At 51.4% G+C, this 141,502-nt stretch overlaps 5 protein-coding genes across 9 annotated transcripts; 1 reads left to right on the top strand and 4 right to left on the bottom strand.

The window, feature by feature from the left end:
- Positions 1-39,614: 39,614 nt before the first annotated feature.
- Positions 39,615-44,331, top strand: DMBX1 (diencephalon/mesencephalon homeobox 1; the record flags this gene model as incomplete). Of its 2 annotated transcripts, none has more annotated exons than XM_081088379.1 (4): positions 39,615-39,768; positions 42,388-42,566; positions 42,847-43,195; positions 43,877-44,331. In XM_081088379.1, the coding sequence occupies 4 exons, from the start codon at positions 39,615-39,617 to the stop codon at positions 44,329-44,331; spliced, it is 1,137 nt and encodes a 378-aa protein (XP_080944505.1). The 2 variants fall into 2 exon arrangements, with proteins under 2 accessions (XP_080944505.1, XP_080944504.1); XM_081088378.1 differs by having other exon boundaries at positions 42,373-42,566.
- A 15,227-nt stretch (positions 44,332-59,558) lies between these two features.
- On the bottom strand, positions 59,559-68,219 carry TMEM275 (transmembrane protein 275). The gene is made up of 2 exons (XM_081087701.1): positions 67,923-68,219; positions 59,559-60,850 (listed from the first exon to the last, which is right to left on the bottom strand). The coding sequence occupies exon 2, from the start codon at positions 60,760-60,762 to the stop codon at positions 60,226-60,228; it is 537 nt and encodes a 178-aa protein (XP_080943827.1). The 5' UTR covers positions 60,763-60,850; positions 67,923-68,219; the 3' UTR covers positions 59,559-60,225.
- Positions 68,220-71,660: 3,441 nt separating this feature from the next.
- Positions 71,661-74,409, bottom strand: KNCN (kinocilin; the record flags this gene model as incomplete). Of its 2 annotated transcripts, none has more annotated exons than XM_081087895.1 (4): positions 71,661-71,740; positions 72,514-72,615; positions 73,182-73,250; positions 74,259-74,409. In XM_081087895.1, 4 exons carry the CDS (start codon positions 74,407-74,409, stop codon positions 71,661-71,663), a joined length of 402 nt encoding a protein of 133 aa, XP_080944021.1. The 2 variants fall into 2 exon arrangements, with proteins under 2 accessions (XP_080944021.1, XP_080944022.1); XM_081087896.1 differs by having other exon boundaries at positions 72,514-72,588.
- Positions 74,410-80,546: 6,137 nt separating this feature from the next.
- Positions 80,547-124,375, bottom strand: MKNK1 (MAPK interacting serine/threonine kinase 1). 2 transcript variants are annotated; one of them, XM_081086674.1, is made up of 13 exons: positions 124,252-124,375; positions 111,528-111,716; positions 103,646-103,747; positions 101,131-101,228; positions 98,363-98,442; positions 96,725-96,798; positions 94,377-94,481; positions 91,315-91,370; positions 86,951-87,046; positions 85,207-85,401; positions 84,407-84,571; positions 83,234-83,277; positions 80,547-81,885 (listed from the first exon to the last, which is right to left on the bottom strand). In XM_081086674.1, exons 3-13 carry the CDS (start codon positions 103,743-103,745, stop codon positions 81,651-81,653), a joined length of 1,248 nt encoding a protein of 415 aa, XP_080942800.1. In that variant the 5' UTR covers positions 103,746-103,747; positions 111,528-111,716; positions 124,252-124,375; the 3' UTR covers positions 80,547-81,650. The 2 variants fall into 2 exon arrangements, with proteins under 2 accessions (XP_080942800.1, XP_080942801.1); XM_081086675.1 differs by lacking the exon at positions 83,234-83,277 and having other exon boundaries at positions 124,252-124,332.
- Positions 124,376-129,059: 4,684 nt separating this feature from the next.
- Positions 129,060-135,894, bottom strand: MOB3C (MOB kinase activator 3C; the record flags this gene model as incomplete). Of its 2 annotated transcripts, XM_081088099.1 has the most annotated exons (4): positions 135,716-135,873; positions 131,926-132,393; positions 129,435-129,637; positions 129,060-129,089 (listed from the first exon to the last, which is right to left on the bottom strand). In XM_081088099.1, the coding sequence occupies exons 2-4, from the start codon at positions 132,341-132,343 to the stop codon at positions 129,060-129,062; spliced, it is 651 nt and encodes a 216-aa protein (XP_080944225.1). In that variant the 5' UTR covers positions 132,344-132,393; positions 135,716-135,873. The 2 variants fall into 2 exon arrangements, with proteins under 2 accessions (XP_080944225.1, XP_080944224.1); XM_081088098.1 differs by lacking the exon at positions 129,060-129,089 and having other exon boundaries at positions 129,290-129,637; positions 135,716-135,894.
- Positions 135,895-141,502: the final 5,608 nt, after the last annotated feature.

The following is a 141,502-nucleotide window of genomic DNA, read 5'->3' as shown; positions in this document are numbered from 1 at the left end:
ACCCTCCTTCACTGCTGGTGGGAATGAAGATTGGTGAAGCCATTGTGGAAAACAGTATGACGTTTCCTCAAAAAATTAAAAATGGAACTGCCATTTGACCCAGTAATACCTCTCCTAGAAATATATCCCAAGAAACAAGAAACACCAATCAGAAAGGATATATGCACCTCTATGCTCATAGCAGTACAATTTACAATAGCTAAGATTTGTAAACAGCCTAAATGCCCATCAGCAGATGAATGGATTAGAAAACTGTGGTACATCTACACAATGGAATACTACGCTGTAGTAAAAAAGAAGGAATTCTTACCATTTGCAGGAGCATGGAAGGAACTGGAGAGCATTATGTTAAGTAAAATAAGCCAGTCAATGAAGGAAAAATACCACATGATCTCACTCATTTATGGAATATAAAGAACATTATAAACTGATGAACAAAAATTGATACAGAGGCACAGAAGCATCAAACAGACTGTCAAACTACAGCGGGAAGGCTGGGGAGGGTTGGGGGGCGATAGGTAAGAGCTCAACTGAAGGACTTGTATGCATGCATATAAGCATAACCAAGGGATGCAAGACACGGGGGGGGGGGGGTGGGGGTGGGGGGGTGAGGGCATGTGCCAGGGGGATGGGTTGGGGGGCTGGGTAGGGGAGGCCAGGAAAGGTCCATGGGGAAAAAAAGGAGACACATGTACTACTGTTTGTGATACTTTAAACAATAAAATAAAATTAAAAATAAAAATACATTTGTATTGATTTCAGAGAGGAAGAGAGAGGAGAGAGAGATAGACATCAATGGTGAGAGAGAACCATCAATCGGCTGCCTCCTGGGGATGGAGCTGGGCATGCGCCCTGACTGGGAACCAAACCATTACCTCCTGGTTCATAGGTTGATGCCCAATCACTGAGCACCCCAGCCAGGCTCTTCTAAATGTTTTTTTTTCAAACCAAATAGGGAAATGACATCTTGTTATTTAATGTGTAGTTCTCTTTTTTTCTCATTTACTTTTCCCCTTCCCTTCTCATTTACTTTTATGTCTTACTTCCTCCTCCTCCTTGATTCCATTCTCATTCATTCATTCATTCTCTCTCCTTCAGTTCTCCTTTCATCCCTGCTTCCTCCCTCTCTTCCACATGTCTTTCTGCTCTCTTCCCCACATCTTCTCATCCCTCTCCTTCCCCCTCTCCTCTCTCTCCTCCTCTGGGTACTACAGTCCTGGGGGGAGGGGCACCCAGAGAAGCTATTAGCTCTGCCCGCACCTCCCCCCCCCCCACCCGCCCCTGCCCTAATACTCTGAGTCCCACTTGCCTCTTAACACCTCCCTGAGCCTGGGCCTCTAAGCCCCATCTCACTCTCCTCTCCCTCTAATCACTAAGGCTTATTTCTGATTTTCTGAAGTGACAAGGAGCTGGGTTTGGGGGAGGGAGGGAGGGCTGTCAGCCAGCATCTCCTAGGATTGAGGGAGGGAAGGCTGCAGGGAGGGAGGCTGAGCTCATGGGATAGGGAGACTTCAGCAAGGCCCTCCTCACTCTGTGTAGACCCGCATTCTCCAGCCCCTTCTGCTTCAGCTCAATGTGCATATACTTCTACCTCAGACTGTCTTTTAGGCTATTTCTTCTAGTTTCTTTTCTGAAGGGAAAGTGACTCCCTGACTACTCCTCTGCCACCACCCTCCGGCCCCATCTCCCTCTGTCCCACCCCTTTGATCCTGAAGGTGGGAAATGCCTCCACTACTGCAGACTCCTGTTTCCTACTCCATGGAAATCCCTGCCTCCCTCCCCTGTCCCAAATCCATCCCTCCAAGAGCTCAGTGAATTGGCATATATTTAATTAAGGACAGCAGCAAGTCTCTTGTCATTTTAAAGACATTTAACATTTAAAATTTGTGCTAAGAAGAATAGGGGTCTCAAGAGAGGTGGAAGGAGGGGGGCCAGAACAATTTCAGGGAGTTACCCTTGAGACCCAGTTCTAGCACCGCTGTGTGACTCTGGATACTCCCCTTGGTGTCTCTGAGCCTTTCCAGAACTTCTAAGAGGCCCACCAGGAGCAGCATACTCCTGCCTGGAAGTGTTCTCCCTGAGCTAATTTAATTATGTGGCCTGACTGGGCCCAGGCTGGGGAGGTGGTTAATGGCAGCTGCAAGACAGTGAGTAATCAAGAATTAATTAAGCGTTTCTAGGGATTCCAGAGTCTGGGCCAGGGATTCCTGGGAGCTTGGCTATGGCTGAGTGAGGTGTGGGGCTCTTCCAGCTGCCCCCCTGCCCTGCCCCTGCCCCTGCCTCCTCAGGAGTGGGGGTGGCAGCAGGCCCTAGCTCCAGGAAGGCTCTAGGTTCAGGGCAGCCCAGTAGGCAGTCCCTGCTCAGTGGGATAAGGAGCCCCCCTAATACTCTGAGTCCCACTTTCCTCTTAACATCTCCCTGAGCCTGGGCCTCTAAGCCCACACAGGGACTAGCACGGACAGGCCAATCCAGGAGCCAGCAGTGGAGTGGGCTGTGCCAGTGGGTCTGCCCGGACATTTCTGTTAAGGACATTTCTGTTGCGGTTGGGGCTCAGTCTAAGGTGGGCAGGTGGCAAAGGAAACGGGCCTCTGGGCTCTGAAGTCAGGCAGCCCTGTGTGCCACTCTCAGCTTTACTGCTTGTTAGAGGCGTGCCCTTGCCCAGGAGCCTTCCCACAGCTCCACCGCCTTTGCCTCTGCCCCTGCCTGTCCCACCTCTCCAAGGAGCAGGTTCCTGCTTAGCCTTCAAGGCTCAGCAGTCTCCCTCCCCAAGAAGAACCACTCAGTTACAGGGACCTCTCCCGCCCCCTGTCACTATTACATCCTTTACTTTCTGTTCTGGTATTTTTTTACTTGTTTCTCGTGTGCCCATCTGCCTCCTCCGCTAGCATAAAGTTCCAAGTGGAGGCACAGACAGGGTCAGGCTGACTCACAGCTGGAACCCAGAACCCAGAAGGAAGAAATCCTTCTGAACAGTTTGTTTACCTGTAAAATGGGGACATCAATACTCTGCAGGCCCTACGGTTGGAAGGGGGTTAGAGCATGGACGCGCTGAGCGCCCAGCCTGGCCCAGATCTCGCCAGCAGTGGAGGTCATGGCATGATCCACACCAGCAGCGTCGGCCACGTCGTCGGCACCATTATCATCACCATCATCATCGTTGGCGAATTTCATGCCCGCCCTCCCGGGCCAAGGACAGGGCTGCGGGTGGAAGGCGTCCGCCGACCCGCCCCGGGCCCCGCTCCTTCCCAGGCGCCCCCGCGCCGCCGGCGCTTTGAAGTCCCAATCCGGCAAATAGAGTCAATCAATTATGAAGGGAACAATCTGGCGGCCCCTCGGGGAGCGGCGGCCGAGCGATCCCGGGGGATTAGGCCGCAAATCGCGCTGAGCCTCCCTAAGTGACAGCGAGAGAATCGCGCGCGGCGGCGGCGGAGCGGGAGGGAGCGCGGCGCTAACCCGATTATGCAGATCGGCGGGGGGCGCGGATTAGGGCGCGGGGGCGGCTTCGCCCTAAGCGGCTCGGGGATTTGGGAAAAGTTTTCTCGGCGGAGGGGGCGGGGACTCCCCGGGGCCGCCGGCCCGCCAGGCGCCCAGTTGGGTGAATGGAGGCCGTAGGTCGCCTGGGCCTGGGAGAGAAGCCCAGGGAGACATCGCAGCCACACTTTTCCAGGCACACAACCGCACAGGTAAAGCTACACGCCAGGGCCCACAATAACCCAGGTCCACAAGCCCACAAACACACACACACACACTGGCCCATCATCACCCTCCCAAGCCACAAAACACCAGGGAACACCTCGGGAGGCATGAGCACATACACACAGGCTCAGCATCCCAGAGAAGCCAGCCCATAATTGCTCACACACTCAGGAAACCCTGGCTCACGGGACAGGAGCATGCACACACTCACGGACACACCATGTGTTCGGGTACGGTGCCTCCCTGCCATCCCAGCAGAAACCCCATGAACACAGGACTAGATGTTAGCCACACAAGGGCCCATACAGACATGGCCAGGTCCACCTGTGTTCTCTTACAGACCTCCCTGCCGCTCTCCCCAGGATTCACACTGAAGACGAGTGTGTGCAGTGCCTGTGAGCATGGATGTGTTTTTGATTTCGAGCCTGCCAGGATCTCTGAAGTCCACGCCTACTCTTGGCCTCCTGTGTCAGGGGCCTTCTCGGGGCAGGTGGGAGGAACTGGGGTTTGGTACTGGGCTGGGAAATAGGCTGAGTCCCCCTGGTCACTCTGGCTGGGGCTGGGGGTCCAAGGCTTTCCTCACCAGGTCCTCTGGGCCTGCTGCTTCCCCGAGTGGCAGTCAGGGGGCAGGCTGGGGAGAGAGAATGTAGCTTCCCCTTACCCAGCCAGGGAAAGGGCACAGAACCCAGCTGCCAGCCAACCCAAGGCAGGGTGTCAGGAAAGCGTCTCAGCCTTTTTTTCTCTATAAACTGTTCAGTGTGTATGATCAGTGCGTGTCCAGGGAACATACATGCTTTTGTGCTCAGTGCATGTCTGGAGTCTTTGCGTATATCTATGGTAATATGTCTGCTTTTGGACCATGTTTGTTTGTGGTCATTGGTATGTATATCTCTAGCCACACAAACATCACAGTCACACAGGGACTGTGGACACACACGGACCACAGACAGGCACGCATCCTGGTCACACAAAGTGGCCATGGACACACCCACTCTTCACACACACACACACAGGCTCAGGCTTTGAGAGAGACCAATCCTTTCCATGGACAGACAATGGACACTAAATGGAGTCACTTCATCAGTCCCTGCAGCTGCTGACAGATTGGCAGAGTGCAATTGTTGGGGCATGGAGGACACCCCACCCCATCCCCTCGGCAGTGATAGAGTGACCCCGAGGCTGACTTGATCAATGGGGAAGAGGGATCAGAGTTAATGAGTCTTTAGCAAGCAGGCCACTGGCTGTTGCCCCAGCCCCTATGCTGTATGTACATGTGTGACAGCGTGTCTATCACACCCACCATTGCTATCACTGGGAAGAGGCTGTGTGTGAGACAGAGTTAGCCTCAGAATCTGGGATCCACCTTGAGGTGGTCTGCACTGACCCCTGGACCCTGGTCAATGTGGGGAGTGGAGTTTTTGGTAGGGTGAAGATGTGCTCTGGTATAGGCTGCTGGGGGTTGAAGGGGAATATTCCCCTCCCTGTGTAACCAAGCCCTATTCCCTGAGCCTGGTTCCCTATTGGACTTCCTGCTCCAGCCTTTCTGGTCCTGAATCCCTTAGAGAATAAACTGGAGGAGTCAGACCCTCAAGAAAAATTTCTCCTGGGTATCTCTGACCTACTGGACAGAACAGGCCATTTAGTCTGGCCCTTCACCTGCTGCATCAGGGTGCCTGGCCCCATAGGGCAGTCAGGCCTGATTTCACACTCAGGGAGGATTCTCTGGACCCCAGTCGTGCAGATGTGATTAGTTGGCTGCAGGGAGGGCGTGGTCACCATCAGCAGCCAGGCTGTGAGGAAGGGCCCCCTAGGCAGGGGTCTCCTCAGGGGAGTACAAGGGGAGGCCTGTAGGACTAAAGGGAATGAGAATGGGGAGAAAGCACCCCCCTATACATACCCATGGGGCCTCCAGGCGGGGGCTCAGAGGCATCCCAGTGGTCCTTCTTCCCCACAGTCTGCCCAGGTCCAAATCCTGCTGCCCCACTTAATAGATGTGTACCCTTGGACAAGGTACTTAGCCTCAGGCCTCATCTTTAAAATGGGGATAAAATAATACCTTCCTCATAGGATCTATACAAAGGAAATGAAGCAGAGTGGCTAGCAGATAGTATATGCTCAAGCTGTGGGAACTTCTATTATTGTTACTATTGTTACTAGTCCAGAAAAGGCAGACTGCAGAAAGAATCCAGCAGCCAATGATATCTTGACACCCCATCCCTCAAAGGAGGAAGGCTGGGGGGAAGGGAGAACCCTTGTCGCCCCTACAATTTCCCCCTCCTCCATTCAAGTTTATTACCTAGGAGAGCACAGAGGGGCTGGGGACTCCGTCTGGGTAGCCTGCCCTGAGGGAAGGGGTGCCTGAACTCCCCTCCCACACATCTGCCCCAATCCTCCAGCCCCCAAGTACATGTGCAAGAGGAGTGGTTGGGGACAGGAGAGGCCAGTCTGAAGTGACTCACTGGCTCAGTTGTTTTAGGCCAGAAGCCATTACCTTCCCGGAGAGAGAAGCCCATGGCCCATCTGAGGCTGAGGCTGAGGCAGAGGCAGAGGCAAGCGGGGTCTAGACTGAAATGAGACTGCAGGTCTGCTTGGGCCTACTTGCTTCCCCCTTTCCCCTTCTCTGACCAGGTGAAGAGACAAAGCCCAACCCGCTCTTCTCTAGTTTGGACATATTCTGCACTGGCTCTTGGAGTAGGGGTGGGGGCCAACAAAGAGTAAGGGGTCCCTGCCCACAGTAACTCCATAATTGATGGCACCTACTGTGTGCCTGGCCCCCAAGCATCTCCTGTTTACTTTGTACTATCAACACAGCTGGGAACCAGCAGGGATCTTTTCAAGAAAGGCATCCAATTATCTAGCCTGAGGGGTAAGACATGGCTGTGGAAATCAGAGGATTTCCGTAGAGGGGTGGGGGTGCAGGGTGACTGACTAGAGGGAAGCGGGGCTGGAGACCCTGCCAGTTTGCACAGCAAGTGTGCTGTTTTATGAAAATTGCCTGTGTATTAGGGTGGCTTGGGGAAGCCAGTGATTGAGGAGAGGGCTAAAGTGTCAAGCCAGGGAAGGCTTTCGGCCTCTACCAAATTCCAGGCCCAGAACCCATTTGAACTCAAGGTGGTGATTCTTGAGTGACCCCCAAGGTGGGTAAAAGGGGACAGCGATGAGCTTAAACCCTGGGCTTGGGCTGTGTGCACATTCTTACCCAGGAAAGGAAGCGTGCCCAGAAGACTCTTTTACAGTTGGCACCCAGAGCATCCTGGGAAGGGCTGCCTTTGCTTCTTCAGTAAGCGCCTCCCCCACCTTTGCCAGGTGCTGTGGTCCCTTTGAGTTAGGCCTGAACAGGTGCTCCCCCTGACTGGTGCCAGTGAGCCCTCTTCCACCCTCTTCCATCTCCCATTCCCTTCCTCTGCTGCTCGTGGTCTCTCTGTATCTCTATTTCTATTTCTCTGTCTCCCCATATCCAATTCTGTCTCTCCATGGGCCTGTGAATGCATGTCTCTGTCTGACTCTGTATCTCTCTGTGTGTGACTCTATCTCTGGCTCTTGCCTGTCTCTCTTTGTCTCTGTATCCTAGTATTGCTCAGTCTGTCTTTATGTCTCTGCCTTCAGGCCTGTCTTTCACTCTGGATAAGCCTCTATGTGGCTCTATGAGGTCTTTATGCTCGGTTTCAAGGCCACAGTAGCACAGAGCTGAATGGAGAGGGGAAGCTGGTCTGTCCTGAGGCTGGGCATCCTGGATGCTCAGTATCCTCTCTGGTGGGCTTTCTTCTCTGGAGCCTGCACTGGGACTCAGTCTGGGTCAGCCCAAAGACACTCTGAAAGCTTTCAAAGGGCTTCATCTCTATTTTCCTTTCTATTTAGACAGGTAGTCAATCTCTCTGTACCTCCCCGCCTCCCCTTTCCTCCATTTTTACCTCATGAGAAGTAGTAGAGATGGATGTTTGAGTCAAATAAACCCAGATTCAAGTTCTAGACCTGCTCTTAACAAGCTCTATTAAAAGAGTAAGGTTTTGTTTGTTTGTTTGTTTTTTATCTCTCCCAGTCAGGGACATCCTCCTCATCTGTAAAATGGGGATAGGATCAGTTGCCATCTCTCTGGATTGTGGTGAAGCTAAAATGAGACTGTAACTGTAAAACACTTAATACAGAGCCTGACCCAAGCACTGGGAATCATTTTTATTGCATTTCCCCATTTATTTGTTCACAGAGCCCAACACAGGCCTAGGCCCATGGGAGTGTTGTTGAATGAATATAGATTTCTCTGTTCCTTTTCTTTCTTTCTGGCTCTGTTTCCTTCTGTCTTTCTCCATCTCTATGCTTGGAAAGGGTGGGTAACAAGAGCTGCTTGAGCACCCTAATGAATTCAGCCTTGATCTGGGCTCTGCAAATGGTGACAGGCTCTGCAAACCATGATGAGGTCTAAATGTAGGGTTTGGCTCTGCAACTAGAGATGGTCTTTGTGAAGTCTTGGGCTCTGAAAATACTGTAGTAACAAATTCTGTAAATGATGTTGGGATCTCTAACAGTGACAGGCTCAGAAACTAGTGATGGGCTCTGCTCTGCAGATGGTAATGGGCTCTGCAAATAACCTGATGAGTTTGGCACATAATTTAAGGCTGTGCAAACAACAATAGAGTCAGCAAGCAATAATAAGCCCTGTAAATAGGGACAGGGTCTACAAATGGCAGTGAGCTTTGCAAACAGTGATGGGGGTAACAAGTTGTGATGGGCACTAGGAAAACTGAACACGAGTTCTTACCTGTGAAGGACAAGAAGGGACCTGTGGGTCTTTAGAGCAAGGCTGCCTCAGTACCATGGACAGCAAGCTGCTCCCCCTCCCAGCCCCAGCTAGAGCTCATCTCTCCATTTAGTCATTGGTGTTGGGGTGTTGGGGGGTTGGGAGGTGGTGTACTGGAGAAGAAGTGGGACAGGAAGAGGAATGAGGCTATGTCCCCACCCTCGAGGCTTTTGGTAGGTTGAGAAAACAGACTTCTTAGTAACCTAATGGGGGGATTGTCGGTGTTGACAAATCTGTTCTCACTTCAGCTATTTGTGAGGTAGAAGGTGTCTTTCCACATCAGAAGCTTTTGGAATGCTAAAAGGGTGTTTAAACCACACTGGGCTTCCTGAGGGAACCAAGAAGTCAGCTTTGAGAAGCACACTTGCAGGCTCCAGCTGACCTTAAATTCTAGCTGGCACCTGAATAGCTTGGTAGCAATTTAAATGTCTCTGTCTGTCCTTTCTAGGTCTGGCCACATTAACAGGCCTGTATCACAGGGAGCATTCACAGCTCTCAGAGCCTAGGGCCTAAGGAGGACAGAAGCAAGAATCTGTTCTGGGTGGGCTGTGAGTAGCAGTGCTGAGAATCTGATGGTGGATGAGACTGGCAGAATGACCATGGAGATGGAGGGGGGTGGTGGTGGTGCTAATATGCTAATGGAGGTGGGGAGAGAGCTGGAGTGTTGATAATGGTGGAGGTGGTGGGGGAAATGATGGCAATAGTCACAGGATTAAGTGAGTTGATATATGTAAAATACTTGGAACAGTTCGTGGCACATGGTGCATCCTAGTGAGTGATAGTGGCTGTTACTGAAGGAGGTGATGATGATGGTGGAGCTGGTGGTGATGAAGTTGATGGTGAAAATAGGGATTATAGTAACAAGGGTACCATTTATGGAGTATCAACTGCTGCCCTGCACTATTCTAAGCACGTTATATGTGGTCATTTGTTTAATTCATTTTAACCTTATGGGGTAGCTGATATTATCCCCATTTTAAAGATGATGAAACTCAGGCACAGAGGGATTGCAATATGCGATCAAAGGTGACACAGCTAGTAGTTGGAGGCGTTCAAGACCCTGTGCTTGGCCACGAGCTGAGTGGTGATGCTGCCGAAGCTGGGACCGTGAGTGCTGTGTTCTATGGGGGCTGGTGACAGAGGGGCCTGAGCAGTGATGTGGTGACAGTAGAGCTGAGGGGTGGCAGCAGTGGTGGAGGAGGTACAGGGGCAGTGAAGGCTTCTAAGAACTTCCTCTGGCCAAGCTCCCAGCAGGACTTGTGTCCACGGAGGGGAGGCTCTGCCAGGTTTCTCTGGGCAGGGGGGTGAGGGCTCCTGCCTCCTGCAGAGTTCTGCTCTGAAAGCAGGTAGGAGAGCAAGGACCTCCCTTTCTGGTCAGCGACAGGGGGCTTTGGGTCCCAGACAGGTAGACTCTTGGCTTGGTACAGAGTGGCAAAGCGGGGATCTGTGACTTCGCATTTGCCCCTCAGCCCCCTCCACCGCTCCCCCTGGGATTTGGCATCCTCCGACCCCATCACTACCCGTCCTCTAGCTCTCCGCCAGAGCCCGGCCTGCATGAACGCAGCAGACAGCGGCAGGGCAAGCCGCACGTTATGGAACTCTGCGGCTGCCGCGCCTGCCCCTGCCCCTGCCCCTGCCTGCCGGGTGCCAGCTCTGGCCTGCCTCCCGCGTGCTGCAGCGCTGAGGGGGAAGCCTTAATAGAGAATCCGCCTCTGCGCCGCCGCTTCCCGCCCGCCAGCCTGTCCCTATTATCAGCACCATCAACAGCGGCAAATGACACTCTTGGAATCTTGACTCCAATCTGATGCCTGGTCCCCAGGGCCGCGGAGAGGCGCAGGCCAGCCAGGCTGGGGGGCTAAGGAGGGGCGGCGCGGTAATAGGATGTGGCCGCTGAAGGTCTATTAGCTGCATTGCAGTTGCTGATGAGCCCCCTCCCCAGCCCCTCGGCGTCCCCAGCCCCGCTCAGCCAGGCTCGACAAGAGGCCCAGGGAGGAGGGGCTGCTGGGGGTGGGGTGGGCTGGGCCATCTTTAAACCCAAACACTAGGCTCCCTTGGGAAACCTGGGGCTGGAGGAAGGAAAGTTGGAGAAATGAGGCCACTCAGACACTTCCTTTTGACCAGGTGTCTGGGGAGAAAGAGGAGCAGGAAGCAAGGGATTAGTCTGACGGTGGATGAGTTTTCTCATTCTTATCTGGGAGCGGTCTGGGACTCCAAGTCCGGAAGGGTCCTCAAGGAGCACCCCACCCAGCCTTCTTCTCCAGCCTCTTCTTGAACTTTCTCAGGCATGGGAAGCTCAGCACCTCCCAGGCCACCTGTCTCATTGCTTAGTGCTTCCTCACTTGGAGTCCTGATTGGCCTTTCGTGGTACCAGGGCCCTGAGACCCCTTAAGGGAACTCACTCTGCATCCAAGGTGACCTCACAGGACTTGGAGACAGAAAGGCCATCTCAAGTCTGCTTACCCAGGTCCTCACTACTCTTCATGGCCACAGATCTTCTGGCCTTTGCATAATGTTTATGTGGAAAGGTTCTAAGAGGCTGGGGTGGGAGAGAGCAGATGGATGGACCACCCCCCCACACACACACACACACACAGGACCCTGGAGAGACAGGGGAGTTAGTGGGCAGGGCCCTGGATCAGTGCAGGACACCCAGGTCCTAGCCCAGCTTGTCTGCTCGGTGACCAAGGGAGGGTTACACACTGCTCACCCTAGTCTGCCTCCCCCCTACCCCCAAAAGACCCTTGCTGAGAAAGAAATGTAATGAAGCCGGCTTTTCTCCCTCAGGGAGCTGGGCAGGAAGGTGCTTTGGGAGACAGAAATCATGACTTCGGGGCGGGATAATCTGTAAGCATGGTCCGATGAACACCTCTACCCATGTGTGCACAGCCCGGGGGTGGGGGTGGGGGGGGGGAGGAAGGTGAGGCAAAGAGCTTCCTTGGGCCTGGCTGTCTGTGCTGGGGCACACCATGGAAGGGCTGGGACACAGGGCTCTGTCCTGCCCTGAGGGCACCTGTCATGCTAAGAGCCTGAGAACTCTGGGTTCCAACCCAGCAGGACAAGATTCCCTTCTGGGCTTCACAACAGGAGAAGAGCTGGGCCTGCCTGAGCAAGAACCCCTGGGCCAGACAGATACTTGAGGAGAGCAACGGAGTGGAGCCCAAGGCTTGGCTGACAACCACAGCCCCTGTCCCCCCAGGTCTGGGCCTCTGACCACAGCACTGAACTCACTCTGTTCTGCCCACTGCCCCCACCATGCCCCCATAGTCCAGAGGCCCCAGAAATCCAAGCTGTTTGTCTCACTGAGTGCCTGCCTTCAATGCCCCAGCGGGGGCTTGGCCCTCAGTCACAGGGCTGGCTGGACACTGGGTCTGGATGTGCATCAGTGGATGGCAGGCGGCAGGCGGCACCGACTCCTGCTCATGAGCCCGTGGTGTCCTCTATTCACTCTGCACCTTCCCTGCCCCCTTTGCTCTTCCCTAGTTCACTGTGTCCTCACCTGTGCATGTCTCCATTCCCCATCATCTGTGTCCACCTCGTCTGTGCCCCTTTGATCTGTCCCCTCTCTCCTCCCATCAGATTCCTCTCTCCTGGTCCTTCCTCTCCAGTATCACCCTCTCTTAGCCAATTTTCTGTGTTAGACTCTCCTCTTGCTCAGGCCCTTGCAGGCTAGGAAGTCAAGATTCAGCCTGTGAAACTTCATCAAGCCTACACCTGCCCCAACTAGGCCATCCCCTTCTCCAGTCAGCTGCCAGTGGGGAATTTGGACAAAAAGGCAAAATAGGTTCTTTGACCCAGCCAAGGGCATCTGGAGGTGGGAGTTGAGAAGAGGGCACCGAGTAGAGGCGCAGTTCTGGAGATCAGACAGCAGGGGGCGCCCAATCCTTTCTCTATTCTCAGGACCCATAGCTGTAATTACGCACAGCTGGAATAACTCATAGATGTTGAGTACTATGGGTAGGAACCTAGAGGGCATTCAGGAGAGGATGAGTTTTGTCCCACTCTGAATTTGATCTTGTATTGTTAACTTAAGAAAAATAACACACCTCTTACCTGTTCCCCAGAACAACTCTATTCGGAAGTTTGCAAGAGGTGTACGCGCTTGGGACCTTAGACCTCTGAAGGAAAGGGCGGTGAAAGAGGTGCTATCGCTCCTCTAAGGAGGGCCACCTCCACTGTCCTCAACCCCAGGGAGACCGGTGTTCTGCCCCTGAAATGGTCCCACGGGGGGAGATAAGAAGTAAGAGCGCTCCCCTCTCATCTATAGGCAGTGCCTTCCCTCTCCATGGGACTCACACCTACACCAGGGAACAAGCCCACCGGCGTCCCCAACAGACTTGTCTGGTGCTCAGTGGTACAGAGGAGAGGGAGGGAGCTGAGAGGGGTGGACCTTCCCTGTGACAGTGTGAGTGCATCTCTAACACATTAGTAACAGTGCGTGCCCAGGTGTGTGTGTGTGTGTGTGTGTGTGTGTGTGTGTGTGTGTGTGTGAGAGAGAGAGAGAGAGAGAGAGAGAGAGAGAGAGAGAGAGAGATATTTGTTTTGTTCTTTTCTCAGTGAAACCTGAGACAGTGCCCCCCTCCCAACACACACACCCAGGGAAGGTCTGAGCCTGAGCCTGGGTCTGAGGTCAAAGCAAGTGTGTATGCCATTGACCTCAACTAGGTGGAGTAGCTCCTTAGGGCCTGCACCACCACCCATTTTGTCCTCAGTGCCTAAAAGCTCACCGTTGAAGATTTTATCCTTAGAAATGAAGGCACTACTCCAGACTTGAATGGTATCACAGTCATGGCTCAGGGGTGGGACAGCATGATGGCCCACAAGTGGCTTGGAGAGGACCCAGGCATCTGGAGACGGAAGGTGGCAGGACAGACTTCCTGAGGAAGCCTGGGGAGGGGTCTTTCAGACAGCCCCGCGACCTGGGGCAGGCAGGAGGGATGGCCTAGTGCAGTCATTTCAGGCCCATAAACACCTTTCTGCGCCTCTCATTATGCTGGGAACTGAACGGAGAGCCTCGGTGTCAAGCCCCCTTCTCCCCCCAGCAGGCCATGGGAGGTTGGTAAATACCATAATCAGATTAGTGGAGTGGAGACAGCAGAGGCTACGGTGGGAAAATGATCTGGGCCAGCCTGGCCCCCACCCCTCTCCTGGGAATCTAACCCTCTTGCCCTGCCCAACCCCTCCTCTGTGAGCCCCAAAGCCATCCTGGCTCCTCAGTGGCTTCTGCTGGCCTGGGTGACCCCACCTAGCATCCGGCTCACTCTGGGCCCGGTGGAGATTTCTGCATCTGGGGTCTCCTCAGCCTTGCTGCCCCCCCCCCCTCGCTGAGGAAACTAGCCTTCTGGGCGGCTTTTTTCAGACCACTGAGTCCAGCAGGGTCCCTGCCCTTCCTCTGGCTAGGAGGATGTGCTCACCTGTGAGACTGGGATGAAGCATCAGGATTCCAGGGTGATCACAGCTGGAGGGAATATCTGGTGGGAGGTACAGTTTTACTCAGGGTGAAGTCAGATCCTTTTCCTCCCCAGGCTTCTCCATAGCCAAGCTGAGTATAGGTCTGGGCACAGGGTTGCCGAGCAGCCTGGTCAGATGGAATGGGATGGGGCAGCGATAGCCAGAGGCATCCTGTGGAACTGTAGGAGTATCAGGTCAGACTGGAGGGGCAAGGCTGGGAGGACAGGGGTTGTTGGTGCTCTGTGGAGGCTGGAGGCAGCTGGGGTGGGAGCTGGAGGGCTGGGAGGCTGGAAAGTTAAGGATTGGTGCTGAGAACCTGGAGAGTGGAGATTGGGATCTGAGGGTTTGGGAGTCTGAGATTTGGGACTGGGGGTAGGAAGAGAAGATAGGAGACAGAAGATAAGGAGCTAAAGGGTTTGGATCTGGAATACTGAGGATTGGGATATTGGGGAACTGAGAATTTGAGGTATAATAGAACTTAGTGGCTGCAGGCTAAGAACCAAGGAATTGGGGGACTAGGGTATTAGGGCTGAAATGTTTGTGACTGAGAAACTAGGGCGCCAGTGGAGCTCTACATGGAGAGAAAGGAAGTAGTGAGACAGCCTCAGGGACAAGGAGAGGTGTCCCTGGGTGACGGGGAGGAAGTGTCCGCCCAAGGTCCCAGGCCAGGTCTCCTTCAGCCCCTACAGCTGAACTGGGGCCACTGTGCCAGCAGCGAGCCTTTCCTGGTTGGGCTGTCAGAGTGGGTTAGGCTCCAGGAATTGGTTCCCTGGATCATCTCCCGGGAGCCAGCCCCTCCTGGCAGCTTTGTTTGGCGAAAGCTGGGGGATTAGTGGGGCTGCCCCCACAGCACCTCCCAGCCGCCAGCTCCTAGCGCTTTCATCCCTGAAGGTCGCTAAAGCCTCAGTGCTTTGAGATTAGGCCCCACAAAGGGGCCCCTTGTGCTCCAGCCAAGCCTTGGGGGCAGGGCAGGAGGGGGTCCCAAGAACTCAGAGTAGACAAATCCTTCTCTCCCTCCTTAGTGCATCACGAAAAGTCCCCCTGGCCAAAGACTGAAGACCCCTCCCATCTCCCTGCCCCCAACTCAGACTGTGTCTCTAAGGGATCCTGGTGAGGGGGCATTTCAGGCCACTTAGAGGTGACCCCCAGGCCTAGCCTGCCACCCCCAGCATATCAGCAACTACTTGAGGTCATCTCAGGGTAGAGATGGATGGGGGAGTCAGGCAGGGAGAGCTGGGAGGGGGACGTCCTAGGGTAGAGGCCAGAGCAGGTCTAGATCATAGACTGAGAAAGAACATCTGTCCAACCTGCTCATTGAGCAGATGGAGACTAACCAGGGCTGGGAGAGAAAAGGGCTTGTCCTGGGTCCCACCAAGCTGCTGGCAGAGCTGGGGCAGGAATGTGGTGAGCTGCCCTTTCCCCCTGTGCCTGAGCCCAGGCCAGTGGTCAGCAGGTATGATTGATGAGTGGGGATGGTTTTGTGCTTCCGCATAGAAGAGGAGATTTATAAATGTGGGTTCCAGCATAAAGTTGCCAGCTGCTAATTTTCACCATATAAGGGCACTGAGGGAAAACTACCAACTGCTGTTCACATCATTTCATAAAAGCAAGGATAGGCTAGCGTCAAAAAGGTTAAAAAGACATAATCCCAGAATAGAGAGGATGGGGCTTCAAATTGAATAGATGTCGCTTCATGAACAACATCCTACAGAAACCTTAGCTTTCTCTTGGTATTTGGAGACATGTCTTGGGACTCCTAGACCAGGTGGCTTTGGAGGGGAAGCCTGCCCCAAGGGACTGAGGGTTTCAGGTCCTATGAATCCGGGTCTCCTAGATCCAGGTCTGCCTACCCCTCTTCCAGGGGTAGTGGTTTCAGGCCTGGCACTGGGGAGATTGGGGGAAGAGGCCCTGAGACTGGGCTGCTCCTCAGGGGCTCTGCTGAGAGGGTAGTCTTCCCTTTGTCCCCCACCTTGTCCCTCTCATCACCAAAGAGACTTCCAAAGAGGAGGGGGAGGGAGCAGGCCTGACTTCGGTCGATAGAGAAATATTTCTTTCTGTCCTCTTGCTCATAAAATGTTTGCGGCCAACATATTGCACAACATTCCCAGAGAGGCCACAAAAGGCAGTGCTGGGCTGGAGGGGTCAAATGGAGCTTGGTCCCAGCCTGTGGGGATGGGGATAGGGCGGCACCCACGGTAACTGGGGTGGAGTGGTGGATACAGGGGGTTAGCTTGAGGAATAGCAAAGGTGCTCAATAAATCCCTTGTGAAGAAGTATTCACAGGAAGGGCTACCAATGAGAGGTAGGAACTGATCGTATTCATTAGCTGATAGTTATGTGACATTTACCACATACCAGGCACTATGCTAAATGTCGACTCATTTCATCCTTATAACAATCCTGGGGGGTCAGTACTGTTATTTACCCTTTTTTTTTTTTTAATATATTTTATTGATTTTTTACAGAGAGGAAGGGAGAGAGATAGAGAGCTAGAAACACTGATGAGAGAGAAACATCAATCAGCTGCCTCCTGCACATCTCCCACTGGGGATGTGCCCGAAACCAAGGTACATGCCCTTGACCGGAATCGAACCCGGGACCCTTTAGTCCGCACGCCGACGCTCTATCCACTGAGCCAAACCGGTTTCGGCAGTTATTTACCCTTTTTAACAAATAAGAGAACTGAGGCAAAGAGGTTAAGTGACTTACTAGACATCACTCAGCAAGTCAGTGGCAAAGCCTGGATTTGAACCCAGGCAGTCTGCTCTAGGGCCCATCCATTTAATTACTGGGCATGTTATGCTGCTATACTGTGGTCCTCAGCAAGGGTTGCCTCTGAGTCTCTAGTATCACCTGGCCATACCCTCCCCACTTCCAGAGGCTCCATGGTTTACTGGGGGTTTGGAGTCATCAGGAGGTACTTGTCATTTTGGAAACCCTGGGTAGAATGAAAGGGTCCCCTTGTTTAGTTGTGGTAGTTTTAAAATATGACCACAAGTTCTTTGACACTTCTTTTGAGTGGTGGAGCTTAATTCTCCTCTCCTTGAGTGTGGATTGGACTTCGTGACTTGATTGTAATGTCAAGAGCACAGCAGAAGTGATGGGATGCCACTTTTTGAGGTTAGGTTATAAAAGACTACAGCTTCTATTTTGATCTCTCTTTCCCTCTCCCTATGGCTTTCCTCTTCCCTTGGATCCCAGCCTCTATATAAAGAAGTCCAGGCTATCCTGCTCATGAGGCCACATGGCGGACTGAGGCACCCCAGCTGACAGCCAGCACTAACTGTCCATCATGTGAATGAGCCTTCTTGGGGGAGGACCTTCCAGATCCAATCATAGAGAATGGATTCCTACCCATGATAACTGCAACCCATGACAGACTCCACTCCAGCACCAGCTAAGCTGCTCCTGGATTCCTCACCCTCAGAATCTGTGGTATAATAAATGTTTGGTTGAAGCCACTTAAGTTTAGGGGTAATTTGCTATGCAGAAGTTGGTAACTGATCCACTTGGCTAGTCTTGTTGCCTGGAGTCTCACCATTAGAGCTTCACCTATGAGTGGGTTGTCACAGTTTCCTCCATGCTTCTCCCCAACCTTGAGATAAATAACAAGTGGCTAATGCTGATTTGCTGAATTAGATAAACGCTAGGATACCTCCAAGCTGCTTAGGTAATGCCATTCTGGGACTGGTATGTGGCCACTTAATCATTCTGAACCCTCCCAGGCCAGAGGTGGCCACCAAAGATCAGTCTTGACAGTTACACGGCTTCACCATTTTCCTACATGGTGGCTTTGCTTCCAGAAAGAACATCCCCTGTCTTAGCTGATAGAAAAGGGACAGGGCTTGAGGAGAGCTGGAGTAGAGCCCAGGTTCCACAGATCCCATCTTTGGGCCCTGACATTCCTTGGTTCTCTCTATTCCTTGCCCAGCAGTGGCCATAGCTATATTCATGGGACTCTCTCAGCACCTTCCAGTCTCATTCAGGGTCCCCGCTGTTGGCTGGCCACTGACCCAGAGTCAGAATTTAGCACAGTATGACTGTGCACACCTCAGTGTCAAGGTGTACATGTGTGACTGTGTGAGGGCATGAGGTGAAAGAGATGTGGGTGTAGAAGTGTGTGCTGGTGGCTTTCCTGTAGCTTGTCCTTGTGCCCATGTGCATTTGACTTGTGGGTCTCTGGGTGGGAAGGAGCGTGTATGCAGCTATTTCTGTGTTTACTGGGGACAGTAGGCATGCACTGTCCACCTGCATGACGGCTTTATCAGAGTGGGGGCCTGTGCACTTTGGCCAGTGTTTGCTGCGATTGGGATGTATATCTGTGTGCCTGTGTGCCTGTCTTTCCACAAGCAGGTACCGGTGCTAGGAGGACCTAGGCTGCGGTACTTAAAGGGTTAAGGGAAGCAGGCGCCACCATAACTCTTAATCATAGCTTTGCAAGCTTAGCCAGTGCCCCTGTTGAAAAATGTTTCAAAAAGCAAAATAAATGATCTTTTAGTTACAGAAGTATTGATTTTGCCCACATCTAGTAATAAAGAGCAAGTCACCTGTAGCTAAAACTCTTGTAAAATATATTTTATACTCTAATAGTCTGCAGATAGAGTCACCCGCTGAGCACAGATGACAAATCTCCCCAGCGCGGCTTGCGCCCCCCATATTTCACGTCAGGGACGCAGTGGTGGCACAAGCAGCGCAAGAGCTGGGCCTCCCCGCGGGTGAAGACAGGCCTGGTTGGCCAGAGGAAAAGAATAAAGGCAGGTTCCTGGCACATGGTCCATGCCACTGCCCCCACCTGGACTCTTACCACTATCCTGGGTCCTGGTGGAGGTTCAAGTCCGCAAATAGAGCGCCCCCTCCCCTATCCAGGTCCCCTGGAAGGAGCTTCCTCAGCCTCTCAGAGCAGGGCTATGTTTCTCCCTACGACCCAGCTTTGGACCCTAACAGTTTGGGAATGTTCAGGCCGGATTCAGAGAAGAGTGAACAAGGGGGTGGGAGCTCCTTCCTGTTTTGAGTCCCTAGGTGTGCACAGACTCATTCACACATGTGTCACAAGCTGGCCCCTCCCAAGCCTCTTGTATACACAAAGGGACACAGCCCCCAATGCACACATAGAGTAACCCCCACATATATTCAGAGAGACACACTTGACACCCCCCCCCCCAGTCTGTGTAAGTACACAGATGTGCAACACTTGGCTTTATGCATGCACCCAGACACATGCTCAGGAGCTCACCCAGTACACAGGGAGGCTCTTCCAATGTAGACCTGCCATGTAGCTAAAGAACCAGACCACATTCACAGTACCCAGAGAATTCTCTCAAAAATAGACTTCTGTCTGAAATGACCAAATAGTTACTTTGCTTCTGGGGATCTGAATGTGTGGCACTATATATACATATATATATATGGGAGAGAGATCTGGCCAAACACATACCCACTTGCACATATAGCTCTCCCCACCGCTTACTACTTGGTGGTGGTGGAGGTGCAGCCAGGGATAAGCCCAGGCCTGGGAAGTCACGCCTGATTCCAGTCCCTCCTCTGCCCTGACCTGCTGTGTGGCCCTGAACAAGTCCCTGCATTTCTCTGAGCCTCCCTTTGGATGGGCCCAACCTTTCCCCCTGGCATTCATGGCCTCCCCTCAGAGAAAGTGCACCCCAGTGACCATGTCACTTCACCCCTGGAGAAGCCAGAGTGTTCTCCCACCTTCATAACCACCCGGCTGACCTTGGGCCACCCTCCCTTTTACGTAAGGTTACCACCTATGGGCCAAAGTGTTCAGAGGAAACTCTCAAAGGCACAAAAGGAGAACCCTACCCCCAACGCTGGGAATAAAGAAGGATTTCTAGTCCCTGCGGCAAGGGGGTGGATAGGGCAGGTAAGGAGGGTGGAGAATAGAAGTGGGGGGCACCTGCTGGGAGTAAGAAGCTAAGGGGAGAAGTCAGGTAGTACTGGGGAAAGGGGCCAGGAGCACGTGTGGGGTTTAGGGAGTGGTGGGAGCATTGGAGGGAGGGGGCTGAACAGGTACCGACCCAGCTAGGGAGGAAGGAATGCGCTGGCAACGGACCGGGTGTATGTGTGGGGATACTTTGGGATGATCAGAAAGCGCCAGCAGTACTCGGGGTATCTCTGAGCGGAGAGGGGCAGGAGCCGGGGGGCGGGAGGGGACAGAGCAGGTAGCTACCTCGCGCCGGGGTTGGGGCGGGAGGTGGAGGGGCGGGGGAGGGGAGGGCTCTTTAAGCGGCGGCCGCGCTAATAACCTGTCCAGGAGATGGCTCGTGGCAAATTGCTTTGTTAGTCTTGTCAGCGCGGCCGGGGCCGCCGTCAGCGCGCGCCATGGATCAAGATGATGAATCGCCGAGGACCGCGCAGATGCGGGCGGCCCGCGGCCCTGCCCGGGGGTGGGGGGGCAGGGGGCCGCGGTGCGTGGGGGGCGGCCGCGGCCATTAACTCTCGAATTAGCTCTAAGCCGCCCACCACCTAGCTACTGCCCGGGCGAGGGTGGGGCGCGGGGGGCGCCGGCCGCGGGGACGCCAGTGGGCCAGGGAGTTGGACCCGCACCCCCACCCCGAACCTGGACTCAGAGGAGAGTGGGCCTCGGGAAGCAGCGTGGAGACGCCTGGTCTCAGGTCTCCTGGGCCAGCCTCTCCCATCGGGCGGCCTTCCCGCAGTTCAAGGGTATCTCCTGCCCCTCTGGGGCGCCTAGAGTGGCCCCACGGGGCACCTGCCCCTCCCCTCTCGCGCAGGGGATGGCCGAGAAGGCTACGAGTTCTCTTTCAGAATGTTTGTATGGGGCGGGGGTGGGTAATGGAAGAGCTGGATTTGACATAACTACTCTAAACCCAGCCCAGAGCTCAGAATTGTCAGGGCTGGGGCCTGGGGACTCCAGGGAGCGGCGCACCCTCACTTTCCAGGTCTCTCTGCAGAGACAGCTGGGACCCGTGGTCTCGGAGTTTCTGGGGCCTGAAGCCCCGAGAGCATCCCATTTCCCAAGTACCCAAGTTAACTCATCCCTTGCCTACCCATTCTGCTCACTTTAGAAATGTTTTCCCAATATCCTCCTCCCCCCCCCCCCATACAATCTACATAATCACCCGTCTACTTTCACATATTGCATATTTATACGTACACATACATGTGACACACAGATATAGGAGTATATACATGTAACTACTCATATACACCTAAGCCACAGGATAATGAATTCTCACAAACCTACAAACACATCCGGAAATGCACCGCTGCCTCCGCGCCGCTCCAGACCCCGGCAGCCCAGGAAAGTCTGTTGGGGGCGGGTCCTCAGCCAGTCTGGGGAGGCCCTCCTTTTAAGCCCTTTGAAGGTGTCAGCCTGGGCCCCCAGGCGGTCGGGTGGGGAAACTCTAGGAGCAGGCTGAGGAGGGAGGCCCTGAATCATTTCCACTTCTTAGCGCCTGTCTAGACGGTGGCACCATCACAATCATTTTGCTAAATCAGTAAAGCCCACCCACCTGGTGGCATGCCCAACTCCCTGAAGGACACCCTCCCCGCACCCCTCCTACCCTGCTTTCCTCTCTTTCCATCCCAGTAGGTGCCAGGGATTTTGCATCACCCTCTCCGTAAGTGCCCACCATCAGCCCAGAGCCCAGCACTGTACTGCAGTGTCGGTGGCAGTGCACCAGGATGGGAATGTGGCTCTGCCATGGTGTCCCCGTGTGTGGAGGCCAGTGCATCCCTGCCAAGGCGGGTGTGGCTGGTAGTGGGGGCTGCTCCAGGTGTCTGGGAATTCTATTCTGTGGAGGCCCAGTGTGGTGCATACTGGCCACTCAGCCACCGCTTCCACATTTCTGATGCTGGGACACCTGGCACTGGTAGGACCTAAGATAGGAAGCAAGCAAGGATTTCTTCAGCTGGGCTCAGAGTCTGTGTGGCGGACAAATTCCTTCAAAGAGCAAGTGCTAGGTTAGGCCCTCTGCCCCACAGCCAGAGCCCTCAGTAGCCCTTTAGCTCACCAGCAGAACCTGCACTATTCTCAACAGTCCTGCCCCCGTGCCCAAGTCTGGGCCTGACCCCAAGTCAGGGCCAGGCTGGGTTGGGGTCCTTACCCCTTCAGTCTGCCCAGCAGCCGCTGTCCTGGAACGGGGTAGGAACTGGAGAGAGATGTGTTGGACTTGGGCCCCTGGGCAAAGAAAGATGATGCTCCCTCCTGCTGAAGGGGAGCTCCAAGTGGAGCTGGATTCCTCTTGTGGGGGTGGGGTGCCCTCAGCAAACCCTCCTGGCATCGCCAAGTAGAGGTGGCTAGAGGTAGGGAGGGGCACACCTGTGCTACCATGGAAGAGGCTTCAGTGACACCCCCCACACATACACTTGTTTGTGTGTCTCTAAATGTGAGCCAACATATGTGTACCTGTATCCAGGTCTGTGTGTGTGTGTGTGTGTGTGTGTGTGTGTGTGTGTAGGGGGTTACAGTTTTCTCCGGGATAATCCATGTATGTGTTTGTGTGTAGAGGGCAGGCAGGTGGGGATGCAGGGTCCTTTCCATCACTTCTCCAGCACTTGGAGTGCCCTGCACTGTCCCGATTCCCTTCCCTTCCCTTCCCTTCCCTTCCCTTCCCTTCCCTTCCCTTCCCTTCCCTTCCCTTCTCTTTCTCCCCTCCCTCACAGGGCTGGATCTTTGAAGGGAAATTAAAAAGTTATTTAAAGCCCCCTTCCACCTTTCTTGTCCCTTTAAATGGAGCCTAAACGGTTTTGCTTTGGCAGAAGAAATCTTTTCTGGAGCTTTGGGATGGGGGTGGGGGATCCTGGTGGGAGAGAAGGGTCTAAGCTGCCTAATCCTCTTACCACCCCCTCCTCTCCCCTCCCTTCCGAGGCCCACCGCTCCCACCGCCCCGCCCTGAGGCACTCAGCCCCTAACTCTGCCTGGGGAAAGATCCTTAATTCTGTCCATGGCCCCTTCTGCCTGCCCAGCCCAACATTCCTGACCTTTTTAACCCGGGCCAGGACTCTAAAACCTACTGGCAGCATCAGCCAGCCAATACCTCACACCTCTCCCTGCCTTCATTCCTACGCAAACAGCCCAGCCCCCAGGAGCTGGACCCAGGAGCTTCACTTACAGACCAGAGGGAATGTCAGAACCAGGATCCAGCCGCCCCGGCCCCAAGCGTAGTACCATGTGCCTGACCTATGTCCATCCTGTACCCAGTCACCGGAATCACAACCACACTTGAACGGTCATAGGAGGCTGCACAGGTACACATGAACTTGTGGTCATGGGAGCACTGGTCACAAGGACACACTCACAGTTGCTGCCACTGTGGCCAAAGGCAGGCTGCACAGAATTCCAGCCATATAGGGACACACACCATACACCCCTCACATACACTGCAACACACCTGGCTAGACCCCTCTCCAGTCACCTCCACACAGCTACACACACAGAGCCTCAATCCAGTCACTTGCCACTCTACACCCCTCGCCGCGTGGGCATTAACCTGCCCCTCTGGCACACACCTCAAACATCTCTCCGGAGGTGGCTTCCATCACCACATGGCCCCAGAGCTAGCTTGACCACGTTGTCTGCCTGTGCACCTGTGCACCAGTCCTGCCTGGGGAGAGTGGGGCCCTGGCAGGAACCTGAGAGGCCCCAGGCCCAGGATTTCCCCTTGTGGGCCAGGCGCCCTGTGTCTGTCCCCCTTGAGACAGGTGTCTGTGCTGTCTGTGAAGCTGTGCTACACCTGCAGCGGCTCCAAGGACTCCAGCTGTCAGACAGGTGATGGGCTGCTAGAAGCACCATCCTGGGTATGGACTGAGTGTGTGGACTGTGTGCTCTGAGTTCCGGTTGTGGTGTGGTTTAGTGGTGCAGGGGAGGCAGGGCTGCGGGTGGTATGGGACTGATAGGGAAAGGGTGTGTGTGTGTGTGTGTGTGTGTGTGTGTGTGTGTGTGTGTGTGCATGCCCGCTTGGTCGCGCAGCTCCGGACCAATCCTGGAGGGATGGTGGGGTGAAAGTCAGTCAGGGCTCCCCACACCATCGCTACAAACCCTAATGCGCAACCCAAAAACCCCAGCACGGGTGAGGCCTTGAAAGGGGAAGTTTTCTCAAGACCCCTCCTCGTCCCTGGGATCGGCCTGCGGCTTCTGCAAACCCCAGAGAGACAGCGATCCCGGCTGGGAGAAGGAGAGACAGAGATTCGGAGGACGTGACAGAGGTGGTCTGGGCCCACAGACCCACCGACAGTCGGAACCTGGCTGCCTAGGCCCAGAGCCGCTCAACAGCACCGGCGGGGCGGGCCGGGGGCGGGAGCGGCTCGTGATTGGCAGCGACCAGGGCCATTAGGGAACGCACGGGCCCGAGCTGGGCGCCCGGGAAACGCCGTTTAAAACTCCAGCCCCGGCCTTGACGCGCGTAGCTGGCGGCGGCGGCGGCGGCGCGGGCCGGGGAGACCAGGTGCGAGCAGGCGGGGCCGGCGGGCTGACCTGGCGGGGGCGGCGGGGCGGGAAGGCCGCGGGCGGAGAGCTCGGGGACCGCCTCCTCCCTTGTGGTCCTTCAGCCCGGTGCTGGCTAGGAGGATCGGAAAGTTTGCTTGGGACCAGGGACTTGCAGACAGACAGACAGACTGAGGAAGCGGAGGGGAAGGCCAGGGAGACAGAGTCAGGGAGACACAGAGGGGTGCAAACAGGGAGAGGCGGAGGGAACGACACCCCGGTGGAAAGGAGTCGGAGAGAGCGAGCGACCCAGAGCAGGAAGAGCGCACGCAGCTCGCGAAATCCCGAGGCAGGGAGACGGGCGGGCGGCCACGGCCAGAAACTGCGCCGAGGCCGAGACGCAGGCACCGCAGAGGACGCTTCGGATCCGTCACGGTTTTGCCTCATTTGGAAGATATTACTTCGCCCCTGAAAAAAAATAAATACAAAAAAGGTTTGGATATTGAGCGGAGACCAATCCTTCTCGGTTTGGAGGGGGTGGGGAGAGGTGGCCGAGGTAATGCGGAGCAGATGCGGCCCGGGGCGTCGCGGAGCCCGGGGCGGGGGCTGGGGAGGGGGTGCGGCCCTCCGCCCAGGTCCCCGCCGGGTAAGCGCAGGGGCCGCCCAGGCCTTTACGGCTTCCGCGTGCACACCGCGCAGCGAACCCCACGATGCCCGGGGCATTGCCCGGGGTCTGGCTCCGGTCCCGGCCGCAAGGCTTCCGCTCAAATTCTGCCACCGACGAATGCGCCTTTTCTCCCGGTTTGTGATTCCGCAGGAATTCTCCAATTGGGGGTGGTGCGGCGCTCAGCCGGCCTCTGCCCTCCTAAATGCGCGTCGGACTAGGGTCCCCCAGGTGGGTGTTTGGAGCCCAGTGGACCTCATTCCCTGGCATTCGTTTTGCGTCCTGCGGCCTTGGCCGGCGAGGGTAGGGGGAAGCTGCGGTGGGAACCCGCAGGACGGCCCAGCCCGGAGCTGCTCTCGCGGGGCACTGGGCATTGCGGTCAAGGGCCGGGGGAATGCGGGGTCTCTCTTCTCTGGGCCTCCCAACCCGGTGGCCGTGACCTGCTCCTGTTCGGGAACAGGCAGTGTCCGCACACGGCCAGCTGAACTTTCTCTCGCGTCCCAAGTTCCCGGACTCTGTGCAGGGCCCGCGGCTGCACGCAGGGGGCCTGCACGGAACTCCTCCAAATTCGCCCGGATTCAGGGGCCCGAACCTTCCGTGACTCAGGTGGGGGAGGCGGGCTCTTCAGGGCTGTGATTTTGTGCGACGTGGGAGTCCGGTTGAGGGTGGGAGGAGGGTGGGGTCGTGGCCTTTTCGCCCTCTTTCCTTGCTTGGAACCCCCTCCCGCAGGGCGCCCGCGGAGCGTGGAGCGCGGCCTCGCGGTCGGTTCGCCCAGGGCGCGGGACGGTCTTTTTCGTTTTAGAAAAGTCTGCCGAGGCCCTGGGCCAGCCAGGTGGGTGCTGGTTTCCTGGGAGGCTCCGGTTTCAAGGCGTCGGGGAGAGAGGAGGGTTGACTGACTCGTGAGCCTGGGGGACAGGGGCTGTTCGCTCTGCGGAGGTCGTTCGCGCCGCAGCCGCGGAAACGGTGCGGGTCCCCTGTTCCCGTCGCGACAGCCGTCGGCCCCGCGTCCCTTCCCCTCTCCCGAGTTCCGAACCGTGTACGCTGCAGGCGGGTTGGCCGGGCCGCGTCTTCCTAGAAGTCCTGTCGCCTGTTAGTGTTAGGTGGGGTGGAGCGAGTTATTTTCATTTTCGGGGGGAATTCGCGTTTGATTTCTCCGCTTTGCCAGTCGCCTTCCAAAGGGGAAGGCACTCGGACCTCCCGTCTCTGCGAACCAGCTGGGCTAATGTGTGTGTAGGCGGTCAGAAAAACATCGAATTTGCTGCCTAGTGAGAACAAATTATCCGGATAATTGGCTCACATTCCTTCCCCCTGTGGCCCGGGTGGAAACAGTCTTTGGACAAGAAACAGTGAGTCGTACTCAGGAGGAGGTGAACACCGTCCCCCAGCCCCTCAGACCTCTAGGGGCACGGATTCCTGCAAGGATTGGGGAACCTGGCTTCCGCTGCAGAGACCCTGCCTCGAAATCCGAAGAGAAGGGCAAAGGTGCAGAGATGTGGAAACCCGCCCTGGGCGAAGGCCACAGGGAAGGCGAGCACCTGGCCGGGGATGGGCTCCCTGATGGCAGGCTTCCCAGTCCACTTCAAGAGTGATGGGTGAGTGCCTGGGGGGACCTGCACCCACATCCTGCCACCTGTGGGACCCCCTGTGAGCTGTTTCTCTGCTCCCATATGATCATAACTTGCACTGGGGACTCCATCCTCACTTACACTCCCATTCCCAGCTGCCCAGTGGATTTTGAGCAGAAAACAAAGTTTCTAAAAAGGACCCCAGGGGCTGACAGTATTCTGGCCAGGTCAGGCCAGGAAGCGGGAGCCCACAGCCCTCTGCCAGCAGATGGGATTTGACAATTGGAGAAGCTGAAACCGTTGTTGTCGGTTTTGGAGCAAGGGGGAGAACCTGGGGGGGGGGGCACAGCCCTCATCCTTGAGCTAATCCTGAACACACCCATTTTTAGGCCGTCTAGAAGATGGATGAACAACCTGGGACCACCGCACAGAGTGGGATGCATGGACTGATCACCTGGACTATGGGTAGCTCACTCAGACACACCTGGTGAAAAGTCACACACACATAGGTGCACACGGGCAGATCTGCTGGACACACTTACACATCCTTCTGATAGACACGGGGTAAACGCACGCGGACATTCACAGGCATCACATGGAGACGCCCCCCACACAAGGGCTATGCTGGGAAGCTAAGACCCCCACCTCTCCAACTGGCGGGGCGCAGCCCCAAAGCCAGAATCTACAGCTCCCGCCTGGTCTCTGCGCTCCTCATCCCCGAAGCTCTCTCCAGGCTTCGCCGCTCACTCCTCCTGCCCGGTCCCTGGTCCTCCAGGAACCAGCCCCCACCTCCCCCTCCCCCCCCCCCCATTTCTATTCCTCTCTCCCGTTCCCCCTCCAACTCCCCCACCCCTCCCCGCGGTCCCGCTCGGCCGCCCCGCGGTGCCCATGTAAATGACAGCAATAAATATCTAATCAAGGCCCGGGGCGACGCCGCCGCCGCCCGCAAAGCCCATTACCGAGCGGGCGGCGGGGAGGGAGGGGTGCTGGGGAGGCGCGTGAGCTTCCGGTGCAGCTTGCGTCCGGGCTGGCCGTTCGTCTTGCCCTAAGTACCCCTCGCCTCTGACCTTGGGTAAGTAAGTGCTCTTCCTTCGCCTCAGTCTCCCCTTCGGTGGGAAGGGCACCGAGCTGGGTTCTCCGTTATCCTGTCCAGTCCTCCCGCCATCCAGAGATTTCTCTTTTTCGTTTAGCCACCCGGCCGTTCTTCCGACAGCTATCTGACTCGACCCCAGTGCCGCCGGGTGCCCCAGCTCGCACAGACCCGGGATCCCAGCTCCGGCCCCAAATGTCCTTCTGGCTTTAGCCGGCTTACCGGCAGCGGCAAAGGACAGAGGCCCCCGGATCCCAAGTCACCAGGCCAGAGTGCATTTCCCAGGCGGGGTCACCCCTGGCAACCAGCCTGCGGGCGCTGCGGGTGCTGCTTCTGTATGCCCAAGGTTAGTGGGGCCCGCCGGGCCGTGGCCCTTTCCAGCCTCCACATCTCGCCGCCAGGGCTTGTTTGCATCCCCACGGCTGCCTGCGGTCCTGTATCTATCCGCATGCCTATCCCCGCGCGCGGGAACTGGGATCTCTGACCGCACCGCACGCCGCTCCCCGAGTTCCTCCAGTTGTCCGAGGCCCGCACGTGGGCCGGCAACAGCGGCTCCTCAGGGACTCCGCAGTCCCTGTTCCCGGCCCGGCACTGCCTGGGTCCGGGGAGCCTGGAGTGACCCAGCTCATTCCTGCGGTGTCACTGCCGGGGCGAACCAGGCGAGCGAGGCTGCCTCCGCGCCGCTGAGAAGCCAGGGACGTGCTGGCGGCTCACCCTGTCCCCCGCGCCACCCCGGCTCCGTGCGACTCCTCCGACTTCGTCCCTGGCCCGCTAGCTGCGTCTATGCGGGGAAGGAAGAGAAGAATCAAGCAGTTATGTCGACACTTCTTCTCCCCGGGCCTCGTTCAAGAGCGGATGCTCACAGAATTCGAGAAGAAAAACATCAGAAACTGGCCTCCCTCATCTTCTCTCCCTCCCCTGACGCATTTCACTGTCTGAAGAAAAAAACGACAAACTCCAGCCACCCGATTTCTTTGCACCCTCCAACCCCCAAATTAAGGGCCTCGAAAGAGGGCGTAGGCGGAGGGGCCTCCCTCAGTCTCGGCCCATTAGCCTGCGGGGGGCTAATTACCCCAATTAGCGGCTGATTTATAATTAATGGCTCGGACCGAGGGATAATTGGATGTTAATGGATAACAGTTTGTGTAGGGAACTAAGCGCCAGGGCTCCTCTAGAGGCCCGTGGGGGCGGGGTCTGTCCTGAGACCCACCCTGGACCCGGGCACCCCTCCCCATCTCCATCCCAGAGCCCAGGCGAGTGGAGAGAATCTACTCTGAAGAAATGAGCTCTAGGTGCCCCGAGTCCACCACCACATCTGGCCCGACCCTTGCAGAGCCACTCACCCTGACGCCCACCTATCTGAGGTCCTGGGCTCCAACTCCAGGACCACTTCACGGGCCCTCAGCTGAGCTGGAAGGGGAATGCTGGGGATTCCCGGCCTCGGCCACAGCTCACTCCCGCCCCACAGGGATCAGGCAGTGTGGGGTTAATGGTGGCAACGTGCGGGCCAGGGTGATGCATCAAATGCCACAGGAGCACCGAGAGGGCATGTTCTAGTGAGAGCAGTGGCCAGGGCTCCGTGTGGGACAGGTCGGGCTCAGGCTGTGTTCCGGTCAGGGCTGCAGCTGTAGCCAGGAGGTGGCTTGGCTTTTGGTGGCGGCTTTTGCCAGGGGTTGTCAGGGCAGGAAGGGTGAGGAGGAGACACTCAGCTCTGAGCTCTGCTGCTGTTGGCACATCTCCCAGAGCTAGTCTCTCCTCATCCAGGGCATCTGACTAGCTGCATTTCCCTAGAACCTGAGCCTGGAGCCAGCACCTATTGCATGGTCCCAGAGTCCATTGTCTGGTGAAAACAGCGGCTCTATCTTTACTCCTGGAATGAATGTCTCATGTTCTCTGTGGTGCGTACGAAGTACGGGCTCTGGAGCCAGACTCTGCCCTGCTCTGGAGCCAGACTCTGCCCTACGGAAGGTCAGGTGAGGTGAGCACTTCGGAGTTCGACTCCCTGGATTCCCTTGGCTCAGCTGCTTAGCTGTGCAGCAAGTGACTTTACCTCTCTGGGTCTCAGCTGTCTTATCAATCACACGGGAATTATGAGGTTGTTGTGAGGACTGAATGAGATGCTACCTGTCAGGTCTCCATCAGGATGGCTACCAAAACTAGTTATTATTCTATTTTAGGGAAGGGCAGGCAAACAGGCAACTACAATTTGGTGGGGTCATGCTAGGATAGGAGTTCAAAGAAGTCACCTGACAGCCTGGGGTATCTGGGAAGGCTTCCTGGAGAAGAGGGTGCCTAAACCTAGTGTGAGGGGTCGGGATTCTCCAGGAGATGCTGGTGGAGGGACAGTGTTCCCAGAGGAGGAGGCCACCACATGTGGACTGTGGGGAGCTGCGTCTCAGTGGTAGGGGGAGGGTGGTGGTGTAGTGGGTTAGGAGCGAGCAGGACGGGAGGAAGTGGATGGCTACTTTGGAAATGCTTTTCAAGAAATTTGGATTTGAAGGACCCAGAGGTAACTCGTCTGAGAGATGAGTTCATTTGTTTTAAATGGGGGAGATGGAAATGGGACTAAATGTTCACTGATGGAGCAGTGGGACAGAGGTGTGCAGCTCAGGGGGCTGAGGATCTGAGGATGGTGGCCGCGCCTCAGACTCCCCAGCTCTTAGACACCCAGAAGTAAATGGTGCCACATTCCCAGCCGTTAGCCCTTGTAAGTGTCTAGAATGTGTCCTTGATTATTCTCTGTGGCCTTGCTGGCAACACTGAATCGCTGAATTGTTGGTGCCCTCACCCACGCCCTGGGGGGCATGGCTGAGAGCAGCCTGGTCCCTGGCAAGGGGAGGAAAAGGCTTTCTGCACTTGGGAGAGGCTGATATGACAGTGGGTTTTCAGCGAGGCTGGAGGGTTCAGCAGTGACCTGAGAATGGCTTGGAGGCGCTTGGAGCTCCTGTAAAATAAACAGCATCGGAGAAGGTGCAGCGGGGATACCCTCATCTCCAGCCTGCCCCCAGACCTTGTACCTGCAGCATCCTTGGTCAGGGTAAGGCGGGGGTCTGGGTACACCCTGACATCATAGGCTTTCACTGCTGATTCTTGGAGACGTAGGACTAAGGACTAATGTGGGAATAGGGATACTTATTGGGATTGGGGCTCAGCCTTCCGTATTCCCAAACAGCCAAGGGTGACTCATTTTCCTTATGCCCCAGTTCCTCATCTGTAAGTGGAGATAATAATACTGCCCCCCTCATAGAGCTGGGATAAGACGTTAATGAGGTTACTATAGTTGAGTATCCGGCATGTGCCAGGGACAGGCTTCTCTCAAAATCTTGGACCCACTAGCTCAGAGCTGGAAGAATTCTAGGTCATCTTGTTCGGTTACCCCCAACACAGACACACACCCATGCACACCCATGGAGGAGTCTCCCGTCCTCAGCCTCCCTCCCGTGTGTGGCCAGCCCAGGGTAATGCCCTTCTCACCACAGAGCTTTCTCTCCCTCCTGCGGCAGCCATTGGGTCAGTGTCATAGCAGAAGAAGTCGGAGATGGTAGAACCCTTGCCAGTGTCACATAGCAGCCGAAGGTTGGGCAGGAGCTCTAGCCTGGTGCTCCTGGCCTCACCTATTATTGTTCTACCTGCTGAGCAAAAGTCCTTTTGGTCGCTAAACTGCTGGATAGGAGGAAGAGCTTCAGGCCTCTTCCCCCAGAGGGTTGCTGGGGGACATCCAAGACTGAAAGGTCAGCAGCATTTCTCAGGGGAGGAAGTCCATGGCCATGGTCTACCTTCAGTCCCCACTGCTGCCACTGACACCCGTGGCTAGTCCTCACCAGGGACTATCTCTTGGTCCCATTCTGGAAATAAGTACCAGATAGATTCTCAACGACCTGGGATTCCCATTCTGCCTCGACCACTGACTCACTGTGGGACCGTAGGCAGGTGACTTTACCTCCCCGAGTCTCGGTGTTCACATTCACATAATGGGGATAATAATTTCTGTCTGTTCGGGTTGTGCTGAGTGAGCAGAAGATGGCTGGGCTCGTGGTAGATGTTCAATAAAAAGCAGCTGTCATTGTCCATGAGGCGGTGTGACTGTGCCTGGGACAGAGGAGGCAGGTCGCTCGGAGAATGTTGTTCCTTCCCCTCCTGCTCCCTTTCCTTTCCTTTCAGCAAAGTTGTTCTGCCTTGTCCCCCACCGTGTGTGGGGATGAGAAGAAACTGGGCGGAATGGAAAGTTCAGAAAAGGGGAGGAAGAGAGATGGGGAGGCTTGTGGGGCGGCTGAGCCCTGTGTGACCAAAGGAAGGGTCCACTTTCCTTTTAATCAAAGACGCCTTGTGTGTGGTTTCCTAGCAGAGCGGCTGTTAATTTATAAAAAATGCCCCCTAATAAAATTCTGCTTGATTCTTCGATTGGCTGGGCATTAGGCCGCAGCCAGCAGCGACGCGGGGACATAACGGATGCATTTGCAGATTTGGAAAATTAAAGCCATCTATATGGCGCCTGTGGCGGGAGATCCGCCGATCTGCTTGCTTAATGAAATATAAAGATTCTTTTAACCAATGTAAGCACAATTCGACAGCTTGTGAAACGCGGCCGCACCATGATGGATGGCTCTCCTGGCTTGCCAGGAATTGCGGGGCGGCACCTTTTAAATATATAATTGATTCTGTTTGGAGTGTGCAGTGGGCTGAGCGCATGCAGGGCCCGGCCTGGGGCCAGGAGTGCAAGGCCCTGTTTAGAGGCTCCCGCAGGCCCCACAGGACTCTTGGCCTCCCTGCAGGACCCACAGCACTCAGAACTGGATGTGGTTGGGGCTCCAGCTGCCGGGCCTGGCCAAGCACCCCAGGGGCAGGTCTGAACTGCCCCTACTGCTAGAAAAGGGCCCACTGGGCAGGGGATTTCGAGTGTCCACTCTGCTCCGAGGACCATACCGGGCTGTGGTGGCTCTGCCTCCCTCACCACCTATTAGCCTGTGATTCTTTCTCATCCATTCAACATTTATTATTTCCTAAGCACTGGCTGTGTAACAGGCTCTGTGCTGGTGTTGCAGAAACAAAACAAAAAAAATGGATAAGGTAAATCTATTTTCTCTGTGTTGATGGTCTTTCTATCTCACTGCATCAACTCCATCTCTTTGCTTTTTTTTTCCCTCTTTGTATTTTTCACTTGTTCTCTCTCCGACCCTTTTCAGGGCCACATGACTTCTGAGGGTACCATTTAGTGTCCGTTCCTGTGGACACACACACACACACACACACACACACACACACACACAGAGGCTCACAGACAAACAAACCCACAGAGATATAAATAATCACAGAGACTACATACACATAGATGCATACATGGTTGTGTGGCCAATCGCAGTCAGGCTGTGTACAGACATGGCCACACATGAACAGTGAGATGAGCTGCAGACAAGTGACCGTGCAGCACCACATGAACCCAGCGCCAGGGATAGGTTGCGTCCAGACAAGGGCCCCTCTGGAGCCTCAGGGGAGACCTGGGCTCTGCTGTCCGCCTGGAGTGAGGAAGCGGAGCGCGAGGCTGGAGAGAGGAGCTCATCCGGGGAGATTTGGGCTCACACACACACACACACACACACACACACACAGTCTCATCTCATAACACACACACGCACGTGTACCCACAACATGCACACCAGGGGACACGTGTCTTTTCTTTGCTGTTGTCCTATTGCCTTGGATCAAATAAGAGAATGGAATGTGTCAGAGTAAGAGCCTGGCGGCTGGGGTGAGGAAACACTCGCCGGTGGGAAGAACCTCATCTGTGGAAACATGTCCCACTACTTCCTGGCAGCGTGGCTAGTGCAGCAAGTTACCCAGTCTTTCTCACCCTCCATTTCTGCTTCTGTAAGATGGGGATAGTTATAGTCCCTACCTCCTAGGCCAGTGATGGCGAACCTATGACACGCGTGTCAGAGGTGACACGCGAACTCACTTTTTTGGTTGATTTTTCTTTGTTAAATGGCCTTTAAATATATAAAATAAATATCAAAAATAGAAGTCTTTGTTTTACTATGGTTGCAAATATCAAAAAATTTCTATATGTGGCACGGCATCAGAGTTAAGTGAGGGTTTTTCAAAATGCTGGCACGCCGAGCTCAAAGGGTTCGCCATCACTGGCTGAGGCAGTGGTTCTCAACCTTCCCAATGCCGAGACCCTTTAATACAGTTCCTCATGTTGTGGTGACCCCCAATTTCATTGTTACAAATTGAACATGATTAAAGCACAGTGATTAATCACAAAAACAATATGTAATTATATATGTGTTTTCCGATGGTCTTAGGCGACCCCTGTGAAAGGGTCGTGACCCGCTGTCTAAGAGTAATGGGAGAATTGTTGGAGATGTCTGGTCTATCTTAATAAATAGCTGTTACTCTTAATTAATTCATCTGGTCCTCATCTCCAGAGCTTGCCTCTGTGCCAGACCCTGTGATTTGGGCTGGGGTGAGGAGTCCAGAAATGCGATAGATGCCCTTTCTGCCCTCATGAAGCTCAGTCTTGTGAGGGAGAAAGATGTGTCATCACCCTGCTCTAACTCAGGTGCCAGAATAAGAAAATCCCTGGCAGGTGTTTTGTGTTCGGTAAATGGTAGCTATTATTATTGTTGTTGTTGTCACCATCATTTCTGTGATCTGAGCGTAGTCATGTGGAACCTGGAGAGGGGAGAGATGCCTTCTTAGAAATGAGTTGGGGAAGGCCCCATGTCCTAGGACAGTGGTCGGCAAACTCATTAGTCAACAGAACCAAATATCAACAGTACAACGATTGAAATTTCTTTTGAGAGCCAAATTTTTTAAACTTAAACGATATAGGTAGGTACATTGTTATTACCTTAATTAGGGTACTCCTAAGCTGGCCTTTGCTAAAAACGTCCTCAATCTGATTGAGGTACGTTCGCTGAGGTTGACCCCTTCCAACTCTCCCATCCACACTCGTCTTGTATACTTGTTTCATCTATTCTTAAATTGATGACAAAAATACCTGTAGGATTTGCAGCTGGTTGGAAAAATACAGGTAACTTTATGCTTCGAGTAGGTACTTTTGCCACCCGCGCGCGATTTGCGAACTCGACTAGCACTAACCACTGCACAATGAGACTGCTGACCGACTGGCTCACTCAACTCCTGCATGAATCGTGCATGCCTCCCCCTGCGCTGCAAATCCTGCGGCCTACCTGCGCCGCCCTCTCCTGTCGCCCGCCCGCCCGCCCGCCTGCCCGACGGACCGACCGATCGACACCCCCCACTTCTTCTAAGGCCACTTCTTCAAAATAGACTCTCCCAGGCCGAAAACCGACTTCTGCACATGGGCCACGAAGTTTCAATTGCACTGTATGTGTGCGCCTGCACGTGGTATTTTGTGGAAGAGCCACAGTCAAGGGGCCAAAGAGCCGCATGTGGCTCGCAAGCCGCCGTTTGCTGACCACTGTCCTAGGAGGTATAAGCTGAACTAGGTCTTGATGGAGAGGGAGGAATTGGACATGTGAAGGGGGAGGGAGGGAAATGGTGTTCCAGGTGGGGGCCCAGCTGGAGCAAAGGCATGGGGGTGACAGGGGGAATGGCAGATAATCTGGCACTGCTGGGGACTGAGGAAGGGGAGGGCAACAGACTGGACACGGCTGGGCAGAGGACACACTGGGAAGGTCTTGTAGATTTGCTGAGGGCCAGTGGGCTGGGGCAGTTGTGGGGCCCAGAGAGGTCCTTCTGTTGTCTTCAGTTAATAAAGACTTGTGCATCAAAAACTCTGGGATCAGCAATAATTGTCAATTAAAATGTCACCACATTAACAGCACTGAGTTTTAAAGCAACAAAGCCCTAGAGTGGGGGAGGGCAACCCCGTAGGGGTGGGGGAAGGGACGGATGAAACTACTTCTAAACTCTGTTCCCTCTTTCCCACCTGCTTTGGAGCCTGGCTCCATCCCCACACCCACTGGAACACAAGGCTAACCCTCCCCATCACCATCCTCCAAAAAGGAAAGAAAGGATATAAATGTGAAAATCACCTGTAATCCCATCTGCTGTCTCCCTGAGATAACCTCTGTTAACAATGCAGCGTATAACCTTCCAAGCTTTTCCCCCCTATGCATTTTTATACATACATTACAAAAATGGGATCACATCATGCATACTGTTACCTATTTCTTCCACTCAACAATATATTGTGAGCATCAGCACATACAGATACACATCATTGTCTTAAACTGTGCACCGTATTCCACTGCTGGCGCGGCTGTCCCTCATCTACTGAACTAACCCTCTCTCAGTGGACAGCGAGGTTTCCAATTGTTTGCCATCGTAAGCAGAGCTGTGATAAATATTCCTGTACATGTATCTCTGCATACTTGAAGGAGAAATTTCTGGAAATGGAATTGTTGAATCAAATGATGCTCTCTCTAAAGGCTTTTGATGCAGGAACTAAAGAGCTCTTTTGTTAGCCAGGTAGGGGAGGGAGCATTTCCCACTCCCCTAGATAACGTTGGGTAATAATTTTTCTTCATATTTGCTCATCGGATTGGTGAAAAATACCTTATTATTTCTATTTTTATTTCTTTGGTCATAAGTAAGGCTGTGCTTTTTGTCATATGTCAGATGGCTATTTGTGTTTCTTGCTTAATAAGTTGTCTACTGCCGAAACCGGTTTGGCTCAGTGGATAGAGCGTCGGCCTGTGGACTGAAGGGTCCCAGGTTCGATTCCGGTCAAGGGCATGTACCTGGGTTGCGGGCATATCCCCAGTGGGAGATGTGCAGGAGGCAGCTGATCGATGTTTCTCTCTCATCGATGTTTCTAACTCTCTATCTCTCTCCCTTCCTCTCTGTAAAAAATCAATAAAATATATTTTTAAAAAATAAAAAAAAAATAAGTTGTCTACTTACTTAGCCATTTTTTATTTAAGATGATCATATTTTTGCTTCTATAAGCTCTTTATATATTATAAATGGTTTATTTTATTTTTGCTATTATTTTTAAATCAATTTTGGCATGTCATTTATATGGTAAATAATTTTCCAAGTTTATTGTTTATGGTGTATCCTATTATGCAATTTAAAAATATTGATTTGAGGGGAGAGAGAGAGAGAAGAGAGAAACATTAATAATTTGCCTCTGGTACGTGCCCTGACCAGGGATCAAGCTGGAAACCTAGATATATACCCTGACTGGAATCAAACCCGCAACCTTTGGGTGTATGAGACAGTGTTCCAACCAACTGAGCCCCCCACCAGGGCTATTATACAATGTTTAAACACATTATGTTGCCATGTTTGCCATTCTATTCTCTTAGATCTCTGCCTTGTGCGGGGGTGGGAGGGGGGTCATATTTATGGGGCATAGAGTGGGCTTCCACAAGTAAATGTTTTGGTAGCTGTTATCTGTGAGTGTTGACTCAGAAATCTGTAAACCTCTTCCTCAGCTCCTGACTTGTATGTCCAACTGCCAATTCAATATTCTTACTTGGAAGCTGGATCTATATTTCACACTTACTATGTTCCCTCAAAACCTTGATTTCTGTTTCCCCCTCCAGATCCCCATCTCCCTCAATAGTCCTGACTCGGGAAGTGACCCATCTTCATTCAGTTGCTCAGACCAAAAGCTTGAGTCATCCTTTTTTGTCCTGTTTTTCACACTTTATAACTAACCTATCAACAATCGTGGCGATTCTGCCTTCAAAATATGTCATGAATCTGACCACTTCTCACCACCTTCACCCCCACCCCCACTGCCCTTCAGGTACCTCCATGGCTGCTGGCCTGGCTTCTGCAGGGGCTTGGTCTCTCTGCTCTTCTTGACCCTCTGCAGTCTGTTCCCTGTACAGCAGCCACCGTGAGCTTTTAACAACAAATCGGATCATGTTACTCCCTATTCAAGACCCTCCAGGAGCTTCCATCACACTCAGGATAGAATTTAAACTCCTTACAATGGGCCATGAGCCCTCCAGGATCTGGCCCCCTTCTCTCCCTCCAACCTCTCTCCTCCACTAGCTCCCGCCTTCTCTCTGCTCCAGCCCCGCCCCCCCCCACCCCCGTTTTCTTGCTGTTCCACACTCATACCTAGCTGTTCATGCGAGCCCTTTCCTGACCATATATCCTAAAATAATCTTTTCTTTTTCTTTTTAATCCTCACTTGAGGATATGTTTATTAATTTTAGAGAGAGGAAGGGAGAGAGAGAGGGAAACACTGATGTGAGAGAGAAATATCGATTGGCTGCCTCTCTCACACACCCTGACTGGGTACCAATCCCACAACCTAGGTATGTGCCCTGACCAGGAATAGAACGCACAGCCATTTTGGTGTATGGGGACGATGCACCAAACCCACTGAGCCACCTGCCTGGGGCTTGCCTTTTCTTTTTGTTATTCTCCTCCTCTGCCTTATTTTTCTTCAGAGCACTATTCCAGGCTGACATTACCACACATATTTATTTGTTGTTATATAGCCCCCCTCCCTTGGAATGTAAATCCCACAAAGGCAGGGCCTTTGGTACTTATTAGATGGCTGCTTAATAACTATTTGTTGAAGGAACATGTGTAATATGTGAATGTGTGTACGTGTGTGATGTTTGTGTGTAGATATATCTGCTGCACGGATAGATGTCTCTGAGAATGTCTGTGTGCGGCACTGTGGGAATAATGACATTGAATGTATGACTTGCTGAGTTTGTGTGTGAATGACTGTTTCTGTGACTGCCTTTCGAAGAATATCTGTGTATGTGTGTTTGCCCATGAAACGTGTGTGTGCTTGTCTGTGTGTGTTTGCGCAACCCATGCTGCAGATGCTTGGTTCTGGATAGCCTGTGTTTATTTCAGTGAGGGTGGGGAGCTGGGACACCTGGCTTCATTCTTCCTCTTAGCAAATGGACCTTCCATTGCCTCAACCTTCCCTTCGCCCTTCCTCCCCCCCCGGAGACAGGAAACATCTTTGTGCCTTTGGGAGTCTACAGACATTGGGCCCTATTCCAAAGGTGACATCTTAGACTGACACAGGGTGGGTGCTCAGATGAGGACTGTGAGGGTCTGGAGGAGACCAGGCTGATGGGACCTTGGCAGCCTCATGCGGATCTGAACCATCTCGGTAGGAGGCATGTGTCCTCTGATGAACTGGCCACTAAAGAACGAGGTTGAAGCAATGGGGGTGGGGCAGGCCCCAAATTGACTGTGTGATCTTGACGTGTCACTGCTCATTCTTTAAGCCTCTGTAGATTCATCTGTAAATGGGGTTCATTGTTCTTGGTTTGCTTGCTTCTTGGGACTACGGTGAGAACGGAGGGAGGTAATGGTAGTGAATGTATAATATATAACAGTCATAACAATAGTGTTCTTATGTAATACATTAGGGTTACATCAGAGCAAATGCCTCAGGGTCCCCAGTTCAGCTCTGGACTTGGCCCCATGTAGGCCTCAGTGAATGTTTGTTGAATGAATCGATGAATGTTCAAATGAGTAAGTGTCTAGATGGGTAAGGGGGGAAGTGACTGCATAAAACAGCAAATGGGTTGACAAATCACAATGAGTCCCATTTCTGAGCACATCCTGCATGCCAGGCCCTATTGTAAAAGCTTCTCTTAACCTTTGTAACAACCACATGAGATAAATATGTTATTAGCCCCATTTTGCAGATGGAGGAACTGAGGGTCAGAGAAGTTAAGTGACTTAAATGAGATTCCAGGCCATGGAGTCTGACTCCAGAGCCTAGAGCATTAAACCCTACACAAGCCCTGCTGAGTAAATCAATGAATGAATGGGCGAATGAAGAAATAAATACAGGAACTCTCACACTCTTAGTGGTGGGCAAGATGGGCTACTTCCTGATGGGTGGCAGAACCTCTTGGGGGCGATGTGGGCGTCCAAGGTCTGGGCTGGGGGCTGTGTCTCTCCCAGAGACGTATGTGACACCCTGCCTCATGTCACCTCTCCCTCTTCCCTGTTTGCAGGCACATGCCGCGATGCAGCACTACGGGGTGAATGGCTACTCACTGCATGCCATGAACTCACTCAGTGCCATGTACAACCTGCACCAGCAGGCGGCCCAGCAGGCCCAGCACGCCCCGGACTACCGGCCATCAGTGCATGCACTTACACTGGCTGAACGCCTGGCTGGTAAGAGCTGTGGGGATGGGACTAGGAAGGTTGGGAGTGGAGGAGACTCTGGAAGGCAGAGATAGGAGGGAGGGCGCACTGGGAAAGTTTCCTCTGGGAAGTTCGAGAAGATCCAGGTCACTTAGCAACAGAGAGGGATGTCAATTCAAAATCTAGGTGAGGCTGCCCAGAGCACCCCTCGGTGTGGTTGCCAGCACTGTGCTGGGCGCTGGAGCGGCCCTATGCCTTCAAATTCCCTTAACAACCCTGAGAGGGATTCATTAGCCTATCTCACAGATGAAGAGACTTAGGTAGGAGGGTAAGGGACTAGCCCAGAATTTTACAGCCAGGAAGTAGCTGGAGTGCCCAGGGGAGGGAGGAGATTTCAGGCACACGAAGTCATATTCATGTTTCATATACCCATGTGCCAGGCACTGTGTGAGGCCTCCCCCTCCCCCCCCCCCCCTGCTCTCTCTGCATCTAACTCTTCAGTCCTGATAAGGAGAGGTTATTATATCCATTTTATGGACAAGGAAACTGTGGCTCATACAGGTTACATTTAGGCAGAGGTGTGGCAGAGGGTTGGAACATAACATATGGCTAAAATTATGGGCTTTGAAGTCACAGACTTGCAGTCATTGCAAGGTCTGCCCACTCACCTGTCTTTTCTGAGCCTCAGTTTCCCCTTTGTAAACAGGGGGCAATGGTAGTGATCACCCGTAGGATGTTTGGGAAGTTATTTGCAATAACTTATGCAAAATATTCAGTAAGTGCTCAGAGGTCATTATTACCCAAGTCCCAAGGTAAGTGCCCATGAAGGGCAACGGGTTGGTCCCCCAACCCCAGCCCCTGGTTAAATTGATCGTTGCCCTGTCCTGACAGCCTCTCAGGGGGCATGGAAGGATTTGATGGCACAGGCAAGGAGTGTGATTTTCCAGGAGGTGATGTGACCCCCTTCCTGTCCTAGGTCAAACCTTAAGGAGCTGTTGACCACACGTGGGCCCAGCCCTGTGCCAGGCAATGCTCAGAGGGTTTATGGGCACCCCTAAGGAGACCAGGTGCCTATTGACCCATGAGATGGCATGGCAGGCGGATGTGGCCAGGGTCAAATGGTAGGGCTGCTCAGCAGTAAGACCAGCTGTGGTAGTCAGGGAAGGCTTCCTAGAGGTCATGGAGCAGGAGCCAGGCCTTAAAAGGTCAAGGAGCTGGGACTGGCATGAGCATAGGCACAGAAGAGGGACGGGATATGAGGACCCTGCCTGCATAGAGGTGCGATCTTGGACCCTGTTAGGACCCAGAAAGGAGGAGTCAGGGATAGAGGCCCACCTCTTCTGGGGAAGAGGGCACCGAGGAACTGGAGGATTCAGCGCTCCCCCAATGATCTAATTCTTGAGCAAGAGGGACATGAGCTCCAGAGGGGCCTCTGTACAGAGGCCTGGGCTTCCAGCAGGAGGTTGCCTGGCCTCAAAGGCTGTGACCACCTGCCCCTTGTAGTCCCTGGAGCCAGAAACACGATACTGGGCTGTTGTTTCTCAAACAGGGCTTGGCTGACTGAGGGATCCCCACGCAGTCCCTGCCCCTGTGACCAGCATGAGCTCAGGGCTCAGTCCAGGCTGGTATTAGTGTTGGTGTGGGGGGTTTCAGGGCTTCTTCTTTAAACTGAAGAAGGAGCAGCCCGAAGTCCGAGGCTTCCTGGACACCCGGTTGCCTCCTTCTTCCCCGTCGAGAGTGTTGTGGGTGACTCCAGTTCCTGGAGCTCAGGGCTGGCAACTCGGTTTCCTTCCGCGCAGGCAGGTGATGGGAGGCTGGGGAGAGAGGCTCCTGCCCATCCTCCCGCGATGAGTCAAGCAGAAGGGCTGGAGACTGGACACCAGCCCCAGGCGGACATCTATCCTGGGTGGTTTCCTTAGTTCAATAGTGCACCCTCCCTCACCTCCCCTCCAAGCCTGCAGTGGTTAGAACCTGGTCTCTGTCCTTTCCTCCCGGGGAAACAGCCAAAAGGGTCAACACTGTGCCCTCAGGGCCCTGCCAGAGGCCAGGCTTTCTCTGGCTGAGACATCAGACCCCACCGTCAGAGGCTCATAGGCCCGCTGGAACGATGCGGTTCATACCAGCAGAGAGGGAGTCCAGGCCAGCGAATACTGTCTACCCAGCAGACCGCTCCCATTCAGACCTCGCCGAAAAGGCCCAGCTCACGTCGGACTTCTCCTGGTCAGGGGCCAGGGTTCTGTTGGTATTCAGACTCTAAGGGTCATAGGGTACCATAGGACATTAGAACTTGGTGACATGGACTCACAGATCATTAGCATCATGTAGATTCAGGATATTATACCCAAAGTATCCTGGGACTTAATGGATCTTAGGGCAATGCCCACCCACCACCTCAATCACATTCCTGAAGGCTATTCACGGAGATGAGTTAGACCTCGGTGGACCTGATAGTGAATGATGGGTGGTACAACCTTGAAAACCCAGCCCTATGGAGAGGGGAGGGGTGATTTCCACGAGGAAAGGGCCAGGGTTCAGCTCTGGCAGGAGCCCGGGTGTCTGCAGTGGGTCAGAGCAGCGTAGGACTTAAACCTATTTCCCATAATTAAATGGGCCCCCTCTCCTTGTCCTCCAACGGCTGTACATTTCAAGACATCATCTTGGAGGCCCGTTATGGCTCCCAGCACCGCAAACAGCGTCGCAGTCGCACGGCATTCACTGCTCAGCAGCTCGAGGCCCTGGAGAAGACCTTCCAGAAGACTCACTACCCAGATGTGGTGATGCGTGAGAGGCTGGCCATGTGCACCAACCTGCCTGAGGCCCGGGTGCAGGTAGGGCCCCGCTCCTTTAACTAGACCTTGCAGACAAGCACCAGCCCATCAGCCTGGCTTCCCATTGCCTAGGAGCCAGCAGTTCAGCCCTCAGTGCCAAAGAGTACCTGCTGTCTCTGTGAACACCTTCGGTGACAGCGGGGAGTTTTAGAAGGGATCGAGGGTGTCTGTTTCTTAGTGGGGCAGGGGCGATATTGTCATGCACATCTCTCCCCAGGGCACCCACTCCACAACTCCCCTTCTTTCCTCCCCCTCCTCTGGCTCCTCTCCCTGCCCCCAGGTGTGGTTCAAGAACCGCAGGGCCAAGTTCCGGAAGAAGCAGCGAAGCTTGCAGAAAGAGCAGCTCCAGAAGCAGAAAGAGGCTGAGGGCTCCCATGGGGAAGGCAAGGCTGAGGCCCCAACCCCAGACAGCCAGCTGGAGACCGAGCAGCCCCCCAGCCTGCCCACCGGTGACCCCCCTACTGAGCTGCACCTGAGTCTGTCTGAGCAGTCGGCCAGCGAGTCAGCCCCTGAGGACCAGCCAGACCGGGAGGAGGACCCCCGGGCAGGGGTCGAGGATCCTAAAACTGAGAAGAGCTCTGGGGCTGACAGCAAGGCGCTGGCCTGCAAGAGGGGCAGCCCCAAGGCAGGTGAGGCTGGAGGTGCTGTGCGTGGGCAGGGCCCCCCAGGGAGAACCGCTTGGCCCAGCCAGACAGGGGCCTGGGTGTACGAGGTGGGTCGGAGCAGGGGGTAGGCAGCCTTTATCACAATGCACTTGGGCCTATGCCAGGGGTCACTCTTTAGTTGCTGAACCCTGGGAAGGTCTTGGAGATTCAGGGGGAGGGGCTGGGTGGCAAGGGAGGGGTACTTGGGGGAACTCAGGGCAAAAGCTATTTGTCAACCATTCTGGAGATATTCCTGTATTTTAACAACCAGTATAGATGTACCTGTGCATATTGGATGAGTGCCATATTGGTACCTGAGATTCCCACAGGCAGCAGAGAATCAGAGCCGTGGTTTTGAAGGAACAGAGCTCTGGCAGGAGGCGTATCTCAGGCACAGGCAGGGAGGGATGGGGCTGTGAGCTGAGAGCTAGAGGGAGCCACTGACAGGCGAGGGGAAGCGGATGATGAACCTTGAAAAGAAAAGGACTCTCCCCAAGAAACCACATGTGGGAGCCCTGGCAGGGTCCCTGGGGCTCCCTCAGGAAGCCTGGGATCCCCCCTCTCAGGATTCTGTTTTGCCATCAGTGCCAAGGGGCTGGGAAAGCTAGGGAGCCCCTCCTGGAAGACCAGCACCCTTGTCCTGAGTCCTTGGTTCTCTCCTTGCAGATTCCCCAGGCGGCCTGGCCCTGGCTCCGGCAGCTCCGGGGGGCAGCCTCCTGGGCCCCTCCCACTCTTACTCCTCATCCCCCCTGAGCCTCTTCCGTCTGCAGGAGCAATTCCGTCAGCACATGGCGGCCACCAACAACCTGGTACACTACTCATCCTTCGAAGTAGGGGGCCCGGCCCCTGCTGCTGCCGCAGCTGCTGCAGCCGCCGTGCCCTACCTGGGCGTCAACATGGCCCCCCTGGGCTCACTGCACTGCCAGTCATACTACCAGTCCCTGTCAGCAGCCGCTGCTGCCCATCAGGGCGTGTGGGGGTCCCCGCTGCTGCCCGCGCCCCCAGCAGGCCTGGCACCTGCCTCAGCTGCCCTGAACAGTAAAACCACAAGCATCGAGAACCTGCGTCTTCGGGCCAAGCAGCATGCAGCCTCCCTGGGACTCGATACCCTGCCCAACTGACTGCTGGCCTCCAGCCCAGCCAGGGGTCTTGGGTCCCCCGCTCCCAGCCCCAGGGTTATCCCCAGATGGCTCTCAAGGAGTTAGTTCAATGAGCCCAGGGGTCCTGGCTCGGGAATCCCGCTCCCTGCCCCCCTCCCCCAGAGTCCTAGCCCCAGGTGAAGCCGCACCCACACACCCTCTGCATGGCCCTGCTTGGATCCCACGGAGGTTCCGTGGGAGGAGGTGAGAAGCTGGGGTGCCCCAGCTTTGCTGGGGGAGTGAGAGGCTCTCACTGGCTAGAGCCCCACCTTAGTGTTGCCTCCTCCCTTCCCTCCTTCCCATGCCTTCTGCCCCCTAGTAAGTTGATGTGTGGAATGTTGAGATATAAATATAAATATATAAAACTATATTTTCAGGCACTTGCCTGCCCCAGGCCCCCCGCCCGCTCTTCTCAGCCGCCTTTGCCTCCACCTACAGCTCCTGTTCTCACTCCGGCTTTCCCTTCTCTCTCTGTCTCCTTCCCTGACCTCCTCTCCCTGCCTGTCCTGTTCCTGCGGCCTCTCCTCCCGCCTCAGTCCTCCCCACTCCGCACCTTTCCCCCATGGCTCTTAGCCCCACCCCCTCTTTCTTCCCTTGGTGCTGGCTGTGCTGGTATCCTCAGTTCCCAGGCTGTTTTGTTTGGGGTTGTGGCTTTTTAGTTGTAGTGATGTTGCTTCTCCTCTGCTCCTTCCCTGCCTGACTGTCTCCTCCCCCAGGGCACCCTCTCAAGGCAGCTGGAGGTGATCAGGCCCCAGCTAGAGACCCTGTAGCCACTCCCCCCCCCCACCCCCTGCCTGGCATCTAGAAGGGGTGGGGGGCCATGTTCTCCTTCCTCTCTTTTCTCAGTTTTGAGGCCTATTCCTAAGATTGAGGAAGAGGAGAGCAGAGGCAGGAATCAGGCTGGGGTGGGCAATCAAGCCCCCCCGGACAGGCCTGCTGCCCCTGCTCATCCAGGACTGCCCATGAGGCTCTAGACCTCTCTGGTGAGACTTCCCTGGTTGGAAGGAGGTGAGAGGGAAGGGGTGCTCTCAGAGAGAGGAGGTGCCCCTCTGCACAGCCTCGCCTCCAGGCTCAGCAGTTAGTGTCCATTGCAGGGGTGCGTCTGAGCCGGGAGGGGCGGTTGGACTCTAGCTCCTGGTCACAGTGCGTGGTCTCTGGCTTCTATGGCGCCCTGTCCCAGCGTGGATCGCTGAAGTAAGGGCTTCTTTCAGCTCGTCCTTGATGTGTTCCCATTTATGACCGGGAACCCTGCTCAGCAAGCTCCCTTTCAAAGCAACGTGACCTTGGGCCAGCCCATAGCCCCTAAGGGCCCCTGTCCTCATCTGGCTTCGATGGGCTGTGCTGTCTTGTCCAGCTCCACTAGTCTGCACGTCTGTGCTCAGAAGTTTTTAGTGACACTCACAACCACCACAACACGGCTCTCAAAAGCACCATGTGTGAATTCGAGAGTCACAGTTGCCTTGCTGTGGAGCAGTGGGTGTTGTCCGCACAAGCCTCTCCAGTGGGCACAGCCACGGTCTCTGGGCCTCAGTTTCCCAATATGTATTATGGGTTCCTTCAAGTGGAGACAATCTGGATTTGATTCTGCTTTTCTTGAGCTCCAGTGCCAGCCTCTGTGGTCACCCCATCTCCATGCCTTCACAGGGTCTGGGGCTCAGGGCAGGGGGAGGGGCTGGCTTGCACAGATTCTCGGTCATGAAAGCAGCCAAAGAGCAAGAGGAGAGAGTGCCAAGGGTCTCCTATGGGATCGGAGGGTATGGGGTTGGGGTGGCCCACCGCCACTGGGGACTGAACCCCAACCCTCTACCCACTGAACACTCCACCCCCTGCTTAGAAGAGTTGCATCTGAAATTCCTAAGGCTTGTCTCCTCTCCCAGTGGAAGAAGGCGGGGGTCTATTGGTGTTTTGGTAGGATTGGTCTGCAGAACAGTTGATGTCCATCATCCTTGGGGGTCTGGCTGAGGCAGATGGAAAGGTCTTTAAATGGGGCGAGGTAGGAGGGGAGTCAGGGGGATGGTAGCCTGGGCCAGGAAAGCTGTTTGAACAATACAATGGTGTGAGACCAAGTAGACAATAGGGAAGGCGTGGCTGGCTTTAGGAGAGTGGGGCTCAGGCCCTTGGATCCAGACTAGAGTCCTCACCTCCAAAGCAGGTGAGGGTTTCTGAACAGGGATCAGATGAAGCAGGATCTGGGATCTGGAATTTGGAAGGTGAATTCAACAGGAGCACCAGAGCAGGAGACAGGGGGTCAGGAGGGTGGCAGAGACTCCAGGAGACAGGAGGAATTTTTGGTCCGTCCTCTGGAATCAGCTCCAGTAAGATCTGTTTCTGAACCGAACAAAATCTTATCTGGACCAGGCCTGGGGACTGAAGCTTTTTGCCTGTCCCTGGATGCAAATGGCTGTCACTGGAATCCAACAGCTCTAAGCATCACCTCCTCCAGGCAGCCTCCCCTGACCTCCAAGGGACAAGTCCACCCCAGAGTCATGTTCTGTCCTGGATGGAGCCAGGCCCACCTAAGGCTCAGCTCAGCTTCCCTCAGATGGTTGTCAACACTCCCTCATTCAACTGACCCAATTCTACCAGCCCAGAGAAGGCAGGGAAGTGTATGTGGTACCTGAGCCTGGGCAGATTGCTACCTAGTGTGGGGGGCCGCCTCAGTTCCTGAAAGCAGCTGGAGAGCAAGAGGGGAGGGCACCAAGGGTCTCCTACGGGATCAGAGGGTATGGGCTTGGCGTGGCCCACCGCCACTGGGGCCTGACGCTGAACCAGCTGGGTCGCCCTGATGCTGGAGCGCTGACTGTCCCTTCCAGGAAAGCCTCATTCCTCACCTCTCCCTTCTATTCGAGGTCTCCATTCCTCTGCTTCCTCACTTCCCCAGAGCATGGTCCAGAGGGGCCTGGACGCCCACCCCCGACTCCACAGCCGGCAGGCTATACAGACTGCTTTCTAAACCAGCTGTTTTGTGACCATTTGTGCTTAGAGGTTGTGCCAGCCTGTGGCAAAAACACTGTGTACCGTATTTATTTATTCTGTTAGTTGACAAAACAAGACTCAGATCCCCCCCCCCACCCCCTCCCCGGCCCTGCCCCCTGCGTAGTGCAGCATGACACTCTACCCCGTGTATCGGTCTGTCTGTCTGACTTCCTGTGACGTTGTGACCTACTCTTTGTCCTACTTGGCTAATAAAAGAGAATCTGGCAGCACAGCCTTTGGTCCAGGTTCATTCCCAGAGGCGCCTGCAGTGGGCTACGCAGTTGCTGTCTCGAGGTCTGTCACTGCCTGTCCAGCGCTGTGGCCGTGGGGGAGGGAGGCAGGCCTGCCTCACGGATTGGCCACTCCCGCATGGGCCTCGGAGCTCTCTCCTTGGCCCTTCCCAACTGGCAGCTGCTGTGTCACTCTGGAGTGGTCACAGGAGCAGAGGGACAGGGTGGGAAGGGTTCCATCTACTCTGGGCTGCGTGGATCTCACTCACCCAAGCACACGTGGCAGGGTGGCCAGGGGCACGGGCACCTGGGGGCTTCAGGGCAGCCTGGGGTGGGTCTATCGCAGGGGTCCTCAAACTTTTTAAACAGGGGGCCAGCTCACTGTCCCTCAGACCGTTGGAGGGCAGGACTATAGTTTAAAAAAAAAAACTATGAACAAATTCCTATGCACACTGCACATATCTTATTTTGAAGTAAAAAAACAAAATGGGAACAAATACAATATTTGTATTTGCATGTGGCCCGCGGGCTGTAGTTTGAGGACCCCTGGTCTATAGGATGGAGAGGGCGGGGGGTTCTGTGGGAAACACAAGTAAGCCAGGGCCAAAAGGGCATGACAGGAAGGCACAACTGGATCTAAGGCAGAGCTGTTCTCCAGTGGGATGGGCGGCCCCTGGAGGGAGCGTTTTGACCTCAAGGGTGAGCAAGCAGAGGATGAAGGGGTTTCTGCTAAGGAGGCAGCATGGAGTCCAGATTCATGAAGGACCCTCCAGGGCAGGGTGAGGGTCTGTGTGTGTGTGATTACAGCCTATACATCTATATGTACACGTGAGAGCCCGTGTCTGCTTGCATTTGTGTGTGTGCGTGCTTATGCACGAGAAGAGAGAGGGGGAGAGTGTGAGACTGTACAGATAGGCAGTAACTGCAGGAAAAGGTACAACCAAGAAACCCTTTTTGTGAAATCTCAGTCCCTTTCTCATTTCAAGGAAAAGATGACAGGCGATCACTTCTGCTCGCCAGATTCCAGCGTGTGCACAGGGCCTCTGTGCCAGCTCCAGGCTGGGGTTTGGGAGGGGTGGCTGTCACCTCTGGGGGTTTCCTGGTAGGAGAACCCGGTGGCGGTCTGAATAGTGTGCCGGGCACTTCCCAGGGGCGGTGGCAGACCCCAGGAGAGGCATTCCTCTCTCCCCAGTGGGGTTGAGGATTAGGGCAGGGAGCAGCCCCCTTCACCTTGCCGCCCCACCTCCCTGTCGGGCTGGCAGATCAAATATCTGCCAAATCGCTCACCACTCCCACTCCCCCGCAGGGACCTGCGCCACTGCGTGCCTCCTACATTCCTCAGCACCACGGCACACACCTTTCCTGGCATAGAGGGAGCCAGGTAACCCTGCAGTTCCAATTACTTATACGTACTCAGCACTTGTGAGCACCTGCTGTATGCCTGGCCCTGTGCTAGGTACATGGAAACAAGTAGGAAGAAACATGGTCCCTGCTCTCCAGACAGTTACAACACAGAGCAATTTGGGGTTCAAAAACAGAGAACTCTGGGATACAGAAGAGGGATCCCTAGCTCAGCCTGGGGAGGCCAGGAAGGCCCTTAAGGAGGGAGACTTTTGAGCTGAGTCCCACAGGTCCAGTGCTTGCCAGGAGGCAAGAGAGAAGGGTGTCCTGGGAGAGGCAGCGCACACACAGCGCTACCGCACCTGTGGGCTGAGTGAGTTCTGAACCCTGCAGGGGCCTGTCTGGGTGGCCTCCAGGACCGTGGGGGGTCGTGTCAGGCCGAGGATGGAAAGGGAAGCTGGGAGCTTGGACTTAGGCGTGAGGGCCTGGGGGAGCACATTGGAAGCTATTCCCAGGGGGGAATGGGGTGGTCAGACTTGCATCTTGGTAAATCCCACCCCGTCCCATACCTTTGGGGCATGGTGGTTCATGAAGAGGCAGAGACCAGGGCGGAGGCCCCCGTCATGTCCTGGTGAGAGGAAGGTGGAGGAAGAGGGGTGAGGAGAAGGGCCCACACTGATGAGAGATTTAGGAAGTAGAAGGACTGTGGGGACTGTAGGCGACTGTAGGCGTGGGAGGGTTTGAGGGTGCCCCTGAGTCTCTGGCTTGGCAGCAGTGCACGGGACCCGTGGGCTGGGGTGAGTGTGGGGGATGAGCCTGAGCGTAGGCTGGGCTTGTTTGCTACATTTGAGGAGCCTTCAGTTCCTTGAAGGGAAGATGTTGGGATGTCCTGGGTCAGCGCTGCTTAGACTTGAACTTGCTTGACAAGTACTGACAGAACACTTCCTCTGTGCTTTGCACTTGACAGATATTAAGTCACTCTATCCCCACACAACTATGTGGTAGGTCCCACTATTAACCCCATTTCATAGATGACGAAACTGAGGTACAGAGAAGTTTAATAATATGCCCAACACCACACAGCTAGCGGTGGGGGACCCACCTATGAACTCGGCTCACCTAGAATCCATGCTCTTCACCTTGAGGGTGGCGAGCACAGATGTGGCGAGGGAGCGCATCTGAATGAGATCCCCGGGAAATGCTGCGGGCGGGACCGCAGGGAAAGAAGATTCTGTTGTGGAGTTGGGACACGTTACTCCGGGCAAACAACGGCCCCTCTCTGGCCCTCGCTTTCCTCTTCTGTTGAATGGGAATCACTAACCGCGTCCAGCCTTCCTGGGAGGCGCGGTGAGGCAGGGAGCAGGCCCTGGAGGCAGTGGAGGGGAGGGGCTGTGTGTCTGGCTTGCTGTGTGTGCTCAGACAGATGAGAAAGGCAGGGGCCTCTCTGAAACTTCTCCCCGAATCCTCCTGTTCTCGATGTGGGCCTCCGTGTCCCGCAGTCCAGGGCTCTGGCTCCTCAGGTGCCGAGGGGAAGGGGCACCTGTGAGAGGGTCCTTCCGGGCAGGGAGAGCCGGGCCCATGCCTCCCCCTTCTTTCCCACAGAGTGGCCAGGGCTGGCAGTCTCATTCTCATTCTGCTCTCCCTTCTGGGAAAGCCGATTAGGAGGCAGCTCCCAGCCCGCCCCCCTGACAAGTTTGTCTGAACTTCCAACAAAGGCCCTCAGAGAGCTGCAGAGGGCGGCCGGCCCTCGAGGGGAACCTGACACCGCTGGCCCAGGATCACCCCAACCGCCTAGGCCTGGGCGGCAGCTCTCTGTTCTGACCACCCTACATAGGCAGGAGTGTCCTGAGGGGGACCTGACCCCACGAAGGCCTGGGCTGGGCCAGGGAGGGCTAGGGGACAGCGTCACCTGGGAGCACCTCACAACAGGGAAGGCAGCACAGGCCAGCACCTGTGTGTGTGTGTGTGTATGTGTGTGTGTGTGTGTGTGTACATATGCTTACAGCCTCCCACATACTTCCACATACTCCCAATTACACACATATCCTTCCCCCCTCACAACCACACACGCTCACACCCATATCTTCTCTCTCAGACACATGGGACATGCTGACTTCTGCATTGGACCACACAATCTCAGAATGTCTGTCTGTCTCTCCTACTCATATGTTACTTCCTCCCTCCACCCCCCACATACAAGCCCTCATACACACAGACCGTGGTCTGACACCTGGATGCTCCACATACATTCGCCGCACCCCCAAGATGTGCATGTTCCCCGGCTTACACTCCAGACAGCACCACCCAACACTTAGTGGCCCCAACTCCCCTCCACATGGGCCTCTCCAGCCACACTGCCAGCTCGGTGCCCAGAGATGCCCCATGATTGCTCCCCTGTGCCTGCTGAAGATACTGCCCAAATACCCACATGCGAATCAGACCCGGTCCCAGCTGCGACTGTAACAGCCATGTTCCTGATCCACACATCCATCCCCACGCACATCCCTCTGGGGCCACCTTCATGGGCATGTGGCCTGTGCAGTTACATAGGACCCTCCTTGAAATCCTGAATTTCTTAACAAGCAGGCCTGCATTCTCACATTGCACTGGGCTCCACAAATTGTGCGGCTGGTCTCATTCCTTCATCGCAATCTCCCTCAACTTGCCTGGCCCTTCTGTTGCTTCAGAGACTTAGAGTCTCCAGAAAACCCTCAGCTTCTCCCACCTGTCCAAATTTTGCTCGTATAGTTGAGACTTCCCTGTCCGTACCCGTCCCTCACTAGGCAGCTGAGTGTGATGGGTGGAGGGAACTACACACCTCCTCCTACTGTGACCTTGGGGCTCAGCGTTCCCATCTGTAAAATGGGCACATAACAACATGTGCTTCAGGGCTTTTTGTGAGGATTAAATGAGATAACATCTGGACAATACTGAGCACAAAGCCTGGCATTTAGTAAATGCTCAATAAATGCTTGTTATTAATGCTATAATTACACTATTATTAGTGTGGTAAATAACAATAGATTCAGGCCCTGGCCATATAGAGAGAGATTATTGGAATAATCGCACATGCATAAATGTAAAGTAGCAGGGGTGAATGAGAAGCGCAGGTTTCTGACCTCATGGGGCTTAAAGCTAACAGTAGAGGCAATCTGAGGCTAGGATCAGGGATCTGTCTAGGGCAGCTTTGTTAGAGGTTCAGAATGGGGCCAGGATCAAAGGTTTGTATGTGACTGAGATCAGGGATCAGTTGGGGGCAGGGGTAGGGCAAGTCGTGGCTCAATCAGGGTCAGAGTTGGGGCTCAGGATGAGGCCAGGGCTGAGCTAAGTTTGTGACTGGTGCCAAGTCAGTTTCATTCCTAGCATTAACTCACTGTGGGGCTGTTCAATAAGCTGCGAGGCTTCTGTGAACCTCTGTTTATCGTCTGTGAAATGGGGAGATCTTTGCTACCCCCAGGCTGTGGGAATTGAGCGAGTGATGATGAAAGTTTAGGATTAAACTGCTGCCACTGCTGCTAATGCTCCAAGCCTGGCCCCCTGGGGCTCCTCCCTCGTGCCAGGCCAGGGAGGCTGTGCCATCCTCTCCCACATCTCCAGCTGTGGGAACCACCACCTCAGCCCGAGATCCTTTCCAAGAGGAGTCCTGGGATTTCGAAATCCCTTCGAACAACAAAGGCCACAGGAGCGATATTTCCCCTGGGGGCTGACCGCCCAGTGGCTCCTTTATCTTGGCAGCCAGGCTTGAAGAGCCATTCTTGGAAAGGACTTCTGTGGGGCGTGTGCGGTGCGTGTGAGTGTGAGCATGTGCACACAAAGCCGCTCTTTGTTGCCATCTCCACCTGAGCAGCTGGCAAACCTGGAAGCCTGGCTCCTCATAGGTCACCCCACCCTCCTCTCACCTCCACACAGACATGCTGGGCAGCCAGAAGGGAGGGGCCACTTTCTTCTCACACTGTTCTGGGGTGTCCAACCAAACCGGACCCCCACTGTGCCCTTCCCATCTGCCTTTGCTCTTGCTGATCCCTCCTTCTGGGAAAGGCCTAGTCATTCTTTAGAGCCCACCCACCGACACCCTCTCCAGGAAGCCTTGTTTGATTATCTAGGGGAGGGCAAGCCCCTCCCTCCCTCTCGAGCCCTCTAGGCACCACGTGGCGGTCTTATCCACACCCAGATGGAGCTCCCTGAGCAGGGCCTGGCATGGCCCGAGCCTGGCTCAGAGTTGGTGTTGAATCGATACCACACTTGCTAAGTTGAACTGGAGGGGCAGTGTGAGGGCCAAGCTCTTGTCTAGAACCTCAGGAACTGGCTCCTGTCTGGCCCTGCTGTGAGGCCCTGGCTGCTGCTGGGCTGCTAACTGCTGTGCAGAGGTTGGAGTGTAGTCTATACCGGCCATCAGCCTGCCTCGAACAGCCTGGATTTCTGAATGTCCTCCTAGGGTTTTGATTCTCTGTGATATTTGCTCCCCAGTTTCATCAATTGTTCCATCTGAGACCCCTCCCCATGGTGGGTACATGCAGCTGTGGGTGCAGATGTGGCTTAGAGTCACTCGCGTGGCAAAGGCTCAGCAGGGGCCCAAGGAAGTGGGATGGAAGGGCCTCCAGGGATGGGACCCAAGGATGAGTGTGCACCGTCATGGCCATGAAGGGCTTCTCCCTTTTCTGGTCTGTCACATTCCTGGCATCCTTTAGAGATGAGGTTGGATCTGAGGCAGAGGCTGGGTCTGAGGCAGGGTCCTCAGGACATGGCTCTGTCCTGGCACGGGCTTTAGCTCCCTTCTCTCAGTCTTGAGCACCAATGTCCAGAGTTTAGGGACCACACCCAGTCTTTGCGAGGTGGGTGGGAGGGGGCCTCAGTCCACTAATGTTTATTGAGCACCAACTATCTGCCAGACACAGCCCGGACAATGGGGATGCAGTGCCTGTGCCCAAGGCACTTAGCAGAGACAGACAACGGATAGGTAAGCAAACACATTTGGGGTGCTGATTAAATGTTATAAAAAAAAAACAAACTAAAATAGGGACTGGAGTCAAGGGTCAGCCAAGGAGACAGATGGAATGACCAGACCAAGAGTTAGGACAGAGATGACCAGCTAGATCAACTGACAGGTGGACAGAAGGTGAGGAAGAGGTTGGTTCAGGCCTGCAGGCAGGACTGAAGGCTCCCAAGGGAGAGGAGCTGGGAGGGGAGGCAGCTATTAAGCTGATGACTCCAGGCCCTAATCCTGTGCCAGGACGAGGCGAGGCGGGCAGTGTGTGGGGGGGGAGGAGAGCACCCCTGCTGGGGTGTAATTTCACGCTGAAGGGCCTGATGGGGCGTCCCAGGGACTGATCCTTTCTGGATCAGAAAACCCACTTCCCTTTGTCGCATGCAGGGCGATTAACGCCTTAACCCTTTGTGGGCTGGCCTAGGACCAGCCCCGCCCCATCGCACCTCCAGCTCCCTGGGACCTGCCCAGAGCCCTTTGCCTCCAGCCCAGCCAACAAACGCTGGGACCATGTCTGCGGGGAGGCAGAAGCTGTAACTGAGGAAAGCGTGGGGATGGATTCTAAGACAACTTGTCCACGTCCCTGTTTCCAGCTCCCCCGAGCCTGTGCCCCCAGAGAATTGGGCTCCCCACTCCACCTGCAGGTTCTCTTATAGCTCAGTTCAAATCCAGTCTCCTTCGGGGAGCCTGGGGTAGAGTCTAATCCACCACCACAGCCCCATACATGTCCTGTGATGGGGTGCTCACTGCCTCCCAGGGGAGCCCCTTTGACTGACAGTAAGCAATTCTCCATGAGGAATGAACGTTGGCTGCCCCAGGAGGCCAGGTCCCCTACACACTCACAGCCATGCCTCCAGCAACACCCCAGAGACAGCCCTGGCCGTTTTGCTGGTGGCGGCATTGCAGGCCTGGGCAGCTCATCATGGTCGGCCCTGCCTGCATGTCCTCTCCCTCAGCTCCTCCGTCTTCTCCGTGTCTGTTCAAAGACACCCCAGGAAGTTGTCTTTTCTCGGGCCCCGCCCTCACTGCTCCCAGACTAACTTCACTGCATCCAGCATTGGCTGTCCCTGCCTCTTTCCTCCCCGGCTGCCCTGGGATGGGGGAGAGGGGCAGGGACTGGGCTGGACCTCCTCTAAGCGCCCTGGGTCCCTGAAACCCCAGCCCCATTAACCGAAATCCCCTAAATGTTATTTACACTTCGGAGTCTTAAAAACCATTAACAAAAGCCACTTAATTCAATTATCTTCCTGGCTGGCTCCCTTCTCAGCACTGAGCCGGGCCTCCCCTTGTTGCCCCCTCCCTCTACCTCCCAGCCCCCGTCATTGTGTCGGGCTAATGAGGTAAACTGAAGCGAGCCCTGTCCCCCCTGACAGGTTTATGAGAATTTAATAAAGCGTGGCCGGGACCAAATGAGTTGCCTCAGCCTCGGAGAGCTCATTGTCTCTGGCGTCAGCGTTTTTTGACGCGAGCTGCCCCCTCCCCCGCCTGGCTCCTGCCTGGCTCAGTCCTCACCGCCACCCTGGGTATCTCCCAAGGTGAGCCCGAGGCCGGTGGGCCTGGCAGAGGCCAGCCTGGTGCTGCAGGCCCAAGGCACCCAGGCTGCACCCTGGGGAGGACAGAAACGGAACTGGTCGGTGAGCCCAGGGAGGGGCTGCACGGCCCCTTGTGTACCTCCCTCCTCGCACCTCTAGGACTTCTGCCTCCTTACCCACTCTGTGCTCCTGTCTCAAGGGACACAGCCAACCTGAGGCTGGAGCCCGCGGGGCCACCTTGTGCATGATTCATCTTTTCTTGCCTGTTTTGAGTGACGGCCAATAAATTCCCAGAGCAAGGGAATGTCTCCTTCCTGCCGGAGCACAGGGTGGGGACATGGACCAGTGATGGCTTGGTCCCACTCTCTTCACAGAAGTTCACCTCCTCCTCACATTTCCCCCAGAAGGCAACAAGGGGTGTAACACAGCCCAGAGAGAAGGGGCTTGCCCAGGTTCCGCAGGAGCCAGAAGTGCAGATGGAAGAGGCTCCCAGCCTGGAGGCCCCCAGGCACCCTGGCAGCAGGAAGGCCCTGCGCAGAGCCCAGGGGCTCCTGGAGAAGACCCAGCCGTCCTCTCCCTCATATCCTGGACAGCCTACAACCAGCCTTTCCCTGCCTGGCTAACGTCCAGGAGTTTCTGGACCATTCAAAGACCCAGGACTCCTTCTCTCCCCCTCAAAAGTGGCTGCAGGAGTTACTTCCTTTGGGGGCTGAAGCCTGGCCTGACATGGGAGACTCATCTGAAAGGTCCTTAAGTCAATGGGGTGTCGGGGGAGCACGTATTAGGTATCAAGGTTCAATCTGTGACCTTGATTAAAGCTCGGTCCTTGTCCAGGCTCAGGGATCGATGTATGGATCAGGGTTAAAGTTCAGGTTAGGACCAGGTTCAGGGCTCTTTGACTAGGGTCAGGCTCAGTCTGCTATCAGAATCAGGGTTCAGTGTATGGCACAGGGTTGGAGTTCAGTTTGTGACCAGAATAAGGGCTAAATATGTGTCCAGGATAAAGGCTCAGTCGGTGTCCAGGTCAGGGTTCAATCTTGGATAAAGGTCGGGGTTCAGTCTGTGAACTGAGTCAGAACTCAGTCTAAGATCAGGATCAAGGTTCAATGTAGGGACCAGGCAGGGTCAGGGCTCAGAGTGTGACCAGGATCAAGCTCAGGCCAGGACTCACTATGGACTTGGGAGAGGGTTCAGTCTATGAATCCACTCGGGACTTACCTGTGACCTTGACAAAGGCTAAGTCTGTTTTGGGTCAGGGCTCCCTCTGTGATAAGGTCAGGTCCCAGGGTTGGAGGTGTCATTTTGTCAATAGGTTGGCTTAACCTCTCCGATCCCCTCAGCAAGTGCACCCAACTGTCCACTTCTCCCATCCCACCGGGCCTTGACCCTCAGAAGTGGAAAAGGCCAATGTGCGGGCTGCCTGGGCTGTAGTCTCTATCCCGTCATGTGCCCAGGCTGCCCTCTAGCGGCACTCTCCAGCAGTGTCTATTTCCTCAGGCTTGGCCCATCTCTATGGCCATTGCCTACTTTTGGGAGCCTAGCCCTCAGGCATGTCTATCAATGTCCATCTAGCCATCTCTACATTCCCACGTCCTCCAACCTCTTCACAAAGAAGTAGAAAGCAGGAATTGGCCAGGAGAAGTCCCCCACAGAAAGGGAGCTTTTCACCTTTCCTGCCCAGAATTGGGCACCTTGATAATTTTCTCTAGAGTCTCAGCTGTGGGATAAGATTCACATATTTTACTAACTCAACAAATATTTGCTGAGCACCCACCTTGTGCCAGGTAGGCACTGAGTGCACAGCAGTGAACAAGACAGTAGTCCCAGCCTCTTAGAATTCACAGTCCACTCACTTCTTCCTAATCCCCAACTCCCCACCCATGGACCTCATCATCGAGGCACAGGCACCAGCAGAAGGGTAGGTGAGATTCAGAACTGGGCAATGTAAGGTACCTTCTCTCCCCAAAACTCAGAGTTTAGACTGGTTTAGATCCTGGTTCCGTCTTCATCTCTCCCCATGTGCCTCATCTGGACTCATGGCTTAGCCACCAGCCAAGGCCAATGGCTTCTAAATCTGCATCCTCTCTGCTCTCTTTCCAGAATTCAGGGTGTGGCTCCAGCTCCAGGGGAAGTCCCACTGAGCTAACAGACCTTTTATCTTACCAAAGCCCTTGCTTTTCCTCCAGATACGGCCAGCTGCTCCAAGCAAAATTCTAGAATTTTATCCCAGATTCTTCTCTTTCACTCTCCTTACACTCCCCCAACAGGGAGACCTCAAAAAGATGTCAAATCTGTCCACTTCACAGCCACCACTCCAGTCCCAGCCCCCAGCATGTCTCACCACAATAACCTCTTAACCCCATCTTCCTCTTGTCCCCAGCACTGTTTTCCCGACAGCAGGCAGGGCCCTCTTCATAAATCAGATCATGCTTAACACCCTCCAGTGGCTCCCATCTCGCCGAGAATAAATCCCAACTCTTCATCCTGACTTACTCAGCTTTCTATGAGCCGGGCAATAGTTCCTTCCCCACCCTCACCAAGTTCATCTCCCACCCCACAGCCCTTTTTTTTCCTGGCCTGACACTGGAGGCCACGTTCATTCTCACCTTAGGGCTTTTGCACAGGCTGAACTGCCCTAGAGAGGCCTAAAGAAGTGTGAGGGGAGGAGTCCCCTGGTAGAGCAGGCCTTGGGGGGTGGGGGGATGTTGCTAGGGTGGCTGATGGGAAACTGGGCCCTGGGGTATAGAGAGTATCTTCTGTGTGCCTATGGAGAGGGAGCGCCCACAGATGGGACAAATGACCTTCAGCTGGGCGTAGCAGTGGAAGAGACTCCAGGGAGACAATGTCCCCCCTGCTCCCGCCTCACTTCCATTCTATTCATTCACACCCTCTCTCTGTGGCCCACTGCCTTGAGCTCTTATCACCTGTTTCTTCTTCCTCCTCAGCAGCCAGGCTCCTAGATATGGAAGTCTTCTTGTGGGGGGAGAAGAGGAAGATAATGTGCACTTCCAGCAGGTGAAGAGGGGTTTGGGCTAAGCCTAGTATCCTAGGGCTAGAATCTGGGTGTCCCTTCCTAAGAAGGTGTAGGAGAAGGGTGAGCCAGATCACACCCCAAGGCAGCCTCATCAGTGGCCCCTCTCACCTCCTACTCTACCAGCAGCAGGTGGCGTCCGAGGCTGCAGACCAGTGAACCAGAAGAGGCAGGACTGGAGCCTGGGGTGGGGGCCTTCACACACACACACACACACACACACACACACACAGTGGGGGTGGGGAAGCGCTCTGAGAAGAGGTCATCAGCTCCAGGGGCTGGATGCTTCAAAGGTTGGGGCCCATCGACCCATGTGAGTTAATAGAGATGGCCCGCTCAGCACCTATGGAGATAGATTCCCTCTTCTCCAGGTCAATGGGAGGGCAGACAGCAGGAGAGGCAGGGCAGAGAGGGGGCTCAGGGGAAGGAAGACAGAGCCACAGGGCTTGTGGGAAGAGCCTGGGCCCAAGCAGAAGAGCAGCCAAGACCACTCTGGAAAGAAAAAGGGCGGCTGAAGAAGCCAAGGGCGGTGGGCAGGGAGTCACGGTCAGCAAGGGGTTGTGGTCCAGCGTGTGCCTCCATCCCAGCCACTGCTGGCCTGGGTCCCCGCAATCTGAGGGGGGCCTGGCCCAGGGTTGCAGTATCCCCGCCCCCCCCCCAGACTCCACGTGCTTTGTTTCTTCTTGCAAAGCAGCCTCTATCCCTCTACCAGATGCCCTCACCCACCCAAACAGAACACATGCTAAGCCCAGACTCTGCCAATCCCGCCAGACCAGCAGAAAGGACTAGGATTTGCATAGCCCTGGGGAGCCCTTCTTTCCTCACATCTCTGCTGGGTGACACCCTCAACCACCCCCACATGGGTGTGGTGTTAGCGTCGCCCACTCCCTATCTTATGCACACAGCCGGGCGATCTCACCCGCAGGCACGGTCGTATATGTTCATTCAGTCCCCCAGCCTGACACACCTGTTCCCCAGTTCACAGACACCCCCGGTCTGTCTTTTGCTCACAGTCACACACTCCTTTCCCCTAGGTCTCCAAGGGGGTGAGAGGACCCCAGCCTAGAGCCCTGTAATCAGGCCCTCCCTCAGGGCTGCACAGCCACATCGGACTTGACTCCAAAGGAGCTTTATTGAGGAGCGAGGCACAGAGAATGCACAGGAGGAGCCTCATCGGTTCACCCCTGTGGGGCCTTAGCCTCTGCTCCCCCTGCAGCCAGGTTGAGGGTGGGGTGTGTGCAATCCAGTTCTACCTTAGGGACTATCCTGGCTCAAATCAGAACCTCCACCCTCCCCAACTATTCCCAAAAGGTCATGGAGTGGAGATGAGGAGGGCGGGGAGGAGCAGAAGGGGGAGCTGGTGACCTTTCAGTGTGCAGGGGCAGGAGACAGCCCGGGTTGATTCTTCTCCCCCTCCCCCCTTCCTCCCACCCCTGGGGGGTGTGGGCCTTGCTGGTAGTTAGTCCCTTTCAGAGTGGCTTTGCTCCCAGTGCCCAAATGCCCTGGGTAGTGGTGTTAGGGACTCAAGGTTTCATCAAGTCTGGGAGTGAAGTCATGTAGGGCCCAGCAGACTCCACCTAAAGGGCCAAGGAGCTGCCCCCTCCACGGGTGAGGGGCCTCGACCCATTCTCCCCCGAACAGTCCCAGAGATGGGACACATGAGGCCACCTGTGCTCAGCACCCGACCCTTATGTAAATGTCCTTTTTCTTGTCTCCTGTTTTTTCTTACTTGGCACTGAACGGAGGGACCTGGGCCAGGAGAGTCCGAGAGGGCCCCGGTCGCTAGGGGGCGGCGCGCTCCCGGGGCAGGTCGAGCCGGTCCCCGTTGGTGCGCGGCGTGTAGGCGGCTGCAGGCGCGGAGGCGTCCAGGGCGAAGGGGCCGGGGCCGGGGCCTGGGCTGGAGCGGCCGGAGGACGCGGACGAGGCGGCGGGGCTGAGCTGCACGGCCGTGGTGTCCTGCGCCGTGCGCTCGCTGCTCTCCATCTCCAGCGCCACCGGCCCGGCGCCGCTGCCGCCCCGGCCCGGGCCCTTGGCGGCCGCCGAGTGCAGGCGGGACACGGGGCCCCGGCGGCTCCACGCGCAGCAGGCCGCGAAGAGGCCCAGCGCCAGCACCAGCAGTGCCGGCCCCACCACCAGCGGCGCGTAGTGCCTGGGCGGGAAGGAGGCGAAGGCGCCCACCAGGGTCACGTTCACGCCCACCAGCAGCACGCACAGCCCGCAGGCGCAGCACAGCGCGGGGGACCGCAGCTCCGGCAGCCAGCCCCGCGCGCCGGCGGGCGCCCCTGCCGCGGGCCCTCCACTCTTCCCTTTGGGCGGCATCGGTCTGGGGATGCCGAGCACTCATCAGGCTCCTTCTCGCCGCCGGCCCGGACCAGCCCCCATGTCAGCGGCCAAGCGCCCAGTCATCCTGTGGGACAGAGCAAGAAGGAGGGTTCAGCAGCGTATCTCAGTTTCCAACCCCACGGTCAGTTCTGGGGCTACATCCAGTGACTGGGAGTGCAGAGGTCATCTCGGCCAGCCTCTGCCTCTGGGAAGCAATAGCCCACCTGGAAAGAGCCTCCCTTTGCTTTCCTACCCAGTCCCTGGAGCCCTCTGGCTAATCTGCCATCCTCCTACCCTCTCTCCTCCAGACAGACACAGCCTCTCCACCTCCCCTCCTCCAGGAAGCCTTCTTGGGCTAATTAAATGGAGTGAATGGCTTCAAAGTGCTGAAATGAGAATCATTATCAATAGCCCTAGTTAGAGGGCAAGTGGCCACTCTTGGGATTTAGATACCCCCCCCAACCCCCCAGGGCCTTATGAATAATCGTATAGCCCCTCCTTGCCCAGAAGAGGTCTAGCAAGTTACCTCAGATCCAGGAGCAGGACCTAATGCCCTGCCTCCTGGCCTGCATGTCCCCACCTTAGGCTCCGGTAGGCATGGCAGTGGCATCCTGAGCATCAGGTGAGGCCCTGGAGTGAGTGACCGCATGAGAGTGAGGGGCTTCTAACGTCGCAGATGGGCAGTGAGAAGGGACAGTCCCTACATAGGTTGGGTTTAGCTGGAGCAGACCCAAGGCCCCAGGTTCTTTCTAGACCAGGAATTCCATGAGATTCCAATCCTGCCTCCATCCCACCTTCCCCAGCCCCCTCCCCCAGGATTCTACTGTTGAACCTGGACTCACAAGCCTGATCACTGGATGCTAGAATTCCTTTCTAGGATTCTCTAGTGGTATCTGGGATCTATCAGCGGATTCTAGAATTCGGGGCATGTACAAGCAAGCGTAAGGTAATTGGAGTCTAGGGATTTAAGACCTCTATTGAGAATTCTGTTCTATGACGTGAAGTCACAGGTATGAAGGCCCTCAAAGGATGAGATCATAACTATGGAGCTGTGTTAAAATTGTGCAAAAAAATTCACAAAAGGGCTCTGAGTGGGGATGAGAGGCACATAATCAGATGGTCCCACACCTGGGAGCAGAGCATGCAGGATAAGTAAGGGAGCCTGACCTGGACAAGTGGCCTGTCCAGGCTTCATGTTAACACCTGTCATGTAGGGCTAATGAGAGAACCTACCTCATCGGGTGTAGTAATAATTGCTTAAAGCTAAATCAAATGCTTAGAACAGAGCCTGGAACATAGTGAGAATTCAATTAATATTGGCCATTTGCCAGCGTGGTAGTTGATAGACAAGGGGGCAATAAGCTCTCAGATCTGGGAGGTCAGCGTTGTTTAGTTTGCAGAGAGAACAGTGGTCTGTCCCTCTGGTGGAAGCGCCCAAACAATAGGCTCTGAGTTGTCCTGTGGGTGTCCAAAGCCTGCACACGGTGGGACTGAGAGAGTTTGATTACTTGTGAATGAAAATGAGGGCAGGTGCCAGACAGTAGCTCAGGTCCTCACTCTGGACACAGGTTTGAAGCAGCCTGGCCCAGGCAGGTTAGAGAGCCTGGCAGGGGCAGGGGTCACCTCCATTTCTGCCCAGATCTGATGACTCCAGGGCACCCTTCTCTGGCTCCATCGTGAGAGGTAGAGTTCTATTGGGACGCCAGCCAGAAGTACTTGGCTGACACACTAAGCTGGCAGGAATTCAGAAATTCCCAAATCCTGGCAAAAAAGGAAGACAAAACAAAACCAAAAAAACAACACACCCCATGTTGACCTTGGAGGGCATTTACAGACCACGGGTTCCTCAAGAAGTTCCACGTTTGCCCTAACCCGTTTGGCTCAGTGGATAGAGTGTCGGCCTGCGGACTGAAGGGTCCCAGGTTTGATTCCAGCCAAGGGCATGTACCTTGGTTGCGGGCACATACACAGTAGGGAGTGTGCAGGAGGCAGCTGATCGATGTTTCTCTCATCGATGTTTCTAACTCTCTATCCCTCTCCCTTTCTCTCTGTAAAAAAATCAATAAAATATATTTTTTTTAAAAGAAGTTTCACGTTTGCATGAACCATTTGCTCTCTTTAACCTGCAGCTGTTGTCTTGCCGGCAGAATAGTAACCACTAACGGGTACAGCAATTTCCAGTTTGCAAAGCACTTCACATTCATGACATCACTGAACGGTACAACTGATTGATACTTATTAACAGCCACATTTCACAACCGAGGAAATGAAGGCTCAGAGCGGGAGCTGGAGTGGCTCCCACAACTGCACTAGAAGATGACGCTCTGAGACCAGAGTCGGGGAACACATGACCTGGTGCAGTTGTGTGCAGCCTTGCTTCATCTTAAAGAGCAGAGTTTGATCCCCTGGGGGCTGATGTGGAGGCAAATCCTAACTTTCCTGCTGCCCTCAGGAGGGGCTGTGAGATTCCCTACTATAGCCCCCGTTTCTCAAGTTTTAATATTCAATGTGGGATATTCATGGGGTGGGCAGGAGCTTGAAAAGAGGGGCTATATGAATGTCCAGCATCATCTGACAAGGCAGGTCTTCCCTCCTATGGGGAGGCTCAGTCTGAGGCTGATGGAGGGAGCCCCTGGTGGAGGGGGTGGAGTCTGGCTCTTCACCTCAGCACACAACCACCTCCTGAAAGCTGACACTGGCCGCAGGTGGCAGGAGCGTCCACGTTTCTTTTCCCTTGTGGGGAAGTCTCTGTGTCTTTGAGGTTCAGCAGTTTTACTAAGATGTGCCCAGGTGAGATGTCTTCATATTTATCCTTCTTGGGCTTCCTGGGGCTTCATACCATCTGTGGCTTGATTCCCCACTGCCACCCCAGCTTTGAAATATTTTCAGCCATTATCTTTTCCCCATTTTTTCCCCTCCTCTCCTTCTGAGACCCTAGTTGTGCTCATGTTCAACCATTTGACATTATCTTATGTCTCTTATACTCTATTCTGTATTTTCTAGCCTGTTTATCCTCTCTCTGTTGCTGTCTGGTTATTTTTCTTCTGATCTAGCATATGGTTTACCAACCCTCTCTTCATCTGTGTCTTCTTCATCTATTCAGTTCTTCATTCCAGTTCTAGAATTTTCAGTTCTAAAATTGCCACTTGATTATTTCCCAAAGATTCCAGGTGTGTGTTTTTGTTGTTGTTGATTCTCTCCTATCTGTTTTCTGGAACATGTTAAACCCTTTAATGTCCATGTCTGAAAACTCCAACATCTGGATCTCTTGTTTCTATTATTTGTTTTATCGTTCTTGGTTTTTGGTCATTTAAGTCTCACCTCTTGGAATGCCAGTTAAGTTTTTATTAAGTGTTCAGCATTGTAGAGATAGCCTGAGGCTCTGAATGATGTCAACTTCCTCAAGAGATGTGCTTTTGCTTCTGACAGGCAGCTAAAGAAGGAACCAACCACTTTAACCTGAGCGGGGAAGGCAGGGACTGGGAGCTGTGCTTCAGTCTTTCTGAGCCTGGGTTATATGTGGTTAAGGGTACTCTCACAGGATAGCCCTTTGAGCTCCCCAACTAGAAGCTGAAGTTTTGTTGTTGTTTTTTTTAAACAGGGTCTCTCTTCCTTTTAAGCCCTGAATTTCTATTTTGACTTGCCAACTCCGTGGCCACGGCACCCTACAAACTGCAAAATGCCTTAAGGGAAAAAGTGAACCAAATATTCTTTTCTCTCCAAGATCATGGCCCCTCAAGTCCTTACAGCCTTGGTAGCTCTTCCATGTCCTTAAACAGAGTTCCTAACGGTCTACTGCAGCATTCTTAGTTATCCTCGGTGAGTGGGTTGGTCTGATGCAAGCTAGTCTATCTTCGCCAGAAGCACGTGTAGGTGAGAATCTGAAATTAGCACCTTCAGATTGCTAAATTAATTGTGCTAGGCTGAGCACTTTCAATAAACTATTACTGTGATAGCCCCATTTTATAGATGAGGTTATTGAGGCAAGAAAGATGAAACTCACAGGCGACCACTGAGTAGCAGTGGTGGTGCCAGGACACACAAACCTGGTGTCCTGATCTGGAAGCCTGAGGTCTCAGTTTAGCACAGCGCTAGGCTTGCTAAATGCTGTAGATAAGCTTCTGTAATTAGCACTTACACTGCTCAGCTGTCAACAGCACAGGAGCGGCCGGGTGTCTTGAGAGTCTCTCCAGAAGGTAGACTTGCTGCTCCTTGGCTTAGCTCAATAATCCCAACAAAAGAATGCCTGCCCAGGGGCTGAGCTTCCAAGTGCTAATTGGCAATGAATGAGCTTATCTGCTCCTGGTGGGCAGAGCTGACTCTGGAAGACAAAACTACTTCCAGAGTTTCCGCCCAGGCAGAGAAAGGACCGAGGGCTCTTTCTGCCTTGACCCTGGTTAACTGGGATTTGGGGGTACACAGAGGTGAGGTGTTGAGGTCTCTCAGCTGTTGCAATTCGATTCTACCTGTGGACGGTGGCCCTCCAGTTGGAGCCGTTGCACTCCTGGGCACTCTTTCGTTGAGGGAGCTCTGCCTAGCTCCGTAGTGTCGCAGGGGTTGTTCACTAAACCTTTCTGGTTCTTCCCGCTTCTGAACACATATTAAGCTTGCACTTGCCGGCCAGTGTGGGGTTAGGTGGAGCTGTGACTTGTTCTGGTTAATGAATTATGACTTGTGCCACTTTCAGGCTGGAGTATTCAATTTGGAAGCAGAATGCTCCCACTTGATGCTATTGTGATCCCAACGCCTTCAGCAAATCATCAATACATCCTCAGTAGGTGGAGGCAAGAACTCCTGAGGAGGGGTCTCTGTCTGAGCCCCTTGAGATCAGCCTGCCCCACGCCCTGGCCCAGTCCATGGGTCTGGATGTCTGTGTTGTACAAGAGCAGTTGCTTGACCAGGGCAGCTGCCAGGCCTCCTGGCCCCAGGTTCCTGCTCCAAGGGCCCAAGAGCCTCTGGGCAATATCAACCATCAGACATCAGACATGAGCCACTGGCCCCAGCCCCCGTACTCCAAGCGTGATTGAGGGACTCATTTGCCCAGTCTGAACTTTCTGTCCCTTACTGTGAACCCCTCTGTTTCCCTTGATCTTAGTCCATTTGTCCCGCCCCCTCTGAAAAGTCTGGGCCAGCCCCTTCCCCTGACCACTCCCAGCCCCAGTGCTCTCTCTATCCCAAGCCCCTCCTGTCCCCACTGCACCCCACCCTCAGGGAACCCCATCCTCATTGCTGGCTTATTCACCACCCTGGAAAGCTCCCAGCTTCTCCAGCTGAACTCTGCCTCCCAAAAGCCCCAAGAGCGGCCACCACCCCCACTCCAGCCAAATCCACAGGCCCCTCCCCACCCCAAGTGGCAGACACAGGGGTGTGTATGTGTGTGCGTGCACACACACAAACACACACACACAACACCCATGGGCACTCAGTGACCAGACATGCCCAGAAATACGAACACAGATGCATTATTCACTGAGAAATGCAGACACAGGCCAACAGGTAGACAGACACTCTGCTGCCTGCCTGTTTGGTGGCAGTGAGTGCTGCCCAGTGGAGGTGCCTCTGGAGACTTCAGACTTCTCTTTACCTGGGAGTGGGGGCGGGGGGGGGGGAGCTACCCGGCAGTGAGGGCCACCGGAGCCCTGGGAGAGGGGATGAGGGGCAGAGGCCATTCCGGCTGCTCTGAGGGGCCTTCCCATTTGCTCGCAGTTTCTCTTACCCGGGCTCAGTTTTTGCTGAGTTTGGTCTAGACCAGTGATGGCGAACCTTCTGAGCTCGGCGTGTCAGCATTTTGAAAAACCCTAACTTAACTCTGGTGCCGTGTCACATATAGAAATTTTTTGATATTTGCAACCATAGTAAAACAAATATTTATATCTTTGATATTTATTTTATATATTTACATGCCATTTAACAAAGAAAAATCAACCAAAAAAAATGAGTTCACATGTCACCTCTGACACGTGTGTCATAGGTTCGCCATCACTGGTCTAGATGGTCTCTGCTGGCCCTGCTTTGATCCAGCTGAGAGGCCCAGTGACACAGGACTCTCTCAGGCCTCTCAGCCCCCCTCCCCTCAATCCAGAGTACCAGAGCATTTCCAGTCCAATCCCCAGCCCAATCTGCCACCAGCCCTGCAGATTCTCCCCTCCAGGTCTCTCTAGAATCCAGCCCTTCCTCTCTGGTCTCACTGCCACCCCCACTCTTCCTGTGGGTTAAAATCCCAGCCCTGGCTCCCTCCAGGTAGCCCTCATGACTGTGCTGGAGTAGAGCTGAACTCACCAGGTGTGGTCCAGCGAGCATGCTGCTCCCTGGGCCTGCACCACACGCTGACTTGACCTTCACCTGGCTAACTCCAGGTCAGCCCCCAGAGTGCAGCTGGGATGCCACTCCCCTCAGGAAGCCTCCCTTAACTCCCCAAATCGGCAGGCAACCCGTGAGTCCTGGGTCCAGGTCTGCATCCCCCAGTGGCCCTCCCTGAGGACCAGGATTATATCCGCCTCCCAGCCACGCCCCGGAGCAGTGCCCGAGTCTCCGGAGGCCCAGGGAATATGGGTAAATAAATGGTGAAGGGAGGAGTGGTCAGAGGGGCCTCTAACGTGTCTCCTGTCTTCCCGGCGCCATCTGCCTCTTGGCTTTGAAGGCACTCTGTGCCCACTTCTCTCTGACGTCCTCCTCCGCTTTGGGAGGTGTGGTGGGCAGCGGGGTGGGGCTGGAGGTGGATTCTAGTGCAGGTTCTCAATGAGTTAAAGGGGGAGATCAAAGACTAGGAGAGGGCCCAACGCAGCCACTCCGTGCTGGCTCCCCTCGGTGTCCCTCTCTGATTTTCTCATCTCTTTTGGAAGAACCCTGTCGCAAGGCTACAGGTCCTTGACCTGTCTAGGCACAACCCAGTCCCCCTGGGGTTCGGGGCTGGATGGAGCATCTCCTCCAGTCCTTGCCGCAGCCCCTCCTCATGCCCTCTCCTCCCCCCACTCCTCTCATCTCCTGTCCTCCCTCCAGCTTCCTCCAGCTCCTCACTTGCCTGAGCCAGGCGGTGGCCCCCTGAGCACGCAGGGCCAGCAGGAGGAAGGGATTCCAAGAGATTCCTGAAGCAGGAGTGGGGTGGGGTGGGGTGGGGTGGGGTGGGGTGGAAGGGCGGGCTGGTCTCCCTGACTCACCGGCCTGGCTGCGGAGATCGGGACTCCGCGGCGGGTGGGCAGGGGCGCTGTGGGCCGGGAGCAGCCCCTGGGAGCCAGCGAGCGCGTGTGATGGGCGGCGGCCAGGCGCGCAGAGTCCAGCGTGGTCGCGGCCCCTCGTTCCCTCTGTCCGCAGGAAGAGCGACGATCTCCCGAAGTGTCCTGCTCCCCGCTCCTCCTCGCCGCGCGTCTCCCCTCCCCCTTCGGCGTCGCTGTGGGTCTCAAGCCCCGGCCGAGACCCCAGCCGCCCACAGGCTCCGGTCTGGACTTTCTGAGTCCGCGGTGGACACAGCGCCGCTCACCCTCCAGCGAGGGGTGCGGGTCCCCCTGGGTCTGTCTGCAGCCTCAGACGGATTTCCTCGGAGGGGGTGGGGACGGAGCTGTGGGAGCGGGGAGATTCTTCCAGGGGTGGGATTGTTCTCAATCACCCTTCCCCAGCCACCCTCCACCAATCCTGCCCCTAGAAAGGGGTGTGGCCACAGCCTCTTTGGGGACTGTGTCTCCCCAGAACGATTGGGAAGGGCTCTTGGGGCGAAAGAATGAGGAGGGAGTGTGGGCTCAAGGCCACCAGCCTGGGCTGTGTTAGAGAGACCGGGTGGCATCTGAGGGGCGACTTTCTAGACTCGGGGTTCAGCTGGAAGAGCCCCTCTGCCTCCCCTTCATCCATCCTCCCATCCCTGCACAGCCCTCCCTATGTGAGCTGGTGCCAGACTCCCTCCACCCTGACAGTGGTCCTGTGAGGGTGCTGCTGTCCTGACCCTCCACCTGCAGATGAGGAAGCTGAGGCACGGGGCCAGAACAAGGATGTGAGTCTTAAATCCAGGCTCCACCCCCCACCGTCAGTCCCCAGGTTGGCCTAGCAGACTGCCTGGACCAAGCACCCTCCCCACCACCCAGCCAAGGGCCCGCCAGGCACAGCCACGGCCACCGCTATTGGACAGAACTGATTTCGTTTATTGAACAGAGCGCGGGCAGAGCAGGTCCAGTGACCTGGCCCTGTCCACACCCCTCCCGTACTTAAATATTGCAGGGTTCAGGAGCTGCTCAGAGGTGAGAGGGCACTTCCCCGTAACACTACCCACCACTCCACCCCTGCCCCCTTGGCCCAACTGCACCTTCTTCCAAAGCAGGGGTGGGGAGAAGGCCTGTGTCTCTACATGGACCACGCCTGTGACCAGGTTGAGGGTGTGGGGGTGCCGGAGTGGAGACCCGCTTGGGGAGGGAGTATCTAGACATTCACCTGCACTGGGGGGAGGAGTCTCAAGGAGCTTATATTGGGGGTGGGGGGTGGGGATGGGGGGAAAGAGGAGCCAGATGTGGCCTCAAGAATTCCCACCCAGTTTCAAGGGTCCTTTGAACCCCACCCAATTCTCCAGTGCCTTTCTTTCTTTCTTAAATCCTCAATGAGGACATTTTTCCATTGAGTTTTAGAGAGAGTGGAAGAGAGAGGGAAAGACAGAGAGAAACATTGATGTGAGAGAAACCCATTGATTGGTTGCCTCCTGCACAAGCCCTGGGCCAGGGAGGAGCCTGCAATGGAGGTACAGAGGTATGTGCTCTTGACCAGAATCAAATCCCCAATCCAATTCTTGGTCCCCAGGCCGGGATCCTTGGTCCACAGGCTGACACTCTATCCACTGAGCCAAACCAGCTAGGGCTCCAGTGCCTTTCTATATGTTCATTCCTTAATTTATTCCACTCAGACCCCCACTGCTCTGTGCCTTGCCCTGTCAGCCTTTGGGGAGACCATGGCTGGGAAGGGTTGATGGTGGGCCCGGTTGCGAGAGCCCAGGCTCCCCTTGCCCCACTCCCACCCACCTCCAGCCTTGGGCATTTTTGGGGGTGCTGCAGGTGAGAATTGAAGATAGGCAGGAGGAAGGGTTCTTTATTGATCAAGGAGGGGCCACCAAGCCTGACTACTATTGATGATAATGAGGTTTCGGGAGAGGAGAAAGGGAAGGGGAAGAGGCAGGAGCAGGAGCAGGAAGGAGGAGGGGACGAGGAAAAGGCAAGGAGGGGAGCTGACTCCCCCCAGGCTGGAAGAATGAAACACTCAACAATGGACCAGAGTATATGACATTGAGCCCCTTGATGGAGCCCTGTCCCTCCATGGTCAGGGAGCTGGTCCTTGTGGCCTGTGCAGAAAATAGCTCTTTGGCGGGGAGAGAGAGGAGACCTGGTGCAAGGCATGGCTCCACAATCTCCCACCTTGGGACTTGATGAGTCCTTTCCCTGCAGAGTCTCAACTTTCCCATCTGTACAGTGAGATGGTCTCTCCCACTTTTGGTTGGGTTTTCCAACATGCACTGGGTATTTTCTGTGTGCCCAGCTCTCTGCCCCTTACCCTCAAGAGGAGAAATAGACAAGGGCCATTAAGAGTGATGAGGGCTATGATGGAGGGATGATGGGAGCACAGAGAAATCAGGGAGGCTTCCAAGAGGAGGTGCCACCTGCACGGATCCTTTCAGAATGAGATTCTTTCTAGCTTTGTCTTTTTGCTCACCAGACCAGGACAGAGACCACAAACAGGTGTCTCTGAAGAGATCATGAAGGTGCATGTGTATGACGAGTGGTGTGGAAGGAGGAATAATGTTTTCTGCAGAGCCACATGCACCTGGGCCAGGTCCTCCTCACCCCACGCCTGTGGGTGCATGGGGCCTTGAGGTGGATCTCTAGAGAAAGCCTGGGGAATGTTTTTTCCATTACAATTAAGCCATTAACATTGATTGAGCCCCTTGGGACTTGACGGTGACAGGAAAAGGGCAACATATCGTAGGCTTAAATAGGATTAATAATTATTTTATGAAAAAGAAGACTTCAACCTGCCTGAAGGCTATCGAGAGAGGGAGACACAAGCTGGTGGGAGGCCCAGGAGGGAGCTGTGGTTAAGGGATTCTTGGAACGAGGCCTTTAATGCTGGGGGTTTTGAAAGGCAGAGAGGAGCAGAGGCGCCTCCAGGAGAACATGAGCCAGGGCTTGGAGGCTGGTTGTGTTCTGAGTGTTCAGGTGCAGTGAGGGTGTGGAGGGTGGGGAGGAGAAGGAGGCTGGATGTCTTGTCTGGAGTCAAATACCAAGAGTCTCAGGGGACGGCTCAGCTCAGAAGCCACCTCCTCCTGGAAGCCTCCAGTCATGACAGTGACCACTTGGCTTGTTTAGGATCCCTCTCCCCCTCTCGCCTCCCATTCCCGCTCATGTTCACTGCTGCTAAGGTCCCTGAGGAGTTGCGCAGAGTTTTAATATCCCCGAAAGAATCAGATCCAGCCCCTCTATTCAGCCAGTGAGCTCTAGAGGCCCAGGGCCAGGCCTGGGGGCTGAAGGGCCCAGCCAGGACCCTGTCTGTGGTTCCCGTGGGCCTGTGGTTCACTTCTGTGACCAGGCTGAAGCAAGAGACCGGGGTATCCTTGGACCCTAAATTCCACAGAAACCAGTCAGTAGATAGAAAGTGGAAGGAAGCTGAGCTGAAGTCCAGAGAGAAAATCCAGGTCAAGAGCCTAAAACAAAGACACCCCCCCACCCCCGTGGGGCTTCCAGCGACATCTTGTTTCAGACTTCCGGACCCCCACTCTGTGGATCCCGTTGCCAAGAGCCTTGGCCAGGTGAGTGCAGGTCTGACATCTCCAGGTGCTGGTTCATTTCTGGTTTGGACCCAGGAGGGCTCTGAAATCCGGGTGGCAGGCAGGAAGGGAGGGCAGGGCAGGGGGCAGCCCCTCAGCCCACGGCTCAGCCCTCGCCAGTCCCCCGCCCCCCTGGCTTCAGCTTCTCCAAGGTTCTGCTCACAGTGGCCAGGCTGCTTCGGACTCCTGGGGGGAGAGACCAGGACAGGGCTGCCTGAGTAGACAGATCTCTGGGTCAGAGCTACCCAGAGGGACCTGGAGCAGAGCGGGATGGACGAGGGAGAAGGGGGAGGCCCAGGAGGCAGTTTCAGCCCCATTCATAGAGGCATGGATGGCCAGAACGGTCCTTCAAGAGGACTGCAGCCTGGTGTGGGGTTCGAGGCAGGAACTGGGGCCTGGCTGCCTGGCCTCAGTTCTAGCCCCACTACTTCCAAGCTATGTCACTTAATTTCCCTGCGCCCCATATATAAAGTGGGGCTAATTACAGTTCCTTCCTCATATGGTTGTTCTGAGACTGGGATGAATTAATATATGTAAAGTGCTTGGAACAGTGTCTGGCATGGGACCTATGCTGAGCTGAGGCATCCTCCCGCTGGTGGCAGGCACTGTGGGCTGGGCTGCCTGGAATTTTCCAGTGTGTGGAGATGGGGCAGGAGGAAGGTGCCAGTTTCAGGTACCAGCTCTGAGAGTTGGATTCTACAGTGGGAGAGGAGAGTGAGAAAATGAACTGGGGCATGGGATGGAGGTGGGGAGGGGCAGCGAGGTGCTGACGATCCCAGGCCCTGAGGACAAACAAGAGGAGCTAAGCTCAGCTTGGAGCAAGAAGGGTTTTGACTAAACATATGGAAGAACTACCCAACTCTGCAGGCTCTCTGGGGCTGGGGAGATCGTGGGTCCCACAGAGCTGCTCAGCCAGAGGGGAAAGGCGGAAGAAGGATTCTGGAATTTCTGGTACTTACCCTCTTTATTGCCATTGGCGTTGGATCTTCCCTCCCCTTGGTCTGGCGCTGGATGGGGGTGGACTCTCAGGTTCCCTGCAGGATGAGACCACCCCAAGCTCCCTGGTCACTAAGCCAGTTTTGGAAAGGGAAGTCCTTCCTGTGGGCTAATCTCCATTCCTGCGGCTGTCTTTGCTCCACTGTTCTTTTAGGTCTTCTGCACTATCTGGGCTGGTGTGGGGTCGGGTGGAGATGGGGAAAGGGCCTTGAAGGAGAAGATGGTAGGGAGCTGGGGATATGTAAAGCCCTGTGGGATTGGTGAGATGGGAGGGTGTATTTGGGGAGGTGGGGGCTATGTAAGGGTGCTAGGGTCTTAAGGGAGAAAGAAGGTTTTATGGTGGCTCGGGGATGAAGTAGGGAGATCTGGAGATTTTGGAGGTTTGGGGGAGATGGAAAATCTCTCAGGGGAGATGGGAATTTTAGGTGCTCTGAGCAGCTTTAGGCACTTTTGCAGCAGGGTGGAATGTGCTGTACTATAGTCATAGCAATGCCTGAACCACACACCCAAACACACACACACACACACACACACCACACACACCACACACACACACACACACACACACACACACACAAGCAGGAGCAGTTGCACATTGGCAGAGAATGCTGGGGACGGGGAGAGGACTCACCTATGTTAGGCAGGATGTGGTCTAGGTTGAACCGAGCCTTCAGGAAGGGGTAGGCCAACATGAGGAGTCCTGGGATGAGAGACAAGAGGGGTTCTGTGATGGGGAGGCACCTGGGGGTGGGAGCTGCATGAAGCTGTGGGTGGCTGTGAGCCCAGGGGTGGTTTACAAGGGTGATATTGGACATGCATGGAGGAGTGTGCAGGTTGGGACTGTGGGTGGGTCAGGGTGAGCCTGTGAGTGTGTGCACGGCCGCTCTCTAACAGCGGGTGCCAGGAGGGGCAGAGAGCAGTGCCTATCTGGGGAAGGGGCTACAGGCCCCACCAACCATTGGAAATAGGCTCAGCTGCCGCAACCACCACCAACTCCCCCAGGGTAGGACTGGGGGGGCTCCTCAGCATGCTCCTGTCCACCCAGACCTGGAGAGGGGGTAGCAGAAGAGTGGGTCCTGCCCTGCCATTCCTGCTGTATCCCCAGACCAAGTGTCCGTGGCCCTTGGCTGGAGTTTGCAGGTACAGATGCCCAGAGCCCACAGCCTAGTGTTTCTGGTTCTGTTTGGCCCAGGGTGGTGGAGTGGGGGGTGGTGAGGGATGGTATTCAGCATCACTGTGCGCACATCAGTGGGACTGGCCCAGATACACAGATGGACAGATGCCTGGACAGACAGATCTGCTGCTGAGACATACTGAGGGAAAAAGGAAACCCTTTGTCTGAGCTACATCCGATCTTGGCTCAAGGAGGGTTTACTGGGAACTTGGTCCCCTTTTATCTGCTCCCACAGCCCCACCAGCAGGCTTATGAATCCTACCACAATCCCAAGAGCCCAGGCCTGAGACTGGAGAACCAGAGGGGGAGCAGTCAGAGAGGAATGGGGCACAGCTCCTTTCCCGGCAGTCCATGGAGGGAACCTCACCCCAACCTTCCTCTCCCTCCCTGTACCCCCCCCCAAAGCTGCCTTGCTCTAGCTTCCACCCTCTCTGACCAATTCCTGTTGTCCCAGCTCTCCCCTTCGTTTCCTGTTCACTTGCCCCTGCCCCTGCCCCTGCCCCTGCCCCCTCTCCGAGCCCAGCACCTGCTCACCCAGACCAGCAGCGCCAATAAAGATACCACCCAGAGCGGCCACAGCTTTGGACACGGAGACGCCGATGATGATGCTGCCGGCCACCAGGCCCAGGGCCACGCACGCCAGCTGCAGGCAGCGGAAGTCTCTGCTGCTGATGGGGATGTCCATGCAGGCCTACCCAGGGCACCGTGGCCAGCCAGTGGGGCCGGTTCCCGAAAAAGCCCTGGAGGTCTTGGTCCTCTTGGCTGTCCCTTGTTGGAGCTTCACCTTCAGGGTGGGAGTTTCTGGGCAGTCAGATTCTGGGCTTGTCACCCTTAGATTTATCTGCAACCCTATCCCACACTCTCCTCGGTATCCCCCACCTTGACCTAAGATCTCTTCCAGGTCACCCAGCTTATTGTTCCTCCCCTATAGGCCTCTGAAGCTGGGGACCATTTTGGGGACTCCTGCCTGGCCACACCCAGTGCTGGCTGCCCGAGTTCTGGGGTGCGGGGCCTGCCCCATGGGGTCCTCCACTGCCTGCCTTCTCCTGGGAGAGCTCAGCCCAAGCTCCCCTGCCCAGGACATCCTGCCCCAGCTCCCAGGAGCCTGCTCAGCTGCCACTGAACCTTGGCTTATTAAAATTTAAAGAAGTGTGTGTGTGGAGGGGGGGGGGGGGAGCGGGGCAGGGGGGGTTGGTCCAGGGGCCAGGTTCCTCTGAGATGCAGGCAGCAGGGAGGTGCTGAGTTATTCATGAGGTTGCAATGTGAGCTGCTGCCTGGGTCCCAGCGGCCCCCTAGGGCAGTCAGCCCAGGTTCCACTGCTGGTCCCTGACAGGGCAGGATGAGCTACTGGCTTCACGTGGGGCTCAGTAGCCAGGGATGTGAGGAGGCTCCCTGGCCACATGCTCAGGGCTCACTCTGCTGTCCCTTTGGCTTGGAGGTGCACCTGGGGCTCTGCTTGGGGACTCAGAGACAGAGCGAGGGAAGGAGACCTGGAGGAGACTCAAGAGACAGGAACAGCAACTAGGACAGGAGGAGGTGTCCCTTCAAATCCACTCTGTATGCCTGCCCTCCCCCTCTCCCCCCACCCCATCCTGCAACCTCTGATTGCAGGCAGGACTGAGGAGTCCTAGCTTGAAACGCCCCCTCCCCCTTTCTCCTCAGTTAGGCTTGGTACTCACTCCTCTTTAGTTTTCAGTGGGCTGAGAGAGCGAGCCCTTCAAGCCTCCTGGGAACCCTGGCAGGGAGCTGACAGGGAAGAGCTGTGGTGGGGGCCCCGGGGGCTAGGGCTGGGAGAGGAATTGGGATTGGAATCAGCCCAGGTGGTGGCTGGTGATCGTGGCCTGGGTCAGGAGACTGGGACGTGGCTGGCGCCTCCCGACCTCTGGCCTGAGCTCCTTTGCCCAGCCTATCTGACAAGTTGCTGGCAGGATCCACCAACTTGAGGTCGGGCAGCACTCATCCAGCCCAGGCAGCCCAGCCCTGCGCCCCCCCCCCCGCCCCCGCCCAGTTCTGGCCCTCATCACTGATTGTATTTCGTGGCCTTATATGGACCAGAGGCTCCTCGGTCCCAGAATATGGCCCTAACCTTAGCCCTGGACCTACACACCTGGGCATAGTACCCAGGGTCCATCACCAGACCCCACTGGCTTCTCTTCGGATCCCCCATCTCTCCCACCACATCTGTAGTCTAGCACAGCTGGGCCCATGGTCTCTGCCTCCAAGGCTGCCCCCCCCCCCCGCCCCCGCCGCCCTGGTCCCTCCCCTTCTCCTCGGCGGCCCTCCTGCTGAGTGTCCGCTTGGCCCCTGCAGTCTGGTTAATACCTCCTCATCCTTCGGGACCCTGCTCAGCCAGCCCCCACTCTGTGAAGCCATTTCGGATGGTGCCCCAGTGGGTGAGCTGCCCATCACTGCTGCCATGTCCCAAAGTGCCCACCATCAGTCCTCATTCTCTGTGTCCCTTCTAGCCTGTGAGCCCTGAGGGCAGTTGCAGGGAGTGAGCCCCACAGAATGCATGGCCAGCGGGGACCAGAGTTCAGGGAAGGCATGGACTCTCACAACCACCTCAGGTGGGCAACGAGGAGGGCCGAGGGCACCATGGGACCTCTGTCTCTAACACGGGCTCCCCTTGGTGGGGGAGGGGGGCCTAGGAAGGCCAGAGTCACCTGACTGAGCTTCAGCCAAGGGAAGGCATGCCCAGATGCTGGAGAGAGGCCTGGGCGGGGACAGGTGTGAACTCAAAGGTGTGTAGGAGGTGGGGTGCCTGCAGAGCACCCATGGGCTCCTGGGCCATGATCCTGGCTCATAGGAGAAAGCCCCTGGGGATGGACGTTCCTCAGCCTCAGCCACTGCTGCCAATATCCCCTGTGCCTCTCACCAGGATGAGGTCTGATTATTCCTCTAATTAGGCATCAAATGACAGACCATGTTTCTGTTACACGTAATTGATCCCCCACTGGCTAGTTTTAGAAGGAGCCGTCAAAATAATTGTCCATGAAAACAAGAGATGTCGAGCTTTGGGAATCTGAACATCCTCCACAGGCCCCCACCTCCATAATGTGTTTGCATAACCCTGATGAGCAGGGCCTGTGCTGGCTCCTCTCATGGTGTAAGGCTGAGGGGCGCTGCCCGGACCATCAGCAAGACAGGGGCTCTGGGGCCATGTCTCCCACCTGAAACTGTGGGACTTGGGCCAGCCACGCCTCTGCCGAAGTCTTGCTTTGCTCATGTTGTGAATGGGGAGGGGGATGGCAGAGGCTGAAGTCAGGGATGCTTGTGCATCATGAGTTTCCGACTCCAGAACATTCTGATCTCTAAAAACTGGAGACCAAATAGCAAATTAGAGTTTTTCTTTAACATTGCAAATCCCTCAGGGCACAGATCAGAGGAGGAAATATGGAGGAGAGACACATTGAGCCATTATCAGTTCCAAAATCACAGAGAGCCCTGACCAGTAGCTCAGTTGGTTAGTGCTGTGGTCGGCAAACTGCAGCTCGCGAGCCACACGCGGCTCTTTGGCCCCTTGAGTGTGGCTCTTCCTAAGCCTTAGGAGTACCCTAATTAAGTTAATAACAATGTACTTACCTATATAGTTTAAGTTTAAAAAATTTGGCTCTCAAAAGATTTTTCAATCGTTGTACTGTTGATATTTGACTCTGTTGACAAATGAGTTTGCCAACCACTGGGTTAGTGCATCATCTTGATACACCAAGGTTGTGGGTTCGATTCCTAGTCAGGGCACATCCAAGAATTAACTAATGAATGCATGAATAAGTGGAACAACAAATTGATGTTTCCGTTTAGTAATGCTCTGAGATCCAGACCCACCAAAAGATGCTGGCTGCTTTGAAGACAGTTTCTAGGTGTTTTTCATTTTTTGTTACATGTCTGTCCCCACTCAAATCCCATTCCTCAAGGGTCAGCATTTCCCATAGAAAAACCACATACCTTTTCTCAGCATCCCTATTAGGCTGCAGAAAGAGGCACTGCAAGCTCTTTTAGGATTTGTGGGCTGAAACATCAGTCCAGCCTGCATCTTTTCCCTCATCACAGGAGAGCGCCATTAAGAGCTACACGGAACTTTAATGATGCCTGCTCCTCCATTGATTACACACGTAGAGAGGAAGGCTTGCCTGTTCTCATCTCCAAACAGGCTGTATCATCTCTGAAATGCATATCTGTCCTTGGACAGTATGCTTACTACAACAGGTAAATGACATGGGAGTTCAAGGCACTAGAGCCGGACCACTCACCACGCCCCACCCCACAAGCCTCAGAGCCCTCTTCCCTGAAGCCTGGGTCCTCCAGACCCAGACTCAGGGTGTGTCGAGGCCGTGGGTCACCGCTGAGTTCCATCACACAGTCTCTCTGTCTCCTGAGACCAGCTCTGGAGGGTGCCTGCTTTGAACTTTCCTTCCAGATCCAAAAGTGGTGTAGGGGTGGGAAGAGTGGGCAAAAATGCCTGGGTTTGGTTTAGTTCTGTTTATTTTCCTTGAGGGGTGAGGACCCTGGAAAAGAGCATGATTAATTCACTGATCCCCTGGGGGACAGGCAGCTTTCCGGGCTGTTTGGAAGCTGAAGTCAGGAAGCAGCTTCCAAGGCAACGGCTACCATGGCAACAAGAGTGCCAGCCATGGGAGAACCTTGCTCCTCCATTCCTTCCAGACTAAGTAGCTGGAGCAGTTGGCACAGGACCCAGGCACTGCTATTGGAGTTAATTTGGTGAGGGGCAGTCAGGAGGGAAGAAGGAGGGCCCTAGAGCTCAGGCAGGTGGGGGACCTGGCGAGAGAAACACCTGGTCCCTGTGCCCGGGCCCCAGATGGGGCTCATACAGGAGTCCTCGGTTTCTGCTTGAACCAGCAGGGGCTGGGGCTGAGGCCCGAGGCCTGACACACGCCACTGTCTGGGGACCAGCTCTCTCCTAAGGTCCAACCTAAGTGTGAATCCTAGAGCCTGGGAACCAGCTGCCACAGTTTCAGGCCCCAAAGCCTCCCCTAGTGTGCCTGCCACATCTGCCTCTGCCAGCAGAGCCAGGCACACGGCCTGGTCCTCAGAAAGAGTAAAGCCCTTCATACGGTGGCCTGGTGACTTTCCTACGGTCGCCTGGTGAACAGTGGCAGAGGAAGGACTAGAACTCAGGGCCCCAGCGCCCACTGCTGCTCCTTGGGAACAGGAACCTCACCCCAGAGGGGCAGAGCAGCCTGTCAGCAGAGGATCCCCTAAAGGGCAGAATACCGGGCCCATCTGAAAAGCCCAGACCCAGCTCCACCCACAACCCAGGAAAGGATGAGTAATTCTGCAACAGGAGGTAATAATAAAAATAACCAAAATGATCATAGCTAACAATTATCGAGTACTTACTGTGTGTGCCTGAAACTGCCCTAAATGCTCTACATTTGTTCATTTGTAACTCACAATAGCCTGCCCAATTTTTGGTTAAAGAAACAGCCTCTCAGAGATTAAATAACTTGCCCAAGGCCCAAAGCTAGTAAGTGGCAGAGCTGGGGTTGAACCTGGCAGCCCAGCTCTGGGACCCCAAGTCTCTCTGGAAAGAATTCCAGTTCCACCTTCTTAGCTGTACAGCCCTGGGCAAGCTATTTTTCCCCTTTTCCGCTTGGTTTTTCAGGGTAAGTAGGGTAAAATAATAGTACCTTTCCGCACAGGACTACTGTGAGAATTAAATGTGATAATGCCTCGAGCTTCTCAGAAAGAACCGGTTACTAAGTGCACATTAAAGTTAGCAAACCAGAGCAGGCGCAGTAGCATTTACACAGAGGAGTGGCGGATGGGAGGGCCGGCAGGTGGTCTGGGGTGGGAGGTGGGTGGTGAGGGCACAGCCTGGGCTCAGGCACAGCGGCAGGAGGGACCAGGTGGAGCTGCGTGCAGGGCAGGATGGGGCTGGGTGCAGGGAGTGTGTGATCCAGGAAACTCCTGGAAGCCACCTCCCTGCTAGACCAACCTGAAGGTCTGACCAGGCTGGGGCTGGAGTCCAGAGACAAAACTCATACCCTGGTCCTGAGTCCTGGGGCACTGGGAGACTTGGGGCTAAAAGGCTCCGATGGTGCAGGCCTGATTTCCTGGCCCAACCCACTCCGGACAGATGGAGACGGGATGTGAGAGTGGTGAAGGTCCTGCAGAGGGAAGACTACCAGCAGAAAGCGTGTCATCATCACACGGAGGCACTCACAGGACAGGACAGCTGTGGCTGGGCCCATCGCTGCCCCCAGAGTGAGGAGCCCCTAGTCCCCACTCCCAGCTCTGCTCTGCCCATTCATTGCCCTGACACTCAGACCTCCCTCCTGCCACCTCCTTGGGAACTTATAAAGGCCCTGCCTTCGTCCTTTCCAGCCTGGCTCTGAGATTACACAGGACACGCACACAAGAGCCCCCTGCGTGATGAACACGCAGGCTGTGGATGTGAGGTGCCATTTTGCTTTGCTGCCAACTCGGCACACAATGGATCCTCAAGAAGGGCTGCTTTAGACAGAGGGGAACTTTGTTCCCACTTGGGTGGTGGGCCGGGCGGTGTGGAGGGCGCATCGGTCAAAGCCTGCTTTGAAGCCAGCCTGCTGACAGCACCTTTACCTGATGGGGAGACCCTGAAAGGCACAGGCCGTTTCTTCCTCATCTCTGGGTCTTGGCACAGACTAGGAGATGGACAAATGTTTGATGACCCGCATTTCCTTACCTGAAAAAGAAAAGCAATCATGTCTCCTTCACCTTGTTTTGTGAACCCGATGAGGTGCTATAGTTAGAGGTCCGGTCTCCTCTTCAGGTTTGCAGGTGAAGAAAGGACTGCACCAGGAAGGCCAGGAAGGCCACCGCTATAATTTAAAAGCTTTATTCAAACAAGCACAATGTATAACAGCAGCGTGGTGCTGTGTAAATGTCTGCCTGAGATCCGCACATCGATTTTCTTTAGGTAACTCAGCAGCTCGGCTTATCTGATGCCAGGTTCGCCTTCACGCTCCCTGGCAGGCAGCAGCACCACATCCTCAGACTGCGCAGCTGGGCTGCCTCAGGCCCGACCTGTGCTGCCTTCCACAACAGGCCTGAGAGGCAGCAGCAGACTCGGCCTCTAAGTCACTTAAAACCAATTAGAATAATAGGAAACAGCTGATTAAAACCTTTCACAAGCATGGGCATTCAGGGAAAGAAGAGCGAGCCTCTGCGCGCTCTAGTCAGTCCATGGGCTTGCAACGGGGAGTTTTAACTCCCATCTTTGCTGGAAGAGTGTGGTTAAAAAAAAAAAACTTTTAAAAACGAAATAATACTGACTTTAGCAGCAATCCCAAACAAGGAAGAGGATGATAAATGAGGGACACATTTCGGTCACGGCAAAGAAAGATTATGTGCTTCTCTGTGCTACAGACTGGAAGACTGATCTGGCTCCGGCATGCAAAGCCTCTCTGCCCTTCCCTGAATTGAGGGGACGGCTTTGCTCAGCCCAGGGGGAGGACATCCGGAGGACAGAGGAAGGTGGAAGGACAGACAGAGTGGGGGGGTGACCAAGCAGGGAAGGAAGGGCCTCTGTCAGCTGACGCTTCTTGAGGCTGGCTCCCTGAAGGCTGCAGCCCCAGCAGCCACCGCAGCCCATTCAGGAGAGCAGGCTGGCAGGCTGATCCAGGATCTGCAGGCGGGTGAGCAGGTGGGCTGGAGCCTGGCAGAGACGTCCCTGCCTCAGGCGATTATGCAAAGTGACAAGTGATTGCTTTCCTTTTCAAAGACAACCCCTTTGGAGAAAGCTTTTTCCTTGAGGTCCCTGGGGAAATGGGGGGCTGGGTGGGAACCTCAGGGCCTCGGTGGGTGAGAAAGCGACTCCAGCCCCACAGCAGGTCCCTCTGTGGGCTCTGTTGACTTTGTCCTCACAGGTTTCCAGGGGGCAATGCCTGGAGAGACCTAGGGCTTGAAAGGTGTGACTGGAGTTGGTCAGAGAGCTGTGGGTGTGGGGCATGGCCCCTCTTCAGTACTGCGGCCTGCCTGGGTCAGGGCCCTCCGCCGGGCCAGGCGTGACTTGGAGGGTGGAGAAAGCCTCACAGAGCAGAAGCCCTTGGCCAGTGCCCTGGACTCCTCTGCCAGTTCATTCTCCTCGTGCTGAGACAGCTGGCGGTTAAGGGCGATGGCCTCCGCCGCGAACAGCGTCAGGTCCATTGTGCTGCTATTTCTGCAGGGACAGAAGGAAAAGCAGAGAAACAAGGGAGGCAGGACTCAATGGCCTCAGCCAGGCCAGCTCCCTCACACCCCCACCGACTGCTGCAGTCCATACTTCCACCGGGTTTTCCTGAGCCGGCATAGGACTGCTTTCTGCAAAATCGCTCTTGCATGGGTCTGGAATCTGACTTCACTGAGGTCGGAATGGCTTTAAGCCTCTATTACGATCCTTGGACTTGAGGGACAAATGCCCCATTCATTCGGCGCACCCTCCTCCACGGCTGTGCACAGAGCTCTCTCAGAGGGAGGGCTGGGCACATGGAACCCACCCGTGTGTCCTCCTCCCCCGTCAGGGCGGGAAGCTCCAGGAGCAGGGGCTGGGCCTCTGTGTCTGTCCCCAGCAGCCAGCTCAGGGCGGGCACACACAGGCACTTCGGGTGCTGAATGAATCTGCTGAAGTGGATCTGAGGTTTGGGGCCTCAAAGCATCTGGATGCAGCTCTAGAGAATCAGGCAGGACGAGCCGGGCAGTACATTCTAGCTCAAGGGAACTGAGAATGTAAAGGTGTAAGACTTCCCCGTGGAACTCCCAGAAACTGGCCATGAGGTTGGTTCCTGGAGGGGTTCCCACAATGCTTTACCCCTGGCCCTTTGGGAACAGGGCAGTGCTCACGAAGAATGTGATTAGGTGTTAAAAGGCACTAACGTCAAACAGATCTGGGTTCAAAGTAGAACTCCCAAGGCCTTGAATACCTTAACTTCACCTTTCTATGCCTTAGTTTTCTAAACTATAAAATGGGGTAATAGGAATACCTCTCTGAAATTTATCGTGAAGATTATGGATATAATGTGTACAGCCCTTCGTACCATATCTGGCATGTGGTATTTCTATACAGTGGCCATTATTATTGTTTGTCTACTAGTATTTCTATCACAATCGATGCTACTGCCTTACAGCGCCCCCGATTCCTGCTACTTTCACCAAACCACCTGTGGCAGAAGGAAACCTTGTAATAAGCCACAGATAAGATCTGTTTTAGGGGCTGCAAATGGTGATTTCCATTAGGATTCAAGTGTTTATGCAAAACAGGGTTTTCTCCTGCACACAGCACAGGGAGGAGCAGTGAAGGTGCTGGAGGACTGGGGAAGCCATCCAGGTGGAGGAAGAGAAGAGGGTGAGACATTTACTGCAGGGGGTAAAGAGAGGAAGAGAAGTAGGGAGAAGGCAGGCCAGGGAGCCACTCAGGAAGATGCCTGAGCCTAGCGATGGGCTCCCCATCCCCACCTCCATCCCATGTGGCTGAGAGCTTGAGAAAGTCAAAGCCAAAGAAGGAAGGGTGTTGGGTGTGTGGGAGCATTTACCTCTGGAGGACTTGCGGCGTGGGGAGTCCCCTTTCTGGAGCTTGCTAGAACGGGAAGCATAGATTGTGGGTAAGTGCTGCTCCCTCCTTCAAGAGCTGCCCCCACCCATGCCAGCGCAGAGAGGGTAGGTTACTACAGGCTCTGGCCCAGCACAGGGCCTTGGCCAGGCCTGCCTGCAGGGTCGGATCTTCCAAGGAGAGAACAAGCAGGGAACAGCCCTCAGCTCAGTGGCCTCTGCATGGAGAGCCCTTTGTCTGGCAAAGTCCTAACCATTTTCCAAGGCCCAGCTTTAGGGCCCCTTCCCCGGTGAGCCATTCCCCCTCCCCTGCCACCGCCCAACCCCTGCCTGTCCTAAGGGGTGGGTCATTGTCCACTGGTGCTCAAGCGTCTGCCACGCTACCCTGCCACTTATTCCCTTGTTTCCCTCTCCCCATGAGAACATGAGACAGGGACTGGGTCTAACTCATTCCACTACTGCGAGTGTCCGACGTGGTGAGTACTCAAACACAGCAACTCCTGAGTGGCTGGGAATTAACCACGAGAGACTCTTGGATTGGGTCCCACCTGCAACATGGGGCTGTCGGGGCCACTGAGGCTGAGATATAATGACTCCCAGGAGGTCCGGCAGACCCCTTGGAGGACAGAGTCAGGTCCCGTCAATAACTGAGGAGGATGGTTAAAAACGATTTCTAGTGAAGACTTTAGGTAGTTTGGTGAAAACGCCACCATTTGCCTTTGGACAAGATGCACGCAGACCCAGGACCTCAAGGAGACCATATGTGCCCTCATGCAGCCACGCAGCAAGCAGGCAGCAAGGCCTTGCTTCTGGGCGCTCTCAGCTAATGGTCTCCGTACAAGGGGATGGCAATGCAGGCCCCCGTGACACCAGGCTGCTTCCTGGGCTGGATGCCTCTGCCGAATCCCCCAGAGGCCTCTGTTTGTTCCAGAGAAACATGGGCCAGCGACGGCCTTAGTCTGTGACCACGGTTAGAGCCAAATGTACGACCAGTATGGGTGGGACTCAGTCTGGGGCTGGGTTAGGAGTCAGCTCACTCTGTGTGCACAGGAATTGAAACTGCTGTACAATCTCCCTCCAGCTGAGGTCTGACAGCTTCCTCATGGCCACACTGTAGCCTGAGGAGGTGGCACGCCACCCCTCCCTGGGTCACTCACCCCCTGCACCCAGGGGTGCTGCAGAACTTGGGCGGCGCTCAGCCTCTGCTTTGCATCTCGAACCAGGAGCTTGGAGATGAGGTCTTTGGCGTCACTGGAGATGTGTGCCCAGTCCTTGTCAGGAAACTCATACTTGCCTTCCTGGATGCTCTCAAACAGCTTGTTCTAGGCAAAGAAAATTCCTCTTGAGGTGACACTGGCCAGGCCTGGTCACTCTGTGCCCAACTGAAGCTCAGCGCGTGGCTGGGGTACACCACAGACTCCCCATACTTTCTCCTAAATCATCAAATGACACAGAATGCCCTTGGCAGGCAAATGGCTATGCTACCTGACAGGCTGGTGGGTGATGCGTGGGAAATATCAACCATAGAACAAAGCCTGGATCCTCTGGCCCTTGACACAGGGCCTCCAGGAATGGGCTCCTGGCAACCTCTAAGTTCTCATCTCTCACCACAATCAGCCTTACATGCTACCTTCTTCCCTCTACACACACAAACCTCTGTGTCCTTGTAACCCCCGTGTCTTTGCTTGTGCTGTCCTACTTGTATTTCTTGCCCTTTTCCCCCGAGGCCACACTCATCCTTTCAGACTCAGCTCAGATATGATCTTCCCTAACCGGCTGGGCTAACTGCCCAGTTATCTCTACTTCACCTGCTGGATGCCCTTGGACAAAAGAGGGGAGGGGCACCAGGTACCCCTTTCCAGATCAGAAACAATCCCCAAACCCAGTCCCACTTGGCACCCCGCAACCCTGCTGGCCCCCAGCCCCGCTCTGCAGTGGGTCCTGGGACTGCGCTCACCTGGCACACCCTGCAGACCTCTCCCCGGTCCCAGCCACAGTCGGCCCCACAGTGACCGACAAAGGGGGGGTAGCCACTCAGCATGATGTAGAGGACCACGCCCAGGCTCCACAGGTCGCAGCGCTTGTCGTAAAACGTGGCCTCGTCCGTGAAGACCTCCACCACCTCCGGGGCCATGTACTCTGCAGAGCCACACTGTGGGGCCAGGGTTGGGGAGGGGGAATTGACAGAGAAGAGAGAGGCTTAGTCACAGGGAGAGGGATGGCAAAGAGCAGGATGTAATGGGACTTGAGCAAAAGGACAGAGCTGCAGAGCAAGAAGCTGTGAGGAAAGCCAGCCAGAGAGCTCGCCGGATGCCACCAACGCACTTAGAAAAGCTGGGCCAACTGAGCATTGGGAAACTGAGTCCTACCACCCCGTGATCCACGTGACCAGCTCCAGGTCACCTTCTCTTTTCGGGTCCTTCTCCAGTAAGTGGAGACCCTCGGTCAAGAAGCTCCAGGAATCGCTCCCTGCCTCAGCTCTCTATCCAGTCACTTAATGCGCAGGTACTTCAATGTATCAGAAGCACGGCTCTGGGGGAGATCTGTGGAGATCGATTCCATACAGCAAGGATTTCTTAAAGTAAAGTCCTGCCAAGCTTCCGTGCAAGCTTAGAGCAAGCACGCATAAAGATTTAGAATTAGGAGACCATCATAGCTAGGAGAACTCTTAGAACAAATCCAGTCTCCCTGCTTTTCCCATTTACAGATGGGAAAAACCAAGCCCTAGAATGGGACAGGGATTTGTTTAAGCACATCAGTGGCAAAGCCCGGATCCAGGATTCCTTCCTCGCATCCCTGCATAGAAACTGCTAATAAAAATAAATAATGCTTTTTGTTCTCCTCTTCATTATTTCAGGTTCACCAAGAGATACCCCCCCCCCTCCCCGCCAACACACACACTAATTTGATGGAAAGATGGTAAGTGAAGAAAGGACATTTTCTCTGTTATTGGCAATTAGAGTTAATGAGTTAGAGAACAAGGTAGCTCAGTGTTGTAAAAGCTAATAAACAAACATTTCTAACAATGTTGCTCAGAATAAGACATGGGCATAGTCAAATGCATGTCTTTAATAAAGGTTATTAGGAAAATTCACTTACAAAGCAAGCAAATCTCAAAAAAGATCATAATTACAGACTATCGTGTATGTACAGAGATGTCTTAGGAAGAAGTAGCTCCCAGCAGCACCATCTGGGCATGAAGTGTGAAGTGAGAGAAGCAACAGAACAACTTAGCCGTGCGAGCCTGCAGGCAGAGAGCCTGGAACCTCAGTTCTTGCCACAGGGAGGCCACACTCCGCATCCGCCATCCCCAGGTGATGCGCCACGACTTCGGCAGTGGGAATGGGACTCTCAGAGCTTTCACTGAGAGTGCCAAAGGGCTGGCCTGGGAGTGGTGTCTGTCTTTACCTGGGCTGGGATCCAGGGCTCAGCCTGCTCCTACAGATGTAATTTGTCTCATCATTGGCAGAGGACCCACGCCAAGCTAAAAGCTCTAATGTCAGTTTCATCAGCAGCTAAGCACTGGGGCAGGGAGGGCGGCATCAGGACAAACACTGAGCCAGGTGACAACTCAGGCAGCAGGAAGAGGTACAGATATGCTCGCTTTCCTTCCTTAGCCCTCTGTTCTGGACTCCAGAGCTCTGGGTCAGGGGCACTCCAAATGTATAGAAGCTCAGAAGGAGGTGCCCAGTCATACATACCGGAGTGGTCAGCTCTGGTGTAGTTATGGGGGTGCAGGAGTTATTCAACTTCACCCCACTGCCCAAGTCAAAGTCACAGATTTTCACTGGAGACACCTAAAAAGGAAAGCAGAGCGTGAAGGTTACAAATACAAGAAACCAATGGCCATGAGGAGACCAAGGTGACTATGTGGGTGCAGGTATGTGGCTGCCACACTGCAGCCAAGCTTTACCTGTCAAGTCATGCTTGCTCTCCTCGGGTTAATTAGGCATCACCTGAGGATTCATCCTATGGTGTCCTCTTCCCCATGCCCTTGCCTATTTCCCGACTAAGAGAAAATGCCTGCACTACATGGTCAGGCTACTATGAATTGAGTATATGACAAGCAGCAAACCTATGGAACTCTTGATGATAAACAAAAGTTAGAGAAATTAGTATGTATTCCTGACACACTCCTTGCAGACCATTCGGTGGAGGGCAATGGAGTTATGAGAAAAATAACCCTTGGCCATCTCAGGTGGCTTAGGTGGCCAACCTGTCTTTGCTTGCTTGGGACTTGGTCGGTTTAAGCACTGTAAGTCCTCCTTCAGGCCAGAGCAAACTGGGATGGCTGGCCTGAGACCACACAAAGCGTGAGTCATCTCTGGAGCCACGCAGAAGGGTGGTTTGTGTGCACGCAGGAGAATGGCCTGTGTGGCGGAAGCAGCACAGAGTCAAATGTGCTGGTTCTGTGAGTCTCAGATCAGACATTTACCTCCTGGGGAGCCTGGACAAGTTCAACTGCTCCTTTCCTTTTTTCCTCCCTCTCTTCATTTTCCCCTCCCTCCCTTTTCTTTCTCTTACATTCTTTCTTTTTTTCTTTTCCCTTCACTTAGCCTCTCTTTTTTATTGTGATGAAATATATATGACATAAAATATGCCATTTAAATCATTTTAAGTGTACAATTCAGTGGCATTAATTACACTCACACTGTTGTGCAACCATTACCAGTATGTGTTTGCAAAACTTTCCCATCATCCCAAACAGAAACTCTGTGCCCATTAAGCCATAACTCTCCATTCACCCCTCTCCCCAGCCCCAATAACATCTAATCTACTTTCCATCCCTATGAATTTATCTATCTCAGATATTTCACATACATGGAATCACCCAACATTTGTTCTTTTAAATCTGGCTTATTTTGCTTATATAATGTTTTAAAGGTTTACCCATATGGTAGCATCTATCAGAACTTTATTCCGTTTCATGTCTGAGTAATATTCCATTGTACTGGTATGTATATACCCACATTTTGTTAATCCATTCATTTGTTGATGGACACTTGGGTTGTTTCCACGTTTTGGCTATTGTGAATAATGCCACAACAAATACTGGTGTTCAAGTTCAACTCTCTGTTTTCAATTCTTTTTAAAAAAATATATTTTTATTGATTTCAGAGGGGAAGAGAGAGAGAGAGAGAGAGAGAGAAACATCAATGATGAGAGAGAATCATCGAACAGCTGCCTCCTGCAACCCCCCTACTTGGGATCAAGCCCACAACCCGGGCATGTGCTCTTACTGGGAATCAAACTGTGACCTCCTGGTTCATAGGTCAATGCTCAACCACTGACCCATGCTGGCCGGGCTGTTTTCAATTCTTTGGGGTATAAACATAGATGTAGAATTGCTGAGTGGTCATTTGTGGATTATAGAGAACAACATAGACTGATGAAAAGGGACAGCTCCAAAGACAGAGAAACAGCGATCAGGCTATCAATCCCCAGAAGGAAAGTAGGGGAAGGTGGGGGTAAGGGGAAGAGATCAACTGAAGGACTTGTATACACGCATATAAGCCAAACCAATGGACATGGACAACAGGGGGAGGGGAGCATGAGTGTGCAGGGCGGGGGGGGGGGGAAGGTTGGGGTTAATGGGGGGGATGAGGACATATTTGTAATACCTTAACTAATAATAATAATAATAATAAAAAAGTCTAGAGGGGGAGGGGGGGCAGGGAGAGGTGCAGACGAATAAAAAAATAGCTACACTCAAAAAAAAAAAAAAGAATTGCTGAGTGGTATGGTAATCCTATATTTAGCTTTTTAAGGAATTGCCAAACTGTTTTCCGCAGTGGCTGCACCACTTTACATTCCTACCAGCAATATATAAGAGTTCCAATTTCTCCACATCCTTATCAACACTTGTTATTTTCCATTTTTTTAATTATAACCATCCTGGTAGGTTGTGAGGTGGCATCTCATTGCATTTCCCTAATGACTAAGGATGTTGAGTATCTTTTCGTGTACTTATTTCCATTTGTATATCTTCTTTGGAAAAATGTCTATTCAGGTCTTTTGCCCATTTTTTAATTGGATTGTCTTCATGATGTTAGAAATTCTTTTTTTAAAAAAATATATTTCACCGGTTTTTTACAGAGAGGAAGGGAGAAGGATAGAGAGTTAGAAACATCGATGAGAGAGAAACATTGATCAGCTGCCTCCCGAACACCTTCCACTGGGGATGTGCCTGCAACCAAGGTATATGCCCTTGACCAGAATCGAACCTGGGACCTTTTGAGTCCGCAGGCTGATGCTCTGTCCATTGAGCCAAACTGGTCAGGGCTAGAAATTCTTTATATATTTTGGATATTAAACCCTTATCAGGTATATGACTTACAATTTTTTTCTCTCATTCTGCGGGTTATCTTTTTATTTTTATTTTTTAAAATTTTTGCCGAAACCGGTTTGGCTCAGTGGATAGAGCGTCGGCCTGCGGACTGAAAGGTCCCAGGTTTGATTCCGGTCAAGGGCATGTACCTGGGTTGCGGGCATATCCCCAGTGGGGGATGTGCAGGAGGCAGCTGATGGATGTTTCTCTCTCATCGATGTTTCTAACTCTCTATCTCTCTCCCTTCCTCTCTGTAAAAAATCAATAAAATATATTTTAAAAAAAATTTTTTATTGAATTTATGGGGGTAAGATTGGTTAATAAAACTATATAAGTTTCAAGTATACAATTCTATATATCATCTGTATGTTGTATTGTGTGTTCACTAATCAAGTCAAGCCTCCTTTTAATCCTCTCCCGAGAATATTTTTCCATTAATTTTTAGAGAGAGTGGAAGGGAGGGGGGGAAAGAGGGAAAGAAAAACATATTATTGGTTACCTCCTGCATGCGCCCCAATGGGGCCAGGTATTAAACCTGCAACCCAGGTACTATGTGCCCTTGACTGGGAATCAAAACTGCAACTCTTTGATATGTGGGCCAATGCTCTAACCACTTAGCCACCAGCCAGGGCTCCTTTACCCTTTTTAAATTTTCTTCATAATGTCTCTCTTAATTTTAATTTTTCAACCATAATAAAAGGGCAAAAAATCCATGCCATGAAGATCAGATGAAACAAAGAGCATGAACAGAGTAGTTCAGAGCACTCATGGTGTCTGGGTCAGGCTTCCTGAGTTTTAATCTATAGTCTACTACTCATCAGCTGAGTGACTTTGGGCAACTTTCAGTTTCCTCATTCATAAAATGAAGATAATAATAGTATCTATCTCATAAGATTTTATAAATACTAAATAGTCATAAAATTTTAGTATATCCACACAGTGCTGGCATACTGTAAGCACTACAAATGTTGACTATAATAATTATTAATAATCATAATGATAATAATGATAAATTATATAGTTTAATGCCAGAGTCATTGACAGGAAGGCACAAGATCATATTGGAGCTAAAACATTACTATTCCCCACAAGAGTTGTAAGTACTAAGTTGACTCACATATTCACTCACAGCTATTCCTCATGCATGAGCTATCCCTTAATTCAGACCAAGACACACATGTTCATGCATACACACATGTATACACACACAGAACTATGAATGTGAGCCATCAAAACCACCAGGGCCTAAACCCTTCCTACCAAACACAGAATCTGTCACATTCATACGTGCTGATGGGAATGCAAACACTTGTAGACTGAGTTGAGGGAAAGTTTAAAATAGATGGCATTTGTTCAACACCAAGTATAAATGTTTGCTTTTTAATGGGCAACAAAAAAAGAAACAGAAACTCATTTCAAGAACCTGCTTCCTAATTATCACCTCTAGTGACATATATACCATGATAGAAACATCATTTATAGGCAGAGATTTGCTTCATGTAAGATTAAGTTGTTGTTTATGACTCCCATCAACTGCTCGAAAGGTATGTGCACTGGACTAGAAAACATTCATTTTGTGTGGGTCTCCTATATTTTACAAACTCTCAGGATTAAGCCAATCACACTGCTGAAACAGCAAAGAAGGGACAAGGATTAACCCTGAAAACTGCTAACAACCTATATTGAAAGCAAGGTGGCTTCCCCGCATCAGTGCAAACACTGTAACATCCTAAGTACCTTTTCTGCAGATTCACACAATATATTTTCTGGCTTCAGATCTCGGTGAGCAATGCCTGAAATGACAAAGAGCAAGGAAATAGTTAACATATGCACATAATTATCAAACATTCCACACACAATTAATTTTTTCCAAATGCTGTTGTTCGCAGATTAATTCCCAATTATGGTACATTAAAAAGTCAACGAGCTGCAGGAGGCAGAAGTAACCAGAGACAAACCAAAAGCACCGTTGAATCTGCAAGTCGGTTTGAAGCAGAAGCTTTAGAAGTCTGGCAGGATGAGAAGGGCTAAATGAATCCCAGCCGGCCTACCTCTCAGCACTGTGGGGACAACCAAGAATAAGAAGCCTAACACGAAGCAGAGCAAAGAGCTCTGCAAACAGCCATGTTTGGAACAGCTATGCTGAAATAATGAGTGCCTTGTTTAAGAGCATCTCAGGGGGCTGGGAGTGCTCTACCTCATTTCTTCTTGTGTGGCCGATTAAAAAAAAGATCCCGTCAGCGGGACTTCCTTCATGTTCAGAGGATCGCGTGTTAGTGAACAATCTCCCAAAGCTTCCCCGATTCCCTTCTCTCCTGCTCCGCATATCCGAGACAGACCTGCCAGAGCACGGCAGAGACTGCTTGGGCCCATGGGTGTTCTTCAGATAAGCCCTCTTCCCCCTGCGTTTTGGCCAGCCCTCCTGAAGGAGACTGCAGATAGTAGCTGAGCACATGAGGGGTTAAAACCTATTGACTGGGCCATGAAGGCACCTGGGGGAAAACCACCTTCTAACCAAAGACAGGGACAAAGACCACTGGCAGGGCTGTGGAATTCTAGTGGTAGACCCAGAAACCTCCCTTCCTCTTTCCTCCTGCAGAATGTATGAGGCAGAGACAGAAGGGCTGCAAGGCTGAGCAAATGTCAAACAGCTACTGCTTGGAAGGACTGGAGAGCAGCAGAGGATTCTTGGGTAACAGGAAAAAGCAGAGACGGCTTTACTAAAACTCCCTGGATGATCCATCTCTCAGGCAGCCCTACGACTCCCTGGCAGGTGACAGAAGCCCAGCCCACCGGAGGCTCTTCACTAAAGGAAAAACCTGAGCTCCAGCAGGCTCAATGACTTCATCAGTCACCTAATTGAATGAGAACCCAGAGCAACTCAGTCCAGGCTGCACAAATTGAGTCGGGCTGCAGCTCTGCGCACTAAAAGTGAAAGATATTTTCCATTACAGCAAGTGCTCCCACAGAAGGATCATGAGCCACACATGGAGCCTTGCTCCCCAAATAGGTGCTGATGGCCGAGGCGTTCCCCAGCCTGAGAACTGAGGGCCCTGTGTAATAATAGGCCTGCCTCTATGAGCGTACCAGCCATCCAGCTACTCCGGTTCATTTCCCAGAGGTTAAGCTGCAGTGTGTCCAGTATTTAAGAGTATGGAACTTGTTTCCGGGCTGACCCATTCTTGCTCAATTCATCTTCCTGGTGTGAAGTTATTTAGAAAACAGCCAAGTTCAGCTGGAAATCGTTTTTCATCCCCTCCAACTTCTAGGCACATGGGCAGCTGCCCAGCTAGATGCTAACAAGCATTTCAGAACTCCTCAGACACCACCAGCCTCTGTTCCCTTTAGTGCATTCTTGAAAAAAAATAAATAAATAAAAAATAAAACCCCCTTTACTCCCCTCTAAGGTATGGATCTTGTAAAAAGCGTGACCCAGTTTTGCAATCTATGGAGGCAGCTTGGGGAGCAGTTGTAAATCTTTGTCAGGCAGGTGTTACCTACATACATCCCAGCTTTCAGAAACAGAACCACTGCCATCCATCATGCTGCAGAAAGCACAGACCCCCCCACTTCTAGGAAATTTCATCCCATGTACAAGTCAGGCCCCCAACATGGTGTGGCCTGGGTGCAGATCTCTCTCCAGCCACTGGAAGAAGTGGGTTAGAATCAAGGAACCAGAACCTCCACACCAGGCCACACCAGCCTGCACTGTGCGTGAGCAGGATGCCTACAGTGGTCCTGTATACTCACAACCAAGGGGCCCACATCCACAAAAGTGAAGGGAGCAGAGTGAAGTCACACATTATTCCCATCAGGTAGAATGCTTTAAGGGAATATTAGGAATAAAAATGCTTTATGCCAGGTGGGGGACAAGGATGGAGGAAATAACATTATTGAAGAACCATGTACTATGTGCCAGGTACTATGCTCCATATTGTATATGTCTACACACATAGGACACACTCAATTATGTAAGTACAGATGAAGGATTAGAACAGTGCCCAGCACATAACAAGTGCTATCTAAGTGTTAACTACTCTTGGTGATACAATTCTCTCCATAATTCTGTGGGTTAGGCATTATTCTAGCTAGTAAAAAGGTAAAGCCAGAATTCATTATTTCCATGGCACTGCTGTTGGGCAAATTAAAAAATGTATGCTATAATTAAACATATTTATGGAAATGGACAAAAACAACCAACTTGCCAAAACATTTAATTTAAAAAAAAAATTCTTAAATAATCAGTCCTAAATAAGTATTGTAAACCAAAGTGTAATTCAAATACTAGCAACCCTGCCTTTTACCATTGTGAGGTTCGACAGATACCTTGAACTTACCATGTTAATAGAAAAACGCATTTTCCATTTATTGTGAACAAGATATAAAACTACATATATACTATCATGCCAATATAGGTGGTGTATTTTAAAAGACTAGAAGGAATAACACCCATATATTCATACTAGAGAGGTTGTATGATGCATGGTTTGCCTTCTTCATTAGAAAAGGGAAAGACAATCATCCACATCCACACACCCACATATACCTTATTCAACATGGATTTTATTGTTCTCTTCCCTGCTCTTTCTTCCATAATCCTTATCATTCCAAACAGGTCCTCATCTATCCACCATCCACATCAGAAGTCTAGAGGCATCCTGGTTTCCCCCTCACCCTCATGGGTAGGCCTGCCAGCTGCACCAGCTCTTGGCCCAGACCCTCTGCCTGGCCTGCCTTGCTCCCTTGGTCCCCAGAGACTGCCTAGCCCAACCCACCACCAAGGCAAAGGCTCGGCTTACCTTTGGTGTGCAGGAAGTCGAGGGCAGCAGCCACATCCTGTACCACGCGGCTGGCCTCTCGCTCGTTGAAGTGCTTCCGCTTCTGGATGTGGGCCAGGATGGAGCCTGGGAAGCAGATGAACATAGGGAAATGCTTTTTCAGGCTTTACTGAGTATAACTTTTCAGAGGCCAAGTGTCCACAGGTTTGGGTGGGGGACATAGGCTTATTCATTGCTGAATGTCCAGCACCAAGTGTGGTTCCTGGCACAGAGGAGGTACTAGCACAAACTACTGAATAGAACGGAACTGCTAACCTCTGTGCTGTCTATGATGAGTAGAAGGGAGTGAGAACAACTATTTAAATGACCAAAATATGTAAATGCCATTTGGCTTCTGGAATAAAAAAGAACTACAAGTGAATCCACCTGGGATAGGGGGCCTCTCTGTAGGAATTTTTCCTCCTTTGCCTCTGACTTTAGATCCAAATGAGAGCATAGCCTACAAACAGAAATGCCACACCCTCACCAGATATACAAAGATTTAAAAAAGAGAGAGAGAAAAAATTTCTTTCCCCTGAACTTTCACTATTATTATTATTATTATTATTATTATTATTATTATTTTGTTGGCAACTTGTTTGAGAAGTCTCTGAGTTTCCTGATGGATGATCATCACCTCGGGCCTTAATTGAAGTCCAAACATATACTCAACAGTAAAGTACCTCCTTGCAATTTCTCAAAGACCAAGTAAATTTTGTTGGCTAACATTTATTGAGTAGTTGCTATGTGCCAAGCACTGTGTAATGCTCTTTAAATAGATTATCTTAGCCTCACCACAACTGTACAAAATGTATAAAATACAGTTATCCCCATTTTATAGATAGGGAACCAAAAGACACGAATGGTTAAGCAATTTGTTCAAGGTCATACACCAGTAAGTGGTGGCATCAGGACTTAAGCCCAGTAAGTTGGGCCTCAGAACCTGTGTAGACTTCCCCTCAGGAAGACCTGTGGCCCAAATGCTGGGCTGATGAGTTGCCCTGAGCCAATCACACTCTTTACCCATTGGGTCTGGCTTCAGTAGAGTTGCTCTCTGAGTGATATGTACAGATGACCCAGCGGCATCGAGTATTAAAACATGTAATTCAAAGTCCTGGTGCTATTGGGCGGGGCAGGGCAGGCACTAGCATATGTATGGCTTGGCTCCAATGTGGTCTATGCTCGCTACTGGAAGCCAGTATTTCTGGACTGAAGGTGTCATCCTAAAAGTGGTACATGTTTACTTATTCTGGCTCTGGCACGAACATGAGATTAAAGATCTTTCACTTGCCAGATGAAACAATCAAGGGATCTCAACATGTTAGGAAACATTCCAAGAAAACCAGCTCCAGGCTAGATCACAGGTTTGTCTTGCTGCAGTGAGTCTCGTTTCCAAACTTGTTAAAAAGGAAGGTGGAGTGTAACACACTTCTCAGCTAGTCCCCATCGTAGCCAATTGTTTTAATAATATTAACTGCTGATAATTATTAAACCCTTAGTGCCTACCAGGCACTGAGCTAAGCATTTCACATGAATTATCTCATTTAACCTTCCTAGCATCCCAAGGAGGTAGGTGCTGTCATTATCCCTATTTTACGGATGAAAGAATACTGTTTGGAAAGGTTAAGTGACTTGCCCAAGGTAAGTGATGTAGCTAGACTAAAACTTAGCTTTGCTGGTTTCTAAAGCATGGTCTTTTAACCATCATAGTCCTCCATTCAGACATCCTCCCTAACCTTCACCTTGAAATGTGCTCTAGGGTTGGGTGAGTGATGGGGAGGACAAGTGCTTCTCTATCTCCTTCTCTTTGTCAGAAAAGCAACTTCAGCAAGCATCCCGGTGATTGTGTGTGTAGGTGATGGTAGTAGTGGTGATGGTCAAGAATGGCATCATTCTAACTGAAGGTTGGCACGTTCTCTGGCCTCTTCTCTATCCTGGGTCTGTATCCTAAACAATGGGACCCTCCTCTCCCCTGGTGCGCCTTTCTGGACTTCACAATGTATGTAGGAGCTTCCGCCCACAATTAATTGTTAAGTAGTGAATGTGTCAAAACATGGATTGATAAATTGATGACTACATGTATCTATTTACGAGCCCCATTATAATGAGAAGGCATTTATAGAATGCCCACACAGGTGACATTCTAAGCTCTGCAAAATGCTAATTATCATCCTTCCCTCCGGCCTCCCTTCTCCCAAATCAAGGGCAGTTTTAAGTCCTTCATCCTTTTTATTAGCTTGACTCGTTTTAGAAGTCTCTGGGATTCATGATGGATGATCACCACCCTGGGTCTTAATCAGAAGTCCAAACACATACTCAACAGTAAGTACCTCCTTGCAATTTCTCAAAGACCAAGTAAAACCTTGTGTCATCTTCAAAGAATTCAATCAGCTCCAAAATGTTCCTTAAATAGGGAAAAATAGGAGGAAAGGAAAAAAAGGAAAAATGGTATTATATATTAAAGCCCATTTTACAAATATACAATGAAAAAAAATACACAACGCCCTGTAACAGGGCAGAAATCAACTTGAAATCAGAATGCTTATTAAAGACCCATGTTTGAGAAGCAGCCAATGGTGTTAGCAAGACTCAGGTCACCTTATCTTTCCATAATGTTTAGTCTCTGGTGTTTTCACCAAGTCTGTGCTGTCAAACCCCAACCCTAAAACCCACTAGGTAGAGTTATAAAAAAGTCCTGGTCACATTAAACTGAATAAAATCTGCAGCCGACTGGAAGCAATTGCGGCTAATAACACTGAATAGTAGGTGTGTGTCCTGGAGGCAAGCAGCAAATAATTACTTGCCCTCCCTCTTGCCCATAAATCACGGGGCAGTATTTACATTGCCTGGAGAAAATGGAAACATCTGTCAAATAGACTTGGGGCCTAACGTAGGCACCGCTAGACCCTAACTGCTAAGCGCTGCTTAATGAAACACCGTGTTCCCGGCCACCGTAGCACTTGTGGCCTTCCCCGGTGAGCACTCCTGTCTGCCTGAGCATTACCGTGCTCCGCCAACAAGGTCGTCTTGTAACTCAGTAGGGAAGCCACCAGCCTGGATATCGAAGGTGTTGGGGCTTTTTTTCTTTTAAAGAACGAAATAAACCAAGTAGAGTCTCTAATGCTGAACTCAGGAGCTGCAGGCTGAAAATAAAAATCTGTCCCTCATAAAAAAATGCTGACCACTTTGGGAGACACCAGGCTTTTACTAGTGCGAAGGCGTCCAAATAAGATGGCCAAAATGGCCTAATTTGAAAGAAGATTGTGGAGGCAGTGCCTGGAGTTAAATCAACAGCAGCCCCCATCCTCCAAGCTTAATGACAAAGCCATCAATACCGGGCCACTGGCTCCCTGCTGACCCTACCATGGAGAGAAAGAAAGGGGAAAGCGAAGTCTTAGAGGTGACCCTGATTTAAAGCCACAGCGGGAGAGCCACTCATTTGGAGCTGGTGGTGAGCAGGCTCAGACAGGGCTGGAGAGCACCTTGGCCCAGCTGTCAAGCACAGAGGTTAGACCAGGTCTCACGACCCTCAGTAGTAGCTACACATATGTAACTATCATAGGAACAGAAAACAGCAGCAAATATTCTTAATAGTTGTCATCATCCTCATCCATTAATCACAGCAGGTTCCTAAAAGTTTCCACTAGGCAACACTCAGGCAGTCTAGTTTCCACAGGCACTTGAAAGAAATAAAACTCGATTTTTGTCCCAGGCACTCATTCAGATTGCTCACTCATCTAATGGGCCTGAACTGCTGATATTTATAGTATTTCAGCCTAAATAGGAGATAGCTTCTTTGCTGCTGTTATTTCTCCTCTCTATTTTTTCTAAACATTGGAACACAAGGAGTTATATGCAGTTGTGGGGGAAGAAGTGAGAGTTCAGGTCAGGAGATGGTAAGAAAGAACCTTTTTCTGCAGCCACGCATCCCCCCAGAGAAGCAGCAACTAGCCCAACACTATACTCACTTGTTTCCTTGACACTGATATAGCGTCTCCACCTCTCGAAATACCCTACTCCGACTGTGCCCTGCTTGTTTTTCGATGATCTATGAGAAGAACAACATCTGTCAAATATTCCCACCTAAACTCAAAACACCCCTCAGCAGGAGCCCTCTGGCAGAACGAACGGCCAAATTTAGCCCAAGTCAGTTACAAGCACAAGTCTGGAGTAGGACTTGGTGACATAGGCCCTGTGGCTCTGTCAGCAAAGCTGCAGACTGGCCCCAGGGCTTTCCAGCCTGGCTGGGCTGTTTGACTCTGGCCAAGCACAACTCCACGGAAGCCTCTGAGGGCTGTCCCCAGCTGCCCAGGGGAGACTGAGGCAGCCAGCAAGACAAAGAGCTATCTCTATCCAGTTCTTATTCCAAGGATATCTCCTTTTGCCTTTCGGGTAAGAATTTATAAGCTCTAATGAAGGACCTCCTAGTGCCAGAGGAAGAGCAAGGGGCAATGAAGGGCCCAGGTCAATGCCACCTCTGCAGTTCATGTGAGAATTTACCCTTTGGCAGGCACTGTATTAAGTCATTTAGGTACATAATTTCATAACCCTTAAAACAAATCCCAAAAGACAGAAAGAGGTAAAACATTTTGCCCACAGCTCTGAAAGGTGGCAGGGCTGGAATTCAAGCCTAGAGCTGCCTCCGAAGCCCTTGCTATCCTATACTGGCCTATATCCTACACATCTTCTCTCAAGAGAACCCGGAGGCCTTATCTCTCCTATGGTACTGTGGGATGCTCCCCCTCCCCAACTGTATTTGGAGACGCTTGGCAAGTACTGACTGAAGGAATGGGTGAGCCAACAGATGAGCAGGTAGTTTACACAGGGAGTGGCTGACTCTGAACATGTCTTCGGACCCACCCAGAGTCCCAAACTGCTGCTCTGCAGAGCTGGCTCTGCTTCACAGTCCCACGTGATGAGCAGGCAGCAGATGATGACATCCTGTTCCTTCACTCCAAGGATGCTGTGTAGAACACTGCAAACTTCTCCAATATGTTGTAGCACACACATCCATGACCAATGCAATTTTCTAAATAAGTCCATGTCTGTTAGTAAACCTCTGGGCCCGTTTTCTGCACAGAGAGGTGTACGTAGTGCTGGGGCACAGAAGCTACTCAGCTCGTTCTTTCACCAAATATTTCAGATCAAAGTCAGGAAGAACTTTTGAGCAGGCAAGCTATCTAGCAAAGGCATAATTTTTTTCTGAGGAGGTAATGCACTCCTAATGCTAGAGATGGGGGAGCAGAACATGGTACAACTATCTGAGGAGTTATAGAGGATATTCAGACTAGATTATCTTGAAATTTCATTCCCACCCTGAGACTCTAGTGTTTATCAGTTGGATGCTTATAGGGAAAGCACTAATAAAACCAAATATTGTGCAGCCATGTGGGGAGAAGCAGCCCATTTCTAGGGAGTTTTCAAGGAACACGAGAGACATGGGCAGAACTGCTGAAATCCAAGAATTGCCAAGCCAGGGTCCGTCTTTGCCCAAAGATGCCAGGGGACATGGAGGAAGGGCCTGGTTTTCCTCTTGTGAACCAACTTTGAAGAAATAGGTCTGCCATCCATAAATGTATTCAGACATTTGAAAATCAATTGACATTTGCAGTTTTTACCACACTTAAGGCATGTTTTTTAAAAAAATTACTTGTAATTTATACTGATCAGTTTCCAAAAAGGAATTGAGGCAGTACTTTTGTTACTATATGAAACAAAACTCCAGCAAAAAGGAACATGGCTCAGCAGAAGTTTTCCCCTTAATAAATCCACAGCGGGGACTATAGCAGATTGGTTAAAAAACACACTTCTTCCAGGAGTCAATTTGGCTGAGTCTGCCCATATGAGGCAATGCTTAGACCTGGAGGCGCAGGTGAATGATTTGAAATAAGTCTGAATTGCCCCCTTAGAATCAATAAGACCTGTTTCTAGATCAGTGGTTCTCAAACTTTGGTGGATATTAGAATCACTTGGAAACATGGTAAAAATACAAAGACCCTGATGCAGGGTCTTTGAGAACCACTGCTCTCAATCCATCTCTTTTTCCGTACGAGGTCAGCACATGAAAGCACAGAGGGGTGAAGTGAGCCATTCCAAGATCACACAGCTAGAAGCCAGCTCTCCTGTCCCACAGCTCAGTGCTTCGTCCTCGTGATCATGATACTCTACATCACTTGTAAGCATTCTGTCATTTGTAAAATGTTTCTACTGATACCAGTTCATTTTTATTTTCACCTTCATAACCAGTCCATGAGACAGAAAGGTCTTAATATCTTCATTTTGGAGATGTGGGAGCTGAGGTTCAAGGATTTTCAGTGACTTCACCAAAGTCAAATAGTAGTAGTTTGTCAAAAGAGATTCAGGTGGGTTGTCTCATTCCAAATCTGTTTGTTTACTCCCTGAAGCTAATTTCATTTGTCAGATTAATAAGAAGCATTAATACTATGAGCCAGGCATTGTTTCAAGCCCTTTGCACATATTAACTTCTTTAATCTTCACAAAAAATAATATATAGGTTCTATTATTACATCTATTTTACAGATGAGGAAACTGAAGGACAGACAGATTAAGTAACTTGCCTAATGGCACACAGCAAGTAGAGAAACCAACATTTGAATTCAGCAAATATAGCTTTGGAGCCCCAAATCTTACTGAGCCACCACATTGGGGAACATGAAATTTATTTGGTTTAGGACTATGTACAAAGTAAAGCCAGACATCCAGATGAGACACTCACTTTGACAGCATACTCTTGGCCATTCTGCAGGCTCACAGCTCCTTGAACTTTGGCATAGGCTCCCTCTCCAAGCAATTCAGAGGTCAGCTTGTACACATCTAGAGATGAAATGGATGAGAGAAATAACAGGATGAGTCACCCTTTGCAAGTTAAGATGGAAAGAAGAGCTTCTGTTACTCAGCTTCCTTGGTCTGACAACACAGGCACACGGTGACTCCCCAGTGCAGTGACGAGGAAGACCATTAGCTTTCCTGGCCATTTCAGGACTCAGTTTCTCAACAACTAGATCACATAGAAGGCATCCTGTTCCCCATTTTAGAGATGAGGTCAGTGGAAGGGTTTCTATTCACACACATACTTCCTGAGCACCTACTATGTATCAGACAGCATGTTAGATTCACAACAGGGACAAAGCAAGGAATAAAATATAGTCCCTGCTCTTTGAGAATCACAATTCAATGGGGAAGACAGACACGTACACAAATGACCCCAGAATAAACTAGACAGTGGGAAATACTATCAGAGAGAGGATAAGACACAGTAAAAAGGAGTCAGGAAAGGGAAAGGTTATATCTATCTGTTCAGAGACTCTGGAGGATCCTCATAGAAGGGGTGTAATTTGAATGGACACCATGCATTCACTTACTCATTTGCTGAGCATCTACTGTGTGCCCAGCTCTGTGCTAGGCATTGGTGGTACAAAGGGGAATAAAACCCTGTTTTATTTTATACAACACACAGGGAAGTCCCCAGGATCCTCTCTGGAGGTTTTTGAGAAGTTTCCAGAAGTCACCCACAGGAAACAGGAGACAGACATAAATGTAAACGGAAGCCTCGAGGTTTTTAGGGTGCTGAGTCAGAGTGGTTCTCACAGAGTAATAGGCTTGGGTTGAAAGAACATTTAGGTGGCCTGCCCAAGCTCACAAATAGCACAAGCTCTTTGAGCTCTTCCAAAGGATGCTACAGCACCATCAGAGTCTCTGCTGAGCTGGCCTCCTTTTCCCCTGGCCTCCATTCTGCGGCTTCTTCCTCTTGAGGCAGCCTAGCACTTAAACCCACAGACTGAGCAGAATACTTTTTAACCATGAAATTAGGTTTTATCACTCTGAGTCATGAGAAGCCCTATAATTGCACAAGCCATCCTTGAATAACAGGAACTACTCTTAGATTCATGGAAAGAGCAAGACCTGTTGATTTGGAAATTATTCTAAAAATCATGGTACTTCTGTCCTTCTCTCTCCCCTTACCCCCTCTACCCCAAACACACACCATCTACTGACTGGGTTAAAGAAAAACAGACTCATAGATACAAAGAACAGACTGACAGCTATCAGAGGGGAGGGGAGTTGGGGGCTGGGTGAAAAGGTGAAGGTATTAAGCAAAAAACAAACAAACTCATAGACATAGATAACAGTATGGCGATTGTGAGAGAAAGGGGTGGGGGAAGCATAAGATGGTATAGGGGAGATAAATAGTGAAGGAAACAGACTTGACTTTGGATGGTAAACACAATACAATATACAGATGATATATTATAGAGTTGTACACTTGAACCTATATAATTTTATTAAACAATGTCACTCCAATAAATGCAATAAATAATTAAAATAAAGAATACACACTGTTGTTTGTAAGTATTTTAAATAACATGCTGTACTCACAATGGACATTTGGTATTAGCCTTTTACACAAGTCAGAATAGGTTGGTGGTTGGAAGTCCAATATTCCTGACTCATAAAGAACTGGTCACTAGAACTACTGTACAAAATTATCAATTCACTAGTGTATCTGCACTATTGGAAAGAGGGACCATGAGGGGAAGCTATTTCAGGTTTCACAAAAGAAAATAGATGAAGGAGCATGTCACTACTAGGAGTAGCTACTGATCCTTTCAATTCTTTGCAGAAGTGTCCAATGATTCACTTCAACCCATCACATGCCCAGTGGTAACAGGACGAGCATTGAGCCTGATGCCTCACACAGGATTCAAAATGTTTGATGACCAACACTGTGTTCCTTGAACAAAACATCCACTCTTAAAATGGTGTCAAACTCAGCACAAGTAGCTGCAATCTCTTGGAGTCAAGTTCTCTGCTTATAGAAGATTGAAGTTTCATTTGCAGTCATGGCCCTCTCTTCCTCCTCCTACAAGGTTGCTCTACCTCTCAGCAGCCCTTCTAGGAACAGCCGAGGGAAAGATCACATCTGGAAGGGGCAGAAACACACCAGCCAATCTCACTGCATGTACAACTCTGACAGATTGGTCTTCCTGTCCCTTGACCGTTGGGAGGACACCTGTGCATCATCCAGGGGCTTTTCTCATCTCTGCTCGCTCTCTTTCTGTCACTCCTTTGAGTAAGCTCTTGCACTCCTTCTTTCATCCCTATCACACACATAGCCATGAGCTGGATCTACGATAACACAGATCCTGTGCTCTAGACCCATGGGCTTTTGGGAAGCTCCTCCCATGCTTGGGGAGCCACAGGCCCTGGTCTAAGAGAGTTGTATGACCAACCTTCAAACTTTCCCAGCAAGGAGTCAGTGGCCCGGGCCTTCCGCTTCTTCTTCTTCCTCTTGTCACTTTCTGCAATAGGAAGGGGTTCACTGCTGCCCATCTCTGGGAGAAAAGTGGAGATGTAAGGGAAATATCACTGTACTGATCAAGCTGTAAGTTCGCCCAGAAGCAAAAACAAAACAAAACAGTGGGAGGGGCGGCCCGAGACCCAGGAGCTTTACACTGATGGTTTTTAAATATCTGTGAGGACTATTGATTTGTTTTGACCCAGGAGGCAAAACTAAAGGCAAAACCATTATAGCAGATCGTTAACTGTGGAAAGAAACTCAGACAGACAGGCTAGATTAAAAGAGGATAGCAGAGGCCTGCTTTAACCAAGCTCATTAGCACATGGATTTAGATCTGCCACCAGTCAAACTATAGTCCCCAAACAGAACAATGAATCCATAAGCAGAATCCCACCTGTGACATCCTCTAGCGTCAGCACCAGAAAGACAAGAAGGAGGGTGTGGTTGGGAGGGAGTGCATGCAAATGAAATCATACGATTAATAACATCCCTATGTGGATGTGCACAGGGATTTCAACGGCCTTCAGTGGAGATTGCCTCTGTGAAGGTACAATAGGGCAGGAATGTCTACGAGCATAGACGAGCGCCGATGGAGCCAGAGCACACTCTTCCCTCTCTGCTCCTTATTTGAGGGGATACAGGTAGAGTCCATTCAGAAGTCTGCAGTTGACAGGTCTACACCAGGCTGCTGGATGAGGTCATTTATTGCAAAAGCATTATTATCTCTCCCTGGCAAGCACCTGGTGCCCCCTGTTAAAGGGAAAATTTGGGAGACAGATATTTGGACATTGGGCAGGAAAAAGAAGGGACAAAAAGAATAAGCAGGAGACTGAGAAGGGGAAAGAGAAAAGGAGGAATAATGAGCCAGTACCCAATCGTAGTACTGTTTCTAAGACACTCTAGTAAGGGCCTTCCCCTGGTAAAGATAAATTACTTACAGAACATGTCATGCCCCTGATCCAGAGTGGAGCCTTAATACTCTTTGCCTGCAGTTAGAAATAATAAGATTTCTCTGAAGTCTCTGGGTCTAAATCCCCACCAGGGTGATTAAACCTTTACATCCTTCTAAAATAGAGGCACTCGAGTGCTGATGGGGCATATGGTGTGAGAGCCTTTTAGACCAACCTTCAATAAACACAGGCTCTGGGTTGTTGGATTTTTTTTTTTTTTTTTTTTGAGAGAGATTTTTGAAATGGAAGCTGGCTCTTTGCCCATTGAGGGAAAAGGCCCACTCTCTTCTCAGAGGACCCTCCTGAACATGATCAGAGAAATGGCTTAGGAAGATTGATTAGAGCTGATGCACGTCTTCTATGCACTGTTCTCAGAAGCGAATACATGACAGCCATGAGGAGAAAGCACACAGAACGACAGCCCTTTTCAACACCACAATCCAGAAAGCATGGTTAGGCAGCCAAGTGTCTGACAGCTCAATTTAGGTGCATTCTTCCTCCCACTTTTAGGATCTGATGACAGAAGATTTTCAATTATACTTTATAGAAGAGATATAGAGAATCTCAAAATATTACTCTAGGCAACAGCTTCAAGCACAAGATTCATCTTGTGTAACATGCTATGAATTAAAAAAATTAAACTTAAATATCAGCACCCAAATATCCACCCTGACCAAGGTATATTAAAAAGAAAAGAGCTGCTCAATATAGTGAGACATTCTACAGAAATAAAACACAGGATCACTCATCTTCAGGTGCTCGGGGAGGGGGCACTGACCACTGTGACAATAGGCTGAGGAGGGACCACTGTCCCTCTTCCTCTTCCTCTGTGTGCAGTCCAATGTCAACCCTGGTCCCCATTTATTTTCTCACCAGCACTGCAAACCAAGTGCAGATGGGACAGATTTTAGATTCACTTCTCTTTCTCCTTCCCCCGCCCACACTCTGATGGAAGGCCCAAGGACAAGCACAACAGCCGACAGGCAGGCAATGTAGAGGGGGAGCCAGAGGGCTGGAGGCATTATAATTCACAGGGGACGCTCAAACATTCTTACGACTCTAGCTAGAAAACCCTGTTAGCCGCAATTTATACTTGGTTTTTACCACAGCAGGGCTGAGGGAGCCTCTTGTGGAAGAAGCATACCTCTGAGCACGGCTGCACACTCAATATTAGATTTTATGGCTTCACACACAAAAAGATAGAGTACCTGGTCTATTCTGCATGGATTTCATTGGAAGAGGGTATGCCAGAAGGGACAAATGGTTAAGACTTTCCTTGGAAACAGACCTTGTTGAAGGAGAGCTGTTTTTAAAACTAGGAAGAAAAAAATGTAGGAAGACAGTGAAGTGAAAAAATATGCTTAACTTCCCCGTTTACACTGAAGAAACAGGGAAGGGAGAGGTGTCATAATCTTACCAAGGAGTTGATAGTTTCCTCTCTGGAGCCTGTGTATAGTCTATTTTATCACCGACAGTGGGGCCTTATTTAACATGCACGCAATCATTTGAAAAAGCTTCTTCAGAGGGCAAGATTCCACAACCAAGCAGGTCCTTGGCTCACCTCCTTCCCTTGGCCTAAGGCAGTGGTCGGCAAACTACGGCTCTTCCACAAAATACCACGTGCAGGCGCGCACATACAGTGCGATTGAAACTTCGTGGCCACACTCAAGGGGCCAAAGAGCCGCATGTGGCTCGCGAGCCACAGTTTGCCGACCACTGGCCTAAGGATTCTTCTCAGCTATTAAAACCCATCTCAAAAGTCTCTAACCCTTTGAACAAGTTAAGGTCTGTGCAAACTCTGTTAGGCACTATGCAAATAGATGGGATTACTGCGCTGAACTAGAAGTTAAAGCTCCATTCTCTGCTCCCCAACCCTGCTGGAAACTATTAGAGCACTGATTTTATGTGGCCTTGAGAGCTCCCCGAAGTTCCTAAAGGTCAGGACTGCCACCTGTTCGTTCACCTCTGCATCTCCTGAAGTCAGACATACTAGTACACCAGCCATCAGAGAACATGCACTGAAATGAAAATGATATAAAATGATGCACATATGAGGTGTTAGGTATAGTGCATGTTACCCAGGCCCTTTAAGTAGAAGTGCACATACTGAAAGAAATTTGGGTACATGTTTGCCTTTCAGACAACACAGTTTTATGAATTCCCTGATAAACTTCCTCTCAAAAAGAGTGCTATGAAACTCAAAAGGTTTTGAACTTTCTAGCCGTAGCTACAGGACTGGGCAATGTGCCTGGTACTTCAGAGAAGGAAGTGAGCACTTCTTTTGTTTTCAGACTGAACCAGCTGGTGTGGAGGCTCCCGGCACTTCCACCGCCTCCTGCCCTTGCCTTCATCTTGGGCAGGGCTCGGTGGTCCACACTTGTATATTGGTGGAAGTGAGCTGGAAAGGAAGCACACTGCTGATAGGGAAGGCACATGGGCTTGGCATCAGGAGAACAAACTGAGTCCTGATTCAGATGGTACCAGACATAGTACCAAGGCCAAGTTACTTCACCTCTTAGAGTCTCAGTTTCCTCATCTACAGGATAAGTTTAAAAATAATGCCTTTAAAAGTTTAAAAGTAAAAATTATTACTTTTTATGCCATTATTATCTCAGTCACATTTTATTTTTCAATAAAAGACACAAATTTCCTCCAATGCACATTGAAATTTTGAAGCTGATTATACATTTTAAAAAATCATATCTAGATTTCTCTGTATTGAAATTCAACATTTGGTGAAGAAAAAACATTTCAGGAATATTGGTGCCAACCTGAAGATATTTTTATAATCTTGACAAACAACAAATGCTACTTCAATTCTTATCTTTTTAAGTGCTATTTTTTAAAAGAAAAAAATATTGTAAAAACAAAACAATGCACTGAAAATTCAAGCCTGAGAGACACCAGGTTAAATTCTAGCTCTCTGCATGAGCTTTGGCAAGTTGCTTAGCTTCTCTGACTACCAGCGTCTTCATAAACAAAATGAGGTCACAGTAAGGCCTAGGCTGCTTATATCACGAGGCTGTTATGAGGATCAAATAAGAATCTACACACATACTGTATTTATTAAGCACCTACTAACTGTCCAGTGCTAGACAGTGAGAACACAAGAGAAGACATAGTCTCTGCCCTTATGGAATTTAAATCCACTGACATGTAAAACAATTTCAATACAGTGGGACAAGTGCTGTGACAGGGAGTACCAAGTGCTGTGGAGCAGAGAGAGGCATCTAACTCAGTCTGGTAACTACAGGAAGGGATAGCTAAGCTGGCACCTGAAGGAGGAGTGGGAACTGGCCAAGATGGGGGCTGGGGAGAGAGACAGAGGAAGAGCACGTGCTAAGGCCTGAAGGAGAGGCAGTATGGCCGATTAGTGCTGGAGCAGAGGGTATGTGGGGGAGTGATGGCAAATCAGCCAAAGGAGTGAGCAGAGGCAGAGCATGTGCAGTCTCACCATCAGAGTATTATCATCATCGTCAATCATAATGAATGTGTCTAGTCCTAGACGTAAGTTTATCTTGTTTTATCCATTAAAATAAGAGTAGGGCCCAGCCGGTGTGGCTCAGTGGTTGAGCATCAACCTATGAACCAGGAGGTCATGGTTGGATTCCATTCAGGGCACATGGCAGGCTCGATCCCCAATAGGGGGTGTGCAGGAGACAGCAAATCAATGATTCTCTCTCATCATTGATGTTTCTATCTCCCCCTTCCACTCTGAAATCAATAAAAATATATTTAAAAAATAAGAGTAGTAAAGCAAGTTCTCCCTTCTTTATAAAATCTGTTAGTCAACAAGTATTGATTGTACTCCTATGGTAACAGCTGTTAAAGATACAGATCCAACAACCAACCTGGCTCCTGCACAGGGAGAGCCCAGAGAACTCACAGAGCAGATGAAGAGTCTTACCCAGGGGGACTAGAAAGGCAAAAGATGTTCCTGACATGAAAGTACTGACCCACTGCTCTCCCCAAAGCTAACCCTAAGGCCCACCTTCTGAAAGAACTGTCATTTCTCTATGAAGTCTTATGAGCCACAACGCCCCCAAAGTCACCAGGTCTGCTCCATATTTTGGCAGAGCCTATAGAGAACTGACCAGCTCCTACATCTGGTATGTGATATTAGGTGATCATTTTCCCACCAAAAAGGAGACTTTGCTGGCTAACAGTTCGGCTAACTCAGCTCATGCTCCTCTCCCAACCACTCTAGAGTTCTTTTCAAGATCTAGGATTCACTCCTCTTCACATTCTTTAAGATTTACTTCCTTCTCTAGAAAGTCACAGAGAATTCTAGAGAAGCAATAGCAGTGAGAGCAAGCTGATGAGTATAATGATCAATTCAGCAGTTTTCTCAGTCATCAGCTGGCTGAGGGCCCCCAAGCAAATGGAAACTGAGAGAATGAAACTGAGGCAATGAAAGTAAGGGGGATGGACACTCTTAAGGAACAGCCCAAGACTAAGAAATGTGAGGCAGAGGAGGAGGCAATCAGGAGGAGCCTGGGGAGACTGAGCCCATAACATTTACTTCTCTGAAGCAGTAAAACAGCAATTAAAGTAAACACTACTACTACAAGTAGTTAGAGAACACACACGCTTATATGGTGCTTACCATATGCTAGGTAATGTTCTAAGCAATTTACAAATACCACATTTTACATGTACTAACTTATGTAATCTTCACAACTCTATGAGGTAAGTATCATTATTTGCACATTTTACAGATGAAGAAACTGAAGTACAAGGGGATGAAGTAATTTGCCCAGGGTCACATAGCTAGTGGTGGCAGAGCTAGGATTTAAATCTAGATAGTCTGGCTTAGAATTCAAACTTTAAATTATTACACTATATTTAAACCTTAATACTGAAAAGCAGAAGAGGGTAGCCAGTCAGAGCTGGCCAGACATCAACAAGAATGCTTTTATTTAGAAACTTTAACACAGATATTCCCTACTGGTATGCTATGAATGAGGTATGATACTTTCATCAGGCTAAACAATATAATTTTCTATGTGTGCTATGATGTCAAAAAGGTTGGTCATCACTGCTCTCACATAAAAGGGGTATATTATCGCCACTTTATCACTATTGTATTAATCTGAAACCTAATTTATCAGAAGTTTTTTCTTGCTCTGAGATAGCTTTGTATTCTGTGTTTTGGCATATTATGTAGGAAGAACTACAAACCAGTCCAACCACATTATTTCATGGCAGTTCTTGTATCAGGTACAAGGTTACATTCTTTTTCTGCCAGACCTAATAGTTGGCTTATTTGGTTCCTGATAATATCATTACTACATAGGGGACAAGGTCAAGGAAGGGGTACATTCAAACAGAAGCTAGTCAAATTTAACACATGATGGATAAGAGGAGGTACCTGTGAAATCAGCTCGATCAAAGGACAGTCTGTAAGTGTGATTCCAGGGGCAAAGGCATTTCACAGGTTTTCCCCAAGAGTCCTGTGTGTAGTAAGGCTGGACAGCATTATGCAGATTGCAGTGTCCCACTCAACTACAGTAAAAGAAGTATACAGCCTGCTAAGGTGCCAGCAAGGTGGTGATTCACAACAGGCCTTGAAATGGGCTGGGATAGTAAGATTCTCAGAGGCAAAAGGTCTAGATTCAGGCCCATCTTCTTCCCCTGCTCTGATACTGGGATCACAAGCAGCCTTCAAGAACTGTCACTGCATCTCCTGGTGGAAGGAATGACAAGAGAAAGGGCAAGAGGGGTAAAGAAAGTGTGTGTTTAAGACGTGGCAAACAGGAAAATAGAATTACCATATGATCCAGCAACTCCACTTCTGGGTATTTATCCAAAGAAAACAAAACACTAACTTGAAAAGGTATATGCATCTCCGTGTTCAATGCAATATTTACATTATTTACCAGTATAATAGCCAAGATATGGAAACAACCTAAAGTCCATTGATGAATGATTAGCACACACACACAATGGAATATGATTCAGCCATAAAAAGAATGAAATCTTGCCATTTGTGACAACCTGGGGAAGGCAAGGAAGGCCTATAACTAAGGAAGGGGTAGAAAAGAAGAGAAAGAAGCAGAACTGGTCCTGCTGAACAACAGGAGATGGAGTCAAAGACTATTCTCCCTCTGTGTCTAATCTCTCTACCCCCACTGCCTAGTATGGAGCCAGGCACAGAGGAGGACTCAATATATGTTTATTAACCAAAGTCAGAGAACCCTAAGAGCAGTAGGACCTTCAAAGAAGGGGAGAATTCAGGAAGGGAAGCTTATTGGGGATGGGGAGCCATGGAAGACAGTGTACTACTGGGAAGCTTCAGATGAAGGGTGACATAGCAGCAACGCATGAAAACTCACAGATCAGGCTAAGACCATTCTCACCTAGATATCATCTGACCCAATCTACAAATGAGGCATTATTTATAACTTGCCAGGCATGATAGAAACTCAGGTTAGAATGTTATACAGAACACTTCAAAAGGTCATCATATATGTAACTTATAAGTTAAAAAAAGAACTGAAAAGATACATCTCGAGTTATTTTAACAATGGTTACTTTGGGAGAATGAAATTGAATGAGTACAAAATTTTATTTTTTATACTGCTGTTGTATTTTATTTGATTTGATATAGTTGTTTTATAATGAAAAGTAAAATAAATAAATTTTACTTACTGCATGGTTTTCCTTATGAGCCTCTCTGCTATTATATTCTGGTAGAAATGTGCTCCCCCGTTTAAGTAACTGTCTTAGGCATGCCAGGCAGTCCAGCTAATCCTGGCTGCCTAACTGAATACTGAAATCTCTGACTGACTCCTTCCTCTGGAAATAGAGAATGGCAATCTAAAGCAATCTAAAAGTCTAAGTAAAATGTATAGCCAATCTTACCTGTAGGTTTGCTCAATTTTTAGAAAGCAAATCCTCTGTAAACTTGAAATTCCAGATAAAATAATGCTTCTGACAGGGGGTTGCTGTCTTCAGCCGCAGGAAGTGTTTCAATGGTCTCTGCAGGTAGCACGCATTCTTCAGTTCTCTGCTTCAGTTCAGCTTCTGCTTCATCAGGTCTGCCATGAAAACCTTTAAAAAGCAGAAATAGAAAGGATATCAAAATGCCGACTTTTTTGCCCTGGCCGGTTTTGCTCAGTGGGTAGAGCATCGGCTTGTGGACTGAAGGGTCCTGGGTTTGATTCTGGTCAAGGGCACATACCTGGGTTGCGGGCTGGATCCCCAGTGCGGGGCATGCAGGAGGCAGCCGATCAGTGATTCTCTCTCATCATTGATGTTTCTATCTCTCTCTCCCTTTCTCTTCCTCTCTGAATCAATAAAAATACATTTTTTAAAATGCTGACTTCTTTAAAAGAACCAAAGATAACGATCAACCTAAGTTTTCCCCAAACCTATGCATTACATCAGCAAGTAGATATACATAAAGCAATCACAGACTTCTCCAGTCTTTAAAATCAGACATTTGAGCATTTGCAAATGTTGAGATAAAGCATTTGAAGATTTAACAACTGTCTGAGTAAAAGTTTTAAGATTCTGTTTCCACTGTGGGATTCTAGAACCAAAAAGGCAAAACTAGACCTAGATGACAGATAGGGACACCTCTTCTTGCTGAGGAATCTCACATGGAAGGTAAAAGCTGATATTTCTCTATTGTCCAAGTCTGGAGACAGAAAGATAAACTAGATTCTGAGAGCAGCAGGTGGCATGAACAGGAACAAGGTTTTATGCCAAATGCATAATTATTGCTAGTTTTCTATGTGATGGCTTCATGGTCTGTCCACTGCTATTTTTAATCTCATGGCTCTAGCTATCATGTGTCAAGGTAGATTTGTGAATTTCTCTACAACTTGAATGTGTACTTCCCCCTTTTTCCAACGAAAAAGCTCTGGAAAAGCAATTTCAATCTGAATTCTGGGAATCTTGTGCCAAACTTTCTAAAAAGGTTTTCTAACTGGAAGCCAGATGTGTTTCGCCATTTCCTCAAATCATGTGTCCCAAACTGAACTCACCCCAACCCCACCCACCGCCTCCTTCCTCCTTTCCCTTCTTCTCTATCAGATTATATCATCCTGCCAGTCACCCAGCAACAGAACCTTTAAATCATTTCTAATGTCTCTTTCTTTCGCAATCTTATAAGCTCCAAATACTCACACTGTCAGGCTTTCCCTCAGCCTGTTATGTAGCTCTTTGAAGAATAGCACCTATTCTTTCTTCAGGGCCCATCACAAATTACTTCATCCAGCATTTAATCAAACCCACAGTATACTATTAAAATACTTAGAGCTAGCTATACACATGCTTATGTGGCTCTCCCACTAGGCTACAAACTCCTCAAAGGCACAGACATATCTTTTTCATCTACATATTTCCAGCATCTAACACAGTACCTGGCACACACACACACACACACACACACACACACACACACACGACTAGTAAATATCTGAATGAATTACTTTATCCATGAAATATTTGTTTATTGTGCAACAGAGAATGTTAGCACATAGAATAACCCCTCCTATTTGTGCCTTTTATTCCTGAACAAATCTCTGTGACCCAATGAAACTATTTCCAGGGCCCAAAGAAGCTCTCTCCTTGTGGGCCACACACTTCCAGAGACAGCCTTGAACTTCAACTCTTTGCCTTTAGTCTTGTCACAATATTAAACCCCCGTGTTCCTTCCTTCTTGTTGCCTATAGTAGGGGTTGGCAAATTTGTTCTGTAAAGGAGCGGGTAGTAACTATTTTAGACTTTCTGTGTTAGATGGTCTCTGTCACAACTATTTAATTTTGCCTTTATAGAGAAAAAGCCACCATAGACAACACGTAAATAAATGATTGTGCCTATATGTCAATAAATATTTATGGATACTGAAACTTGAATTTTTCTTTTTTAAAAACTCTTTATTATTGAGATTACAAATGCCCCCTTCCCCTCCCCCCATTATTCCCCTCTACCTCATTCCCGCCCCACCCCAAGCCTTAGGTCTGTGTCCATAGGTAATGCATATACTAGTATACATATAAGATCTTTGGTTAATCTCTTCCCACACCCACTTCGCCCCTTCTCTCTGAGATTCATTAGTCTATTCCATGTTTCCATTCCTCTGATTCTATTTTATTCATCGGTTTATTTTGTTCATTAGATTTCTTGCTTATTTTGATTTTTAGTTTCATTTGTTGATAGATATGTATTTATTGCCATTTTATTGTTCATATTTTTACCTTTTTCTTCCTCTTCTTAAAGAATACCCTTCAACATTTCATGTAATATTGGTTTGGTGGTGATGAACTCCTTTAGCTTTTTCTTGTCTGTGAACCTCTGTATCTGACCTTCAATTCTAAATGATATCTTTGTTGGGTAGAGTAATCTTGGTTGTAGGTTCTTGCTATTCATCACTTTGAATATTTCTTGCCATTCCTTTCTGGCCTGCAAAGTTTCTATTGAGAAATCAGCTGATGGTCATATGGGCGCTCCCTTGTAGGTAACTAACGGATTGAAACTTGAATTTTCATGTCACAAAATATTAATATTCTTTTGATTCCCCCTCCCCTCAACCATTTAAAAACATAAAACACATTCTTACCTATGGTTTATATGAAAACTGGTAGTGATCCAGAAATGGCCTATAGTCAAGTTTGCCAACCCAGCTTATTTCCCCTCCTTACAATTCTATTCCTCTACATACACACATATACCCACACGCACACACACACATGCACACACATGTAGGTCTACAGTAAAAACAACCCTTAGAATTCCTTTATAGATTTTGTGTTATTCTGCTGTTTAGAGCCACAGTAGGGCTGGGGAGGTAGGAAGCACATGGGTTTTCAATGGGCTTTCGAGTCATTAGGATCTAGATTCAGATTCTGGCCTTACCGTATACTAATGAAGTAACCCTGGACATAATGCTCAACCCCTCTCATCATCTATAAAATAGGGACAATAACATCTATAACACAGAGTTGCTGTGAGAATTAAATGAGCTAATATATATCCAGTTCACGGCACAATGCCTGGCATAGAGTAGGTGCTCAATAAATAGTAACTATTATTCAAACTTGGGATATGGCTTGCCAGATTGTGGCCTTGGAAAGTCCTCTGTAAACCACAACTGGGCACCATGTAGGAATAAACTGTTAGCAAAGTACAAAGGCAAAGAGATAGAATTTGGAAGTTTTCAAATACATGATACAGGTTCCAAGTGCTTGGTTGGTCCTGATTCCTTCTGGCAACATTCCAAATTCCTTTGAGCCTCTCTTCCTCCCCAGTGAGAACATGACTCTGACAATGCCTGCATCTTCTTAACATTTCTTACCAAATACCCAGATGAGCCCTGAAATCCTCTCCTCATTCTTGTATTCTTCTTGGTATAGGGCTGGGGAAGGGTGAATGTGGCCAGATCAAACCTACACAGATTGGCCTGCCACTGGGTCTTATATAGGTTGGACACCCAATTCTCTCTCAATTCTTCATAAGGTTTTTGCTGTATAGGGAATGAAATTTCTCCAGAGCTTAAGAACTAGTTTTTCTGTAGAAGTTTCAGAGCAAAACAACAACAAAAACACACCAAGTATATAAATAGGGGTTCAATCATATCACTTTCTTTTTTTCAAGGTGTAACCATTTTATTTTTTTTCTTTATTGATTAAGGATTACATATGTGTCCTTTTCCCCCCATTTCCCCCTATCCCCCCACTCATGCCCTCACCCGCCTGTTGTCTGTGTCCATTGGTTAGCTTATATGCATGCATACAAGTCCTTCAGTTGATCTCTCCCACTTACCCTCACCCTCCCCTACCTTCCCTCTGAGGTTTGACAGTCTGATCGATGCTTCTTTGTCTCTGGATCTGTTTTTGTTCATCAGTTTATGTTGTTCATTATATTCCATAAATGAGTGAGATCATGTGATATTTATCTTTCTCTGACTGGTTTATTTTGCTTAGCATAATGCTCTCCAGTTCCATCCATGCTGTTGCAAATGGTAAGAATTCCTTCTTTTTTACCACAGTGTAGTATTCCATTATGTAGATATACCACAGCTTTTTAATACACTCATCTGCTGATGGACACTTAAGCTGTTTCCAAATCTTAGCTATTGTAAATTGTGCTGCTATGAACATAGGGGTGCATATATCCTTTCTAACTGGTGTTTCTGGTTTCTTGGGATATATTCCTAGAAGTGAGATCGCTGGGTCAAATGGCAGTTCCATTTTTAGTTTTTTGAGGAAATGCCATACTGTTCTCCACAGTGGCTGCACCAGTCTGCAGTCCCACCAGCAGTGCAGGAGGGTTACTTTTTCTCCACATCCTCGCCAGCACTTGTCGTTTGTTGATTTGTTGATGATAGTCATTTTGACAGGTGTGAGATGGTACTGCACTGTCGTTTTGATTTGCATCTCTCAGATGATTAGTGACTTTGAGCATGTTTTCATATATCTCTTGGCCTTCTTTATGTCTTCTTTCAAAAAGTATCAATGGAATAGAACAGAGAACCCAGAAATTGACCCAAACCACTATGCTCAATTAATATTTGATGAAGGCAGCAAGAACATACAATGGAGTCAAGACAGTCTCTTCAATAAATGGTGCAGGGAAAATTGGACAGATACATGCAAAAAAAAATTAAACTAGACCACCAACTTACACAATCCACAAAAATAAACTCAAAATGGATAAAGGACTTAAACATAAGATGGGAAATCATAAAAATAATCCACAGGCAGCAAAATCTCAGACATATGCCAAAGCAATTTCTTCACTGATACAGCTCCTAGGGCAATGGAAACTAAAGAGAAAATAAACAAATGGGACTACACCAAAATAAATAAATTTGCAATTAGGTTTGCTAATTTGCATGCTGCCTCTCCTTCAGACTTTTAGATTGCTTTAGGTTGCCATTCTCTATTTCCAGAGCAAGGAGTCAGTCAGAGATTTCAGTATTCAGTTAGGCAGCCAGGATTAGCTGGACTGCCTGGCATGCCTAAGACAGTTACTTAAACGGGGGAGCACATTTCTACAGAATATAATACTCGAGAGGCTCATAAGGAAAACCATGCAGTAAGTAAAATTTATTTATTTTGCACAGCAAAAGAAACCATCAACAAAATAACAAGAAAGCCCACTGCATGGGAGAACATATTTGCCAATGTTATCACCGATAAGGGTTTAATCTCCAACATTTACAGCAGTGGTTCTCAACCTTCCTAATGCCCCAACCCTTTAATACAGTTCCTCATGTTGTGGTGACCCCCAATTTCATTGTTACAAATTGAACATAATTAAAGCATAGTGATTAATCACAAAAACAATATGTAATTATATATGTGTTTTCCGATGGTCTTAGGCGACCCCTGTGAAAGGGTCGTTCGACCCCCAAAGGGGTTGCGACCCACAGGTTGAGAACCGCTTATTTACAGGGAACTCATACAACTTAACAAAAGGAAGATAAACAACTCAATCAAAAAATGGGCAATGGACCTACATCATATCACTTTCAAGACAGAAAACATCAAGGGTGAGCAGATAAAACTAAGGCTTGTGGTATCTCTGTCCTTGGTCCAAAAAGCCCGATTTGAGCCTTTCACTTCCTCGCTCCAACACCTCCAATGAGTGTCCCCTGCTTCTGGGATCCTAAGCTCCTGTGCTGCCACTGAGGGCCTCCACAAACTTGCCCCAGACCATCCATCCTGCATTCTGTCTTACTACTCCTCTACTGAAGTCTTGACTGACAGTCCAGGCAAAATAGACTGTTTCTATGGAACTGCCCTCAACAATTTCCAGCTTCCCACACGTGTACATAATTCAATCACCTATAACATTTTATTGCACATCTCCCCCTAGACTGTGAGTTAGGGACAGGACAGAGACTATTTCTGATTTCTTTCTGGTCCCCTATACCTAGCACAGGGCCTGGCACACGGCAAACACTTAATAAATAGGAATAAATGAATGGAAACACCTAAAGTTACTCTTTCCTTAAAGTGTTTTAGTTGGACTTTTATTAGCAGACTAAGTATAGTCTGGGTTATAGCCAAGAAGCAGAAAAACCGAAGAGAAAGAAAAGAAGCATGACCAATGAGATCCAAGCAACGGAAAATAGGTTTTAAGAGTAAGGTAAAAGAAACCAGGGCTGTTTAGCCTGGAGAAGAGAAGATGAGACCTAACTCGATTTTGGCTTTAAGTGCACAAAAGGTTCTCATGAGAAAATCTTGACCTCATCCTCCCTTTATAATCAGAAGAAACTTTTCCATATTCATGGAAAATGGAACAAGAAGAAATGGCTTAAGTTAATGCCAGGGGGGTTTAAGGAGGAGAGAGAGGAAAACCAAATTAGGCACCACTTTTCCAGAGACATTGTTATTGTACTTTTTGGCAAGAGAATTGGAGTGTCTTACTTAGCACTTCTTTTGAAGGCTGTGCAAAAGGGAATAAATATGCTGCTCTGTTTCTGTTTACTATGGAGAGAGGTGGGAAAGACACAAGTCAGGTAAGATTTTCTAATGAGCCAAAGACTTTTTTTCCCAATATATTTTTATTGATTTCAGAGAAGAAGGGAGAGGGAGAGAGAGAAACATCAATGATAAGAGAGAATTATTGATTGGCTGCTTCCTGCAAGCCCCCAACTGGGGATTGAGCCCTCAACTCAGGCATATGCCCTTGACTGGAATCCAACCCATGACCTTTCAGTCCACAGGCTAATGCTCTATCCACTGAGCCAAGCTGGCTAGAGCAAGCCAAAGACTTTTTATTGACCCTTTTCCTACAGGCACTTTTTTTCATGTCATGCTTTGCAATCCTGTGATGGAACAATCTAGCATTTCAAAGTTTCCTGATGGGGCAATGGAAAGAAAGAGAAGGCAACAATAGCACAGTAAGACAGGGATAATGCCCTAATATATATATATACTTTCTATAAAAACAATATCTAACTGGACATTAATAACGATTATTAATATTATTACTATTAAAGCTAATATTCATTGAACACCTACTATGTGCCAGACACTGTGCTAAGTGGTTAACATAACTTATCTGAATCCTCATAATAACCCCATGATATAGACAATATTTGTATCCCTATTCTACAAAGGAATAAACTAAGACCCAAGAAGGTTAAATAACTTGCCCAAGTCACATAGCTAGCAAGTGATAGAGCCTGGACTAAAACTCAGGCAATATGACTCTAGAGGCAATATAACTCTAGAGACAATATGACTTTAATAAACGAGGCATGCGGCCCTGCCAGCCACAAGTTTGATATGCTTGCTCTAGAGCAGCGGTTCTCAACCTGTGGGTCGCGACCTCTTTGGGGGACACAGGGGTTGCCTAAGACTATCGGAAAACACATATATAATTACATATAGTTTTTGTGATTAATCACTATGCTTTAATTATGTTCAATTTGTAACAATGAAATTGGGGGTCACCACAACATGAGGAACTGTATTAAAGGGTTGCGGCATTAGGAAGGTTGAGAACCACTGCTCTAGAGTCTATATACCTAACTACTATATCTCTATATAAGAAGGCTGAGAGGCTAGAATTTAAACGCTTGAGTCTCTGGATCCAGGTTCATATTCTCAGCTACTTACTTATACTGCCCCAAGTCAGGAAGAGCAATGTAACACATGAATGGCATTAGCAAGAGAAGAGATTTCAGAAGTGAAGCAAAATACCCCCCATATTACAGAGAAAGAAGCTGACATTGAGGACTCACAGGTTACAATGAGCAGAATCAAGGCTTGAATGCCAGCCTTTTGACTCCAAGTGTAGTCCTCTTTCCTCCATTATAGAGTCTTGTCTAATTTGAGGGTGAGAAAATGAAGGAAAACTATGTGCCAAATCAGTCCCCGCCTAGGCACTTTTGTAATGAACTGTTAATCTCACATTAGAAACTATGTCTGAACTATAAGGGTGCCGGAAGTCTCTATAAATGGATTCTAAGATCCTACTAGCTAAGAATGGCAATACACTGATTTATGGTACTGCAGGAGCTGCCATAATGCTCACATATTACGCCAATCAAGCAGCCCTAGACCAGGCATTTTCCATAGTAGGTCAGTGGTTAACAGTTTAAGCCTGAACTGAACTATGTCAACAGCCTCCTCATCCATGACCCCATTCTGGGACCTGCCTTGCTCTAGTCTGGCCTCCATTCTGCAGCCACAATAAACAGAGTCCTAGTCATGGCCTGCAGAGCCTTGCAGCACAATGGAAAGAAGGACAGGGGTCTTTGAATCTAATACTCATAAGTGTGGACCAAGTTCTGCCACCTACTAGCCACCTGCCCTTGGGCAAGTCACTTCAATCTTTCTGAGGTTTGGTTACTTCATCTTTAAATTGGAGATAAATATCCCCATATTACAGGGTTATGAGGACTAACTAAATTATAGTGTGTAAAGCATCTAACATATTGCAAGCCGTAAAACAGAGCAGACACTCGGTAAATGTTAGTGTTCGTCTCCCCACTCCCTTCTCTACATTTTGAGCACAAAGCACCATTTCAACTAATTTCCACTCCTCACCACCTCACCAACTCCATTCCTCTCCCCCAACACACACGCGCGCGCGCACACACACACACACACACACACACACTCATTTCCACCTCTAGGCCACGATTCAAACTGCTCCTTCTCAAGGAATTAACTTCCTCCAAGGCCCACCATAAATTTTCCACCTTTAGGAATCCTTCTCTAGACCCCCTTTGTTCGTGTTGGGATTGATTATTCCTTCTTCCAAACTCCCACTTTGTTTACATTTTTTACTACATTTACCATAGTCAGCCTGATTTTAGTTATTTATGTACTTATCTATCTTCCCAACTACACGAGGGAGAAGGCTCTAAGAAGAAAACTACTTATACAGGACAGGAAATATGAGGTTTTCCTGTGTATATTTCTCAATACCAGGGTCTTGTACATAGCAAGACCTCAATATTTATTTATTGAATTGAATCTTGACTGAGAATCTTTACAGAGAGGATCCTGGAGTGAGTTTACTCTAAAGTTCTACATTTACTGCCTGATTTGCTAGACATGCAATTTTTTTATATATATATATATATATTTCTTTATTGATTTCAGAGAGGAAGGGAGAAGGAGAGAGAGATAGAAACATCAATGACAAGAGAGAATCATTGATCGGCTGCCTCCTGCACACCCCCACTGGGGATTGAGCCCACAACCCAGGCATGTGCCCTTAACCAGAATCGAACCTGGGACCCTTCAGTCTGCAGGCTGACGCTTTATCCACTGAGCCAAACCAGCTAGGGCAAGACATGCAATTTTTAAAAAAATATATTTTATTGATTTTTTTACAGAGAGAAAGGGAGAGGGATAGAGAGTTAGAAACATCGATGAGAGAGAAACATCAATCAGCTGCCTCCTGCACACCTCCCACTGGGGGTATACCTGCAACCAAAGTACATACCCTTGACCAGAATCAAACCCGGGACCCTTCAGTCCGCAGGCTGATGCTCTATCCACTGAGCCAAACAGGTCAGGGCTAGACATGTAATTTTAATTCTAATGTTCCTAAACTAAGATCCACTAATACCCATGTCAGCACACTTTATTCCTTTAACCATTCTCTCAACACACTCTGGACTCCTTTCAAGAATCCCTCCTGGATATGGATAGACATTGCTGGGAGGACGGCACTCATTCACAGAGTAGGGTGATGTGGGAGCAAGCTCTTTGGTGAACTGTTGCCCCCAACTGGTTAGGACATGACTACCATTAAAACCATATTAAAAACCAGGGTTGTGGATCCTCAAGTAGATCTGGATTATTTCTACCTGCTTTAGTTTCCAAATCTATAAAACAGAGTTTCGAAATGTTACAGATAAAGCACTTAAAACATCTGCCACATAGTAAGCGCTCAATAAATGTTAGATATATTAACAATGTAGCAGACTGGAAAAAACAAAGAGCCAGGACTTCACTTCCAGCACTATTCCCACCACTGACTGGTTCCCTGTGCAATCTTGATCGAGTCCTCTGCCCTCTAGGTCTTTCCCAATCTGTAAAAGTAGAGAGATAGAACCAGAGGATTCCCATGCTCCTTCTACCTTCAACGATGTATAGTTCCCTGTGAACAACAAAGAGCCTTCTGTTCCATATGCTGAAGCTGTTTGCAAGGGAACACGTGAATGTGTAGCTGCTGGTTCCCAGATGGGAAGAGCCAAGGACAGGGCAACCGATTAGGAAACCACCTGTGCACTTTCCCCTTTGTGAGCTATACATATCATACGCAGTGCAGGTCCCTGGAGAGAGCACCACCTCCTTTCCAACAAAACTTACTGTGAAGGCAAGACAAGAGCCTGAAAACAAGAGCAGCAACGAAGCGTCCTCTTCTGTGCAGAATACCTGCACCTTCTTGCCTTTGATGCCTGTAATTGGGGCATAATCAATCTACACCGGGCTCTCCTTGGGCACATCTTCTCTTGAAGGAAAAACACAAAGGCCCACTCTGAACCCGAAAGCTCATAAAACAAAAACCAAAGCAAGTAAATAAAAAATGTCACTGACTCATTCAGCCACACACACAGCAGAGGCCTACTCTGTACCAGGCAGAGGAGGGATGAAACAGACATGGTCCCCTGCCACCAATGTACTCAGAGTACATATGGGGTGACAGACCTGAAGGCAGACAGCGAACAGAGTTATAGTCGAGCTGTGGCCTCTGCTACAGAAGACAGGAAGGGGACACCTAATCCAGCAGGGGCATCAGGGAAACTTCACTGACAGGTCACATGGGCCTTGAAAGATGAGAGGGAAGAGGGGACTCCTGGAAGAGGGAATACAAGCAAAGGAACATTCAGGGAGGGTGTGGGCAGCACAAAGTAGTTTGTTTTGACGGGGTCACAGGGAGCAAGACAAGGGGAAACAGAAGAGAAGTTTTGGAAGAGATTACAGAGGAACTTGTGTATGAGGCTGAGGAGTCCAAACTCTATCCCAGCGGTTCTCAACCTGTGGGTCGCGACCCCTCTGGCGGTCGAACGACCCTTTCACCGGGGTCGCCTAAGACCATCCTGCATATCAGATATTTACATTACGATTCATAACAGTAGCAACATGACAGTTATGAAGTAGCAACGAAATAATTTTATGGCTGGGTCACAACATGAGGAACTGTATTTAAAGGGCCAGAAGGTTGAGAACCACTGCTATATACAGTAGGCAACGAAGCCCACCAAGGTTTCTGAGCAGAGATAAAAAATGATGAGAACAGTGTCGCAGGAAGATCATGCGGGCACCCATAAAGAGGATGCAAAAGGAATCAAGTTAGGAGACTACGATGAGACCACATAGCAGAAGCAGGTGCAGGAGCCCAACTGCTCCCGTTCACAGAGCGTCTCTCCGCCACCGTCCAGCTTCATGCAGTCCGACCTCGGGAGGTGCTCACTTGCCAGGCCCTCTGGCCCTCACAATCTTCTAGGGAACTAGAGTAACGGGCCTGCCAATCAAAGTCAAGAACCCAGCCAAACTTCTGGGTCACAGGAAGGGAAGAGCTGACGTGGGATAAGTTGGCCCCAATCTTCAGCTGGCCCGGCTCCATAGAAAAACCCAGCCGCCGCTCTGCCCTTGACATCACTCCAGCCTAGCTCTCTTGGGAGGGGCTGAAGCTAAGGGCAGTGGGGCCCAAAGCACCTGGCCAAGGGCTAAGGAGCCAGTGAGACAACTGCCCAGCGTGGCACTTGGCACAAGGGCAATGGCTAGCAAGCATTCGCTCCTTTCCCATCCTACAAGGTCAGAGCCCAGAGCCACCTATAGACCCCACTGAGGTGTCAGGACCTAGGTCACCTCAACTCTCCCCCAGGGCCTCTCTAAATACCCCAGTCCAAAATGACCGAGCTCATAAATCACACCCATTTCATGACAGGTGCCATGCTAGGTGACACGCGGAATTCTGTTCACCTTTCCCAATGACCCTACTTTGCCCTTTTTATGCAGGAGACAGCAAGGTGCTGCGAGGGGAAATGACTTGCCCGAGGACACACAGATAGAAGTGCAGAGCTGAGGTCTGAACCCAGGACTGCCCGACCCAGCGCCACGCACTTCCAACGCTGCCCCCGTCCTGATCCTGGCCACCTGAGGACAGGTCGCCTGGAAAGTCCCTCCCTCAGGGGAGAGATGGCACCGGCACTGTGCTCTCTCCTCCAGGCACAGCGACCGCGCATGTCAGGAGCTTTTCAATGAAAACAGTTAACTTTAAAATATGTTGGACCAAGATATTAGAAATTCCTCACACGAAAAATGACTCATGATGTGGGACCGCCTGAGCCTCGAACCCAGCCATATAGCTAGCAGGACTCCGTCTCCAATTGGCCCATACTGAGCTCCGACCTCGGACACCTGCCACACCGCGGCCGCGACCCGAGGCACAGGCCAAGCCCGACCGGGACCCACGCCGCACCCCGAGCTCCTCACGGACGGAGCCCTGAGAGGACCCTAAAAAAGCGTCCCCTGGGCTGACACCCGCAGCACAATCGGGTCGTGACCTCGGACCGTCCTGAAGGTCCTGATTTCTCCGTCCCAGGGCATGAACTCACGCGCAGACACGCCCTCCCCAGACCTCATTTCACTCGCAGGGATACCTCGCTGTCTTGTCTTCCCCTCAGCGGACTCGCCACGGAACCGGTCGCGTTCCCCCTCCAGCAGATCTCTCTGCTGAGGACGCGGAAGAGGCGGTGCTAGACCCGAGGGGGCGGGCCCGACCGCAGAGGAGCGCGGGGGGGCGGACCTGCGCCTGCGCCCTGACGGCTACGCCCAGGGAGAGGGTGGGGCGAGCTTAGTAAACTGCGCAGGCGCGATTGAGAGGGGCGGGGAGATTGCGGGGAAGTGGGTGGGGCTTAGCTCCTTTGAAGCTCAAACTTTTCGAGTGAACTTTGAGAAGCCTGGGAAGCGCCAGGAGGGAGGAGGCCAGGAAGCATCAGGTGTCATTAACATTTACCGAGAGCTTCTGCATGCCAAGAAGGAATTTTAAAAATGTCTTTTACGTATGGGGATAGGCTGCCTGTCTTTTCTAAAATGAGAGCTAATTCTGTAAAATTTCTTAAAAGGTTTGGCTGCCTATACTTTCACGATGAGAGTTTCTCCTTTAGTAAAGCATTCCCCCGGTAGTTCAAAATAAAAAGACTTAAAAGCTCATTTCTTGGAGAAAACTAACTGCAAATATATTGATATTTCAGCCAACCCCAGGTCCTCTCCCAAGATACAAGTGTGATGAGATAATGAGAATGCTGAGTTGGGTTTGATTCAGGTCCTGACTCTGTGTTTCCTCTGTTGTGAAATAGAAGTAAATATCCCGTCTCTTCCTGACTCAGGATTGTTATGAGCCTCTTGGACTTCCTTCCCATCATCCATCTGAAAAACATGAATTCCCTTTCCCCTTCTAAGCCCAGTCTTCTCATCTGTATGATGGAAGGAGGTCTGGAACATTGGAGAACATTCAGGGCTTTGCTAGATTTCCCCGTGTAGGTGAAGGAGGGATTCTTCTCCCACGCGTCTGTATTCAGTCACTTCCAGAATCTCTCAGTCCAACCTGGAGGCCCCTGTGGATCCTGATCTCTCCCATCATCGCCTTCTGGGCCCATCAAGCTTCATGTGCTCAGAGGCCATGCTGGCCTGTTCCCCTCTGTTCCTTGAATGTCTCAATAACCAGCTGCCCCTGAGCCACTCAGGCCTATGTTCCAATCCAAGTGCTCAGAATTGCTATGTCCTCCATATGGCAACCAAGTTCATTAACACAGAGAGGAAGGCTCTGGGAAACTCACAGGAGGAAGGGCTCCCCCAAATCAGGTGGAGCTCCAGCCATGCTTGTGGCTCCCTTTACTACACTACATACAGCTCCCCGGCGAAGGGGAAGGGGAAGTGGCAGCAGGAAACCTCGAAGAAAAGGCTGCAGTATTCATGAGGGCCAGGGGTGGTGGGGCAGCCTTTACTCAATAGGTGGATGCTCTGCTCCAAGGTGGGGAGAATGGCTCACTTTCTTTTTCACTGCTCCAAATAGCTTTGTGGGTCCAGGAAAATAAAGGCTTCAACAGCCTGGCTGCCCAAACTGTCCCTCTGCCCCTAATACATTGCCTCTCCCAGCACTCTCTCATGCAAAGTTTTGCCCTATGGATTGGGAGAGGGGGCTTTTCTCTCTTCTGTCTCCTCCTTCCTCTCTACCTCTGTCTAGTCTTCTCTAAGCATCCCTCTCTGAATTTCTCAAAGCAGTTTTGTGATGGCTTGTAAGGAGCAGGCCTTGGTCACACGGTTCTGAGATTAATTTATCCTCACGGCCATGGTGTATTTCAAAACAACTATAATCTCAGAATCTGAACTTCCTAGGGGTCCGAGCTCTCCAGCAATTGAGGAGGTAGCGAGTGACCTTTCACAGGAGGTGTGCAAGCAGAGCCACCTTTTAGAATGCTGGACTTGGGCTTCCTCTGGTGAGCCAGAAGAAGGGGCAGCAGAGTGGAGGGCCTTACAGATTCTAGAGCAGTGAAAGGGGGGATACTGGGCACCAAAAGGAAGCTAGGCAGCTACCCAAAGACAAACTGGATTCAACAAGCTATTGGATATCAAGCATTTAGAACTGTACCTGACACATAATATTAGCTATTATTGTTATCATTATGAATGATTCATAGACTGTGAATAATGAAGGAGCTTAGAATCAATAATTTCCTTGTATCTACTCCTGGTCATGAAATACTAGTAGATGGGGGAAATAGAGGTCTGGAGGGGCCTGCCATAAGTCAGGGGCTGGGCTGGGACTAGAAGCCAGACCTCTGCCTCCCAGGGGAGCTGCTGCACAGAGCCAGGCTCCTCCTTAGGCAGAGGGAGGGCTCTTGGCGGGCCTTTGCTGACTCTTAAGAACCAAGCTGTTTCCAATTCATCTGGGCAGTTGAGGGTAAGGGACAGTGGAATGAAAGCAAGACCTGAGCTTAGAGACTCAGGTGTCTCCTGGGGAATAAGCTCAGGAGTCAGCCCCACGTCCAGCTGCCCCAGCAGCATTTTCTTGAGAAGGGCTTCCTCTGCTGTGATTAGGGTTAGCATTGTTTCTGCCCCGTTCCTTATCCCATTCGCTCCAATAAACCACCCACATTAAGGGGGTGAGAACAGCCAGTGCCAGATGTCCTAAGCTGAAATAAGTAAAGAATCTTCCAAGAAGAGACTGAGCTCCCCCAAAGGCAAGGGCCAGTCCTCCCCACTCCCAGGATCCTAGCCTTGCCCAGGAATTCTAGGTTCAGCATTCTCAGAGCCCTGGGAAAACCTTGGTGTCTCCACCCTGGAGAGCTGGGCCAGACATGACCATGCCAGCCAGCACTCCTTATGGCCGGGGACAAAAATCCCTCCCTGCCCCATTCTGGCCCAGTTCCTTCCACAGTCTGCCCAAGAGCCATGTGGCACCCAGACCACAGCTTCCCACCAGCACTGCTTTAGTTTGCCTCCTTTATTTTACCAAAAATAACAACAATAAAGTCTTCCCTCTGTTTCACAAAAATAGATTTCCCCCCCTTCCCTCCCACCCCTCCCACCCACCTCACCCCCTTCTTCAATCAGCACCGGCCATAGCCACGGCCTAGAATCTATCTTACCATCCACTGTCCCTGGGAGAATCTTTGACACCTCCCTTCCCCTCTCACTCCAGAGCCTTTGGCAAAGCTGCAGGGCCAGTGTTGCTTCCCTTAGGACCTTCTCTGGAGGCAGCAGCCCCAGTCCAGTGGGCTGACTCCAGGAGCCCCATCTGCTTCCCCAGAGATCAGGCAGCTGCTGGGTCATGGAGAGGGGCATGAGTTTGGAGGTTTGGCTCAGCAGATAGCCCTGGCAGGCCTGAGGGAAGGTGGGGCACACTGACATCAGGCTAGAAATCCTTGCTCAAAGCAGGAACAGTTGTGTCCTGGAGAGGGGCTGTCAAACCCTCATTCCATGTGCTTCTCCTTCAGCTCCACAAAGCCTTGCCGTGAGGCCTAGAACAGCTTCTCCTCCTGGCTTCAGGGTCCTCTTATGTACGTGGAGGATTCTGTGAGTGAGACTAGATGCTCCTCAGGTCTTTTCTGGCTCTCCTTCTGGCCTCCCAGTGTGGAGGGCTCTGGGAAGGGAGGGCCCTGTCCCTGCCTCAATTTCCTCACCTGTGGGTCTGCACACATGGCTGGGCATGGGAGTGCTGAGTAACGGAGTACTGAATGAACATCCCAGTTTCTCTGGGAACAGCTGTGCTCTGAGAGCCAACCAGCTGGAATGTCTCAGGATGGTTGAAAGGAGGCAAGTGCTTGAAGGATGGGGTTTCTCCAAGCCTGGAAGAGTGCATTCACTAGCCCCGTGGTTCTTAATGTCCTAGGATGGGAGACAAGACTCCAGAATTTCTCAATTCAAGTTCTACTAGATCCTTGGGTTGGATTATTATCCTGTGCTGGGCTTCAGATGCTGGGAGTCAAGTGTAGATTCTAGAAGCTAGATTGGAGTATGTGATTCCCAATTTAAGCACCAGAGGACCATTGTGGCCAGAGGGATCACCCCTTACCCCCAGGAGGCTGTCTATAATCAGGCCTTTCTGGAGGCAGAGGGCTGAGTGAAATGCTAGTTGTTGGGCATCCCTGGCTGAGCAATCAGAACCTGTGTCTGTGGTGGGCCAGGGATTTAGGTACCCAGGGCAATGCTCCCCTTTCTACCTCCCCACAGTTCCCCAAAATTCATGCTGATGGAAAAAGATAGCCTAGAAGTTTCAAACATAGAGCTATACCCACCTACAACCACATATTGTACTTACACATTATCAGACACACCGAGAGGGGACAGTGAATTGTCATCACTCCTACAGTGATCATGGTCTGATGGTCCCAATCTCTCCTCCTCTTCCTCCCTCATTCCTTTGTTCCTTCCATCCATCCATCTGCCTAACATTTATGAGGTCCCACTATGTGCCAGGGAGGGTAGGGTCAAAGGTGGCTGGCTCTCACAGACGCTCTCCACAGTCAAAATCACACACACACACACACACACACACACACACACACACACAGTGCTCACTCACACACAGGCTGCTCACTCTTGTACCTTTCTTGCCAGCATCTCACCCACATCCACATTGCCCAGTTAGGCTTGGGAACCACCACGAAAAGGTCAAGTGTCAGAGTGGAAACCCTCTAGCCTACCCCATCCCTAGACTTCATGTCAGAGGTTAGGTCCTCCTTTCCTCCTGTTTGCCCACATTTAAATCCTCCCTTTCTCCACTCACAAGCAGTCAGGGGACATATGGGCAAACTCCTGAGAACCAGAAGTCCAGGGACTTTGGGTGTGTGGAGGGGTCCCAGGGCCTTCAGGTTCCTCTGCCACCAGACTCCTGAGGGTCCCCCTCCTCAGCCACTCTATATTCAGACGATCATCTGATGAGCAACAGTGTCCAGGTCTAGGCTCAGTGACAGATCCGCTCTGTCATCTCCCTCTGCAGAGACACAAGGTGGGGGTGAGAGTGGGGGTGGGGTGAGGAATGGGAGTCAGTCAGAGCTTAACCTGCCAGGCAGCCCCCACCCAAACCATAGGACCTGCCTGCTCTTCTGCCTAAACTTGGCCCCTTCCCTCCTCCCACCCCAACTCCAGGCTACAGATCTGGATTTGTAAACTGAAACTCGAACACATTCTCTATGAAAGTACAGAATCATTGTTAAATGAATTGTCTTCTCCTAATTTACCCACTTGGGTATTGGATTTTCTTAGTACAGGTAGACTTTGGATCTGAAAACTCAGAGGCTAGCGCTGGTAGGGGCGGGTTGTGGGGGCTTGGCCTCACCAGTGGCTCCAGCTCCCGCTGGTCCACCAGGCTGAACTCTCGGATGAAATAGTAGAAGTGCTTGTAGCAGGTGTTGACGTGTGCCTCGGCCCCCATGCTGAGGATGCTGTCGAAGTGGTGGATGTAGACATGGACAAAGACTCGAAAGAGGCGGGTCAGGATCTTGGTGCAGACCTGCTGGAAGTTCTTGGGAAAGGGGACTCCTAGGGGGATGGGGAGGGGCAGAAGTGAGGGGGATCAGAATCCTGGTATGAAACCCTACCCAGCCCTGCCTGCCCTCCCACATACAGGCAGCTTTGGCCAGGATGGCCTCTTCCCTAGCACACTTCCCTGTGGGAGACAGAGAGAGAGCGTGATTTGCTTTCCCCCATACTTCCCTTTTTAAGAAGCACAACTCTGATTTGCTTCTGTTCTACTGAAATATAAATTATCTTCCGCCTTTTCCCTTGACGCTGAGAAGGACTCTGCCACCTGGTTGGAGGTCACTGAACAACCCTTCTTAGAGTATGATGAAAGGAAGTAATGCCTCAACGCTCCCCAGAAATATATGCATCTATAGAGGTGCTCTCACAAGACACCTTTGGATAAAATTCCAAGGGAAGCTCATCAACATCTGGGGTCCATTTTTAAAAACATGGGCCTTCATAATTAAGTCCTAACTTCCCAGCATGGTCCCTGCTTAAGGCCTTTCAGGATTCTGGCCTCCCTCTCCAACCCCACCATGGATCCTTCCTCTTTACAACATACACAGTGCAGTCCCCAGACCCCTAATCCTGAGAATTACTAAGGCTTCAAGAACTAGTTCAGATATCTCTCACTCCTTCAAATTTTCAATAGCACTCTTCCATCTGTGAGCCAGGCCATGTGCTGGGCCTTTTGCACCTTTTGCCTGGTATGATAGCCATCCTAGATGTGATAAAATGGAGGTGCATAAAGTTGGAGCCACTTGCCCGAGGCCACACAACTATTAATTAGTACTGACTGGAGGCAGGATTCAAACCCTGTCTGCACTGCACTGAAGCATCCCTCTGAGATAAATGCCACAGACTCCGCTCAAGAAGAGCTCTAGGGTCCAGCAGTGTGGCCCAGTGGTTGAGTATTGAACTATGAACCCGGAGGTCAAGGTTTGATTTCTGGTCAGGGCACATACCCAGGTTGTGGGTTCAATTCCCAGTAGGAGACGAGCGGGAGGCAGCTGATCAATGATTCTCTCTCATCATTGATGTTTCCATCTCTCTCTCTGTTCCTCTCTGAGATCAATAAAAATATATTTAAAAAAGAAGAGCTCTAGAGCCTGTGAAAAAGACACAGTTTCCTATAGTCCCCCATGCTCAGGGTGGAAATCTTGGTGGCCATGTGCGCTTCTCTGCCATCCCAGGGTTAAGGCACAGACATCTGGGGTCTCATAAGCCCGGGGGTTAAGGCTAGAAGGGAATAAGAGCCCAGATACAGGCCCACACTGGCCCACCCCACTCCACAGATCCCTTCTCCTTCCTCACTTTCTCAGGAAGGGTTGAGCCCTGCCTCTCCATGAGCCCTTCTAGGCCCAGTCCAGGTTCCTCAGACTTGTCCTGCCTATCTAGACTTGGGGCCCAGGCCCCAAGAGACCCGAGTCGCAGTCCTGAATGCTCCTGACTCAGTGCACTATCCCTCTCTTGGCCTAGGTTTCCTCCTGTGTGATATGAAGATACCCACTGTTGGGCATGATAGTGCAGGAAATGACAGGCCACCAGCTGGGGAGGGGCCTAGGGCATTGAATTGTGACTCAGTGCTCAGCATTCAGACTTCTCTCCTCTGGGCTTGACACCCTGCCACACCCACCTCTGATTCCCAAAGCCTTGAGGCCAGGTGGGGGTGGGGCTGCTGTGATGAACACAGTGTCATGCCAACACCCCTTCTTGATGCCCTTGGGTGGGGAAGCAGGGCCAGGGTGACATCACTCTCTCCCTTACCCACCCTTATCCGCCCAGGCTGCCCAGCTGAGATAAGAAAAGTCTCCACAGCTTGGAGCTCTGCCTTTAGAGCTCCCTGAGGTGGAAATACTGTCAGCACATCCAATCTCCACCCCCTCCCCTTCTGGGGACCGGAGTCAGAGGGAACTCCCAGGAGGCTGCAAGTCAGATCAACACAAGGAGGGTAACCTGTTAGGAGCACCTTGAGGCACCTCTTCTGGAAGGTTCTGAGGATCATAGTGGTCTCCCCAGGGTGGTCCCTGGAGGGGAACTCAAGCTTTAGACAAGGAGAACCCCAAACTGGGAGTCAGGCCGTCTGAAATTGAGATGCCTGATCTTCACAAGCAGACATTGAACCCCTCAGAGCCTGTTTCCTCTTTTACAAAATGGGGATGAAAATTACACAAACACATACACACACACACACACACACACACACACACTCCACAGAATTCCTACATCAAACTAAATGCCGCATCTGTGAAATGGGCTCCAGTGGCTCCCTCCCTCCCTGGCAGGCCTGACCAGGTGGCACTCACCAACTCGAGTGGGAAAGACATCCTCATCGTTGATGAGGCCCTCAATCCAGTCCATGAGTAAGGCCATGTAACGTGGTGCCGAGAGCTTGGCTGGCCGCCGGTACTGCCGCTCGTCCTGCCAGCGGTACTCGTAGCGGGGCCCTCCAGCCATCACCGGGCAGCTGGTCTCGCTGCAGCGCTCAGCCATGGTGCCATAGATGAGGTTGATGCGGTTAAAGAAGTCCACCACGTGCACGGCGATCCAGTCGTCAATATTCTCGCCCGGTGGCAGCCTCACCACACTGCGCAGGTCCAGGCCGGACTTAAGCGATGCCTGTGCCTTCTTGTACAGCTCAAAGCGCTGTGTGCCTGGCTCGAAGCGCTTCCGCGGCCGGAAAGTCTTGTCCTTGGCAAACACCTGCTTCAGGCACAGGGCCATGGCCAGGCTGGGCGAGGGACGGGTGTCCAGGGGAAGGACCTGCGGATGCCCTGCCAGAGCCAAGGGCATGGAAGAGCATGGTGGTCAGGTTCTTACCAAATGTGCTTTGACTTCCCAACACATCATTCCCCCTCACCTCTCAGCTTTTGGCCCATCTCAGCAGCCTCTTCGAATTCTAAATCTTCCTCATCCCCTTGGTCCAGCACCCTGCTCTGTTCCCAGGCTGTCCTATCTCCCCTGTCCAGTGCCACAGCCCTGCCTTCTTATTCTGTTTCCTCTCCATATTCATTGCATCTCACAGAGGGCTGGGCCTCGGATCCAAACAGGTGCTCCTTAGACTTGCTGTTGACCAGTAAAGAGGTGACAGAGGCTTCCTGCCGGCCCTGGACAAGATGACCTCTGGGGGCCCCACAGGCCACCTGGTGCAGCGTGGGAGAGCCTGGCGGCATTGTGCTGGGGGTAGGGGGAGGGCCCCTCCCCCTCCCCCCCCCCCCCCCCCCCCGCCCCACTTCAGCTTCCTCTGGGATATCTTATAGTTCATCCGGCCGGCTACCAGCCACCGGGGATTCCCAGAGAGCAGGAGGGACTTTTCTACCAAAAATGTCCTTTCCTGTTATTACCCTGAAAGAGGGAAAGCCCTTATATGGCCAGCTGGGTGGCTTGTGAGTGGCTGGAGGAGAGGGGGTGGTAGCAGGTCTGGAAGGGCACCACCTCCTCCAACAGCAGTTGGAGATCCTTCCCCCCAAGCCAGCCTCCTCTTGCGGAAATCCCTACAGGCCCCTCCCCCTGCACCTGCTATGCAGTAGACATTCCTAGAGCACCCACTATGTGCCTGGAACTGGAAGGTAGGAATGCAGTCAGATCTACCCAGCTGGGCCCATCTAGAATTCATATGAATTTGCTTTGCCTTTTAGAACTGAAGAATCCCAGACTCAGAACAGACCTTGGGGACAGCAATCAGAGCCCCAAGCTTGCAGGCGCAAGTCCTGGGTTATAGGCCAGCACCACCATGACTGTAGTAGGTAGGCATGGACTTGGCCCATGCAACTTCCTGAGTCACTCCGATATAGTCCACGTTACTGTGACTCTCGAGGTAGGCTCTTTCCTCCTCTGTGAGTCTGTGAGCTCTTGAGAAATGCAGACCTAGGTTCCTACTGAGACAAATTTAGCCACAAACTGAGCACTGACCCTGACCCCAGACTGAGTACTAAGGCTGAGTATAGGCCAAGCACTGAGCTCTGGCTCCAGGTTGAACTCTGACCTGATCTTGACCCTGGTCAGTGGGGGTGCTGACTCCCGTCCTAGACTGAGGCTTGAATATAGCCACAAACAAAACCTCAGAGCTGACATTGGAGCATTTTTCCTTTCTCATGTCCCTAGTAATACTGGGACGGGACTGGGGAAGGAGGATGGGGAAAAGGTGACACTGGATGTGACCAAAGGCACTGTAAATATGGGCTGGGGGAGGTGTCATGTCAGGCAATAAGTCAAGCTAGTGGAGAAGTTCGGAACAGGGGTTCTTTGTTGTAACAACAACAGTCAGGCAAAGAAGGACAGTCAAATAAAATGAGAGGAACTTGGAGACTCCATCCCCTGCCCCCCACCTTCTCACCCAAAGGAGTCCCCAGCATGGGACCTGAGCTTCCTGACCCAAGGGCAGGTGCCTTCCATGCTTCACGTGTTACCTGCATTCTAAACTCTGCTTGGGCAGGTGCTTCCAAAATCTCTCACAGTGCAATCAGGTGGGGTTCCTGGGCTCTTTACCTTCGCCCAGTTCCCTTTACTGACTGTTAGCAACAGACCCTCACTCTGGCATTCAACACCTTACCCTACCTTTCCTGCCCAACCACGCTGGGCTTGTTGCTGATCCCTGAGCATGCCCCTCACTCCTGTCTCTGAATCTTCACACCCCTCCACCCCCACGCCCAGCCTAGGGCAGGGCCTGGCACATGGTCAATGCTCAGGCTTTAAGGAAAGTTTAAACTCAAGAATCTTAGGGTTCTTGGAGGGAAGGCAGGCGTGGATGGGTGGGAAGAGATTAACCAAAGAATATATATACATTTATGCATAACCTATGGACACAGACAATAATGTGGTGAAGACCTGGGGTTGGGGAAAGGGGTGGGCTAGAAGGGGTCCAAGGGGGAAAAAGGGTACATTTGTATAACTTCCAACATTAAAGGTAAGTTAAAAAAAAAAAAAAAGAATCTTAGGGTTGAAATAGCCCTGAGAAATCAACTGACCCAACCCACTTCTTAAACAGATGGGAAGTATGAGGCCCAGAAAGGGGACTTGAGGGCCTTCATTCGCACAGCAAGTTACAGGCAGAGGATCTCCAAGGGCAGAACTGGGAACTGGGATAAGGTGGGGTGCGGCCCAAGACAAGAATAAAAGACCATTTTCCTACACTGGCTGCACTAGCTGGTCCCTGGTCTGGCGGAGAGAAGGGGAGAGGAGGGGAGTGGAGGGAGAGGGGAAGCATCTTCCCACCAGTTAGACCACCTAATTCCTGTTCCAACACGCTGAGCCTCCCCACTGCCCCGCAGCAACTTGGGTGTCCTGACCAGTGGGCTAGAGTCCCACCTTACCTCCAGGCCTGGGTCTTTCCCAGGAAAAGGTAAGCCTGCCAGTGGGAGGATGGGTAGGTGCCCTCTCTCCATGCCACTTGATTCTCCTCACTTGCCACTCCAAAACCTTCCTGAGTTCCCATCCCTCACAGAACCTTGGTTCCCTCCCTGAATCAAAACTATTGCCCCTCTTAGCCCTACTTCCCAATGCTGTGTCCTGTTACTCCTGAGGTGGCCAGTGATGGCTCACAGCCTGGGTGGGCATCTGGGCTGCCCAAAGGAAGACCACAGAGGAACACTTCCTGTTTCTGACACAGCCCCCTGCCAGGGCCACACCTGCCACTCCTCAGGCTGAACCTAGAACCCAGCCTAGAGCTGTGGGAAAGGCGTGGGGGCGGAGGGGGCTCCCTGCAGGGCAGAGATCCAAGAGGAAAGTCGGGGTGAGGCTCCGTGCTCTGTGCAGAGCCTGCAGAGTCCCCGCAACGCTCAGCCACCCAAGCCCACCCTTTGGCCGTCGGTCTCCTCCACCTCTCTCCTGCCCAACTGCCAGAGAGCCCGGTCGTAGGACCCAGAGGGGCAGGCCAGACATTTCCGCTCCCGAGGACACGCCCCCTCAAACACTGGCACCCCCAAACCCCGACTTTCGACTTTCGCTGCTCGGACCCGGACGGAGGACTGTGGCCAGCCTGCCTTCGGGCAGAGGTCGCCCCCGACGGCGCCACGCCCGGACGGCGGAAGAAATGAAAGTGGAAGCAAGGCTGAGTCGTGGCCCCGGCCGGGGCGTGCGGGCGCGGGGATCACTCACGGGTCCGCCTCGGTGGATGAGAGCGAGTCCTCGCCTGGCCGCGGGTCACAGCCCCAGCGCGCTGGCCGGTCCTCTCCCCCCGCGGGTCCCCGGGTCTGTCCACCGGCCTGCCCAGCCGGGCTGCGGTCGCTCTATCGCCCCGGAGGCAACGCCAGCTCCTCCCCGGGCCTCCGGCCGCGCGCTGTGGCCAAGGGGCGGGGAAGGGGCGGGGAGTGGGGACCCTCCCCCTCAGTGCACGCGCGCACTGTCGCCTTTCCGGAAAGTCTGTATCGCGCTCCCAACTTCTCGTCGGGCAAACTGCGTGTCTGCTTACACTTCTGCCAAAGAGGCAGCCTCAGCATTCTCCGCTGTAAAATGGGGACAAGTTCAGCTTTTGTCTGGAGCAGAAACAAAGGCGCTGCTAGATAATGGTGGTTTTCTTGCTCTCCCCGAATCGCGTGTGTTGCACTTGTGCCTGAACTCACTAAGGGATCAGTTCTGCCCTATCCACTTCCATACCCTCAGCTCTTGGCATATTGCCTGGCACACAGCAGGCACATAGTCCCATTTACTGAATGAATGAATGAATGAATGAATGAATGAATGAATGAACGAATGCCTCAGGACACATGAGTGAGTCTCTCACTGAGAGGACTGGCCCTGAAGATGCTCAGATCACAGATTTTCACCTTCCCCACCAGGGCTGGGGTTCTTGCTCAGACCTGGCTGGTTCTCCTCACTCCTTACCTGAAATCACTGTTTCCCACCGCCAGACGTTTGTTCTAGCTGTTCCATTTGAATGTCTTCTTTCCCTCCTTCCTTTCAACCAAATCCAAACCCTTCAGACTTGACTGTTCTTCCTACTTTTCTACCTGGGTCCCTTCCCTGAGGGCACACCGAGATCCCACACCAGCATCTAATCACAAGTGGGCCCCAGGAGGAGGGACCAGGTGGCTGCCTTGGGATGGCAGGGAAGGTTGGAGGCCTAGAGTGGGAGGGCCAAGGCAGACGCATAGGCTGCGGAAGGCATATACTGTGGCACAGAGGCTTCCTGGGCTCCCCTGTGTCTGGATCTTCTGCTTGCTCCATGGATGGCATGACAACACGCTGGATCATGAATCTCAGTTCATAGAACTGAAGGTTCGTTCTTTTGTTGAGCACCTATTTTTGTCCCCATCTAACGTCATTTGCTGTACCTCTTGCTGGGGTTTCCTGGGTCCTTAACTCTATCTCAAACCCCTACAAATATTTGCATGCTTTAGTATACGCAGAAGAGATTCAAATCTAGTCCTTTGTTTGATACCCTATTTAATCCCCTGTATTAAGCATGACTGTGCTGAGAGCAGGGCATCAGGTGAGGAAGCTGCTCCAGTTCCTGACCTCAGCTGACAACAGGCCAGCAAGGGGACAACACACAGAAATCACACAAGGTCAGAGCTCAGTCATCCAGAAGTGAGAGCATGGTTACAGACTGATGGGGAGCACTTTGTGAGAGTAGTTAACTGCAGGAAACACATGGAACACCCAAATTGGGCATTTTGAAGAGAGTTTAAAGAAGGCAATATTTAGAGGTATAGTCAGGGTACAAGGAAACCACACGGATAGAGTATCACCAAAGGGCTAGCAAGAGCAGCCTTTTGATGTCCACCCTAGGCTGAAGCTGCCACCCCTAGCTGAGAGGTGCTGGGAGGGAGCTGTCCAAGTGGGAGCTATGAGGAGGGAGCTGCTGACTGGAGCTGTGGCCTAAGCTCCAGGGGCATAACCCACTCACAGCAAACATACTGCAAAGGACTGGGGGTCTAAAGGGCCTTCCCCACCTCCCTTCCTCTGACTTCTGGGCAGGTCTCCCCATTGGCCAATTCCTACTCTTGAAGGCAAGGGGCAGGGAACCTGTTGACCCACCTACAGAAGTCAGCCTCCTAGAGAGAGAGAGAGAGAGAGAGAGAGAGAGAGAGAGAGAGAGAGAGAGAGAGAGAGAGAGAGAGAGTGTGTGTTGGGGGGGCGGGGTTGGGAGGAGGCAATGGAAGGTACTTAGGATGTGGGTCAGGGACTTGGACTTACAGAGGAAACAGACTGCTATGTGCTTTTCTTATCACTCAGTTCTAAGTATTTCATCATTTCACTGTCATTTCCTCTTTAAGCCATGGATGATTGAGAAGTGTGTCTTAGCTTCTCAGCCTATGGGAGGTTTATGTTTCTCGTGCTGACTTCTAATTATGTTGCATTGTGGTTGGAGATCATGGTCTGTAAGATTCTTTGGAATGTGATGTGACTCCTTCTGTGGCTTTGCACATGGTCATTTGCTGTACCTCCAGCTGGGTTTTATAGGATGGCAGGGGTTTGCCTGGTGAAGAGTGAAACGCAGAGAATCTTACACTGTGGGAAAAATATCCATTTAGAAGGAACTTCAGAAGTTGCCAGCTCACCCACAGATGCCCAGTGTCTGCCCAATACTAGCTGACAGGTTGCAGGACTGGGAGAAGACAGAGATAGCCCAGGTCTCTCAAATGCCTTTCCCCCCTTCCTGTGGCTCTCAGTCTGGGCTAGAGAGATTCTTCAGGAGGCTCTGCTGGGGCTGAGAAGATCCAGACCTTTGGGAACAAGGTCCCAGCTTCACAATGTATTTAGCTCTGTGACTGGGTTACTCCTGTACTCCCTGATGGCATGCTGTAACTCTACAGGCACTGCTCCCTGCCACTGTGTCCTGCATATGATAAGTGGCTCAAATAAGGCCCCTGTCTCTGAAGCGTGGTGGGGACCACTGAGAACCTGGCTGAGGACATACTCTTCTCCACTGCAAGAACATGACTCCTCGTGGGGAGCTCCATGGCAGGGGGTGGTATCCAGACCTGGGCTCCTGCCCTGCCCTGTGTCTCTAGGAAAGCCCTGTCCTTCTTTGGGCCTCAGTTTCCCCCGTCTGCACCACAAAAGCATCTTCCAGCCAGACCATTCCAAGTGCCTTATCAGGACAAGCTTCCTGCTCTTGCCCCTGTGAGCCTGTTACCTGTGACTCCACTGATACAGAGGAGTCTCTCCCTGGGGACTTCCCAGTCCCTCCTATGCCAGGAAAGTTTCCCCATACCCACACTCCTCTCAGAATGAGCTACAGCACCCCCAGAGCACCCCTCAGGCTTCTGGAAACTCCAATGAGGAAACCTGGCCAGAATCAGAGGAAGGGAGGTGGGGGAGGCCCCTTTAGACCCCCAGTCCTTTGCAGTATGATTGCTCCTGAAGCTTAGGCCACAGCTCCAGTGGAGGAGCCGGATGGGGCCCACCTTCTCCTCAATCTCCCAAGAAAATGTTTCTATTTCAGCTCTGCCTTTTCCTGCCCAGAAGGCAGTATCTTTCATCCTGGCACATTTAGGAAAAAGCAAAGAATAGCCTCATTGCAAAAAGAGGAATTGAAGTTGGACTTCCTTTAGTTTGAAAGACAATGTTGAAAAGAATGTACATTAAAATTCTGTGCGACCTTGGACAAGGCATTTGTCCTCTCTGAGCCCATTTCCCCCTCTGTAAAATGGAAACCACAACAATACGTGCCCCACAGAAGAGCTGTGAGGGTCAGCAGAAGGCTGTGGTCAGTCTTTTGGGGGTGCTGCCTTCAAGTCTCAGCAGGCTCTTGTGTAGAAGAGGGGTGACCCCGTTCCTGTGGTCCTGGAAGACAAGGGGCAGTGACCAGGACAATATGAGAGGACACTTGATACATCAGGGCTGGCCAACCATGTAGCCTGGATGGCTGTACTCACTTCTTGGGGTGGGGGTGGGGAAAATGAATGTGTAAGCAAAGATGGCACAGCCCACTGTGACATGGGCTTTAGTCCCTCTGAAGAGCAGGAGGGCCCTCTTGAGCCTGAGAACCTCAGACTCAAGTGTTCTGTGCTCCCAGGTCCCTCTTCCCTCCCTGTTCCCTGCTCCCTGCTCCCTGCTCACCCCTTGAGTTGGAGGCATAGCCCTCACCTCTCCAGGTTTCAGGACTTCCATCTTGGATCTGTGGTGGAAGCCTGGTGTGCATAAGAGCCTTAGGATAATTTCTAACACCCTCCCCAACCTGACCTGACCTCCAACATAGCCGTGGTGGGCACTGTCCTCTACAGATGCATGCCCTCCAACCACTTGGGTTAGTTCTCATCTCAGGGCGGTCCCAGGAGTGGAGGTGATAGTTGGAGGTGAGGAGGGGAGGGAGGAGGAAGGGTCGGGGGTTAGAAGGTAGGCTGTGGTGACAGTTTGCCACTGTCCCAGGCTCAGCCTTCCATGGAACCCACCATGAAGCCTGCACAGGAAGTTCTGTCCAAGCCTGCTTCCTCTGCCACTGTGGTGCCTCCCTTTCAGGCCTCTCTTATAAGGCCTCTCTTATAGGGCTGCCTGCCTAGAGCATGACCCCCAGTTCAAACCCTCCTCAGGCTACTGCAGTCTGTGAGGGTCAGCACTTTTTGTGTTGGGTAACAGAGACTTGGGGTTCATTATACTATTTGTTTTACTTTAGTATATGTTTGAAAATTTCAACAATAAAAAGTTTCTTCCCTCTTCTCAGCATCCTTTCTCCCAGTGTTTTCAGTAATACCTGCCTTAGCCTCGTCATTGGGGGTGGGGATTCCTTACAGAAGACCATCTGATTCTGACCAAGCCTGGAGGTCTCTCAGTTTTAGGAGGGACTAGGAATAGAGGAAATCAGCAAATCCAGAATGACAAAAATTCTATAGGATGGATTCTGAACACATAAATGTCAAGAAAACAAAAGAGGTGAGGGAAAACCTGTAAGTTAAGAGTGACTTAATATGGGATACTACTCAGCAATAAAACAAACTGGCTATGGGGAGTTGTAGCAACTTGGATAATTGCAAAGGCATTGTGCTGAGTGACAAAATTTAATCTTAAAAGATTACATACTATATGATTTTATTATGTACATCCTCAAAATGACAAAATTATAGTGATGGAGAGCAGATCAGTGGTTGCCAGGAGTTAGGACTGAGGAGGAAAGTTTGACTATAAAGGTGTACATAGCACGAGGGACTTTCTTCTCTTGGTGATGGTATCCTGATTGTGGTTCCACAAACTTAAAATTTCATAGGACTATAAACAAAAGGAAAAAATAAAGAATGACTGCGTATAAAAGCTGGTGAAAACCAAAATAAAGTCTGTATTTATATTGTATGCATGTCAATTTCATGGTTTTGATAATTATGGCTATTGTATGTTACATTGGGGAAAGCTGAGTGAAGGGCACGTAGGAACTCTATTATTTTTGCAACTTCTATGTGAGCCTAAAATTATTTAAAAATAAGTTTAAAAATGACTTAGACATATCTAGTTGCAAGATATGTATCTTGTTTGGATCCTGATTTGAGCAAAACTGTAAAAAATTGGATAATTGGGGAAATTTGAATATGACTACACATTTGATAGTATTAAGGAATTACTGTTATTTAGGAATGTTTTGTGCTTTAAAAGTATTTAGCCTTTAGAAATATAAGCAGAGGTATGTATGGATTAAACAATACAATACCTGGGATTTGGAGGGAAAGTGGGTGGGGATCTAAATGAAACTAGATTATCATGTGTTGAAAATTTTTTGTTGGGTAATAGGGACTTGCGGTTCATTATACTATTGGGGATCAACTCGGGCATGTGCCCTGACCAGGAATAAAACTGGCAACCTTTTGGTGTATGGGATGATGCCCAACCAACTGAACCACACTGGCCAGGGCTTCCCTAGTATTCTTTAACCCTCCTCGCCCCTCTTCTGAGAATGGCACTGTCAGTTTGCCTCATATTGTAATTATTCATGTTAGTGTCTCCCTTGCTGAA

Source organism: Myotis nattereri, assembly GCF_964212035.1.
Source record: "Myotis nattereri genome assembly, chromosome: 3".
Taxonomy (NCBI): domain Eukaryota; kingdom Metazoa; phylum Chordata; class Mammalia; order Chiroptera; family Vespertilionidae; genus Myotis; species Myotis nattereri.
This window is presented reverse-complemented; position numbering and strand designations above follow the sequence as displayed.

Bases quoted from the DNA above. Each gene is read 5' to 3' on its own strand.
- TMEM275 (XM_081087701.1), bottom strand. From the start codon at position 60,762: ATGCCGCCCAAAGGGAAGAGTGGAGGGCCCGCGGCAGGGGCGCCCGCC.
- MKNK1 (XM_081086674.1), bottom strand. From the start codon at position 103,745: ATGGGCAGCAGTGAACCCCTTCCTATTGCAGAAAGTGACAAGAGGAAG. The intron at 83,278-84,406 runs GTGAGTGACCCA...TTCCCGTTCTAG, and splicing joins AGCACCCCTGGGTGCAGGGG to CAAGCTCCAGAAAGGGGACT. The intron at 81,886-83,233 runs GTAAATGCTCCC...CTGTCCCTGCAG, and splicing joins ACGCCGCAAGTCCTCCAGAG to AAATAGCAGCACAATGGACC.